Source organism: Echeneis naucrates, chromosome 5 (genome assembly GCF_900963305.1).
Source record: "Echeneis naucrates chromosome 5, fEcheNa1.1, whole genome shotgun sequence".
In the NCBI taxonomy this organism is placed as follows: Eukaryota; Metazoa; Chordata; class Actinopteri; order Carangiformes; family Echeneidae; genus Echeneis; species Echeneis naucrates.
The window spans coordinates 3,396,124-3,518,019 of record NC_042515.1 but is presented as its reverse complement, the minus strand read 5'-3'; the positions used below and the strand labels follow the sequence as shown (position 1 = coordinate 3,518,019).

Here is a 121,896-nt window from a genome sequence, read left to right as displayed (position 1 = left end):
TCAGACACGTCCTGGTGATGAAAAGCAGCTTAAACATATTCTGTAAATGCACACCCAGTTTATTAGGATCAGCTGAACTGAAAAGAAAGACTTATCCGACAGTCCTGTAATAAATCATCCCTTATTAAGGTTTTAACATTAAGTTTATGGAGATATGTGGTATATTTCATGAAGCACAGCCTCACTGATATAAATGAAGTGGACAGAAATTAGAAATGCAGAACTTGATTTTGGAGCAAAATCCTTTTAATGTAAAAAGAAGTTTAGAAGAGAATCAAATTTGTGACCTGGTTGATGAGCAGGTGAGCTCCTGCTGGTGTCCTGATTAAAGGTCCGGCTCATTCAGGTTTACGACGGTGACGGTGATGTCGTCGCGATACCTCCTGGCCAGCTCTGCAGGCAGACTCAGCATTTTCTCCAGACGGTTTGGTGCCACCGATCCGTACCCATCATCCCCCAGGGCGTGGCGGAGCAGGAGGGTGGCGGTATTTTGGTCGTCCATCACAGACATCACCCGCCCCCTCCTCTCCAGCAGGAGACTCTGCAGGCCGCCTAGTGTCATACCCGTGCTGGGAACGATGGGCCTCTGATACTGGAGGCCTGAATGATGTCAAAGCAGTAAGATTTTACACTAGAACAGCCTGTGAGTCTCATTTTAGGTGACACCTCAGAACTTCACTATGACTCATTTCTAAAATGTAAAGAGTTAAACTCCATAGTGAGGCGTCCGTTCCTCAGGGATCTGTCCTCAATCCTCTGCTTTTCTACATCCACTATAACATTTCTTTCCTCTTGATCTAGACTCTTGAAGTTTAAGATTTAAACTACTAAATGTAATCTGCTATTGTTAAGATTCTCGTAAATAGTTATTGACTCAGTCTTTTTAATAAAATGGATTGGAAGCACATTTATTTTCTTCCTCATTGAGAAGTTTGGATCAATTGTGCCACTTCCCCACAGCATTCTGGGGCTTGACTGATAAAAGGCACCAAAATTGCGATTTGAGGAAACTTTGGTGAGACTGAGCTGCAGACTCACGCTTCACGCTTTTGTCTTGAACCAAAACCTGCAACTCGAAGATGTAAATTTTAACACAGTTCTCTGGTAGTGGCTGGTACAGTGTTGCTGGTTATGCTGATTTAATTTCCTTCTGTGTTATTTTTCCTGTCCCTGCTTTATAATCCTTTTCTATGAGACCATCATTGGTTCACTGACCTGTCAGTTGATCCCCCACCAGTTGGACCACCGTCTGCCGGTGCATCAGCTCCCATAATCCATCAGTCGCCAGGACCAGGAACTTGTCAGCAGGTCGGATGTGGTGTCGGGTGACCTCTGGCTGGGCGCTCAGGTAGGGTGGTGTCAGGTAATTTGGCAGGGGCACCCGGATGGCCTCGCCGACCGCAGACAGGACATCCGGACGAGTTTCATAGAGCCGGCTCAGCATCTCTGGCCTCCATTTGAAGCGGACGTCTCCAAATGCCCTGAATGGCAGCAGCAGGCCCAGCAGACGATCATGTCGGACCACCGTCCTGCTTTCTGACACCGGGTGCTCTCCCAGGATCCTTTGCAGCTCATCTGGGTTTTGGGCATTGTGGTCGTTGGTAAGGCTGACCGCTGACCAGCGCCCATCTGGCTCCTGGACGCCTAGGACAGCCCGGCTGTCACCCAGGTTGGCCACATGCAGGATGCCATTGGAAATGTGGGCGACACAGGCAGTGCAGCCAGACAGCGCTACCCGGAGCGGGTTGGACAGAGGCAAACCCTCCCCAGGGAGAGACACCCGTCTGTGGACGGACAGGGAGGACTCAGCTGGGCTGACATGAGGAAACTGAAGGTCCAGCACCTTCGGTGACTTCACCCACAGTCATATTTAAAAGTTATTTAAACATCAAAGAAAATCTATGATTTCCATTCATGTCCTACAGCTGAATGGGATTCTCTCAAAGACAACATTTATTCTGGCTCTAACTGGATTTTCTTGTGAGGAAAGAACTGCAATATGAAGATATGTTCTGTTCAAAGGTTTTTCAGGTTTCTTTCTGGTCTGATTTTTCACCTGGTTACTGGAACCATCTGTGGTTTCACCCCTCAAAGGGTCTTGTTGCAACTGTTGTGGTTGAATGCAAAAACAGTTCCCTTTCTGCCAAATCTTAAAAATAAATCATCCCAGTGGGAAAACGAGCCAAAATTTCCATCAACTGGACTGAAAGGTGAGAGAGGACCCAAAAAAGTCCAAACCTGTTCTTTGTCTTGTACATGAAACACTCATATGAAAGTTTCAACAGAAAGTGACTGGACCTGGGTGAGGACACGGACAGGTGGACCTGAGCCTCCACAGACAGGTCGTAGTCAAGGCGACGGAAAGCATTTACCAATGCTGATGTCATCCTGCCGCCATCCTGCTGCCAATCAGAGAGGAGAGAGATATGACATCACAGCACGTGCAAACTGTAGAGCTGATCATGACTCGGGACGTCCAACTTCAAGATTCTCATCATGCATCAAAAGTGAAGACTGAACAAACTGCAGACGGACTGAGGTTCGATCTGCCCCAGTGAAGATGTGAATCTGCTGAGACTGGACCAGAACACGAGTCAGACCAAGTCCAAATTAAAAAACTTTAAATCCACTCAGCTCAGGTGGGCCATATGGTCTCTTTTTTCTAAATTTCATGCCCCCCAGGTTTAGGTTTTCCAGTGTCCAAGATTGGACCCTGCGAGGACCTCTAGTCTGGTTTATTGATTATTCTGATGTCAGGATGCCTGGTTACCTCCTCATCTTCATCCTCCTCCTCCTCCTCCTCAGGGTCCTCGACCTCCAGCCTTTCCTGCCAGTAGTTCCGGAGGCTGTAGAAGGAGTTTGCTCCTCCATCAGGGCAGCTGTGGTCTTGGGGGTGTTTGTGCCACTCCAACAGAGAAGGTACAGCCCGTTCCTCCTCCACTGCCCTTTCAATCTCCGCCAGTGTCTTCAGTGGCAGTGTTGCCACGGCAACGTAGTAGAAGAGTCTCTGGCTGATGACGTGGGCACATGCCGGCCCTGCGTGGCCATCAAACACGCCAAGCATCACGGCGCCACGCCCCGGCAGGCAGGTGGCGCTACTCCGGCGGTCCTCGCCAGGATGGTTTGATGGCAACATGTTACTATGGAAACCCAGGACACCATGGGAGGCGGGGCCTCTGGGAAGGGTGTGGCTGTATTCATTGGCCTGGCAACAGATGGAGAGATGGACAATGAGCAGTTCCACCTGTTGGTTGACTTACAGCCTGACTGAGGGATCGGTCTCACCTTCAGGATGTGGTTGACCTGAGCAGAGCTCATCTGTCCCATCTCCCACCCCCTCCGGTACTTCCTGCTCTCGCTGCCTGCTGGGTAATAAAGTTTGGGGAGGTCAGGGGGAGGAGAAAGGGAAGAGAGGGAGCAGCATTGCTGGAGCTCAAACCTGCAACGTCCACCGAAAGTTTGTGTCCTTCCAAACATGGCTGTTCACTGGAAGAACCAACAGGAAGTAAACCTGCAGGGATCAAGTCAGGATTTATAGTGCTGCTGGGATCATCTCAGGGAAATAAAGGATGAAGAATAAATCAAACAAAGCCTGGAGAAAATGTATGAGGGGCATCGGGAGAAACAGCAGAGTCTGGTTTCTGTTTCTTTATTTCCACCTTTTGTAAACAAATGTTCTCTTACCAAATTTTATCTCCTGCAGTTTATCCACCTGCACTATCTACACCTCCCACCATCCTTCCCCGGTACGCCGACAAGTACATTCTCAAAAAGTTTAGAAAAGAAAACCAGGATCTTTCAAAAGATATTTCTTGACGTGAAGAGAAGATTAATGGAGCAGAAAATCACCGTATTTTTTGAGGTGTTGGGGTCCTTGTTGAATCGTCCTCCTCAGTTCAGATGACGGTTTCTGCGACCTGTTTCCTGAAGTAGATCGGCTTTATTTAGCTATCACGACCTTTTCATGCAGCTGGACAGGTGTGTTGCTGTAAGTTGTTCCTCTGTACTCTTTCTTCATCTCTGTCTGTGCCTTGTAGCCAAATGTGACCTTTGACACTTTTCATTGCACCCTCAGCAATCAGTAATCCATAAACCTGCTGCTTGATGTGAAACTTTGCTTTATTGTTATTTATATTTTGGATTTTAACTGTCTCACACAGGAGGAGAGTGAGCTAGTTTGTTGTTTTTGTTTTCAGTGTCCCAGTTAAGTTTTAATTCAGTGTTAAAGTCAAACACTGGATTTGGCATTAACCAATTCATCTTAAGGCACAAACTAACTAGCCGGAGGGTCTACTGTAGTTTGAGAAACAGGCCTGGAAAGTCAACACTTCCAAATGTCTGGGCAAGCTGAAGTAAATTTGAAAATAGCAGTATGAGCCCATTACATCGGGGTAAAAAAAAAAAAAAACAATCTCAGTGACACAGTTTGGCAGCATCAGAAATTGGGAGACATCATGCTTGAAATAATTTTTGAATTTTCTGAACTAATCTTCAAACGATGTGTTAAAATGCATTCCAATCAATAATGATAATAATAGTGGACGAATAATTATATAATTTTCTTTATTATGGGCGATGCTGTCAAAGAATCTTTTATTTTGGTAGATGGTTGACGAAGAAACATAAATCCATCACAGTAAAAACAGAACAAAGTCTTACTGTGGAGGGTTTTAATTAAATATTAAATATGAATATTTTAACTCAACAAACGAAACGTGTAAAATAATCGTTTTATTGGTTTTACTTTGAAAGAGTTCCTCCAGCCCGCCGTGTTTTCTGACGTCACACTGAAGGACGGCTGCACGTTACCACAACACAGCTGTCCGCGCGCGGTCCCGCCCCTCAGCTCACGTGACCCCCACCCCCACCCCCCCCCATCATGGTGCCGTGTGCACATGATGCGTTCAGGAGCATCTCTCCAGCTCGTAGATAGAAAAGTTGAGTCCTAATTTCAGTTTTTAAATGAAAAAGAAAAGCCGCCTTGAGTCAAACAGGCTCATCATCTCTAAAAGTTTGATCCCCAGAGAGGCAGCTTGGGCTCCTGTGAGGCGGATCAGTTTGGTTTCCTGAAAAGAATCTGCTTCTAGTTGTTCAAAGAGAGAAAAATAAGGACATCGGTGTCCTGACAGTGCCTGCACATGAAAGCAGCATGGAGCGTGCGTGTGTGTGCGTGTGTGCGTGTGTGTGTGTGGGGCCGTGTGCAGACCGCGTGTGGCGCAGAGGAGGATAGAAAACAAACATCCACAGTTTCGGGTCTGAGGTGAGTTCGAGCTCCGGCCGGTCCATCTGCCGTTTTCTCCCCGCAGGAGGCCCCCCGCCGCCGGGCTGCGGTGCCGCTCGCCCCCGGGGAGAGGCAGCCAGAGCGGGCAGCCTCTCTGTGTTTACTCTGGACCGACTAGCTAAGCTGCTAGCAGGCTAGCTGACAACAAGCCCCCTCTCCCCCCCTCCCCTCACCCTGGGTCCGTCTCCGGGCCGCCTCTGACCGCACACCCAGCAGAACCGAGCCGGCGGACGGAGCCGTCCGCGCCGTGGAAAGCGGCCGGAGCTCCGGACCGTAGCCGCAGGGAGCTGCCTGTTAGCGGCGTGAGGCCGCGGCCACCCGGGGGGGGCGGTGCTGGTTTACGGTCCTCCAACTGAAACTAATCAGGCGTTTTTGATCTCACGTGAATTTTTAATCGATTAATTTTTCTTTAAAAAAAACCAAAAAAACAGACAACTTCTGTGATGATGACTGAAGTTACTGATTTATTATTATATTATCAGTTCCCATTTTCTGATTCCAGTTTGGTTATAATTTCTTTCGGACAGACCGATTTAGTTGAAATTAAACACTTAATGATGATAAGGAAAAAATATTCGTTTTGAGGTTTGCTGGTTTAATTTATGAGGTCAAACATCATTTCTGATGTTTAAGTTTTATTACAATGAAGTGGACATTTTTAAGTTTTCAGCTGTTTGTCAAACACAGACTTGGACTTATTTCACTTTTTGCTAAAGTGAAGTACGAAACAATCAACAGATATTAATCCCGTCCAGGTCCAAGTAAAAATACATAAAACAAAAACAGTGGGGAAAAAACACCTGAAGTCATCATTGTTTATTACATAATACAGTCTCTTCACTGATCAGAGTGACATGAGCTTTGTTTGTGGTGTAAAGGCTGAAATTCAACATACAGATGCAGCAACAGCTTTGTTCTCTAAGGCTGCTCCTAAGTGAAAACTCAAAACTCTGTAATATCTCTGTTCAACCAGCAGGAAAATGCTTTTGTGTATTTCACCAGAGTGGAGACTGCTCCGGAGAAATCCTCTGCTAATTTCAGTTTTTTACATCAACTTTTTATGTATCAGATCCATATCTGAAGCTCGTTAGGTTCAGGTCTGGATCAGGAGCTGGGTGGTAAAGTGTTGATTTCATTTTAGTTTGTCCAGTGGTAAACTAACAAGGTCATTTTCTGTCTCCGTCCCCATCCATCTGTCCAGCCGTCGTCGTGGTGATGAGCAGTAATGAGTGCTTTGGTTGCGGCCGCAGTGGCCACTGGGTGAAGAACTGTCCGAGCGCCAGCCGAGGACGGGGGAAAGGTCGTGGCAGAGGCAAAGGTGAATTTGAATCCATCACTCGTATAGTATAAACTCACCGAGGAGTCTATCAGAGAGACCTGTGTACCTGCTTTTTCATACCCCTATCAAACTGGCCATAGTTCAGTTCACAAAGTGTTGTTCATGTCCGATCAACGCAGAACATTAGCAGTCTTTCATAATTTGGTGTGTTGGTAAAATTTCTGACCAGCCTCGACCTCAGAAAGCTACAATTAAGTCCTGATGGTTTGAACCAGTCAATGTTTAACCAAACAGTCTTCTCTCCCTTTTTGTGCCATCTACACTTTTTAGCCTGTTTACAGTGCTTTTGTGCTAATGACTCTTTTTGTGAAGTGCTGAGACAGGAAATTTTGTTTTAAAATAAAAACTGTATTTTTTTTTTTTTTTTTTTTTTTTGTTTGCTTGCTTGTTTCTATTTTCATTTTGCAGGAAAAAGATGAAAACTATACATTTTGAGAAGCTTGCCTTCTCAAGCTTGAGGAAACTTTGTATTTAATGTTTTCGTCAACATTTTTTGAACATTAATGTATCTTGACGTTCTGCAGGTCCCATGTGGCTCCGGTAAACATGAGGACAGAAACGTCACCAGCTGATGTGTTGTGTTTCAGATCTGTTCTGTTATCGATGTGGGGAGCTTGGACACGTTGCCAGAGACTGTGAGAGGACTGAGGATGGTGAGGACACACCTGAATGCAGTGTATAGTACCCACCTGCTGTCTCAGGCAAATAAAGGTGTCAGCAGGAAAATCACTGAGCCTTCTAGATTGTGAGTTAAAAGCCAAACACCATCATACTGACATTAAAAGATCTGCACGGTTATGTATGTTTTCGTTTTTACGTTTGATTAAAAAATCAATGCAGAAGAACCAGATACATTCTTTCATCTTCTACTGACTATTGGGTGAGGGACGGGGTCACCCTGGACAGGTCTCCAGTCCATCACAGGGCCAACACACAGAGAGAGACAGAGACCAACCACTCACACTCACACTCAGACCTACAGACAATTTAGAGTCACCAGTTAACCCAAAATGATGTCTTTGGATGGTGGGAGGAAACTGGAGCACCCGGAGGAAACCCACACAGGCATGGAGAGAACATGCACACTCCACACAGAAAAGCCCCAGGCCGGGAACTGAACCCCAACCTTCTTGTTGGGGGGCAACAGCACTAACCACTATGTTGCTGCCTATCACCAGATACATAAAGGTTTATATTAATATTTGTACATCTGGTATCCTGTGGCACTTTATTTATTTTCATTAAACCACTGACAAACTCATACTTAACTACACTAGAGACAGACATATTACTAATCAGACACCTTACTCGTCTCAGCATCAGGTTATCACATTTAGACCAGGCCTAAAGGTGGTTTGCTGTTTAATTCAGGTTTAAGTGAAAACTTCCAAGTTAACTGAGAGGTATCAACACCCATGACCTATAAAAGGCATTAAGATAAGAAGGAAAAAAAAAAACTGTTTTTGATTGACTACGCCCTACTGAGCAGGTGTCCTGGACCAGTCAGTTGGTGATATTCGTCTCTAATCTGAGGTGAAGGAAACATGTAGATGTTGAACAAAAGAGGCCCGAGGATGGAGCCTTGAGGAACCCTATGTTATATTTGCCTGCTCAGATGTTAATCGATCACACAAAGTATATGAGTTATTTATTTTAAAAACTGCATGAAGTACCAGTATGTAATGTCCCCTAATCCTGGGTCTGTTGTTGTTACTGCAGCCTGCTATAACTGTGGCAGAGGAGGTCACATCTCCAGAGACTGCAAGGAGCCGAAGAAAGAGCGAGAGCAACTTTGCTACAACTGTGGGAAGGCTGGACACATGGCACGGGACTGCAATCATGCCCATGAGCAGAAGTGCTACTCCTGCGGTGGCTTTGGACACATCCAAAAGTGCTGTGAGAAAGTCAAATGCTACAGGTAAACTCATACTGCACGTTATCCCGCTAATACCTGGCAAAACAAAGTGGTTTGGTTGAGCTTTTTGTTGAGTTTGGAGCCTTTTGTGTTTGCAACTTGATACCTGTGAACAATATGTTTGCTGCAGGTGTGGGGAAATTGGCCATGTTGCGGTGCACTGCAGTAAAGCATCAGAGTTGAACTGCTATAACTGTGGGAAGTCGGGACACCTGGCCAAGGAGTGCACCATCGAAGCTACTGCCTAGCTGTTGCACCCCTCCCACCATGCTCTCTTTCATCTCTTCTTTCTTTCTTTATTCATTCCCTCCGATCCTCCTCTTCTCATTGGTCCAGAGGCCGGTCAGTCGGCCTCACAGCAGCCAGTCGGAGCAGGCAGGGGGAGGCAGAGGGGTGGACACTAAAAAAACACTTCCTCTGCATTTCTAAAAGAACAAACTGAGTCTTTGTTTTTAGTTTGGTAGCAGTGTAATGATGTACAAAGCTTTGTTTAAGACTACTTTATGCCCAGCCAATTGGCTGAGAGAGTAGAGCGATTTAGGAAGAAAAAGAAAAGTAAAAAAAAAAGTTTAGCCCCTCCCCTTAGTCCTAAAGTGGGTGGGACTATTATGGAGGGAAAAATTAAAGATGGAAGTTTTTACCTTCCAACATTAACTTTATCTTCTATTTCTGGACAAAATCAAGTTTGTCTGGAAGACAAGTGATTGGTTCCGCCTCCATCAGCAAAAAGCCAATCATCTCACACAATGAACAAACCAATCACAGCCGGCCACAGCTGATGACGTTGGAACATTAATTACTCATGTTGTAAAGGTGCGTTTTGTTGCTGTCTGGACCAGATGGTGAGATGTGCCGACTGAGACAAAAAAAAAATCATCATGATGATAATGACAAAATACATTTTTGAAAATAAAAAAAAAAAAACAATTTAAGTTTGGGAGAGGAGAATGTTTTCACAAAAAATCCAAATGTTATTTTTGTACAATATATCACTTAGAGCTACTGTAAAAATGTCATTTGGTTGTACTGCGGACTGTACGTTTAACCTGACAATAAAAACATGGAGGAGCAGGAAGAGGATGGAGCCGAGAAACACATCTGTCCGGTCTGTTTATTTCACAACAACACAAATACACCAAAAAACAACAAAAGGACAGGTTTATTTGGATTAGATTTAGCAATTCAAAGAACTTTCCCAAAGGTGCTGAGATTAAATGAAACAAAACCATATTTTTAGAAAACAAATTGGATTCAAAGGCAAAACTAGAGATGATGTATTTAACTGGAATTATATCACACCAGGTTAAAAAAAAAAAATAAATAAAGTGGTTCCGCTTTTCTTTTCCGGGACCGGAAACAGGAGAAGAAGACGTTGGCGGACTTCCTGTCACTGTCGGCGTGTGTCGGTCGTTTGAGGCTGAAGTTTTATTCCACTTTTTCTCCGGATTGTTGATTAAAACCGAGCCGAGCAGCAGAGATGGTGAGCTCCGAATGAGAGTTTCATTCTGAAGCCTCTTTTTTATTTCCCCTTTTTATGATATTTATCTAAAATACACAGACAGTTAGCATGCTACCCTTTTAGCCTTTAGCTGTTGGGTCTGGATGTTTAGCAGATTAAAAGTTTTCAACCTCCTCGAAAGTCTTTGCTCCAGAGTCCTGGGTTCGGGTTCCGGAGACACATTTGTGATAAGATGGCTGTTTTTCTGCAGCTTTTTTAGATCCCTGTTAAGAGCTTCATGTCAACTAAATCTGCATCAGTTAGAAATGAATGAGTCTCCAGCTCTGATTATCAGTTCATCATGCTTTTATTTTATTTGTCTTCCATCTACATCTTTTTACTATGTGACATTTTTAACTGTATGGAGTAGAAATAAGAAGAATAAAATCCAGACTGACTCGCTGAGCACATTTGTGTAGATAGTTTACACATTGGTGTGGTGGGAATTATTGGCACAAACTTTTCTTATTTGGGTCATCAAGTGACAATTAAAGTCACACAAAAGTCTGATCCATCCCAGTTTCCACATTAAATCATACATTAAAGTTTTGCCGTGAAACATGTCTGTTGTCACATTTTATACATCTCACTGACATTGTGACATTGTGTTAATGTTGAGTTTAGTTACCTGCTGCTCCACAATGACGCTGATCAGCACCCACTACTACACTCATTTATTATTATTATTATTATTATTATTATTGTTGTTGTTGTTGTTGTCATTAGTATTATGAGTAATCTCCATCTCTATGTGTGAATAACAAATTGCTGCCTCTGCGTGCATGGCTTTAGTAAATACATGTTTAATAATTGATATTATTTCTCAATATACAGTTAAGTACAAATGTTTAATCAAAGAAAAATAAATTGTATAATCGTCTGTCTCAAGTGACGATTATTAGGTCTTAAATCTGTGAATCGGGCATCAAATTTGAACTGAAATAGAAGGTTTGACATAATATATGATCTGTTTTATTGATATTCAGCAGGTTATTGTCGTTGATTATATCCTAACTGTCTATCTAACTGTCTATCTCTGTTTCTGCAGGCGAGGAACGCAGAAAAGGCCATGTAAGTACAGACAAACTGAACAGTTTTAGAAAAGCACCAAAAAGAAAAAATATATGTTGTATAAGTATTACAGAGTGAATTGTCGAATTGTGTGTATTAATGCCTGGATGGAGCGGATAGAGTTGATTATGATGAAGTTATTACTATTAAACACTTTCACTGTGACACAACCAGAGAAAATAAAGTTGAAAGTCTGAACAAAGATTAATTAGTAATCAGAGGCCTGATGGTAAAGTATAAATTTCTTTACCTCCTATGGTTCTCCCGACCTTCTCTCGATCTTCTCCATCTGCTCTGTCTCTCAGGACGGCTCTGGCTCGGTTCAGACAGGCTCAGCTGGAGGAGGGAAAAGTCAAGGTGAGATTCTACTGTGTTCTACTCTAGTCCAGACTGTTGGCTCTGGCTCTGTCTGACCTGTTTCTCACTCTCTGTAGGAGAGACGACCCTTTTTGGCGTCAGAGTGCAGTGAGCTTCCCAAAGCAGAGAAATGGAGACGGCAGGTGTGTTCCCTTCCTCCTATATTACATAGCTTACAACAGAATGTATTACACATGTCAGCACTGTGCCTGTTACTGTTGGAACATGCCAGTCCACACGATAATACTCACTGTACCATCCTGGTACTCAGAGGTCTTATGTTTGTGTTTCAGATCATCAGTGAAATCTCAAAGAAAGTAGCTCAGATCCAGAATGGTGAGTTTGAAGCTGAGAACCAGCACAGTCACAGCGGGAATGTGCGCACAGGAATCGACCCCAGACTGTGAGGTGACAGCACTAACCACTGAAGCATCTGTGTCTTTTCAGCTGGTCTGGGCGAGTTCAGGATTCGGGATCTCAATGATGAGATCAATAAGCTGCTGAGAGAGAAGGGTCACTGGGAGGTTCGGATCAAAGAGCTTGGAGGACCTGACTATGCAGTAACCAATCCTACTACTACTATTATAATTATTAATTATTATTAATAGTAAATATTTAAATTTTTTGTTATTATAATAAAACCTCCTAATCCAGTAGAGTAGACATCCTAAGTGTATTGAATAATTGTTTTCGGAATTTCTATGAGAAACATTTTCACTTTTTTCTGCCACTCAGAACAGAATGATCGTTCAGTTTAAGAGGGAAGTAATTGGTAATAATTAATCAAAAATAACGATTGTGTCTTTTTCAGCGTGTAGGTCCGAGGATGTTGGATCATGAGGGGAAGGAGGTTCCAGGAAACAGAGGGTACAAATACTTTGGCGCCGCCAGAGACCTGCCGGGAGTCAGAGAGCTGTTTGAGAAGGAGCGTACGTAAACCTCCCTGTTTATATTCAATTATTGTATGAATCTGTCCTGCGCCCAATGATGACCCGTCCTTGCTGATCATGTGACTCCCAGCTGCCCCAGCTCTGAGGAAGACGAGGGCAGAGCTGATGAAGGAAGTGGACGCAGAATATTACGGCTACAGAGACGAAGACGATGGAGTCCTGCTTCCTCTGGAGGCACAGTACGAGAAACAAGGTGAGATTATTTTAGTGTATGGTCAGATTATAAACAGTCCAGTCAGATCATTTCTAACAGTTTACAGTTCAATCAGAGTCAGATAACAAGCTGAAAATGGTCACTTATCAAAATGTTGGACTCTATTGGAAGCTGCTGTTGTGTTTGCTGATACACAACCAGCAACGTGACAATCACGTACTCACCACATGTATTGTGTCTGTTTTGTGTAGTTGTGATGGAGGCAGTCCAGAAGTGGAAAACGGACAAGGATTCTCGTCTGTCAGGTGGGAAGCAACAGGAAGAAGAGGAGGAGGAGGAGAATATCTACGTCGTCCACAACGATGAGGTGAACTGTCCCTTTAACAGAACTATCTTAGGAACGATAGTGTTTCCCTCATGGTGTCCTTAAATGTGTGTGTTTTTGTTTGTCTGTGCAGCCTGATGATGAGGAGAGCCAGGAGGACCAGGAGGGAGAGGAGGGCGGAGTCACCTTCATCGCACACGTTCCTGTTCCCTCACAGAAAGAGGTGAGACCGCTTTGTCTTTCTACGCCTGTGACCAGCAGGTGTCACAGTTCTTGTAAGAATCATCAGGACCAGGTCTACCCTAAAACCTCATTTAAGATTTTAAATGGTCTTTTGTTAATGGGAAGGATGATACGTATACACACACACGCACACACAGATGCACACACTTGGACAGAGTGAGACTGAGCTGTCTCACCTCTCTGACCTGTCTGTCTCTCAGGTGGAGGAGGCTCTGGTTAGGAGGAAGAAGATGGAGTTGTTGCAGCGTTACGCCAGTGAGACTCTACAAGCTCAGAGTCAAGAGGCCAGAACTCTGCTGGGACTCTAACCTGCCTGTCTGTCTGTCTGTCTGTCTGTCTGTCTGTTGATGTTAATGTAAATATCGGCTTATTTTCACTCTCAGGCCTTTTTCTTATTAAAACATTCTCAAACTCAGTTTGCTCTTCTTATGTTTTTACTCCGTGTTTTCAGAGGTTCACGAGGTTCAACGATCACGGAGACACAAAACCACCACAACCACCACCGTGTTGATCAGTACCCAGATCCAGAATACACGATTAAAGCAGAGACGGGTTAGAGGAGCATCACTGTACAGAAACATCAGCCCAGATGTTCTGTGTTCTCAGAGTTTATTGAAGCGTCCGTTCGGCCAGTCTCAGATATGATAATATTCTTTATTTTAAACGCAGGAAACTTGGATTTCTAACAGTTGGGACAGTCTTCAGCGCTGATGTTAACTGACTCAGTTCATCTGAGGAAGCTAAAGGCTTTACCCTGCATCAAAACACACAAAGCTGTTTTAATAAGTTTTAGTCCCTGAAACCGTGAAATACGCTGCAGGGGCATCAGAGTCTTTCTGCTCTGATTCAAGAAAAATATGGTCTTCAGAATAACAGCAGCTGTGGAGGAGACAGGTGACACCCACAGTGAAGGGGAGTGTCTCAGTACATCAGCTGAAGTCTTTAAAGGTTTTCGTAGGCAGGAGGGACATCTGACGTCTGACACCTGAAGTTTCCATCCAAATGTTAATGATGTTCTTTTGTGAGTTTGTGAGGGTTAGATATACAGCATCACCGGTGTTGTCAGATCACTCTGTCTGTCCTCGTCCTCTGAGACTTTCTGTCTCATGTGGCTTCAATCTGGCAGCTGATTGGTTGATTGGTGGCAGCCTGCTGCAGCATGTGATTGGCTGATTAATGGCCGAATGCTGCATGTGATGTCATGTGAGAGAAAACTGCCATCAGCCACATTTAATCAGCAGCTTGTGTGTGTGTGTGTGTGTGTGTGTGTGTGTGTGTTTTACGCTGCAGTGTGGACTGTTTTTTGCAGCTTGATGGCTCTAAAATACTGAAATAATAAATGTATTTAATCAAGATTAAACATTAAAATAAAACAAGCAAAATCAAGATATAAAATTTGAGATGATTAATTGTCATATTAATGTATTGTAGTTAATCTGATTGGCGTCACTGTGAAGATGCAGCCCTGCCTACTGTATGATGTCACAGTCGTGTTAGTATAAATGAGAAGCACACAGAAGCTTTCTAACAGACAGATCAGTCATGTGGTGTCGAGGTTTCCTGCAGCAGATGACCAGACACATGTCAACAGGCAGACAGGTCAGTGTTTGTATCTGTTTTATTGACCTGATTACTGACTGGCATTATGAGGTTCCCCTCTCTGATGAAAACCTAATTGTTTGTCTTCATTCACGTAAGTTTTAGGGTCTTGAAGTTGGTCACTTAAAGTTAAGTTTATGTGTGAATAAGAGAAGTCATGTAAAGAAATTACAAGTCCAGAGAAACAGTTCATCCTCACTTTGTATCTGTGCGAGTCTTATTATAAGAAAACAGAAAGAGACACGCTGTTGTTAAAATAGAGAAAAGTGCATAATGACCATTTTTATGCTTCAGACTTTACACACATGAAAGGTATTGAGTGAAAATGAAATAGTAGAATTGACATGATAATTGAAGCATGTCTCTGTCTCCACCAGGCGGGCATCCTCTTCGACGTGGATGGAGTCCTGCTCCGCGGTGGCTCGGTGATCCCGGCCGCACAACGAGCTTTTCAGAAGCTTCTGGACAAGAACAACAACTTCCTGTTTCCTGTTGTCTTTGTCACCAATGCAAGTAGCTGTCAGAGACACCAAAAGGCCCAACAGCTGTCTCACCTGCTGGACGTCCAGGTAAGACAAGGAGAGGGAGAGTGAGACAGGTGGAGGACAAGAGATAGGAAGGCAGGTAAAGAAAAGAGAGCCGGCAGGTCACTCTGTGTGAGTTTGTGTTTTTTGGGGACATAAACACAACAACTCACTGACAGTTAGGGGACTTATAACTTTTGAGGACAGAGAGACAAATGATGGACAGGATACTTAGGACAGAGTGACAGGTAGAGGACGGACATCAGACATTTTTTTTCATGGTGGTGTAGCTTGAATCAAATCAGAGATTTTTTTTAAACTCAATTTGTTTTGCTTTTTTAAATTGTTTAGTTTTGCCTTTAATCACCGTTTTAATCAGATTAAGTTTAACAAAGTTTTGTGTGACAATGACATGCCATGCCATGTGATCTCTCTTCCTGTAGATCGCTCCAGATCAGGTGGTTCTTTCCCACAGTCCTCTGCGAACAATGAAGAGTTTCCACGATAAATGTGTGCTGGTGTCGGGGCAGGGTCCAGTGACTGACATCGCCAATACGTATCCTTCACAGTCCATCTTTGACCTTTGTGGCAATAATTCTTAACCCACAAGGTTTTATATATTTAAATTTGTCACAGATCCCAGAAAATATATTTGCAGTCTATGAATTGAGCAATAAAACACATTTGAACATTTTAACGAAATCCCTTTTTCCCCAATTTTCACATTCTGGTCACAAAATGCTAAAAACATCGTCATCAGAAAATAAAGATGTAGTATTTTAACATGATCAGGTCAAACAGAAACGAACAGTCTGTAGTTGTTTCTGGTTTTTATATCAGACCTCATTCAACATTTACATCACCTGTAATCTGAAACTTAGTTTCAATAATGTTGTTTTTAATAACGACACAGGAATGGGAAGAAAATTCATTTGATTTATTTTCTTTCCCACAGATGTTTTTGACTTGGTGTTGCAGTAATCAGCAGCGATCTGTTTCGTTGACATACTGATAATTATGTTAAAATCAGAAGAATTGTTCAATCAATTACCTGCTTGACCAGTAAAATTTGTGTTGTGAGGACTGAACTCTTACAATAATTCACCTTTTTGTGTTTACATGCAACAATTCATCATGTTTGTCGAAATGTAATTCTGAATTTTTAAAATCCTGCGATATGAACAACTGCAATATGACAGAATACACATTTCACTGGTCAGCAGTTCGTTTGAGCGTCGATGCCTTGACCATGTCATCATCAGTTTAGGTTTCCAGAAAGTGTTGAGCATCGAGCAGCTCAAAGAGAAGCACCCTCTGCTGGACATGGTGGAACACAAGAAGAGACCAAAAGTAGCTGTGAGTCCTGCACATGGACTCTAAATAAAGATACCTGCCATTCAAAATGTTTCACCTCATTAAAGGCTCCAGGCTGCATACAGGAATGTTGTGAGGCCTTGAAAGGGACGAACTTTATTTGTGTTGCTGTTACTCTTGTGTGTTCGATAATTCTTACAGTGGAAATCTTGAAATTCAAAGAGTATCAGAGATTTAATTTAATTCTATTGTTTTTCAGTCCTCTCAACTGCCGACTCTTCCTAAAATTGAAGGTAACTATGCCAAAAGAGAATAAAATAGAAAAGCTTTACTGTCATTATACGTCACTTATAATGAAGTCACAGGTGCTGCTCCCTTGTGCTCAGTAAAAATCTGAGAGAATAACAGCGAAATTGTAAACATCTATCTAAAGTGTATTTACACAATTAAATAAGAAACAAAAACACGACTAAGTTAACATAAAAGCACAACTTAATTAAATATTAAATAAAACAGTAACAAGAAGTATTGAACTATTTGCACTTGTACACAAAAAACTTTGTCTTGTTTAGTGCTGTCATCTCAACAGCAGATAGCATTGTGTAAATAAAAGTCAATGGACGACATTCTAACAAAGCAATATGAGCAGCACATAAAAATATAACAAAAAAAGAAATGCACAAAGACACACTAATTTTGTTGACTTTTCTTCCCTCACTTACTGTTTCCTCAGCAATTATCTTGTTTGGAGAGCCGATTAGATGGGAGACCAACTTGCAACTGCTGATTGATGTTCTGCTGACGAATGGCAGCCCGGGTTGTGAGTATGAGTCTCACTTTTCAGCTCAGCTGCCGGTTCTGGCCTGTAACATGGACCTGATGTGGATGGCCGAGGCTCCGTCTCCGCGGTAACTGATAAAACTAAACAAAAAGCACCAATATCTCAGTAACTGATCTTTCCTGTTTAGAGTTTTGACCCTGTCGTGTTACCGTAGATTCGGCCACGGCATGTTCATGCTGTGTCTGGAGTCTGTCTACAGGAAGCTGACCGGTCTGGAGCTGCAGTACCAGGCTCTGCTGGGCAAACCGAGCCTGCTCACATACCAATATGCTGAGCATCTGCTGAGGCTCCAGAGCCCCACCTGCAAGTTAACCACCATCTACGCTGTCGGGTAAGCACAGCCAATCCACGTCAGAAAACCAAACCATCCAAAACAATGTCGATATTATAATGCTGTACAGTTCCATTCACTGAAACCAATCAGAACAGCCAACCATCGTAGAAGCTGTTCTGCTTTTCTGCTTTTAATAATATTAAATGCTGCTGAAAAGCAGAAAGAGACATAGCCTACCTCTGCAGGAACAGGTAACAGCTCTTATTGACACCACAGCCACAGACTCACCTTGAAAACAACCCACAGACTCTTTGTTTAATTTTTGTTAATTTTCTTTGACTTCCTCTGCTAACATGTAATCATCTATAACACCGTCTATGCTGTTGGGTAACCAAAGTTTTACTGTTACGTAGCGACAACCTGACGACAGACATCTACGGTGCGAACCTGTACAACCGCTACCTGGCTCAGCAGCACGCTGCCATGACAACCAGCACCAAATATGTGGCCCAAGGAACGGGGAGTCAGATGACGACGGTGGTCCCGGAGGCGGAGCTGGTCTCTGCTGCGGCTCAGTGCCACTCCATACTGGTACACAGACTGTTCATTCATCTTCTTTAAAAAGCTTCAACTTTTTAAAGACGTCTGATTTTGTTACTTCTGTCAATCAGTAAGAACAATTCTGTACTTCATGAGAGACGTTGGTTGAGTTAGAAATGGAAAATGCGGATGATCACACAGCCTGTAAACAAAACATGGGACAGAATCTAAAAATAAGACTCCACAGTAGCGGTAAAGTGGTAAAGTACAGCCTGACGTCAAAAAGCTTCACTACAGGAAGAGCAACATGTTTTTAAACCACATCTGGTAGTTTTCCATAATGGATGTTTACTGGAAATAACATGAAAACAATATGGTACAATAGTACAGGAGACTGTCCTCCAGATAACAAAAAGCCGCCCTTCTTGTCTTCAGGTGTGCACAGGTGTCTATAACCCTCGCTCCCCGCTGCCAAGCAACCCGGGCAGCACCATCACAGAAAAGGTGTTCCATGGTCACAGAGACCTGGTCCTGGAGCCTGACCTGGTAGAACCAAGTCACGTCGTGGAGGACGTGGAGGCTGCCGTCGACCTGCTGCTGCAGCGGGAGGACTGCATGATCCGTGACCTCTGACCTCTGACCCTGACATCAGAGACCTGAGCTCTGATGTCTGTCCTCTGACCGGGTTTATTCCAGACAGCCTGAAGAGGTCTCACTCTGTTTTTTTTTTTTTTTCATACATCAGAAGCTGTCTGTGACAATGACGCTGCAGGTTTTGATGCAGACTCGGAGCTGTCTGTTTTTATTGTCACTATTAACATACAATATCTTTCCCCTCAGACTGTTTCAGTTCACAACATACAGTAAATTCACTTTTCATCAAAGTCCAGTAACTGATACTGATCTTAGTTTACTCTGCTCTGAGTCTGAGTGAGCAGCCTGCTGATGTTCTGGAGAAGCTCTGGACGGAAAAGAGGTTCAGCAGATTGTTCAGAATCTGATCTGACTTAAACTTTGACCTCTGACTTCAGAAAGGCTGCAGAATTTTTCTGTGATTTTTATTTTTCTACATTAGGATGCCTTTAACCCTTTAGTTACTTTCACCATGATGAACTTAACTCATTGCTAACTAATAACCAACAGTTATTACGGTGCTTCCATCCATGTAAAATATGCAACATTTGTGTAATGTTATGGTTTTATTATTTAACTGTAAACACTTTGTTTTTTCAGAAATAAAGACATCTGAAAACCAGTCAAAAGATTTTCTACTATGTAAACAAATAAATAATATCATAAAACCTTTTTCAGGACTCAGGACTTTTAAAATGGAAGTATCAAACTTAATTACCTTCACTTTATCCTTCTTTATAAGTGTGCTGCATTACCTCATAGTGAAAGCTGCTGTTAGTGGTCGCTTCTCTGCAGAATTACTACTTTTGATTTTGATACTTGAGAAGGGACAGATTAGCGTTACTTGATGTGGGACTGTATAATGATGTATCCCATAGGTGTAGGAGGAACGCTCACTGTTGGGACAAAATTGTCAGTGATGAAAATATTCAAATATATTGTCTTGACTTATTTTGATTGGTTTTGTGTTTTTCTGCTGATGATACACATCTCTTTAGAGTAATAACCAGACTATAGATGTGTACCCTGGAATAACCTGAAAAACCAATATGAGATCATTTTTCTGGTAATGCTTTCACTTTTACTTTGAGAGTAATCTTGTGGGATCCCTTTTTTCCCCGTCCATGTAAATTCTAAACTCTAAATCTAATCGGCTTTTCGACGCAGTGTGTGATTGTGAAATGAAAGTTAACTCTGTAGACTTTGCGATGGGAGTTGCGTTTTTTTGAAAACATTTTTATGCGGCTTTCCGGATTTTGGTCTCACGACCTGCTCAACATGGCGGCGGGGACCGGACAACGCGGAACAGGAAGTGGGGACTTCGCCGCGTCTGCGCAGTGGCTCAGCCCGGGTCCCTGTAAAGATGTCTGAGCAGGCGGGGAGGGAGCGGAGCGGAGGACCCGAAACAAACACACAGAACCCGCGACTCTCCGCGACTTAACCGGTGAAGGTAAGGGCAAGCGGCCCCGGGGAGCCGCTCCGACCGCACCGGGGCGCGGCGGAAGGTTCGGGCCTTCAGATGAAGCGGGTTACCGGCGCGCAGGGCGGCCGGGTCGGTAGACCGGAGCAGAAATGTTGTGCAGGACGCGCCGAGCTGTGGCAGGGGCGTGTCCGCCATCTTGTGAGCGAAGTGGCGCCTAAACGGCAGCTGTCGCCCCGAGCGAGTCGAGGCGAAATGTCCGTTAACGACGGAGCTGGGGACGAGCCGACGGCCCCTCTGTGTGTTTGAACCACTTTGGCCCAGTTTGACGCCGCCGTGGACCCGGACGGACCGCTGCGGGGTCCGTGTGTTGAGCCCGGGCTCCGGCGGAGCAGCCGCAGCCTTTTGTTGTCCTCCCCCTTCCTCCCTCCTCCTCCTCCGTGTTTGTTTCCAAAGCCTGCCAGGCGCATGCGTGTAACCATGGCGCTCGTCTCTGCGCGTGAGAGAAAACACCAGGAAAAAAAAATAATAATAATGAATTTATCAACATGGCGCTCACATTAATTCCGACAACAACGAGGCTCCGGATTACCCGTCATGGTTATCGATCTTCGAGATTAGATTTGAAATAAATACAATCTGAACGGATCCGGCTCCGTTCGCCGCCACATTGACCCTGTCCGCTCGACCGGGAGACTTTTCCCTCCGACGTGTTTAGCTGGAAATCTGTGGAAGTGTCAGGAAATCCAGCACAGTTTGGCTTATATAAACACCGAAACATATATATACTCACACAGATCTTTACTGGATCAACTTTATTAAGCTGCAGTTAATCATCACCGGCGTGATCGATTTGTTTCAGGGATTAATCATTCTGTTAATAAAACATTGGAAACCCGGAGATCTGCAGCTGTTTCTAAACCCCGAAGAGATTTTATTGAGACAACTGAAGCAAACCCAAACTGGAAAATGGAACAAAAATGTATTGAAGTCATTTATATTCTGCCAGTTTAATTAAATGACTGCTTGTTTCTTCTCCAGTTCGGTTTGCAGTGATTTAACAACATATCACTTCAGGCTGATGTAAAGGGAATAAATAAATATTAAACACACGGGGAGACGCTTAACAAATGCTGACAAATCTGGTAAATATTTAACAAAGCTAAAAATTTAATCATCTTTTTTATAGGAACTTAAAATGAAGGTATTGTAATGCATCTGACTCGTTATCCAGATAATAAACTGATCTTGCTTTTCTATTCATACCTTTTCTTTGTTTCATTTTGTATTATTTTTTTAGTTTGTGCTGATAATCTTCATTGACCAGCAGTGATCTGCACTAAAGCAACTGTAGATGTCAAAGATTTTGATTACACTTTGATAGGAGAATTACTACCTTGGGAAATAGTTTGGCAGATTTGTCACAGGATCGTCATAGCATAGTTACACATTTCTTTTTCAGGACACGTTTGTGGAATAGAAATATTTTTTTTGATTAATAGCAGCTGTAATCTATATACAGTTCTGATGTCAGTCTTCCTGCTAAAAAGGATTCAGATGGTATATTGTGTGAGCCTTGTGACTCACCATGGTTTATTTTGAAAGTCGCACTCTCTCTTCCCACCCAGACAGGTAGATGTCATTCTGATGAGAAGCTGAGATGTCCAATGACAGCCAGGGATCGGTGAAGGGGGAGGCAGCCATGATGCTGTCTCCCTCTGGCTCCGCGTCCTCTCAGGGACCACCCCTCTCTCCATCCACCGCCACCAAACCACCTGAGCTGCCAGGTACGCCTGTCTGTCTCTCCCCTATCTGTCACCTCTATACCCACATTTGTAAACATATACAAATCTTAGTAGACACACACTGACTGGGATAAAACTGTAGCTCACAATTTTAAGTAGTTATGCTACAATAACTGCCCTGTAAAGCTGTACCTGTCTGTCTGACAGAGTAACTAATCAATATTGGTCATGGTCTTTCTCTGACCTGTCTGTTTCCCTGAAACTGTATGCATGACAGATGAGCTGGTTCAGGCTGGATGGGCTAAGTGCTGGTCACGGAGGGAGAACCGGCCCTATTATTTCAACAGATTCACCAATCAGAGCCTGTGGGAGGTCCCAGTGTTGGGTCAGCATGACGTCATTGTGAGTTACTTTCTGAATCAAGATGTTAATATTTTCTTCTTCTAATGTTTCATTATCTGTCTGTGTAAATTCACATCACTTTCTGTTGAGAAAGAGTTAACTGTTCTACCCTTATTAAGTGCATTAACTTGAATAACAGGATGTTTTCGGGTATGATATTTTGTCTAATGATTTTATACTGAATGTCTTTATATGCTATTTTAACTGCTAGTAGTTAGTATCTAACTATGTCTGCTTGTCTGTCCCTCAAACTGTCTGCCAACCTGTGTTTCTGACCTGTCTCTCTCTCTCTACCTGTCTTTCTGTCGACAGTCCGATCCTCTAGGTCTTAATGCGGCTCCAGCGGAAGGTGGAGACAGTACCCTTGGTAATGGTCAAAGGAAGAGGAGGAGCTCTGAGGAGCAGGCAGCGGGGCCTAACAGCGTTAAACGAGCAAAGGTAAATGTTGGCCACCTACAACTGAACCAGAACTCACACCTGTGTCAGACTGTTTACACTTAGATTGACTTGATGGTTGATGTAATGTGAACAGCCGGTGTCTGCAGGAGGAAGTGTCAGGAAACTGAAGTGAAGTTACTCATCAGTGTCTGGCCGTAAAACTGTATTTTAGTATAAAAATATCAACACAAGTTATATTATTGCATTGAGTTTTTTCTTAGTAAGTCTGATGATGCAGCAACTGCAGCCACCTGTCCCAAAAAAATGCAGCCGTCTTGCTCCCGAGAGGTTTATTGTTTTATGATGCTCTGGAGCACCTGCATAAATTTCTAGCCAGCGGGCATTGTTTTAAGTGCCACATGCCTCACGTTAAGTCTAACACCTTTTTTTGTTGGCCGAGTCCTACTCTGAAGGTAGTATGTGCAGTTTCTTATTGGAATCCTGAGGAAGGGATTCTTTAAATCCTTCTGTGTAATTTTACATGCATGTCTGTTTTTGTTTTTGTTTTGTTTTGTTTTTTTTCAGGTGGAGCCCACCACACCCATCTCTCCCAGCACACCCGGGGTCAAACCCTGGAGCTCTGCCCCTGAGGAGAAACAGGCCCAATCAGCCACACCCACCACACCAAGCCCTGCACCCGCCCCATACAGACCAGCTGTGTGAGTCCTCAGTCCATAGCCCTTCATTTTTCCATCCATTCCTCTCTCTTTATATCTTCATGTTTATCCGATGGAGGTTTTAAAGTTCTTTATTGTTGTTGTCTTAAGTATCTACTGGGATCTGGACATTCAGACGAATGCTGTGATCAGAGAGCACCCGCCAGCCAACCACTTGCCCCCACACCCTGAGATTGAGCTGCAGAGAGCTCAGCTGGTCACAAAACTGAGACAACACTACCACGAGCTGTGTCACCAGAGAGAAGGTACCATCACTGCTAACAGGCTCATTCACTGCTGGTAAAAGGACTGTCTGAAAACACCTTACCACACTGCCTCTGGATACAGAAGCTGCTTGTAGTCATGTTGCACTGAAGTGAAGTGAAGTGAAATTAAATGATGGCTGATATAGACAAATGTGCTGATTAAAAGTAAGATGGATGAATGAAGCATGAGGGACATCTGTGGTCATTATAGGAAATTGAAAGTACTGGTGGGGGGATCCTGAATGACACGGGGAGGCTGTTGCTCAGCAAATGTAGCAGGTGGTCTATAAATTGCTCACTTTTATTGACCTAAGGATATAAAAGCTATATAACTGCAGTCCATTTACTTCAACTGAGTACTTAAGGTTATGTTACTGTCTGAAAGCCCGTTTATTAACAAGCTTCACATGTGTCTGTGATTCAGGCATCGATCCACCTCGGGAGTCATTCAACCGCTGGCTACTAGAGAGAAAAGTGATTGACAAAGGTCATGACCCTTTACTGCCGAGTGACTGTGACCCTGTCATCTCCCCGTCCATGTTCAGAGAAGTCATGAATGACATCCCCATCAGGTGCCTGTCTTACTGTCCGCATCCTCATACTTTGTGAATTGAAAATGTTTTGCTGGACAGAGTTGATTACCATAAACACTGTCTCATCGTACATTCTTTTCTTTATGTCTCAGATTGTCTCGCATTAAGTACAAAGAGGAGGCCCGGAAGTTGTTGTTTAAATACGCTGAAGCCGCCAAGAAGATGATTGACTCCAGGTAGGCCAGGGCAAACCAGTCTCACTGTGTGACCATGCTGACATCACTGGCTGATGGGCATCTGACCCCTGATCCTTGTCCTCTGTGCCGAGCAGGAATGCCAGTCCAGAGAGCAGGAAGGTGGTGAAGTGGAATGCTGAAGACACCATGAGTTGGCTGCGCCGAGATCACTCTGCCAGCAAGGAGGACTACATGGTAACCGTTGACCTTTAACCTCTGCTGTTCTTAACTATAATTATATTGAACTAGATGTGAAACCTGTTTCAACACTTGTGGGTAGTCAAAGAACCATAATCCAGATAAATCTTGGTTTAAAAAAATTAAATAACTTATAAATACGTTAATTACTAATGATTGATGATTGACTTTGGGGTTGTGTCATCAGTTTGCCACAGCCTCTCATGTGACAAGAGTTGCCGAACTATGAGCTGATCATCACCTGTATTGCCCCAGTCCCAGTGCATTTCATCTTTTTAGGGTAGGGAGGGCATCGTTGTTTGAGGTAAAAGGCTGATGTATAATTTAACCTTTTGTGTTTATAGGACCGACTGGAGCACTTGAGGCAACAGTGTGGTCCTCATGTTGCCGCTGTCGCAAAGGACTCTGTAGAGGGAATATGCTCTAAGATCTACCAGCTGTCTGCAGACTACAGCCGCCGCTTGAGACAGACACACCTGAGCCTGCTGCAGGACCCGCCCACAGGTACGCAACACACACGGCTGAAAATGCTTCAGGACCACCTACAGCTGCACATGTCATTAACAGATGTGTATGATATGTTTCTGTGTTCAGAGGCGTGTGCGTCCCCTCAGCAGTCTCGGCTGGTCTACTGTTACCCAGTGCGTCTGGTGATCCCCTCGCCGCCCCTCCCTCGAGTGGAGTTGCACTTTGAGAATGACATGGCCTGTCTGCGCTTCAGAGGAGAGATGGTCAAAGTCAACAGAGGTCACTTCAGTAAACTGGTCAGTGGTCTTTACCAACAGACACTGCCCAAGCTGCTGCTCTGATGTTACTGGGGCTATACTGTGTAACAGCAGGTGTCAAAAAGAAAGTACCGGTTCTTTCTGTTTTTTGTTTTTGCTGAGCTTTGATGAGTGACACTATTCTCATTCATGTAACTCGTTTTTACTTTTTGTCAATTATTACTTTCAGGGAAATTAACACTTCTCACAGATATTGCATATTTAAAACCAGGTGGGACTATTTTCAGCCACTGGATGGTTTTTAATGCAAAACATCTTGACAAGAATTGGTAAATTTCTTTGACAGCAGCTGAACAGCAAACAGCAGCAGTTAGAGATGATCAGCGAGGTTGAACATTTTCCTTCCACAATAGTTTATTTGTACTGTTCACCAGCAGGAGGCAACCTTCACTTGATAGCTGTGTCAACAGGGCATCTGCATCTGTTTCTGTTTTTATTGACCGTCTGTCTGTCTGTCTGTCTGTCTGTCTGTCTGTGTAGGAGTTGTTGTACAGGTACAGCTGTATTGATGATCCCCGCTTTGAGAAGTTCTTATCCAGAGTGTGGTGCCTCCTGAAGAGATACCAGGTCAGCTGTTGCTTTTTTGCCCAGTCAGGTTTCACTTGCTCTTTTGTAACATCTCATTTTGCTGATGAGTTAACGGGGTGTGTGTCTGTATGTGTTTGTGTCCAGGAGATGTTTGGCAGTGGTGCTAATGAGGGGACAGGCCTGCAGGGGGCGCTGCCAGTGGCAGTGTTTGAAGCGTTGAACCGACAGTTTGGAGTTTCCTTTGAGTGTTTTGCGTCGCCACTCAACTGCTACTTCAAACAGTTCTGCTCCGCTTTCCCCGACATCGACGGCTTCTTCGGATCCAGAGGGTGAGACGGGTGTTGGACTCCCCAAACTGCTGGATAGTGTCAACCTCTTTTTGTCCGATCTGTGATCTGTGAAAGAATCAGAGACACCTCTAGTCTGTGTCAAACTGAGGAGTGCTTCTGAACTAAGCGCGAGTGTGTGTTGTTTGTGTTTTCAGGCCCTTCTTGTCGTTCTCTCCAGTCAGCGGCTCATTTGAAGCTAATCCTCCATTCTGTGAAGAGCTGATGGACGCCATGGTTAAACACTTCGAGGTCAGTGCACCAGTCCGATCAGTATTAGTTTAATCTTTATTGTTTTGGTTGATCCTCTACACATGGAAGCCCAAACTTTTCACAGGGACTGAATAGTTCTGTCTGTCTGTCGCTCTTGCAGGAACTGTTGGACCAGTCCTCTGAGCCGCTGTCTTTCATCGTCTTTGTCCCTGAATGGCGTGACCCCGTGACCCCGGCCCTGACTCGTATGGAAGCAAGCCGATTCCTTCGTCACCAACTGAGCATCCCGGCCTACGAACACGAGTATCGGTCCGGCAGTCAACACACCTGCAAGAGGTACTGATACTGTAATATTACTCGTTACTGTACTGGGAGCTGTACCCTCATAAGTATTTATCAGATGTTGTTCTGCAATGAGACTGCATCAAGTTTTAATCCAGCTGTCAACAAGAGGCACAACTACTGTGTTATTCACTGACCCTGGAACTATACCAATACAGATACTGCACTGATACTGAACCTGACAACACAGTCCCATTGTTGTCCCTGCAGGGTGATACTGTATATGTTATATATGTTATATTGTGCTGTAATACAGAGCTGTATCAATCCTCGTCTGTCTTTGTACCTCCAGAGAGGAGATGTACTACCGGGCGGTACACGGCACTGCAGTACTCTTTCTTCAGAACGACGCAGGTTTTGCCAAGTGGGCTCCGACTCCAGAGCGTATGGCAGAGCTGATGGCGGCCTACCGCCCCGCCTCCTCCCGTACCTCCTCCCTGTCCTCTCCTGGACCCGCCCACATTGCTCCTGGAGACAGAGACTGCACTCCTAAGACGTCTGACAGGATGCAGAGCAGTGTGACGTCCCCGGGTGGCCATGACAACAACAACAACAACAATAACAACAACAACAACAACAGCAGTAGTAGTAGCAGCAGCAGCAGCAGCAGCAGCAGCCCTCATGACAAGATGGCTGCTGTGTAGAGGGTGTGGACTTATGTTGGCCGCGCCCCCACACCTGCTGGAAAGTTGTTAAAGGTTTTTGAGTTAATTTGTTCTGATCGTAGTTTAGTCTCCTCAGATTGTCCCTCACCAGCACCTGTAGCACACCCTCAATTACTCTCAACATACCCATAATGCTGTTCAGTCGCCCCTGCCAGCAGGGGGCGGTGCCAGAGCGTCTTGCTGATCTCCCATTTAACCCTTCCTCTCCTTCAGTTGGCTTTAACCCATCCCTTGAACCTGGTTCATGCTTGCTCTCATCGGCTGTTCTGAATACCCAAAGCTCTGACATTTTGGCGTCTGGAGCTTTTCTTTTAACTGCAGCTGATTTATGTCCCAGTGTTGTTGTTGTTGCTGTTGCTGTTGCTGTTGCTGCTGTTGCTGTTGCTGCTGCTGCTGCTGCTGCTGCTGCTGCTGCTGCTTAGCAACCGGCATCAGCTTCAAAGAATACACAGTTAATCAGCAAGCAGCGACGTGTTGGAGCTCCAGCAATAAAAACCATTTCATTCACCTGTGATGTCACTGCTCCTTTGGGTAACTGGAGGACTTCTGATTGGTCCCCACACCCACTGGGCTTGGTGATTGGTTGATAAGGCAGCTATCGTTTCTATTGGACTTGTCTTTCTTTGTTGAGTCGGACAGAATCCAGCGGCATCCTGCTTCAGGCGCCACCTCCTTGGAACGACTCAGCTAATCAGTGCTCACCCTTCAGATGATGCACCTGCTTTGACCGGAGTGGATTATGGAAAAACTAAAAACTCAGCACGCAGGAGGAGGCAGAGCATCCAGAGTGAGGCCAAATGTACTGGCCAAAGGAGGCGGAGTCAGAACTGGGACTCTTGATTCAGACTGGTCGCCGAGCACAGACGGCTGAAAGACGGACTTCTTCCTGCCTCGTCAGATGTCTCTCTACTTCCTGTAAAACAGCAAGTTTGATCAGAGACGTGAGGGAGGGGCTTGTGCTGCAGGTGTTTGGTAGCAGATGGAGCTGCTGGAGATGATCCAGGTCAAAGCAGCATTAGATGTGGAAGTGAAGTGTGAGGAGTTATTTTTGGTGCGTGCAGTAAAATTCTGGTAATTATTTCGTGTGCGCAGATGAAATTTAGTCACGCCGATACAACATATTGTCCGTGAACATTTGAACGCTTTCTCAAAATATTGTGACCTTTATCCTCAGAACGTGGCGACTTTTTTATGATTATAGTTTGTCTCATCGTCCAGGAGACTTGTGAGTTTCTGTGTTAATGAACATGTAGTAAATATTTTAAAGTAAATCTCTGCTAAACGCACCCCCCTCACATTAAATAATAATCTGATACTCTGCCGCCACCAGCTGACTCTGTCCTCTGATTGGCTGATGACTCGTCTTATCAGGCGTCTGTTGCCGTGTGACATCAGTTCCTGCTGCGGCGCAAGCAGCAGTCATGTAGATAATGTATAGTTCAACTGATGTGAAGTCTGTTGACGTTATTTTCCTCATCTGCTGTTAAATTGATTGAAAAACAAATTAAAATGTTTAATCGTTCTTTTTTTTATTGGATTTAATTTAACAATTTTTTTTAAAGAGAAGGAGAGATGGTTTCCTGTATTACAAAGCTTACGATAGTTTGTTTTAAACTAAACCAAAGTGTTATTAAGAAAATCTATAACTTGTATGTAAAAGTAGAAGTGTGTATGCATCAGTAATGCTGACGTCTAACCAGCAGAATACTCCTCCACCTTATTTTTACAATTCTCAGCTGTTCTCTTTTCTGCAAGTGGCTTTTTTTTTGGGGAGGGGGGGTAGTTTTGTTTTGTTTTGTTTTTTTTGTTTGTTTGTTTGTTTGTTTGTTTTTTCTCTCGGTTCTGTTCATGTGCATGAAACTTTTAAACTTTAAATGATGTTTGTAATCCTGAATGTTTCCCAGGCTGAGTCTCCAGGCCGATTGACATTACTTCACCTCATCAGGCTTCACAGAAAAAATGAAATGTTTTATCTGGCCTTAATATTTCTACGATAAATATTAAGGGAGTATTCCACATTTTGTGTGTAACAGTCCAATGTTTATAGGAAGTGGGTTTATTTTGATTCTGTTGTGCTAAAGTTAAAGCAAAAGCTCTTCTGATCTTTAGCCTAGCATGGGCTAACGTTGGATCGTTCCAATAATCCTACAAATCCACATTACATAGACTACAGAAAACAAACTGGAGACATTTTCTTTTAACTGGTTGTAATTTTAGGATTTGGAACTAATAATTACAAAGCTTTTGTTATTATGAGATGAAATACCTGTAATTACTACTTTCAAAATAATTTTGACAAAACATGTTATTTCATGTAATATAAACATACAGATTTCCTGTATAATTTTAAGAAAACCGATTTTGACATCTTTGCCCCATAATTACAAAAATATATATATATTTTGTAATTTTCTTGTAGTTGCGTACTAATGTTGGATGTTATAATCACAGGACATCTGTTGGCCCTAGACAATCCTCCTTTGCATATATAAAAACAAAAGAAAAAAAATTCTTGCAGTTACGTATGTCAGAAAACCAGAGGTTAGTCTGTTTCATAAAAACTATTTGTTCTTGAATAAGATCATCTCAATAAACCTGCAAGGACAAAATGTTATGAGGACAAGAAATATGCGTATGGGTTTTGAACAAATCGTTCAAAAAACGTCACTGTTAGAGTTTGTCTCCGGTTTGTTTGTCTTTGATAAATGTGCAAACATTTTTCTTTATTTTATCACATTCAGACAAACCTTTTCAACATCAGACTCTTCACAGTGAAGAAAGTTGACCGTGGAGGTGTCTGTTATTTGTATCTGCGATAAAACACAAAGTTTTCTCCTTTTAATCTGGAGCTGATGGTGAATGTGAAGTGAATCTGACTGATGAAGACTCAGCCATTTGTGTTCATCACAGCTGGAGAATGTAAATACAGTCTGTCCTTCATCCTGCCTGCAGACAAACTGCAGCTTCACTCTCCCAGTAAAAATATATCCAACCCAGTACAACCAGCCCAACTCGTCTGATCCTTTCTCCTGGACGCACTGACACGTTCTCCACACATGTTCTACCGAGAACACAGGAGGCTGTACTCAAGTTCAGATATGACATATTCCAGTTTGGCGATGGATTAAAGGTTGTTTTCAAGCTTTCAGAAAGATCCAACAATCCCAAATAGAACAAAATTCATTTTCATTGTACACAGAAAGTGATGAATTCTTTGTTTATTGATGCAGAAAAAAATGTTGACGGAAACTGGTAAGAAATACAAATAAATAGTTATTTATGTTAAGTACTACAGTGCTGGTTTATCTTTTAAATGTAATCATTTTAATTGATGAATGGATGAACTATAGCTGCAGAGATTCATAATGAAGATGCATTTCATTTTAACAACACAAAATGTTTCAATTATATGAATTCATTCTTCAATAATTAATTTTAACAATCATTTTTATAAATTGCTATTTGTGAGGTTTTAATATTTAAAACTGAACTCGGTGAGTTTAAAGTTAAAATTCAAAACGTGCTCTGGGCTTTTATTTTGAAATGTAACCGGAAGCATCATAGCCGCCTCGGCTTCCGTCACATCAGCGGAAACTGGAGTCATTTCCTGGAAACAAACAATAAAGATTTGATGATCAATTATCGGATTATTGATAATCTTCCGTCACCCCACCGGTATCTGCCACTCTGTCACCCCGATATCCCGGTAATATCCCGGTAACACCCGGAAACACTCCGGTAGCATCATTAGCTCCGCTGTTAGCTTTAGCGGCGGTTAGCCTAGCCCGGCCCACCAGAGTCAGCTCGGCCGGACCAGGATCGGTCGGAACCGGACTAGAGCCGTGTCTACCATGGGAGCCCATCGCAGTGAGGGAGGCCGGGACTGGCTGGAGCAGGACGGACCAGAGCAGCCGGAGCAGACCCCGGTGAGGATCGGAGCTAAGGCGGATAACGGGCTATCTTAGCTTGAAGCTAACCAGAGCTCAGCTGTTCGGATTTGTTTTTACACGAAGAGCTCAGTAATTTCATTATCATGTTAAATCAAAGCTGTGTCCCACAAACCGAAGACCTGGTGTGTTGAACAACAAACCAAACAAAAACAACAACAAAAGATGAAAAGAATTAATTTGTGAAAGTGATGTAACTGAGCATCTTAGACGTTCTGTGGTTCTGTCATCATGTTCTCATCCTCACTGTGGTTCTGTCAGGTGGAGATCATGTTCTCATCCTCACTGTGGTTCTGTCATCATGTTCTCATCCTCACTGTGGTTCTGTCATCACGTTCTCATCCTTACTGTGGTTCTGTCATCTCGTTCTCATCCTTACTGTGGTTCTGTCATCATGTTCTCATCCTCACTGTGGTTCTGTCAGGTGGAGATCATGTTCTCATCCTCACTGTGGTTCTGTTATCATGTTCTCATCCTTACTGTGGTTCTGTCATCTCGTTCTCATCCTTACTGTGGTTCTGTCATCATGTTCTCATCCTCACTGTGGTTCTGTCAGGTGGAGATCATGTTCTCATCCTCACTGTGGTTCTGTTATCATGTTCTCATCCTCACTGTGGTTCTGTCATCATGTTCTCATCCTCACTGTGGTTCTGTCATCACGTTCTCATCCTTACTGTGGTTCTGTCATCTCGTTCTCATCCTTACTGTGGTTCTGTCATCATGTTCTCATCCTCACTGTGGTTCTGTCAGGTGGAGATCATGTTCTCATCCTCACTGTGGTTCTGTTATCATGTTCTCATCCTCACTGTGGTTCTGTCATCGTGTTCTCATCCTCACTGTGGTTCTGTCATCGTGTTCTCATCCTCACTGTGGTTCTGTCATCGTGTTCTCATCCTCACTGTGGTTCTGTCATCGTGTTCTCATCCTCACTGTGGTTCTGTCATCGTGTTCTCATCCTCACTGTGGTTCTGTCATCGTGTTCTCATCCTCACTGTGGTTCTGTCATCACGTTCTCATCCTCACTGTGGTTCTGTCATCACGTTCTCATCCTCACTGTGGTTCTGTCATCACGTTCTCATCCTTACTGTGGTTCTGTCATCGTGTTCTCATCCTCACTGTGGTTCTGTCATCACGTTCTCATCCTCACTGTGGTTCTGTCATCGTGTTCTCATCCTCACTGTGGTTCTGTCATCGTGTTCTCATCCTCACTGTGGTTCTGTCATCGTGTTCTCATCCTCACTGTGGTTCTTTCATCTCGTTCTCATCCTCACTGTGGTTCTGTCATCTCGTTCTCATCCTCACTGTGGTTCTGTCATCATGTTCTCATCCTCACTGTGGTTCTGTCAGGTGGAGATCATGTTCTCATCCTCACTGTGGTTCTGTCATCACGTTCTCATCCTCACTGTGGTTCTGTTATCACGTTCTCATCCTAACTGTGGTTCTGTCATCATGTTCTCATCCTGACTGTGGTTCTGTTATCACGTTCTCATCCTGACTGTGGTTCTGTCATCACGTTCTCATCCTCACTGTGGTTCTGTTATCACGTTCTCATCCTCACTGTGGTTCTGTTATCACGTTCTCATCCTCACTGTGGTTCTGTTATCACGTTCTCATCCTCACTGAGGTTCTGTCAGGTGGAGATCATGTTCTCATTCTGACTGGTTTTGTCATCACGTTCTCATCCTAACTGTGGTTCTGTCATCTCGTTCTCATCCTAACTGTGGTTCTGTCATCATGTTCTCATCCTGACTGTGGTTCTGTCATCACGTTCTCATCCTGACTGTGGTTCTGTTAGGTTGATATCATGTTCTCCCATGGATTACAGTTGTGATCCTCGGACAGACTGGAGCAGCGGTTTTGCATCTTTCCAGTAAACAAACCTTCGCTGTTTGAAACTACATGACCTGAAGCTGAACCTGCAGGTGATCAGCTGGACGTCTGATGGTTCTCTCTCTGTTTGTCACTAGAACCCGTGGAATTTGATGATCAAACACAGACAGATTCACAGACGAGGACGACGCTCACACATGACTGTCAGGTCAGTACTGGTTGACTATGTCTGGATCTACGTAGAAAGCAACAGAATTTGTTGTCGCTATTTCCAGAGGAGGTCCAGACCTGCAGTAGATCTGTGTTATTCACATACACACAGTTGTGTGTCTGTGTGTCACATCAGTCAGCTGTTTTACAGCTGCAGTTAGCAGAACCCTGTAGTCATCAGACGTCGAGGCTCATCAGCTTTAAATCGTTTGTTTAATGAGAGCTGAGTACAGCCATGCTCAGTCATTTTGACTGTGTGCATGTGTGTGTGTAGCTACACAGATCCTCAGGTGTCCATGGACCTGTTGAGGGCAGTGCTTCAGCCCAGCTTCAACGATGACATCATGGCTGTCTTCAAGAAGTACCAAAAGGTCAGAGGACACTTTTTGTGAAATGTGACCTGATGAACTTCGCATTCTGTATCATGACACCACAGTTCCTGATATTCTGCTGTTGTGTAATTGGATGATGATGTCGTTGTTGTTTGCGTCGCAGTTCTTTCAGAAGGCAGCAGAGAACGTGAAGGAGAATGTGGGGGAGGACATTCAGACGGATCAGCTTATCAAAGAGGCCTGCAGGAATGTTCTGGAACATGTGAGGCTACTTCCTGTTGTCTGAGCCCAATTGAGCTTAAAACAAAACAAAAAAATTAATGTGAGATGACCTTTGACCTCACCTTTTCACGATGTCAACACTAGGCCAAACAGCTGTTTCCAGAAGGGGAGGTGAAAAGGGCAGTGCCAGAAGTCGCCATCAAGGTAGGAGCCCTCGAACTGAATCAGATCCTCGGGAAGGTGCTGTAACCTGATGTGGCTCTGATTCCTCTGCCTCTGTGTGTCCTGCTAGAGGTACAAACCTTTGGATGAAGACTGCAGTCAGAGAGGAAGCCCCTTCCCCAAGAAGGTAGTGTGAACTCTGACCTTCACTTTCAGTGTGCAGGTTTCATTTTCACCAGAACTGGTTACAGAGAAAAACTGAACAATATCACATTTCTTTATTTTGAACGAAAACTCTGCCCTGGCATGAATGTTGGAAGAGAAACATAAACAATACATACATTTTATTAACTGTTATTATTTTGTATCTTAAGAGAAAAACTCGTCCCAGCGCCGCACTCCTCTCTTCTGATCGACCTCTGACCTTCTCTTCTCAGTAAGTACCTGATAGGTGATATCATCAGGATCTCAGATGATTATCATATCTGAATAACCTGCAGACTGTTTGTTCGCAGAGTGAAGCCGAAGTCTGATCCCATCAAGAGAGAAGGACCGAAGGTGAGTCAGAGCTCAGGTGTTTTCGGAGGCAGCTGTGAAACAGTGTGATGCAGGTACTGATGTGGACCGATTTCTTTCTGCTTCAGTGGGATCCGTCCAGACTGAATGACAGAACCACATTTGTTCTTGGCTCCAGAGCAAATAAGTGAGTACTTTAATTCTACATGAACTACTCTTTATTTACGATTGAGTAGATTAAGTCCAAATGTGTTGGGTCCTACTGCCACATGGCTTCGTTTCACACACCGAAATGATTACATTTAAAAGATATGTTGGTGTTTTTACTCTTAAAGTCAGAGCCAAATATTTAGATATAATATAGATGGAACCCCCTCATGTTCCACGTGGACAGTAAAGAAAGAATATTGTGGCATTGGTTGAATAACTGACTCAGACCCACAAGTAGACTCACTGCTACTGTGATGTTACTGCACAGGGCGCTGGGGATGGGTGGGACCAGAGGGCGGATCTACATCAAACACGCCGACCTGTTCAAGGTAACTACACACACACAAACACTTCAGTGTCAGTCAGGAAGGGGAAGTCAAATCTGAGTGAAAACCACCATTATCTGAGCCTTCAGTGAGCCATGTGGTGCATTACTGCAATCTAACAATCAACTGCCTGTGTGTGTGTGTGTTTCAGTACGCTGCAGATGCAAAGGATAAACAGTGGTTGGCAGAGCGACATCACATGAGAGCGACAGGAGGAAAGATGGTGAGAAAAACAGAAACTGTAACATGTAAAATGCTTTTAAAAAAGATTACAGCTTTGTTTTTACCACGAAGTCCAGAGTCCAGGTTGGATTTTAGAAGCAGGGCTTTGATTCAGCTAATAATTCAGTGTCATGTTTATTTCTGTCCAGCAGAGTGAGAGGCCTGTCAGCTTTTAATGGCTTTTAATGTGGCTGCTTTCATTCAAATTTATGGGACTGGACTTCCGAGTCAGACACACATCATGAGCTCTGCTTTGGAGGGTGGAGGTGTTTTGTCTTTTTCAGCTTCTGTTTGAGACTTTCTGTGATAAATTACAGGATTAACGACTTTAACCAAAGAATCTTTGTCCTGCTGAATAGCAGAAGCTTAAAATCAGGTCATGGGCCTCTATATGAAGTCGGCATTTATAGTTGCACAGATACAAAGAGCCTCATTGATGATATATAAACATCTTGAATTTTACTTGAAAGCCTGAGACTATACAGGTGCACCTGAACGCATCACAAACTTTTTGTTTGTGTTCAGGCCTACCTGCTGATTGAGGAAGACATCCAGGATCTCTCTCGCAGTGATGAGTACAAGTGAGTAAGATGTCATATATCTCTCTCCATGGCCCTTCGTCCTCCCCAGATTACCATGGTAACATCTCTCTGTATGTGCATTCAGGGACTGTCCAGATGTCCGAATGGATGAGATGAAGCCATTCACTGTTCCTCCATGGATGGTGGAGAAGATGCAAAAAGCCATGGAGGCTCAGAGGGACACTGATCTCTGACTCACCCCCTCCCAAAATACCGAGCACATGACCAATGACAGCCTGTAGTCCAGAGTAACAACCAGCCAGCTATTGGAAAAACAATCAGCCAATCAGAGAGTAGAGATTTAACATGTAACCACCAGACTCTGAAGTAGTGTACTTCTATAGCTTTTATTTACTATTGTTTTTAGAAAATCAAATAAAACCTGTCTCTGACATAAGGATCAGTTTTGGTATTTGTTCATCACCTGAACTAAATCAGAACAGCAGAATCTACTCTGGAGCTTTGGAATCAAACACACCTGAGAAACAGGTAAACAGGCAACATACCACACTACAAGTTTTGCCATTAGAGCCTTTATTTAGAAATATAAACAAATAGAAAACAACATGAGCAGGTGGGGCGGGACATCATTCAATCCCTTCCTGCTTGTCTTTGATGGCGACCCTGAAACGTTCCTCCAGCAGGGACAGCTCGCTGATCAAGTCTGTGATGGCGTTTGTAAATGCTTCCTGTCAATCAAACACAACATCCTGTCGGTCAAAGATCTCATCCTGCAGGAGTGTGTGTGTGTGTGTGTGTTACCTGTGGACCGTAGTCAGGTGTGTGTGTGTGTGTGTGTGTGTGTGTGTGTTACCTGTGGACTGTAGTCAGGTGTGTGTGTGTGTGTGTGTGTGTGTGTTACCTGTGGACTGTAGTCAGGTGTGTGTGTGTGTATGTGTTACCTGTGGACTGTAGTCAGGTGTGTGTGTGTGTGTTACCTGTGGACTGTAGTCAGGTGTGTGTGTGTTACCTGTGGACTGTAGTCAGGTGTGTGTGTGTGCGTGTTACCTGTGGACTGTAGTCAGGTGTGTGTGTGTTACCTGCGGACTGTAGTCAGGTGTGTGTGTGTGTGTTACCTGTGGACTGTAGTCAGGTGTGTGTGTGTGTGTGTGTGTGTGTGCGTGTTACCTGTGGACTGTAGTCAGGTGTGTGTGTGTGTGCGTGTTACCTGTGGACTGTATTCAGGTGTGTGTGTGTGTGTTACCTGTGGACTGTAGTCAGGTGTGTGTGTGTGTGTGTGTTACCTGTGGACTGTAGTCAGGTGTGTGTGTGTTACCTGTGGACTGTAGTCAGGTGTGTGTGTGTGTTACCTGTGGACTGTAGTCAGGTGTGTGTGTGTGTTACCTGTGGACTGTAGTCAGGTGTGTGTGTGTGTTACCTGTGGACTGTAGTCAGGTGTGTGTGTGTGTTACCTGTGGACTGTAGTCAGGTGTGTGTGTGTGTGTGTGTGTGTGTGCGTGTTACCTGTGGACTGTAGTCAGGTGTGTGTGTGTGTTACCTGCGGACTGTAGTCAGGTGTGTGTGTGTGTTACCTGTGGACTGTAGTCAGGTGTGTGTGTGTGTTACCTGTGGACTGTAGTCAGGTGTGTGTGTGTGTGTGTGTGCGTGTTACCTGTGGACTGTAGTCAGGTGTGTGTGTGTGTGTGTGTTACCTGTGGACTGTAGTCAGGTGTGTGTGTGTGTGTGTGTGTGCGTGTTACCTGTGGACTGTATTCAGGTGTGTGTGTGTGTGTGCGTGTTACCTGTGGACTGTAGTCAGGTGTGTGTGTGTGTGTGTGCGTGTTACCTGTGGACTGTAGTCAGGTGTGTGTGTGTGTGTGTACGTGTTACCTGTGGACTGTAGTCAGGTGTGTGTGTGTGTGTGTGTGCGTGTTACCTGTGGACTGTAGTCAGGTGTGTGTGTGTGTGTTACCTGCGGACTGTAGTCAGGTGTGTGTGTGTTACCTGTGGACTGTAGTCAGGTGTGTGTGTGTGTTACCTGTGGACTGTAGTCAGGTGTGTGTGTGTTACCTGTGGACTGTAGTCAGGTGTGTGTGTGTGTGTGTTACCTGTGGACTGTAGTCAGGTGTGTGTGTGTGTGCGTGTTACCTGTGGACTGTAGTCAGGTGTGTGTGTGTGTGTTACCTGCGGACTGTAGTCAGGTGTGGTCTGTACTCTGATGACGATCTTGTGTTCCAGTGGATGAGGAACTTTATAACCAGCAAACAGAACCTGAGGATCCTTCAACAGCTGACTGAAACAGAAAAACAGAGGAACAGGTTTCATCCGAGTCGCGTCTAATTCTGAAGAGAAGCTGTCAGCTGATTTCTGAGGGAAACATTACAACACCATCGTGTGCTTCAAGACTAAGTCGGCTCATTAAAGTAAAATCTTTAAATCTGCCTGACAAAGAGCAGATAGGAAAAGTTTTAATGTTGCTGTGCTACTTCAGTCAATGTATTTTTGTTCCTGCTCTCTATTTTTAAATATATATTTCAATAAAGAATTTCTAATTTGGAAATTTTCACAATATCATATTTCATATTTTTGCTCTGTTTTTGTTATATGTGTTTAGCATCCTGCTAGCTGTTTAGCATTGTTAGCTTCTTACGCCCGGATGATGTTTCCTAGCGTGTGGTCTTCTTTGTTCAGGGTGAACAGACAGGCGTTCGGGACTTTTGTGTCCTTGCTGATGCTGATTTTCTTCTCTCCTTCAAACAGCAGAAACGACTCGAAGGCTGGAGGCGCGTTCATTTTCTGCTGCGTGCGAAACGAGTCGGACCGACCAGAGACTTCAAAATAAGAGATCACTTCCGGGTCATTCTTCTTCGTTGGTAATGCGGAGTCCAGTAGTGTGTCCGGACTTCCGGGGATGAACAGGTGATGATACGCCTGTACCTGTATGAGCACGGAGACGATACAATTTTACCTGTATGGGATTCATATGTCTCATCTTCATTATTTGAGCTGACGGAAGGAAAATCCGCTGTGGCTATAAAACAACTTCGTAAACTCACGAAAATGTTCTGTACAAATAAAACGAAAGAGATGTTTTTTTTTATTATTTATTTTAAAACATTTTAGGATCGCGATTGTTTAGCTCTCCAAAAGCACGTGACCGACCACTGACGTCAAAATGTTTATTTTAATAAACTGAGACTGGCGACGCTCACCGCAGGTGTCGGTGCTCGGCTCCGGAAGTTCCCGCCGCCCAATCAGAACGCAGTTTCCCCCCGATCTGTCTCGTCATTGGTCAGAAAGAACTGGTATGTTTTTAAAAGTCGGCCGCTGATTGGCTGCGTATGTGAGGAAGCGTCTGTTTAAACCGGGGGGCGGGAGTTTAGGCAGTTTGAAACAGACACCGGAGCTCGGACCGAAAACAGCCCGACACGCCGTCAGACCAGCAGGTGGGTGACACCCGGTTTACGGATATATTTCTACATATTTTTATTCATTTACTGCCTTCTTATCTGTAGTATGATGAGGCTGACCGACAGCAGCGCTCTGATGCTGAACACACTAGCAGCACTCAGTCCGGTTAGCCGGCTGAGCTAACATCGCTAGCAGGAAGCTAAAACGGTACCGGGACAAAAACGGGAGGCTGCTAACCGACCGACTCTACCGGGGACGGGCTGTGTTAACCCGGCTAACAGATGGGGAGTGATGTAGCTGTCCATATTACTATACGATTGTTATACATCAGCCGGCGCTACATCCGGTAGCTAACGCTGCGTCTGGAATTAACGGGACAATATCAGGAGTGCATCCGCAGTGAGCGAGCCGGCTGCCGGTGTCGGTTCCTCCCTGACACGATCTGTCTGTCTGTGTCCGTCTTTGTCCTCCAGCAGCCTCCGGACCCTTCGGCACACATGGCCTCCCAGAACATGGACCCTGCAGCGGCTGCAGCTTCCAATACGGCCGCTCTGAAGGGCAGCGAAAGCAGCGGCAGCGCGGCGAGAAGCTCGGTGTCCAAACGGTGAGAGAGACTCCGTCCCGTCCGTCCTCTTTTTAACTGCAGTCTGGATCAGGTAGATCCGGAGATGCGGATGAGATGGTGCTGATGGCATCTCTGGAGCCTGAAATTAGTATTCACACTGAACACACAGTCCGGACCACAAGCGTTAATCTTTTCCTCAGACTCTGAGGCTCAGCATATTCAAATAAAATAGCTGAGTGCGTTTTTTTTTTTTAAAGGCAGTATACAGTGGAAAGAACTGGTGTCTGGAAGAACCCTGTTCCTAGAGCTATGAAGAACAGTGTCCATGAGCCTACATAACACATTTCTCCTATTTACGGTTAATAATCTGCAGAGTTAAACCCATATTCAGTGTCCTGCTCTAACATCACCTCACTGTCAGCACAACAGTTGTGCTCATTTGCACAGATTCTTGTTTGGGGCTGAACCAAAATTAAGTCTTATCTCGGCTTATAAACACTGTTGGCCAGCAGGATTCATTATTTTATAACACAGTAAACAAACATACAGGTTAATGACAACAGCTGTGAGACAGACTGGATGAACAACCCTCACTCAGCTGATTTGTTTGTTGCATGCAGAGGATGTAGTTTTACTATCTTTAATATGTATATGCAGTTAATATATAAATGGCTGTGCTTTTTTGCAGGCTGCAGCAGGAGCTCATGACTCTAATGGTGAGTTCATCTTTTCATTTAACTCTTACAGTGAGCATGTTCAGCCTCAAGATAAGCAGATGTCCCTGATATGTGGGTCCTGTGTTTTGATGTTACTCATCAAATTTGCCAACAAACCTGCCCCAGTTTTCTTTTTTTTTTTTTTTTTTCCCTCCCCCCACAGTGGGTCTAATCATAATGCACCTTTATTCTCAAGTTCTGTTTAACCACAGACAAATAATCTTTCTCAGAGTACGTGTTTGACAAGTGACTGGTTAATGTCACAGATTGGATCTATTTTACTGCCAGTTGTTTGAATAAATGCTCAACTCACTCTGCTTTTGGGGCAGCAACAGGGCTTCAATCTTGTCACCTGTCAGAAAAACGGCTGCTATGAATCTGAAATAGGTTGTTTGTGATTTGTGGGGCTCAGAGATCCAAAGGTTCTCCACGTTCGTCAGTAAATAGCAGCAGGCTGGTGTCAAGAGGCTGCAGGTCTCAGTTCTGTCTGCATCCTGTGACTTCAGGGTGAAATATTTCCCTTTATTACATGTAGATCTCTTCATTCACACCAGAACAACATCTGACGACCAGTTCAGAACATCAGCCTGATTCCTAATATTGAATACTGACTGAAATATCAGACTCACATCTCTTGGAAAGAGACCATCGCTCATTGTGCTGAGTTGAAGTGGCACATGTCTCTCCTGTGTTGCAGATGTCGGGTGATAAAGGGATCTCAGCATTTCCAGAATCGGACAATCTCTTCAAATGGGTTGGAACCATCGACGGCGCTCAGGGGACGGTGCGTTCACACACACACACACACACACAGTTGTGATGGGTTAATAATCATGTCTAACATCACACTAATCAATTGCTGCTTAACCAGAGAAAACACACACTCACCTCACATCCACCACATCCCTTCACCTGCTGCTGTGTGTTTCTCTCTCAGGTCTACGAGGGTCTCCGGTACCGGCTGTCTCTGGACTTTCCTGCTGGCTATCCGTATCAGGCACCTCGCGTCAAGTTTGTCACTCCGTGTTTTCATCCCAATGTGGATGAGCAGGGCTTCATCTGTCTCGACATCCTGAAGGACAAGTGGTCGGCGCTCTATGACGTCCGCTCTATCCTGCTGTCCATCCAGAGCCTGCTAGGAGGTAACCAGTTCATACGCCTGGTTTTTGTTCACCAGAACCAAATGTACTGGTGAAATGATCAAGTCTGCAGCCTGAGAAATCCTTAAAATATGTCAACAGTTTCCTTAAGAGCCATTACTGGATTTTTAAATGGTGTAGATGCAGTGAAGGTTTAACTGGTCAGGATGATTTTAGTATTTATTTGTTGACACAATGTTGCTGCCTCAGCTGTGATACTACATACTAAAATAATAAAAAAAAACAAAACTGAGACAGACGTCTCTGAAGGTCTCAGGACTGAGGATGATTATTTGTAACAGTTTTAAAGCATCTTCATCTCCATCTTCTGTTAGACCTTTGACTTTTCTTTTTTTTTTTTTTTATCTAGATCTGAATGGGATAAAAATCCAATTAAAGTCAAGCCAACAAGCTGAGACTAGCAGCTCTGTTCACTTAGTTCCTTAAACGCTGATTGTGCTGACGTTTTAGTCAACAGCTTGTTGCAGACTGATGGTTGTTTCCTTTTCAGAGCCGAACAATGAGAGTCCTCTGAACACAGCTGCTGCTGAACTCTGGGAGGATCAGGAAGGTGAGACATTCAGAGTCTGAGGGTTGACAACAGCAGCTGCTTTTTATGACAGGTTTTAAATTAGAGCCTGGAAATGTTAGATATAATATAGAAGTACGGGAAATAAAGGTATTGTTGTTTGGGCCTCATGATTTATACTTGTACTGCACCACAATTCAGAGACTGGACTTTTTATTGCTTTAGAGATAACAAATACATGAGTTTATAAATTAGATTAAACCAGCTCCTTTGTTTTTGAACCCTCCACTTACCTCTTTAGTTTCTATTTCAACCTGAGACATTTATTCTGCCTGTTTCAGGACCAAAAAAAAAGCCTTAATGTTAAAAGATTAATCTTCATGACTGTTGCGTCTAACCCATCAATGGAAATTTTATTATAATTAGCTGTGGAATCTGTCGCTAAAAATGACCCTCATACAGATTCTTTTTGTCTCCTTCAGCCTTCAAAACTCATCTACACTCAACTTTCCAGAAGTGAAGCACCTCATTTTATTCTCATTCTACTTGTCTGTCCTCTGTGTTTGTACAATATTTTTATGTTTGTTCATCTCACTGTATCAATAAAGTTTGTGATGCAAAAACCAAACTGATGGGCTGTTTTTTTTTTGTTTTTTGTTTTAATATAGGGATAAGACAAGTTTATCTCTTCTCTGCTGATGGAGAAATTCTAGTTTTTATACAATTTAAAATTTCATTTAAAAAAATGAAAATAGTGTTTTAAAGAGATTCAATTCATTTGAAACAATCTATTGTATTTCTAACTCTTTACAGGTCAGAAACTGATATTAAGCCACTTAGTAAACGTTAGTGGACCTCACATTTACCTTTAAATTCTGCAGCTGTCTGCAGGAGGATATGAAGTATAAAGTACACAGATCAAGGCCACATTTACAATATAAATCTCAAAAAAAGGTCTCCGTACCTCTGCAGCAGCACCTCATCTTTCAATCAACACACTAGCATTTTTAATCCGTTGCCAAGCTTTGATCAGCTCTACTGTTCACATCGAAAATCAGACTGAAGCTCTGAACTGACAAACTGCTGTAGTAAGATTTGTGGTTCAGTTTTTCAGACGATGCAGAGTGCCTTTTCTTCAGATTAATATCAGGTGCTGTTGTTGTGACAGGTTTTAGGTTGGCTTTATGGATGATAATCTGTTTTTTTATAAAAAAAAAAAAAATCCCTCTTTTAAAGCTAATTGGCTGGAGCTGTGTTTTGTTCGTTTTAAGAATGTAACTATAATTTTACAAAGCAACATATCACTGTCATGGATTTCTTTTAAAAATAAAATTTTAACATTTATCATTCGAAGACACAAGCAGGATCTAAGGAGTTTGGTCTGAATTTCATGAAAACCCTTTTCCTCCTCCCAGATCATTCAGGCAGGTCAGATCCCGTCAGGAATCTGAACCAGAACTGTCTCTACCCGATGCAGCCCAGTCCGCAGCACGGCAGCTGGCAACACGCAGCCATCTTTTTTTTGCTGCTAGAGGCAACCTCAACCTCCATCAGGTCCTCCAGGCTGCCGTCCAGCTCCTCCGGCTCACCCCGGGCCTCCGCCCAGGCCGGCTGGGTGGCTTCCACCGACCAGAAGGCGACAGATACCTGCCGAACCGCCACACAAGTTTAAATAAAAACTCCAAGTGGACCAAGCCAAATATTTTACACAATGGACAAGACACCTGCTTGTTTAGAGGAGTTGTTCTCACTAGAAGATCCCCCAAAACAAGATACCACCCCCTGAGTACAGAACACTAAGAGGAACTTCCCCCAGACATGGGGCCTCTAACAAATTCAAATTTCAAGAGCCTCCTGCTCCCGTTAAGGTCCAACTTTTTCTACCAGAAAGTGTTTCCTCTATCTTTGTCTCACCCTCTGCTGCATTTCACTCAGCATGGCCTCCAGTTCTGCAATATGATTGGTCAGATCAGGGCTGGGCTCCTCCTCCAAAGTGAGCCATGGCACCTGGACTAAAGCCACCCGGGCCGCCACACCCACCATGCCATCGATACATCCTGGAGGAGAGAGAAGAGTGACAGGTTTCACAGGTGAGAAGGGTCATTTCTTAATGTCTGCTGGCCTTTAGAGAAAGTCCAAAGCTCCTTGAAGGACAGTCGTCCCTGATGTCTTGGAGACATTTCCTGCTGTTCTTGAGAAAATTTTATGATCTGCTCAAGACAGGAGTCCATCGCGAGTCCACGAAGAGGTTCTTGAAGATGTTCCAGAGATTTCTTAAAAGGGAAGTGCAATTTAATCCTGGTTCCTCGAAGGCCCTCTGGGGAGCCGGAGCCCTCGGTAGGCTTTCCTGGAAGAATCTCCCCTGGATTCCTTGAAGAACAGATTGGTGTCCTTGAGGAGTTTTCTCGGGATCTTTAAGGTAGGAGGTGAAGGAAGTGGATAAGGTAGAAAGGCTAGGAGGGAAGGGAAGTAGGAAGGTATTTTCTGACCTGTGCTGACCAAGGAGCGCCTGTCTGAGCGCTGAGTCAGAGGGAACTGCTCAATCAGGTCTCTGGCCTTGTGGAGGTCAAACAGGAAGTTCTCCAGCGCCGACAGGAAGACCACCCAGAGACGTTCAGACAGCCGGCGGTCCTCCACCCCCGACACGGAGGAGTCCCCGTCCGCCAGCAGGCGCACCAGGCGCCGGGAGAGACCTGCACGGAGACGGACAGGTGAGAGAGAGAGAGCACCTGAGACAGCAGGCTGAACGACCGCCGGAGCTCACCGCTGCAGATCCGGTGAGCGAGGACCCGCGTTTGGTTGATCTCGTCCCGCAGGAAGCTGCAGTCCGCCGAGCTGCCGAGCGAAGCCGTCAGCTGCTGGAAACACGAAGTGACCCGGCTGAGAGCCTCCTGAGCCCGCTCACACTCCGCCTGCTGCCGCCGCGCCGTCAGCTCATCCACCGACCGACGCCACCGACTCATGCTGCCCTCACACACCTGTCAGGTGAGCTGCCTGTTTTAGCCTCAAGCTGCACTGATGAGGGAATCCCATTATCAACCCTGACGTTATTCAAGTTTTCTAACTTCCTGCTGTACATTTAAATCTTCACTCATTTATTCGGTTGACTGCCGTGAATGTATATTAATCAAACACCTATCAAAACAGACTGGCATTTAAATCCAATTAACTCAAAATAAACAGATAATGAGCACATTTTATCTTCAGATGATGCGTCTTCCCTTTCACAGTCAGCAAGTATCATCATATCAATCATTTAATAAAGAAGAAATTGTGAGTGAGGAATAAAAAACAGTCCTACCTGCTGCCAATCAGAACTACATCCAGTTTCTTCTTCTGTAGTGGAGCGCCGTGCAGGTTTCTATAAACACTCTTCTACTGTTGCTCTCTGGGGACTGTCAGTGTTTTTAATTAAAGCTCTGAGGCCAGCTGAGGCCTGAAAACCTCTGCTTGCCTTCAGAGTCTCCCAGGAGTCTCTTTCTTTAGCCCCACGCTCTGTCTCACAGGCAGGCCTCTCCGTCATGGATCCACCTGTGGAGGCAGACTGCGTCTTGACGGGGGACAGATGTTATTTATGGACTAACCAGATACTCTTTTCCATCCAGCAACAGTTACGTCTCTGTTGTTGCATGTTTAATAAGTTTCTTTGGGTCCAATTTATGAAAATAATTAAATGTTGAGGTCCAGACTGACTGCAGTCTGCCGGTGTTAACCAACAAAGTGCTGTGTCATGTTGCTGGACTAAATGTTGCCACTCTGCTAAAAACATCCACTTACTAAATGTCCTAAAGACTAATATCTTAATTAACTGATACTTTATCTAACTCTGGACATCATAGTGGCTGAAGCTAAAATGTCAGTTCCTTTTGCTGCTAGCTTTGTGCTCAGTTTAATCCCTTATGACCTTTTTGAAGCTTAAAGTGAGCATTCATGTCTGTCTGTACTTTATTTAATTTTATAAAGTTTTATCACTGAAACTTAACACAGCTCATCCTGCACATGCTTCACCCACTACAGAGACAGGAAGTGACAACAGGTCAGCTGACCATCAGCAGGTGTCCTCTGATGTCACCTGACCATCATCATCATCCTCACAGGACTCATTAATCGAACATCAAATCAAATGATGGCACTTTATAAAGACAGAAATCTTAAAGGAACAAGTCAGCGCTCAACAGTCTATTCCAGGACTGTTAGCTTAGCTTAGCACAAATACTCAGAAGAAGGAATACGTTAGCCTAGCTTAGCGCAGTTTGCAGGAATTGAGGGAAACTGTGAGCTTGGTTCATGTGACTGACCTCTGATCTGCTGTGCTACTTCTTTCTCAAGAAATAAACAAGCAGAATGTTAATAAATTTTTTTTGCAGCACACAGAAAAGGACACCAGCATCTGTTTTTCATATTCCCTCTTTTTTTTTCTTTTTTTTTTTTTTTTGTTCTCATGGTTCATCCTAACAGAGATAATTATCAGTAATGTTGAGATTTATGAAAGAGGCTCAGAAATCAAATGAGCTAGATGTGGATTTGCCGTGCTGTGATTTGAAGTGAAGGCATATGGAATTTGCTTCTTCAAATAATAATGATAATTTTCTGTGGTTAGTCAAATTTACTGCATTTTCAGGTGCAGATGGGGGCACAGCTGGATCACACTTTGTAGTCTAGACTGCAGCGTCATACAGCCACAGCCATAAAACTGGGGGATAATCAATGAAGGCTACGGGCATTAAATCCAGATATAACGTCATCATAGTCACAGAGCCAACCCCTTCTGGGTGAAAAACACAGTCGATAGCGGACCTTTTTGAGTGTGTGGACTTGTGTCTGATTCTGCTCTTACACTTTGTGCTCTTGAAAGTTTTTCTCTTTCACAGATTTTGATTCCTCTACTAATCAATTTGAATAACAGTTCTCTCCCTGATTCCAGTCTTTGTGCTAAGCTATAGTCTACCGGCCCTGGACTTCTGTCTGTACTGGATTCTGGTCAGAAAACAGGAGGGTTTAATAAACAGAATGGATTTTTAGACTGGGGGGGGTCACAGATTTACACATATTAAAGAGTTACATGTTTGTTTCCAACATGGTTAATTGGTGTAATCATTTAAAGTCTGTCAGTCTGCACAGTGCAGCGGTTCAGTCTGACAGGTGTCCTCTAACATCAGGACACCTGGAAGATGATTAATTAGTCAGCTGTTTGTTCATCCAGCGGGAGGCAACAAAGAGAAAAAACTTTCACAGTAAAACAGAGACTCCACCTCTCCTCTGTGGTGATGTCATCAGCGGTCCTGTCTGATTGGCTGTAGCCTTGAAGGGGGGGGGGGGGGGGGGGGGGGGGCAATGCTGGTATTCAAATGGGGGCCAAGTCAAAGTGGACAAGCGTGCCAGAGTCTGAAGGGCGGGTTCAGGTTAGTCCTGTCACGGTTCAGCGGTTCTTGATTCTGTCTGTTGTTGATGAGCCTAATGTCATGTCCTGTTGTTGTTGTTTTCATCAGTTCCTCTGGTTCCACTGCTGTTCTGGTAGGTGGTGGATCATGTTGGGACTGTCCTATCTTTAGGGTTTATGCTGTTGCTTATGTTGTCATAGCAGCGTTTGTGTCATCATGGCACCTTGTCATGTTGTCGTCATCCTGGCAACGTGCTGATGCCATCATGGCAGCTTGTCATGGCAGCATGTAGTGTTTTTATCATGGCATCACGTCATGTGTGTCGTCATTGTCATGGCAGTGTGTGATGTTGCTGTAGCCGTCATCGTAGCATGCCATTTTGTCTTCGTCATCATGGCAGTGGCTCATGGGTGTATTAGTCATCATAGCAATGCATCATGTTGAGGTTGTCATGGCAGCGGGTTGTGTTAATGTTGTCATCATGGTAGTGTGTGTGTGCGTGTGGCGAGCACCTCCATCAGCTCATGGCAGAGACACTGACAGAAGCCATAGAGGACGAGCAGCAGTAGCGTAGAGGGAACCAAACTGACAAGGACCACGCCCAGCCACAGTTGACCAATCATCAGCAGGTAGATCCCCAGCGGCAAGGAGCTGAAGTATACCTGTACACAGACACAAGCATACATCAGATACGCACGTCTAAACACACATGACTCAGCTGAGTTATGCTTACTGACCAGACACAGCACCCCCAGCAGGCAGCGGGGGAAGCTGCGGGACGTCCAGGTGTGACACTTCTGAGCTGGCAGGTTGCAGGGCAGTGAGTCCAGGCTGGGAGGGCGATACAGACCCACCACATTGAGTGTGCTCAGTGAGTCTGAGGATGGAGACTCCTCGGGGAGCTCCATGATGGTGATGACCAGACAGTCTGAGGAGCGGTGAGATGCCTCCACACCTGCTCCTCCTGCTGATAAAAGGATGGAGACCATTACTTGATAGAACAAACCTTAAATTAACTATGATCAAAAGGATTTCAGGGTTATTTCACCGGTCAGACTGGTGGGACTCAGCACCACTTCTCCTGAACCTCCCGCTCCCGCTGCTCCTCGCCGGGCTCGGTCCTGACATGACAGAACAGCTAGAATGTGTCGGTCATCCTCCATCAACCATACCTGAAGAAGCAGAAGAAGAAAATCCCGTCCGACGTCAGGGATTGTCACTTCCTCATGAGAAGACAGAAATTTAAAGTCTCACCTCTTCATCGGGGACGTAGGTCTCATGGCGACAAAATGGACAGCTGATGACAGAGGGTGATGACTCTCCTGAGAACCAATCAGGAAAGACTCACATGATACACTGGATGATGTCATACTGGTAAATAATAGATGTGATTGACCGTGGTTAACTGGTCATCATATTTTGAGATGTATGATGCAGAATGCTGTTTTCTTATTATTCCACCAGTCCAAACTCTGCTGATTCCGTAGTGCAGAATATTAGGGCGAGTTTGGGTCATGTCAAGTTCAAGCCTTTACAGGATTTGGAGGTTTCATCTGCAAGGGTAAGGGTGAGTCCTTAAGTATCAAATTCTTAGAGTCAGGATTTTTCTGGATTAAAATTTGAGCCTTGAAATGGCTGTACTTCCTAGTCTGAAATTAAACTAAGACCTCTTTTTGTGATGTCAGAGTCACTTGTTTCCTACTCCCAGGTCCTTCCCACAGCTGTCAGGGGAAACCATCAAATCATTTCTTCAGGGTGGATTTAAATCATTGTCAAGGACCAACGCCATATTGATCCCCAGTTCTGATTTACTTACTTTAGTTGTATGCAAGTAAATGTTACAAATACAATTGTATATAAATCAAAGTTTTTAGGGAGCCTTTCCACTCTCTAAAAATGTTTTAGATAGATAGTAGATGTGTTGACTTTATGGATACTCCAAGTTCAATAGTCAGCTTTATGGCCAAATCCAAATCCAATTTTTTGTGGCATTTGTCTTTATTCCAACTGTCAGCTCTGGCTAATGTCAGAAGACACCATCAACTTGAAATATTTACCAATGATGTAAACTCACCCATGTCGACCATCTTCTTCAGACACTTGGCACAGACTCGGTGCAGACAGCCCAGCAGTTTGGGTTTCCGGCTGCGGGTGTCATAACGGTTGTAACAGATTTTACACTCGAGTTCCTCCAGAGTGTAAACCAGAGACTGTGCCCAGGTCTGCACCTGAACATACATGGACAGAGGGTTAATAACTCTGACAGTCTGTCACTTTTACCAGAGGTGACTGCAATGAAGGACGATCCTACTTTGCCCTCCAACTCCTGGCTGGGCTCCACCTCCTTCAGCTGGCTCATCTTGTCAGCTTTTGTCTACACTGAGGCAGAGAGGAGGGACGATAATAGGCGGAGTTTGGGTCAACCTGATACTGTCACCTGAGAGAGAGACAGAGAAAACGGATCTCCTTCACTGAAATGAACAGAATTGCAGAATGAAGTATTACTTATTATAACGGAGGTGTTGTTTGGACTGTGATTGCTGCTCCCTCCACCTACCTGACTTCAAATCAGCTGATTAGTCTGAGAATCACACAGGACGTCCATCTACAGAAAGACAGACAGGACAGAGCATAAGACAGGTAGTAGGCGACTTGATTAAATGTAAATAAGCAAAATCAGTTACAAAGTCATGGCTCTGAGGTTACAGTATGTCTCTTTCCATTACACACACACTGACCAGTTCTCTACCTAAACTCTTCAGCCTAAGGACTTAGTTTAGAACATCTGACCCTGGCAGAGTAAACCTTGATAAAAGTGAAATAATGATAGTTCAAAACAATGAAGATCATAGAATTTATTTTGAGAGAGACAACATTCATCATACAGGTGAGTAAAGATACCTAGGCCAACTTAAACAGCCAAACAAAGATTAACTTAAAAACTGTAATTATTTTGGAAGTGAAGTTTTTTTTCCCCACTTAGGGTTGTAGACAACCCCCAAGACTCCAACCCAGCTGAAAAAAATCCATCACAAGTAAGAAGTAAAAAAAAGAAGAAAAGATGGCATCAAAAACTGTCCAAATTGTGGGTGGGGGGGAAAGCTGGATTGTTTGCCCACAAATACAAATAAAAAACTGTCACATTTTAGAACCACTTGATAGAGTAAGATTCAAACCTGGGGCTTAGTTTAGATCAAAATTAAAATAGACTATGAAAACTCATGGTAACATCAATTCACTCAATATTTAACCAAGGTAGAATAAAGAAGAGCAATAAGACTTCTGACATACAGACTTAACAGAGATTACATACAGAACTGATAATTTAACTTGGTAACTTTAAGAGGGAATAGCTTAAAAACAAAGGGAACACCTCCACATTTAATATTCTTGTTGGCAGTGTCTTGAAAGTGATTTGATTAAAGTATGATGTTTGTGTATTTAATGTTTATTTTATAGTGCATAAAATTTTTTAGCGGAATTAGTTTGTTTTAAGTTTATTACTGTGTTTTTATTAGTTCAATAAAATCTGTTTGATCAGTACCTTTGTGTGTCCTCGTGCTGTTTCTCTTTTACAATTTGAGTCTCACACTGCAGCTTCTGATTGATAACGTTTCTGTCCTGAGTTATTGTTTTTATCTATGTTAATTTCTTGGACAGCCACACAAACACTGTAACACACTCAGAAACACACACTCTGTGCCGGGTGTATTTATAGACTGCAGTTGTTATATAACTGAAAAAGGGGGGGTGGGGGGGGGGTACTGGGGATGCTGGCATTGCTATGGCAACAGCTTTACCTGTTCCTGAACCTCAGATTGGCCAATCAGATGACTCAGATATGATCATGTGTGGTTTGATCAGCTGACTCCCTGATCAGAATCTCATTAATCAAACACAGATTTCAACAGTTTGACTTTGAACCTTCTACTGGACGAAAACATGACGAACCTGATTCCCTCAAAGATTCAACCTTAAAGAGGCAGACAGAATGCTATTCTCACTTTTGTGTTATTTGGATGACGTGTTGTTTGTGTTTATTTTAAAATCAGTTGTTCGTACGAGTTTTCATTTCAGCTAAGCAACTTCTAAACAACCTGCCAAAGTTGAGAGAAGTGAGAGGATTAATATCAGAAACCAGTGACTGTGTGTTTGAATCTTTGGATTGGCTGCTAATGAGAAGTTGAACCCCACCTGAGCTCCACCAGGCTCCGCCCACTCTAATTACTGACAGGCATCTGATGTCTTTCTCAGGTGTGTCTGTTTCTCATCTCTGATTGAAACAGTCTAGACAAAGTCATAAACCAAATACCTCCAAAAATATGGACTGGAGTTAAGCTAAGCTAGGCTAACAGCTTCTCTTTTCTTTTTTTTTCTTTTTTTACAGTATGCTATGCTAAGCTAACATGCTGTGACAGAGAAAATGTCGAACTGTTCCTTCTGCTGACCTGAAGCTGATGCTCACTGCCAATTAATGTGTTCACAAAGTACTCCCCTCATTCATTCACTGGGACTGCAGTGGAATAAAACAAGTTGGCCGGCTGTACCTGTTGTCACTGCGGGTTTAGCGGCTGGAGGAGCTGCGGTCCAACATGGTGGTTCATTGAGCAGCAACAGTTTCTGAGCCAGTTGGAGCGGCTGCAGCTGCAGCTCACATGCCGCCGGACTGCAGCAACAGTCCGGCTGCTGTCTGTTGACTCAGGTGGAGGCGACACCACGGCGGCTCGACATCAACGTTGTTGTTGTTGTTGCTGTTGTTGTTGTTGTTGTTGTTGTTGCTGCTGCTGTTGGCGGAGTGTTGTCTCCGGATGAAGCAAACACTGCGGCGGTGGACGCCGTCTTCGGTCTCATTAACAGTCCGCCGTCGTCGCGCCTTCACACTCCCGTCACCAACCGTCGCGGCAGGCTACATGCTCCCCGGCCGACGGAGCTCCTGTCCCCAGGGGTCGTCGGTGTGTCGGTGTCCGCCGGTCCTCCGGTGGCCGCGGTCCGGGGCTGGTCTCGGTGACTCACCGTCTTCTCCTCCGTCTCACTGCGGCGCGCGGCCGGCGGCGGCGGGAGCACGGGTTGCCGTGGCAACCGGCCCGCAGCAGGATGACGGGAAATCTGTGAGCGACGACCCAACAGCCGAGGATCGATAATCCCGATCAATGTCCCTTTATCCTGATTTATACGCACTTCACTCCGTTTTCTTCTCTTTTTTGTGCGTGTTTAATTGAGACTTAAATTGTAGTAACACTGAATGAAATCCATCATCAGTTAAAAGACTCATTTATCAGATTTATCAGGGAAATGATGGCTCAACAAAAAGGAGAGTCTATATTCAAATTACATTAAAAGAATTTAATATACACATTATAAAAACATCTGATGATGGTGAAAGTTATGTGTAGAAATACTATGTGTGGGTAAGATTGCAGAGATTAATGTTGGTTTGTAAACAGAAATGATCCTCTCTTCATCTTCCTTTAATTTAAGTGTTGTTTGTCACTGCGAAGAGCTGAGCCATTAATAACAAAATCTGATTTATAGTGACACCTGAAGGTGAGATATAAAAAAATATGTTTTATTACTCTAATTACAGGAAGGATAATAACAGACATAACGTGTATCTCAACCTCATGGCCCTGCAGCCCCAGCCCTTTTACTTAAGTTTTGCTGTTTCATGAAATTGTTTATACAAAGAGTATTTGTTTTACCTGGTCTTTTGTGAGGGGGACAGAAGATGGATCTTTTATTATACAAATATTGCATTTGTTTGTTACTAAAGTTCAGTCATCTTTTCAAGAAACACTCCACACCTTCTCACTGGTGGATTAATTGATTAAAAAATGTTTAATTGATGAGGTATAACGTCCTTGACAGTTTTCTTATTTGACTTATTGAAGGAACTATTAAAGTCCAATAACAATCAAGAGCTACAATAACAATCGAGCACTCTAGGACCACAAGATTTTTTTGTAATTTTGTAATGCTCATAAATAAAATAAGTAATATAATGATATTTGGTTATATCACAATTTTAAGTGCTTGCACTCACACATTAATACCTGATAAATATTTAATGTTTTGTATTACAACATATACAACAAAAAACCACAAACAAGCAATGAGCTTGAAAAGAAATTTGAATGTGTAGTTGTAAAAGAGGAACTACAATAAATAATGCATAATCACTTCAGTTAAGGACTGTTAAGACAGAAACATTAATTATTTTTTAATGTTACTGGGAACAAAAACTATTAAAGTTCGTGGCATGAAGGTTTAAAACCTGATGATGAAAATTAACTTGGAGAAGTCTTTAGGCTGTCACATTACCACTCTGCACTTGGAGTTTTTTGTGGGAAGCAACTGGACCTCTTAATCTTGTTTGAAGACGTTTCGCCACTCATCCAAAAGGCTTCTTTAGTTTTTAGGGTCAATGCGGGAAACCCGGGAATTATAATATAATAGCTGGGTTTATATTTTATACACATTACTACACTTCACCAACCGAAAAAAACAAATGGTACTGAAATGTAGCCTGATAAAAAAGAAATAAAGAAATTGCCTATATATTGTTTTCATTAGGTTAATAAGCAGTTAAATTATTAATTACATTTTAACAGGCTAAAGGGAAACTGCGTTTGTGCAGGATATCAGAGAAGGAGCACTGATTTACTCAGCTGTAGGAACCTTTTACGTTCTTTTTTTCAGGTAGGAGCGCTTCCGCTGTGACACGCTTCACCCTACGTCATTTCCTGTATCCGTAGATAAAGACGGTCCCCTGCGGTTCCTTCCGCGGGTTAATTTTTTTGGGTTTGTTCGGTGAATCCGGGGGGATCGGAGCCATCAGAACCGCAAACATGGTGAGTTTCTGTCGGAGAGAGAGGCCACGAGACACCGGGTCCGGGATTATCGGTATTTTACCGGATCGTGGATTTTTGTTGTGATGATGGCGGGAGTTTGAATGAACGTCGGGTGAACGTCGGTTAAGAGCTGTAGCAACAACAGAATAATAATCAGTTCGTCCTCCGATATCCAGTATGAGGGTCCGGTATCAGACCCCCGGTCCGGTATCACACCCCCAGAGTCTGGAGTTAAACGTTTGTTTGCTTCATTAGCATCTTTGCTAGCTGCCCGGTGCTTGTGGTCGGTTTCCGGGGAGAAAGTCTCAAAGACCAGTGAACTTTGACTTCTGCCTCGGTCAAAGTTCAGCTTTGACCTGGAGTCAAATGCGGGTTCGGTAAACTGGACTGAATGGACTAATGGCGGCCCGACAACCAACAACCGTCCTCCAAGGCTAACCAGCTAATGCAGCTAACCCAACAATGGGTTCGGGCCGTAGACCCGGTCTGTGTGCTCCCTGAGGCTCACTCCCCTTTCTGCCAGAATACTGCTACAAAGGCTCAGGTTTACTGTCACATAGTGAAGTTACACGGGAGGGGAAGATGTTTGCAGACCCGGTTCTTCACAAACTGATTTGGTTCGGACCCTGTAGCTGCTGATCCAGATCAGATCTTTACATAGCTTGTTGAGATGAGACTGGGCTGTGAGCATCCGATTATCTCTGTAGAAAAGAGTTCATAGCTACAAATGTCCCCCGATCATTAGGAGACTTTAGGCCTGCAACAGTTTGACACCTGCAGGTTTGTGTCAGTGTAGATAGTTTGACCAGGTATCACGAGGAAGTCCTAATCTATGATAAACTTGTATTTGTGTCTGAGAGGAAAATGACATCACAATAACGCCTGTCTCTGATTTGTTTTCAGACGGTGGGAAAGAGTAGTAAGATGCTGCAGCACATCGACTTCAGGATGAGGTGCATCCTGCAGGACGGTCGCATCTTCATCGGCACCTTTAAAGCTTTTGACAAACACATGAACCTGATTCTGTGCGACTGTGACGAGTTCAGGAAGATAAAGTGAGTTCAAAAGTGAACCTTTCACTTAAACAAGCAGCTGATAATGATCTTTTGAAGCTGATGGTTGTCTTTTATTTATTTATTTTTTTTTTCCATGTTAAAGCTAAGTTTGACTTTTTTCCCCATTTATATTGACTCAGTAGTCACAAGTTTCACAAGTTTTCACAACTTTCTGTAACACGAGAAGAAGCACTCTCTGAGTCTGGATGTCAGAGAAGGCACCTTCTTCTCTCTAGTGCTTCTTAATGTCAATGACCATTGAGGCATGCTGGATAATGAGTTTTTTTTGTTTTTGTTTTTTTTCCCTCCCCCCTTTCCCCCCTTCATTCAGGCCGAAGAACTCAAAACAGCCAGAGCGGGAGGAGAAGAGGGTCCTGGGTTTGGTTCTGTTGAGGGGAGAGAACCTAGTTTCAATGACAGTGGAGGGCCCTCCCCCTAAAGATGTAAGTGTTTCTTGTTGCCAGGTAACAGAGTTCATCAATCTCTGCTCTTGTTGTAAACTGTTCATTGACGAGTTTTTCCTCTCCTGGTGTTCAGACTGGTATTGCCAGGGTCCCATTGGCAGGTGTTGCCGGGGGTCCAGGTGTAGGCAGGGCAGCAGGCCGTGGTGTCCCTGCTGGAGCACCGATGCCTCAGGCTCCAGCTGGACTTGCTGGGCCGGTCAGAGGTGTGGGCGGGCCTTCACAGCAGGTAACCATTGCAACGGCATCTCAACGATTGAGGTACATGTGTGTTCAGGTGATGACAACTCCATTTGTGTCCCCAGGTCATGACCCCTCAGGGCAGAGGGACGGTTGCTGCAGCAGCAGCAGGTGCAAGCATTGCAGGGGCCCCAACACAGTATCCACCAGGACGAGGAGCTCCACCCCCAATGGGACGGGGAGCCCCACCACCAGGTGAGAGGAGCATGGGGGTCATTGTCTGTACTGATGAAATCCAGTGTTTGCACGGCCTGTGTTGTGATTGCTTTGTTTGTTCTCTCGTTGGCTCAGTCAGTCTCCACTCTGAATCAGATTACTGATTCAGTTACTGTGCGACAGAGGATGTGGTTTATAGCCCATTATTTAGAAAAAAAAAACCTAAGAGAGAGAGCGAAGAGCTGGATAATGGAGAATGAAAACCAACAAGAGGCCTTGATTGTTGGCCACAGGAAGGGTGCAGGTGTGGATGACGAGAAAGAGCCTGAGCCTACTCAGCGAGTGCGTTTGCAGTTTGATGGGAATGCCACATTATTTTTAGGACTGAGAATTCCTGTTAACATTTCCTTCCCTGATCACCCTGAAAGACGGGCTTGATGCTTCTGCCTAGTTTGTAGGACTCGTATCAGATGACCTCTGGGGAGAGGCTGGACTTAACTGCCTCAGCTTTCTAAATGATGGCGACGCCGATTCTTCTACCACAGGCTCAACAATAAGTCCTAATTGGCGACATTGATACTATCCTGGAGCAGGAAACGCTGTGCCCAACTCATCATGTTGGTAGCACCAGTGCAATCCGAGAGCTGGTCTGCAGCCTCAATGCCAAAAATTTGGACTTAATTGTTCTAGAAAGTGCTTCCTGATTCTGTTGTTTCTGTGTCTGATGGAGTAGTTCCATCTAATCAGTCTAACGTGTCTCCATCTTTTCCTTTCCATCTTTATATTATAGCTGAGCCCCCCACCTCCTGTCAGCTTATTTTTAGATACCTTTTTGTGTCTTGATTGGCTCTTATTTGGCTCCTCCTCCTGCAGGTATGATGGGTCCACCCCCTGGCATGAGGCCTCCTATGGGTCCTCCAATGGGAATGCCTCCAGGTCCTGGGCGAGGAGCACCGATGGGGATGCCCCCTCCAGGCATGAGACCTCCGCCCCCTGGTATGAGAGGTAAGTTGTTTCCATGGATACAGAGATGATCTTAACTGTTGATATGAACAGATCATGGGACCTCTGATCTAAATTTTTTTGTTTTAGGACCACCACCCCCCGGAATGAGACCACCACCCCGGCCCTGAAGAACACTCTGTCATCGATCACCTGTTGTATAGGTCTTTTTCAAAGCTCTGCTCTGTGTTTATTTGTTTTTTTGTTTTTTTTAATAAAGTTTTCTCAGGATGTTTGATTTCACCCTGGTTGTGTATTATTTATGTTAACCAGTTTAGTGCTGGTCTGGATTAACAAAACAGAGCTCATATTATTAGATTATTGGCAACAGGAGTGAAATGTAGTTAAGATTAAAAAGTCTTACAGGTAGTGCAAATTCATAATACACACATGCTGCAGTAAAGCATTGTGTTCAGTGCAAGACATTCTTCACATCCCCCTTTAACAATTAGTATCAATGACAATTTGGGTAATTAATCTTGGATATGGTAACAATAAAAATTATATTGACAATACAAAATTGGTGATGACCTTCCTGCCAAATGTAATGTCAGTGCAAATACAATGGTGTAACAGTAAAATAGTTTCATGAATGACTCTTTCAACATAATCATTACTCACAATGTAAACTAACTAGGTCACAGGTTTGTAATAAAAGGTAGCTGAGCTACCAGAGAGAAACAGCAAGATGTTGCTGCGTAGTAGATGTTTATTTGCAGTTAGTTCCAGACTCTCCAAAGTTGTCTTTGTGTCAGGCTGTAATAATATAGCATGCCATAAAATTCAGGAAATATAAACTCACATTCCTTTATTTATTCCTTAATTTGTCCCACAGTTGGGTGATTGCCATGTGTATTATAACATTTTGTTAGTATAATTAAAACCATAAAATTATGAGTGAAAATAGTTAATTGTGTTTGGTTTGTGCCACTGGGGTTACTATAGTTAGTAATGAGTATTATTTCAATCATCAATACACAAGCTGATAAATATCTATTATTACACATGAATATTATTATTTTTTATAAGAAGTGAGTGTTAAAAATTAAGTTCAGTTCAATATTTAATCATTTAAAAGTTCAAAATTTCGCATCTCTGGTTTGAAAGTGTTTTAAGATGATACTCTTTTTTGGTTAATCACCCGTTTTTCTTTATCACAAATACTTCCATATCTTTGTTTAAGAAGTAAAATGTTTGACGGAAAAGCAGAAAGTAAAACAGCGGCGAGAGTTCGGTCACGTGACCAGCAGCTGGTCACGTGACCGCCTCTTGATTAACGGCAGCTGCAGTCACAGTTTCACCGGAGAGCGGAGACACCGGCCGGACTGACTGACGGTGAGATTCACCTCTCTGTCAGCCACAGACTGCTTTTTATCCGACAGGAGTTCATTCAGAGGTCTCCTTTACATTCATTTGTTTATTTATTTTTTTTGGCTTGTTGTTGTTGTTGTTGTTGTTGTTAGCAAGTAGCCGGAGCTAATGTGTTTACGGATTCAAACTAAGTAAATGTGAAACGTGTTTGAGTGATCAGGTAGGAGTTAAACTGCTCCCCTTCTGTTGTCATGTGCTCTGTAACTTCATGTAAAAAATAACTAAATCTGAATTTAAAGGGCCAAATATTTGGTAAGTTTAAAGAGAGAGAGAGTTTTGTGTTAGTCAGCTGACAGCAGCCACCATAAAGATTAGTTCCTCTTAAATCATTTTTTCTTTCTAACCATAATCCAGCACTTTACTTCCGTAACACTTCCTTTCAGGTTCCTCCAGCCCTGCAGCGCCCCCTGTTGTGTAAATCTGCTTTGTGATGTAACTGGATGTGTATAGCACTGAGGTGTTTAAATATTTGGTGTGGTGTCTCTTTATTTTATTTTTTTTTGTGTGTATTTTTGGGGAATTGTTTCACTGGTGTCCTTTCGGCTTTGATTTCAGATGCAGCTGTCGTTGTTGGTGTGTTGCTTCCTGTCCTCCCTTCTCGGCGCTGACGCAGCTCGGGATGCAGATGAGATCACTTACTTGCCCGGTCTGTCCAAACAGCCGAGCTTCAGACACTACTCTGGCTACCTGAGTGTGGCTGATGGAAAACACCTGCACTACTGGTCAGTACCTGAGACTCACATCTGATTTTTATAGTGTTCATTTCTGATGCTGCTTTATTCTCAACTGATTAATAAAATATTGGATGCCACAACTAGTTTTATCACAGAGCACTATGTAGAAGAAAACTGAATGTGAAAACACCTGTGTTATCTTGCTGTGTGTCCTATGTCCACCTGGATGTTGGGACCTCACCTGAGCGTGTGCTTATTTTCAGGTTTGTGGAGTCTCAGAACAAGCCGTCCTCTGACCCGATGGTCCTCTGGTTGAATGGCGGCCCAGGATGCAGCTCCTTGGATGGACTGCTGACTGAACATGGGCCCTACCTGGTTGGTAACATCTGACTCCGCCCACTTAATCCGCACTCACCTGTGTCCGTCTTGATGCCTTCTGACCTCTGATTTCAGATCCAAGACGATGGAATGACGCTCCAGTACAACCCGTACTCCTGGAACAAGGTTGGTTAGAAGGCTCTGCATGCCATCACGTGGCTCAGAGTTGGTCATATGATTAACGTGTCAGCTTTCTGAAAGCTGATTGGCTCTCTCTGTCCGGACAGATTGCCAACATGTTGTACCTGGAGTCCCCCGTTGGAGTTGGCTTCTCGTACTCTGACGACAAGAGATACGCCACCAATGACACGGAGGTCAGTGACGCACCTGGAACTCGGGTCCCTATTTCCTCAGGGCTTCATGTCGTAAGTGTCTCTCTCCCCCTCCCCTTTCTACAGGTGTCAATGAACAACTACCTGGCTTTGAAGGAGTTCTTCAGACTATTTCCAGAATTCAGCAAGAATGAGCTTTTCCTAACTGGGGAGAGTTACGGAGGAATCTACATCCCAACACTGGCTGAGAGGGTGATGGAAGACACCAGCCTGAACCTCCAGGTGAAGCTCCAGACGAAGCTCCAGACCTGCATTTGATAATTTTCTCAAACGTTTTAGGCACTTCATACTGCAGGGTGAAGACGGAGGTTTTTCGTATGAAGCATTAACATGTTATCCTTGTCTTGCCTGCTGTGTTAGGGTGTTGCTGTGGGAAACGGTCTGTCGAGTTATGAGATGAACGATAACTCTCTGGTCTACTTTGCTTACTACCACGGCCTGCTGGGAAGTAAACTGTGGAGCAGTCTGCAGATGTTCTGCTGCAAAAACAAGACGTGCAACTTCTTTGAAAGTGAAGACAAGAACTGCAGCGCCATGGTGAGTTTGAATGAGCTTCAGCTTTTACACCTGCAGCCATAAATGAAATCATGTCTAATCATCTAATGTAGATTAGACAAGATGTGTTTATCCAGTCTGTTGTGGGTTAAACCCTGGTTTGTCTTCAGGTTTCTGAGGTTGAGGAAATTGTCTACCGCTCAGGACTGAACATGTACAACCTCTACGCTTCTTGTCCAGGTGGAGTCGGCCAGAGAGTCAGGTGAGCTGTGACCTTTTGACTGCTGACTCATCACAGCAGGCGCAGTTTTAATTTTCTGAACAAATGCAAGCTTGTCGCACTGCTAAAACAGCTGTGTGGACCACGTAATTCTAACTTCAGTTATTATCAGTGTTGATAAAGGTGAGCTGGTGATCAGAGATCTGGGAAACTCGTTCATTAGGCATCCATGGACCCAGCTGTGGAATCAGGTGAGCGTGAAGTCACCTGTGAAATTGCATTAAATCTCACTCGCCTGAGTTTTTGATTCATACTTTTGTTTTTCTTCTGACTGTGTAGAAGTTACGAGGGCTGGCAAATATCCACCTGTCTGTCCGTCTGGACCCCCCCTGTACCAACTCCACCTCCTCCACCCTCTACCTGAACAACCCTTATGTTAAGACTGCTCTGCACATCAGTCCAAAGGCGCTGGACTGGGTCATCTGCAGGTAATGCACAACCTGAACTCAGCTCGGTCCCTTTGAGCACTGTTAACCTGTAAGGCCTCAGTGCTGAGCTTCTGGACTGGGTCACCTGCAGGTCATTAAAACAGCCACACCTGGTGACTCATTCATATGCCCGCCATTTGCAAGAACCTGTGTGTACTTGTACATAGCTATAGATTTCTTCCACTAGCCACCTAACACTACACCTGCCTCACGACAATGTTGTCTGTTTTCCCTCTCCCCTACTGTGATTTGTCCCTCTGACCTGCCTTGTTTCAGTTCTGAGGTGAATCTGAACTATGATCGTCTCTACATGGATGTGAAGAAACAGTACCTGAAGCTGCTCTCTGCTCTGGTCAGTGAACACACCTGATTTCCCCCCCCCCCCCCTTTTTTTTATTTTATTTTAGTTTTTTTTCCAGATAAACCCACTGAAGAGCACAGGCCACAACCAGACCTCCTTCAGTTTTTAACAGAACTTCCTGTTTTTTGCAGAAGTACCGGGTGCTGGTGTACAACGGAGATGTGGACATGGCCTGTAACTTCATGGGAGATGAGTGGTTTGTCGAGTCCCTGCATCAGCAGGTAACTTCCTGTTCAAGTTGCTCCCCATTAAGTGCGTCCCACAGAATTTCTCTTTAAATTAGACTCGGGTGTCTCTCAGGTGGAGGTTCAGAGGCGTCCGTGGCTCTACAATGACGACGATGGTAAACAAGTTGGAGGCTTTGTGAAAGAGTTCGACAACATTGCTTTTCTCACTGTCAAGGTAAACCCCTTCATGAGCTCTCACTGACTTTCTTCCCCTTGTGCTCTCTTCTGCTGACCTTTGACCTCTGTCCTCCTGCAGGGTTCTGGTCACATGGTTCCATCAGATAAACCAATTGCTGCCTTCACCATGTTCAGCAGATTCATCAAGCGAGAACCTTATTGACTTCTGACCTGCTTTTTTTTTTTTTTTTTTTTTTTTTTTGTATGCTGCTGTCATTTTGTTTTTTCTTTTGACGCACTGCCAGCCAATCGGTACAGCTTTCTCTTGTACAGATAATTGTTACAGGAAATTAACTGTCAACCTCAGCCAATCACTCACTTGAATATCTTGGCATCCTCTGGTTTTGGTTTTCATGCACTGACATCAGTCTGTCTGTCCTTGTCTATTTTTGTTACTTTTGAATGTGAAATTTCTTTCTTTTTAAAATGGGGGGGAGAAAAAAAAAAACAATAAATTTTTGTTTTAAACAAAGACAAAACTTTGCATTTCATCTACTTTTGGTACGTCTGAGGAAGAACCTCGACCCAGAGTGGTTTTTAGTTGGGCAGACTTGTTTCCAGGCTGTATTCAAAAGAAACATCTCACAGTGAGCTTTAAACACTCAGACTCGCCTTGCTTGTTGACGCTGCATCAGGCCACTGTTGACTGTAAACTGAAACGGTGCCACTGTACACAGTCCTGTACTGTCACCTGCCAGTCACATCTCAGAGCTGCTACTCAACACAAACCAATGCTTGAAGACTTGACTTTTCCCAGCAGACCCTGAAGGCATCTTCAGGAGGAGGGTTGTTTTTGACCTTCAGCGTGGCTGAATTCAATTTCATTGTTTGTGTTCCCACCTTTTTTGCTCAACGACTCACCTGAGCAGGTAGGAATCTTCATTTAAATCTGATCTTAATCAGACTGAACCATTTAAATCCCTGATCGTGAAGAGTTCACTGTCACAATTTGAACCTGTCTTTATTGTGTTGAACTGTAAACTCTGATCTGTCTGTGACTTTGTAGCAGATGTCAGTTGTCCTGTCAGGACTGGGTTTACTGATGATTCCCATATCGCTTCACCAAATTCATTAAATCACCCTTTTGTGTCTACTTCTTAAAGTTAACTTACCAGTTGGAGGGAAACAGTAATTCAGTGGCAAACTTTTTGGGTTGTCTTTCCAAATCTTTTTACTGTTTAGAGTTTTTTTTTTTTTTTTTTTTTTTTTTTTTTTTTTTTGAGTGAAAATCTTGTTTTTCTCTTTAACAAATTTTCTAAAGTAATGTTAATGACTGGTTAAAACAGCAATAAAAGCTAAACTAAAAGTGGAATTTAAGTTTTATGGAACATTTTTGCAAATTTTTCATTTTTTTTATTTTTTTTTTTAAACTGTCATCCATGTAGATTTTAAAATGGAACACAGTCGACATTTGGCTTCAGCATCTTGACCTGTGGACTGATTAGTACACAATGTAAAAGGTTTTTTTTTTTTTTTTTTTTTTGAGTTGTTGAAATATTTCTGAACAGCACCTTTAAACGACATCCAGGAGGGGCACTCTGAACATGAACGTTTCTAAAGAGGGAGACGAAGTGTATGAGTCATCTTTTAACGATTAATGAGCTACAGTTTGTTTCAGTATCTGTGCTGTCAGACATTCATCAAAGTAAATGTGAAGTGATTCAGGAGTTATGTTTCAGTCTATCCAAGTGCCTCATGATAAATGTAGGATCAGTAACTGAAAAGACGCAGCGTTGACCTGTGATGACCCTTTAACCTTACAGGAAAAAGAGAAGCCTGAAGTTTTTTCAGCAATAAAAAAAACTGTCTGTCTCAGGTTTGCAGGTGAGCTGTGATTTCAGTGACATGGACCAATCACTGTCCAGTGGGCGGGCTCATGTGAGCGTGCTCAACTGTTTCCCGCCTTCTGTGGGCAGAGACATTGCTGTGGCCGTGCTGAAGCCCCTGGGAGCCAGACTGGGAAACCCCAACAGCCACAGCCAACTGCATACAGAGGGACAGGTGTGTGTGTGTGTGTGTTTGTGTCACCTGCGTGGAAAGTTAAACACACACTCAGGTGTTGAACTGTAATCAGTGTTGGGTTCTAAGAATTAATTATTCACAGAGTTGTACAGTTGTGTGGCTGTTGTGCTCCTTATGAAAGTCCAGGGGAGAAAACAAAGAGAAACAGAATCCAAAGAATGTCTAAATCAAAAGCAGTGAGCCATTGAGAACTGATCAGGTCCCACAGCACAAGATCTCTTTTACGACCATCAGTTGGACACAGTTGTCTATGGGGAAGTTGTTCTACCTCTGACATGCTTTAATAGCTCAGAAAAGGTTTTCCGAGTGAGTTTTTGACATCCTTCCCTTAGGCAGGCTGAAATGTAGGAACCGCACTCCACATTTTGGTTCACATCCACGCTTCTTCAAAATTACTGGTACTGCTACTTTATCTTGTTTTATTTCTACTGCCAAGTTGTACATATATAAAGATCTGTCTCTCCTTTCAAATCTGAAATACAACATTTAATTGACTGTCACAATCTGGCTGCTTAAAAATCTGTTTGTCTCCAGGTGAAGTGGACGATGGAGGTGTTGTGTTACGGTTTGACTCTCCCATTGGATGGGGACACCGTCAAGCGCTGTGTTGACGTCTACACTGATTGGCTGATGGCCCTGGTTTCCCCAAAAGATTCAATCCCCCCACCAATCAACAGGGAGCCCAACCGATACGTCCAGAAGATTCTCAGACACCTGTGCAGTCTGTTTCTCACCAGGTTGGCCGTCAGAACGAGCCTTTTTTGTTTGTTAGGTCAGCTGTGTTTGTTTATATGATGAAGTCTGATCTCTCTGCTGCCTCCTCAGGTCAGACCAGGTGAGTCCGGTCTACCTGTCTCTCTGTCAGCAGGTGTTGTTCGCAGTTCAGTTACTGGCTAGAGAAAGCACCACGATGAGCAGAGACACCTGGGACAGCCTGCTGCACTTCCTCCTCCGCATCAACCACGCCCTGCTGGCCCCGCCCACCGCCACAGGTAAGACAGACTGCACCTCCTTTTGTGTCCTCGCTCGCCTCCAGGCAGGTGATGCGTCTGATCAGTTTTCCTCTGTGTCTCACCTGTCCGTCCCCCAGCAGGCGGTGTGTCCGACCTGTCGATGGCGGTCCTCTTTGAGGTGTGGTTGCTGTCTTGCTCTCGGTGTTTCCCGTCTCACTCTTTGTGGCAGAGATGCAGACAGATGTTGAGCTGCTGGCGACATCAGCCCGCCGTGGTGGACCAGTGGAACCGAGTCGTTGCAGCTTTGACCTCCAGGTTTGAATCCATCTGCTGGTTGTTGTTCTGCAACAATATGTTATATTGTTGTTGTTAGTATGTTTTGTTATGTTGTATGCATTATTTTTGCGTTGTTCTTGCTGTTTTGTCGTTATTGTGCGTTCAGGCTGTTGTTGCTGACCTTCGGTCCGGCCTTCCCTGAGTTTAAAGTGCCAGATGAGGACTCAGCTCTGATCCCAGCACACCTGGACGATGACAGAGTCCCTCAGACCTGGTTCAGGTTCCTGCACATGTTCAAGTAACACAACTTCAGATCTCTCAGAAGCTTCTTTGAATGTTTGTGGGCACTTCGGTCTGCAGATGTCATGACTCACTATCTGCTCCCTCCAGTCACTCCGTCGATGTTGGTTCCTCTCAGGACGAAGTGTCAAGAGGAGGAGACCATCAGCAGCCAAAAATCTTCTTCAAAGCCATGAGAGGAGTCAGCACACTGGTTGACGCCTTCCTGGGTAACCTCTGACCTCTGCTGCCCCCCCGGCCAGACCACTCACTGACTACTGTGTTGTTTCTCTACATTTCATTCAGCAGTATATTGATTTATTTTCCTGTTAGGTACTCATTAGTCTCACTTCATTTACCTGGAAATGACATCTAGAAATTTAAAAACCAAAGAAAAGCTCCACCACAGTTACATTGTACTCTTCTATGGTTATGTAGGGAACGAGGAGTAAAACGTTTGTTTGGACCAACAAGTGAACAAAATGTGCGTCCAGTAAATTCACTTCTCTTTCATTTTATTTCTGCAGGCATGTCAAAGGTCAACAAGGAACCAAGCGAGCATCTGCTGCCAAACGCTGGTACAGATTTTTACCTATAGAATATTATAAGCATTACCTACACTGGTCCACACACATTATTTACAGACAGCGGTATATACACACACCCCCTACACACGCTGCTCCACAGACATTGCTACACACATTTTGTCTATTTTCATTGGTACACATCCTACCCATGTACCAAAATACCTTATTTGATGTGTTTCTCCAGGACAGACATCAGGAATCCATTTCAGAGACCGGTTGATGTCTCTCGGTAAACCGGATAAACCCAAACTGACCAATAAGCCAATCAAAACAGAGCCAGCAGGACCAGAATCAGAACTTGGTCTAGTCTTCTGAAGTTAATTTTTTTTTGACCACATGAATCAAACTCAAACTTTCAGATTGAGGATGTTTCTTTTACACCTCTCTCATCTCCTCCCAGGTGTTGCTGTGACCTGGAGCCCCTTCAAAGACCGCATCCCCTCCTACGGTAAGCCCAGCCCCCCTGCCCACCCGCCCTGATTTGATCTGTAGGGTCAGAAACAAGGTGGCACACCTGTTGTGTGTTCTCCTCAGGCTTCTCCAGGCCTCGTTCAGGCAGCGCCCCGCCCACCCCAGTGAACACACAGAGCGCGCCCAGTAGCGCTGTCTCAGCCACGTCGCCTCCTCTGCACAGACGAGCCAAGCATGTACCCAAGGCGCCCAGCAAACCTGCGGTACGTTCCTTTACCTGTCCAGGTGCACAGTGAGAAGACGGTTCACTGTCCGCCCACAGATCATGATACGATGATATTTTCATGGTGGTATTTCTGTTAAAGCATAAATAATGAATGAATCAAGGCTTCTTTTATCCTCAAAATCTTTTACTTTAATTTATATATTCCATACAACACGTTCCCTAAATGCTGGTAAAGGGCTGAATTGCTCTTTGAAGATCATCAGGACTAGTTGTGTCTTTCAGGCTAGCAGCAGCTTCCCTAATGGTGTCCTGTGCTTTTATCTCGGAGACATTTCAGCTGCTAATCGATGATGTTTTAATTGGAACACAATCATTTTCTCTCTGAGTTGAAATATGTTGTGCGTTTTTTCTTGCTCGTGTTTGAAACGTGGACTTCCTCTTCCTCTCAGGTGTCTTTCTCACCACATCACTGGAAGTCTTCTTCCCCTCCTCCTCCCTCGCCTCCCACTCTGTGTTCCAGTCCCCGACCGTCCCCGTCCCCCCTCAGGTGTAACGTGGACTCCCTCCTGCACCTGTTCGGCGGCTGGTTGTTCGATGCTGCTCTGATCAACAGAGACCCCGCTCTGTCCGGTCAGTCCTGCAATACTGCACATAACAGACACAATACACGTACGACAGGGATTAACGTAGCGTCCCTCAGCAGGTGATGTCAGAGTGATGTCAGAAAAGTGGGCAGCAGGTCGAGCTGAGGCCTGCGGGACGCTCTGCAGGATCATCACCTGTAAAAAGACAGCCGAGGACATCCTTCCTGTCTACCTGTCCAGGTATGTTTTCTTACTGTGCAGCCCTCCCTGTACTTCCTGTGAGTCCTGATCTCGGTCCTCCCCTCTCTCCCCTCTCAGGTTCTACATGGTTCTCCTGCAGGGTCTCCAGGTCGGTGAGGGGGCGTCCCCTCCTGTTCTGGCCTCCATTTTGCTGAACTCCACCTGTCTGTTCTGCTGCGACCTGAGAGGAGTCACTCTTCTGTTCCCCTCCTTCACCTCAGCTCTGGAGAGCGTGCTGCTCGACAGGTACTGCAGATACTTCACCACCACGCCGATATAAACTTCTGCTGAGGCTCAGTGAGACCTTGCTTTGGGTCAGGTGGCTTCTAAAGCTGTGACCTAATGTGATGCTAACCTGAACACTATACATGCTGGATCAGGACGAGACAGAGATCTTCCATGAATCCAGTTCATATCTCACTAAAATCAAACTCACACTTCCAAGCTTCCCTTCCCTCTTCCTCCCTCAAACTGAGGATATTTGTGTTTTAATACGAGTTCCTGCTGCACAGACAAACACTAGTCAGCAGCTCTGGCTCCGGGCAGACGGGCTGTGAAGCCGGTGTGTGGGATCCTGGGGGACTCTGATGTTTCAGATATTATGACCCACACTGATGTGTAGCTCGGTAGCTCTGTCCTTCACAGGTAACCACCCACCTGAGCTGTGATCCAGCACACTGAGTCAGAACAGCAGAGCTGGAGGGCTGCAGCTTTTGTAACCACACTGTCTTTAACCTCGTGAGTCATCAGAAGCAGATCTGAAATCAGTCCGGACCGACGTGTTTTGTGATGAAAGCTGATCCTCAAATCGATAAAAGGTTGGACCAATTCTCAGTGGATAAACACCAGACTGTATACAAAGATCTGTAAAGTGAAGCCAACACTGAAGGTCCTTAAAACTACATCAGGGCGCCACTACTAGAGGTCAGATGTGCTGAAGTCTATGGGAAAATGTCCCTGTTTCTCTCTCTAATTTATTAGCTCAGTAAATGTTCTCCTAATGAGTTCATGGTCCCATTTAGAGGAAAGTAGACCATAAAGCAGGTTATGCATCAGGCTGTCTGGTATGCAGAGAAATCACAGAGCAGGTCAGATCCGCTCCTCGCTCCTCCTCAGCTCCACCTTTTTGTCCAAATATTGTTTCTACCGGCCGACCCAAACCGGCGGATGATGTAACGGTTGGTTGTCACTCGTACAAACATGATTTTGTTTCCCCTCCAGGTCCGATCAAATCCCCTGGTCTGCAGGTAACTCTCTCTCTCTCTCTCTCTCTTTGTCTCTCGTCCAGAGAACTGTTAAAGTTTAAGAATTTTGTGAGTCCAGTGGATCTGAGACGAGCCTCCATCCTCATCCTGCTGTCCCTGCTGCCCCTCTCTCTGCAGTTTGGCTCTGTCCAATCAGAGGTGACCTCCCACCCACCTGGTCAGACATGATCTGGAGCTCGCAGGTAAACTAAGACCATCCAATAATAACTTTTCACCTGCTCGTTGTGCTCAGGTCTTACTGGACCGGCAGTTCTGTGGTGATGATGTCACGGCAGCAAACCTCCTGTCTCTGAAGCCCCGCCTCATAAGCATTATGATTCGAGCTCTGCAGACGGAGAGCAATGCCGCCAACACGCAGCTGATCCTGGGTCAGTCATCGATCCTGGTCTCTGTTCATTGGTTGAAACATTACAACTTTAACCACAAACCTGACTCTTTTAATGGTCTCTGTTGAACTGATGCAGCCGCCATATTGAACCTGGTTCAGGACTTGGCTCTGCTGCAGGCCGCAGCACAAACCCAACAGGTGAGGTTACTCCTGATTTACAGTCTTTGGCGTGAAGGATCGGCGGTATAGATGAAAGATGGATGTGTTTATGAGTTATGGCTTTTAACTCCCAAATTCGAAACACTTCATCCCTGAGTCCAGTTGAATGTTTGTGCCAAATATAATGACATTTTCTGAAAAACTTCTCAGTCCCAGCATGGTGGAACCAGCGGTCCCAGGTGGACTGGGGCAACCAGTGGGCACAGAAGAACCAGAGGAACCAACAGTGAGTGATGATCCTTCGATTATTCATTCATTATTGCACTTGACTTAATTTTTCGCTCAACACGTCTTGGAAATCTGAAAGTGGATTGTGTATTTTGTGTGTTTGTATACATGTGTGGTCAGCAGCTGTCCAATCAGACACAGCAGGGGATGTATGGGTTAAGTGTGTGCATTTGCTGACTCAGCGTCTGACGTCTCAGTGGAAGAACGAATCAGCAGTTTGTCTTTCTGCACTGGAAGTACTGGGAGGACTGGGAAAGGTGGACACACACACACACACACACACACACACACACACCTCCTCCTCCCCGTCCTCCCTGTGTCTGTAACCTGGGGGTGTGGTCTCACAGGTGGAGGTGCGGGTGGAGGAGTCTGAGAGGAGGCGAGCAGTCAGTTCTGTCTGTTGTTACATCGTGTTTCAGTGCAGTCGTCCTCCTCCTCTTCACTCCAAAGATCTTCACTCCATCATCGTCGCTGCTTTTCACTGCCTGAACATCTGGTTAACTCAGCACCCCGCAATGTTGGACCATCAGGTAACTAACCAAGAGCTCACTGATGTTTGTTTTCTGGGTCATGACCACTTCAAGCATACACACATATATTCATTTGTGTGTGTGTATATACATATGAATACTCATCGTTGTGTGTTTTTTTTTTTTTTCAGGAGTGTTTATTGGAGATCCTTGAGATTGTGGAATTGGGGATTTCAGGCAGTAAATCCAGACAGGAGCAGGAAATGAGGCGTAAAGAAGAGAAAGAGCTGAACCCAGCCTCTCAGAGAGTGAAGGAAGCAGCTGAGGCCACACTGAGCTGGTGAGTAAAACGACACATCCACACCTGGAACAGGCTCCGCTGTTTCCTCAGATTACCGATTGTCGTTCTGTTTTTCTTGTTCTTTTCTAACACAAATGCGGTCTTTGTACATATCTTAGTGTCATGCAGGCCTCAGGGAGGTTCCCGGTTATTGGAGGTTCGCTGAACGAGGACGCTCTGATTGGCTCTTCTAGTCTGAGCGACAGCTGTGTGAAGAAATTCAGATATTTCGTGGTGGACAGCTCGGTGATTCTGGCCATCCTGGAGAAACCGCCAGGAACTGAACAGGGTTAGTCTCAAATCACTAATCCAGATCCAGATAGAGAGAGACATGCCGACCATCATACAGCAGCAACACAACTATCACACAGTGACCCACACATCTCAAACTACCAGGCAGATATTCCAGTGGTTCCTTGAAAATTTCTGAAATAATCATATATTTCATTGAACATAACTCAACTGATTGTATTTGTATTCATAAATATACTGACCACTCGTATCATGTGTGCAGCATCGAGTCCATCGCTCACAGTTCTGATCAGAGGACCTTCAGGGTGTCGCTCCTGGACTCTACAGCTCCACCTGGAACCCAGAGAGGGAGGAACACATGTAGAGGTCAGCACAAATCAGCCACAATATCATGATGGGTCAAAACCTCCTACACTAGACCGCCAGCCTCAGAACTGGACCACAGAGCAACGGAAGGAGGCGATCTGGAAAAACCGTTCATCTGAATGCAGTCCAGCATCTGTGGGATGTGCCGGACCAACGAGTCTGATCCGAGACACCACAGCTGACCTTCAGAGGTCTGGGGGAGTCTGGGCCTTAGAGGTTCAGGGCTGTTTTGGCAGCAAAAGGGGACCAACGCTGTATCGGGCAGGAGGTCATAATGTTATGGCTGATCGGTGTAAACAACAATGGTGAAAGAAGGAAACACGCTTTGGGATAAATGTAAAGCTTTGCATTGATCCAAGACTTTGGGTGGATTATGTTTAGTGTTTAAAAGTAAAATTATAAAATCTTTAATATTATCCAGGGAGCAGTTTAATATGTCCCGATATGGGAGCTGCCTGGGGGCGTGGCTTTGTGATGACATCAGTGTTTTGTCTCCACTTTCTCTTGAACTTTTGCAGGAAACTCTAATCCCCGAACATCGCGGGGCTGCCCAGGAGGATTCTGGGATACAACATGGTGTCAAACATCAGCTGTTCCCTGAAAACACTGACAGATTTCCCTCAGTCAAAGCAGATCAGAGCATCTCAGCCCTGAACGAAAACACGACTGAGGAGGTAGGAACCCCAGCCAGGTCCAGATCCTGGTCTGACCCGGAACCGGAACCCGATGATTTTAGGTCTTAACCCGTGAGGTTCAGGTGTAGGCTCCTGTTTCAGGTGCAGCAGCAGTTGGAACGAGTGCGAGCGATGTTGAAGAGACAGCGACAGGTTGAGGATCGGCTGCACGCGAGTGGTCATTCAGTTGTCATGGCGACCTGCAGGCCGCCACCTCCAGCCACCAACTTTCAAACAGCGAGACTCTTCCTGTCCCACCTAGGCCTGCTGACGCCTGAGACCCTGAAGGTACAGAGGACACGCGGTGCTTCAGGGACTTCTTGATTTATTTACACCGTTATGTCCGTCTCACCTGTCTCCGTCTCACCTGACTCCGTCTCACCTGACCGCAGGATCCAGGTACCAGCGGTGTCCCAGCTCAGCTGCTGTCTCTGAACTCGTCTCTTCCAGGATTCGTGGAGGATCTGAGACGTTTGGATCGGATGCCGTCCAGAAACTGCGACATTGCCTTTATCTTCTGCATGAGAGCGGGACAGAGGACGGATACGGAGGTCAAACACACCTGTCCGCTGCCTACTGAGGTCAAACACACCTGTCCGTCTCTGATCTATCTCTCTCCCTGTAGATCTTGAAGAACGTTGAGTCCAGGTGCGGCGTCCCGTCCCACTTCCTGGACTTCCTCTCTTCTCTTGGGTGGCCGGCGAAGGTCGGGAAACGACAGGGCGGCACCAGGTCCAGCAGCCTGAGTGAGCCCTCTGATTGGTCCATATGCTCAGTGATGTCACGTGAGGTCACTCACCTTTAACTGACTGGGTGTTTTCCGTTTCCCAGAATTCCCTGCTGTGCTGGGCGACAGCGGAGGGGGTGTGTTTAACGGACAGAGATTCGTCCTGATGTTTTCGGACACTCTGACGGAGCTCACCTTCATCGTCCCATCATCATCCCACAGTCAGTGTCTGCTGAGGAGATGCGAGCAGACAGTCAGTCTGGTGACGTCAGTAGTGACGTCAGTAGTCGAGCATATTAAATGTTTCCCTTTTTTTGTTGAACACAGTTGCTTGGTTGAAGAGTGAAGAAGAGGCGTCCTCCAGCTCTGAATCTAAACTCCTTATAGTTTGGGTTGAGCGGTTCGAGGACATCGGTAAATATCTTCACAACAAACGAACTGACTAACTTTGTATCAGCAGAGACTTCAGTGTGACTTTGCGTTTCAGAGAGTTTCCCTCTGTCCGATCTGCTGTCGGAGACGAAGACGGGAAGAGCGGCGGGGTAAAACACAGACAGCCCTTCCTCTGACCAGCACTTCATTGTACTCTTTAACAAAGCGCTGACTTCTGTCCATCAAACTGTCTGCCAGAGGCCCAGACGTCCAGCTGGTCTTCATCCATCCTCTGAATACTGGACTCTACCGGATCCGTTTCCTCGAAAACACAACCAGCAAGTTCAGTTCAGTTTTTCCATTAGTCGACGGGAGTTTGGCCAGCAAGAGGTCACTAGGTAGGTCTGTCTGTCTGTCTGACTGTCTGTCTGACTGTATGTCCCTCCGTCTATCAATCTGTCTGACTGACTGTCTGACTGTCTGACTGTCCATCCCTCCGTCTGTCAATCTGTCTGTCTGTCTGTCTGTCTATTTGAGTGTCACCTATCAGTTAGTCTGTCTGTCTGTCTGTCTGTCTATTTGAGTGTCACCTATCAGTTAGTCTGTCTGTCTGTCTGTCTGTCTGTCCCTCTGTCTATCTGTCTATCACCTTTCTGTCTGTCTGTCTGTCCCTCCGTCTGTCAATCTGTCTGTCTGTCTGTCTGTCTATTTGAGTGTCACCTATCAGTTAGTCTGTCTGTCTGTCTGTCTGTCTATTTGAGTGTCACCTATCAGTTAGTCTGTCTGTCTGTCTGTCTGTCTGTCCCTCTGTCTATCTGTCTATCACCTTTCTGTCTATCTGTCTATCACCTTTCTGTCTGTCTGTCTGTCCCTCCGTCTGTCTATCTGTCTGTCCCTCTGTCTATCTGTCTCTCTCTCTCTCTGTCTGTCTGTCTGTCCCTCCGTCTGTCTGTCTGTCTATCTGTCTGTCCCTCTGTCTAGCTGTCTCTCTCTCTCTCTGTCTGTCTGTCTGTCCCTCCGTCTGTCACAGACATATGCAGGTTCACATCAGAACAAATTAAAAGCTGTTTGGACTCCATTCCAACATGACTTTCAGAGTTAGTGACAGCTCTAACACACACCAGTCCCCGCCTAACTCATTTAGCCGTTCGATGCCGGAAGGAAGACCATCAAAGTAAAATTGGTGTCTGGTCAGTGTTCCCCCTAATTCAGGCTGGCACGTCTCCGGCTGCTACATCTGGTGTTGTCTGTCTGTGGCAGCGAAAACAAGAAGCTCAGATGAAGACATTATAATGATGTGAACACCTCATTATTGTCTCTGTATGTACTCATTTTCTATCTGACTGGTATATTTTCACTTCATTGTCGACCCATTTTATCTGGTGATAAATCCAGAACCCTTTTTGGACCTGGATCAACCTGGTCAGCTGTAACGAGCTGTCCAATGACGAGGAGGTGAAAAAAATGTTTATCCTCAGTGCGAAAGTTTTCATTTTAACCATTTCATCACTGAAGACAATCTGACTGTCTCCAGGTTTCCTCGTCAGGGAGATGGTCATCAACTGTTGCCAGCGGAAACGGTTGGAGAGTGACTCCGCCCCTCCGCCTCACATCAGCAGGAAGCACGCGATCAATGACATCATCCTTCGCTATCGCAACCACTGCTCAGAGCCCGCCTTCTATTCGGCCCTGTTTCGTGACCTCTGACCTGTCCCCACCTTCCTCCGCCCAAACCAATGCCTCCTATCACCATGACAACATTATTGCTGGTTAACCTTTAAGAATTTAGCAGAGGCTTTTGAAAAGTTGTAACAGTCTAGAAGAACCGTTAGAAAGCATTAGACACAAAAATCACTGTTATCTTCCATTTTGATGGAAGCCTGCAGGACTACAACCACCACCGACTGGCAGCGGGACGCTTTGAAGGTGTGAGCTGTTGGCAAACACGTGAAAATAGGATGATGTCAGCAGTGTCCAATAAAAGGTGGATGTCTGTGTTAATGTGTGTTTCATGTTGAAAGCTCACAGTCACCATTCAGCAGCTGAGTGACGTTCCCCTCCATCGCCTCCATCCTCCTCTCACTTTCTTACTCCTCTTCCTCGCTTCCTGCGCCATTTCTTTCTTTCTACACTTCCTTCTTTCATCTCCTCCACTTTCCCCTCCTCTTCTTCCTCACTTCCTTCTTTCTCCTCCTCCACTTTCCCCTCCTCTTCTTCCTCACGTCCTTCTTTTTCCTCCTCCACTTTCCCCTCTTCTTCCTCACTTCCTTCTTTCTCCTCCTCCACTTTCCCCTCCTCTTCTTCCTCACGTCCTTCTTTCTCCTCCTCCACTTTCCCCTCTTCTTCCTCACTTCCTTCTTTCTCCTCCTCCACTTTCCCCTCCTCTTCTTCCTCACTTCCTTCTTTCTCCTCCTCCACTTTCCCCTCCTCTTCCTCTTCTTCCTCACTTCCTTCTTTCTCCTCCTCCACTTTCCCCTCCTCTTCTTCCTCACGTCCTTCTTTTGTCTCCTCTACTTTCCCCTCCTTTTCCTCTTCTTCACTTCCTTCTTTCTCCTCCTCCACTTTCCCCTCCTCTTCTTCCTCACTTCCTTCTTTCTCCTTCTCTTCCTCTTCTTCCTCTTCTTCCTCACTTCCTTCTTTCTCCTCCTCCACTTTCCCCTCTTCTTCCTCACGTCCTTCTTTTTCCTCCTCTACTTTCCCCTCCTCTTCCTCTTCTTCCTCACTTCCTTCTTTCTCCTCCTCCACTTTCCCCTCTTCTTCCTCACTTCCTTCTTTCTCCTCCTCCACTTTCCCCTCCTCTTCTTCCTCACGTCCTTCTTTCTCCTCCTCCACTTTCCCCTCTTCTTCCTCACTTCCTTCTTTCTCCTCCTCCACTTTCCCCTCCTCTTCTTCCTCACGTCCTTCTTTCTCCTCCTCCACTTTCCCCTCCTCTTCCTCTTCTTCCTCACTTCCTTCTTTTTCCTCCTCCACTTTCCCCTCCTCTTCTTCCTCACTTCCTTCTTTCTCCTCCTCCACTTTCCCCTCCTCTTCCTCTTCTTCCTCACTTCCTTCTTTCTCCTCCTCCACTTTCCCCTCCTCTTCTTCCTCACGTCCTTCTTTTGTCTCCTCTACTTTCCCCTCCTTTTCCTCTTCTTCACTTCCTTCTTTCTCCTCCTCCACTTTCCCCTCCTCCTCTTCCTCACTTCCTTCTTTCTCCTCCTCTTCCTCTTCTCCCTCACTTCCTTCTTTCTCCTCCTCTTCCCCTTCTTCCTCACTTCCTTCTTTCTCCTCCTCTTCCCCTTCTTCCTCACTTCCTTCTTTCTCCTCCTCTTCCTCTTCTTCCTCACTTCCTTCTTTTTCCTCCTCCTCTTCCTCTCCCTCCGTCTTTGTGCCTCCTGCTTTGTTTTACTCCACTTGTCTCTCCTCCGGTTGCCGTGGTTACCACCCTCAGGTCATCCCGTTACCACGGTGATGGGCAGATGAGCTAATAAGCCATCCCGCGCTCACGCACAGATCTTTCTTTTGTGCCTTTATTGTGTTTTATATCTAGCTAATATTTTTTTTTTTAGATAATTTGTGATCAATCAACGTCGCTGACGTCATTCTGTTTCCCTTTTGTGCGGGAAGTCTGTGAGGGAGATAAAAAAAAAAAAAACCTGCTGATCAGCCAATCTGTCACCAGCTTGGCTCTCTGCGGGTCCCGTCCCCCTCCGCACCTCTCCTCCTCTCCGCAGCAGCGATGCTCCCGCCGGGCTTGGCCGGACTCGGTGCTTTGTCTGCGGGCTGGCAGTAGATCGGTAGGTCGGTGCGGGTCCGCGGTTCTCAGTCATGGTGCAGAAATCCCGGAACGGCGGGGTGTTCCCCGGGGCGCAGGCCGACCAGAAGAAGCTGAAGGTCGGCTTCGTGGGTCTGGAGGCCGGAGGGACCGAGTCCAGCAGGGATGGAGCTCTGCTAATATCAGGTACACACACAAACCTGCAGCCTGAAAATGTGTGTGTGTGATGAAGCTTTTTGACAAAGCAGCAGTAAAAAAAAAAAAAAAAGAAAGAAAAAGCTGATATGAATGAATTTGTTAATGTAAATATCAGAGGGATGATCCGGGATGATCCGGGAGGGGTTCAGGCTTTACTGTGATGGATAAAAAAAACAAAAAACAAACACAAACAGACGCATCTTCTCACCAGATCTGCAGGTTTGGACCAACGATGTTAAAGCAGGAGAAAAAGAATTCTTCTAATCAGCTCTTTCATTTCTGAATTTTCTGACACCTTGGAGGTATATAGTATAAAGTTTGGACTCCCATAAATGTGTTCAGGTTTGCACTGTTTTCTAGAAACTGTTAAATCGGTGTGCAGACTGCAGACCTCTAAACGTTTACCGGCTCTGTGAAGCTTTTACTGAACGCACTGTCATGGTGATGGTACCTGTGTTTTTATCCAGTTAGTGAACCAGCTCCTAAGTAAAAAATTATAACATGTCAAGAAAATAAAAGTTCAAATCAAAACACACAAGCCTAAAATTCACCAGCCTTGACATGAACAGAACTGTCTCGTTATTTTTTTTTTCCCAAAACCAAAGATATTCAGCATTGTGTTAAAATTAGACACCTGGGCAGCTAAAGCAGAGGAGTTTTTGTGTACTTAAAACAATGAAACATCCATCAGACACTTCTCACTGATTTCCTGTCAATCAATGAATTGAATAATTGATAAATCTCTGCAGTCCCACAATCAGCCCATTGATTTCTGTGCTCTCAGGTGGGGAGGAGGGAACTCGACGGCAGCGCAGCAGTGTCTCCGGGGGAAAGAAACCGCCGAAACGAAACGCTCTGTACAGACGCCTGCAGAACTTCCTCTACAACGTCCTGGAGAGACCTCGAGGATGGGCCTTCATCTACCACGCCTACGTGTAACTACCTGTCTGCACACTGCTCACTGTCAGGTGCTCCCATCACTCTGAACGACGGAGTGATGGAGCACCTGACACAGCTGAGCCAGCACCGTTCTGTTTCAATACAAACAGAACCAGAACGATCTACGACAGACCTGCTGCATCAGACGGACTCAGCCGGTGGTCCTCATAAACTGACATTAATATCATACTGCAGTGAAGGCCACAATTCATTAGATTAATAAGGTACCCAGTCGTAGAGTAAAATAACATGCATGTGTGCATAACTATACACGTGCGCAATATAACTAAACAAATTATATCAAGGCCAGAAAATTCACAGTATAGATAATGCAAATTCATTTCAACATTTTTTATTATTCTTTCAGAAGCAATAAACACTTGAAATTCAAAGTGTCATACTCAACAGGATTCATTTATTTTCTGCTAGTAACATAAAGAGGAAATAAAAGTAATTCACGTTAAATCCATTTATTCAGCTGAATTGCGAAACGGCCTTCTGTTACTTTTCACGACTATAATCTGGATGAACCATCAGCTCATCATCTGGAAGAAGAATTTAATGCGGAGTATCTGCACCAACATCACATCCCGACCGGCAGATAAAGGTCTAGAGAAAACAATCATCAGTCAAATAAAACAGATAAATGTCACACTGATAACATCAGTGACTTTAATAAATGGACTGGTGTCGGCTGCTCTGGGCTTCAGTTTCCAAGAAGAGCTGAGGATCAATAAGTTAATACAGGCCTGAGATCAGATGTCACGGCCTAGACCCCGGAACACAGACCTGAGATCAGTTTTCATGCACACGGCAGAGTATCAGTGTGTTCACTGTTTAACGTTCTCTGTTGAAGGTTCCTGCTGGTGTTCTCCTGTCTGGTTCTGTCCGTGTTCTCCACCATCAAAGAGTACGAGAAGAGTTCGGAGGACGCTCTTTACATCCTGGTAAAAAAGAAAACACTGACATGTTCATGCTCTCCCTGCAGCTCACGCAGTGAAGGACTGATGAACTAAATAAATCCTGTAAATAGAAATTGTGACGTTTTGGTATTTTTAGCTCTTCTGTCTCCGTGCTTTGATATTTTTACTGCAGGTCTTTGCTTCCTCTTTGTGAGTTTGAAAAAATGCAGGAATTAATCGACTGATCGGTTATATGTGATAAACAGAAATGGAAAAGATGAAGAATATGTTTGCCCTCAGATTTAGATTGTTTATATTCTTCTTATCATTATTTAGTAAGGGACAATGTGCTGGTTGCCCTGTTAGATAACACGTCTTTTTAAGTGACTTCCAGCATTTTCTTTATTTTCTTTATCCACCTGATTTACTCCTCAGGTTTTTTTTTTTCCATGTTATTTAATGTTTGGTGGTTCCAGCTTCTCTCCTTTGATGATTTCCTGCCTTATAATGGTTAGCTGCAAGTGTACTTGGTTGTTAACAGTGTGATGTTGTTGTGTAACAGGAAGTGGTGACCATCGTGGTCTTTGGGGTGGAGTACATGGTGAGGATCTGGGCTGCAGGTTGTTGTTGTCGGTACAGAGGATGGAGAGGACGACTGAAATTTGCCAGAAAACCCTTCTGTGTCATAGGTGAGTCTGATGACTTTAACAACACCTTAACACTCCGTTGAGTCTGATGGCTTTTATAATATATCAATATTCAGGTGAGTCTGATGACTTTAACAACACCTTAACACTCCGTTGAGTCTGATGGCTTTTACAACACATCAATATTCAGGTGAGTCTGATGACTTTAACAACACCTTAACACTCCGTTGAGTCTGATGGCTTTTACAACACATCAATATTCAGGTGAGTCTGATGACTTTAACAACACCTTAACACTCCGTTGAGTCTGATGGCTTTTACAACACATCAATATTCAGGTGAGTCTGATGGCTTTAACAACACAATAATAGTTGAGTGCGATGAATAAATACATACAGTGTCATGTAGAAATCAGACCAGGTTGGTGGAAATGGAAAATTGGAAAATGATTGCCTTTTTTATAATTATTATTAAAACCACTCTTTCCTGACAATCTGTCCTCATTAAGCATTAAACTGGTTTGTCCCATGACTCTGCACCACAGCCCATCTCCCTTCTCACAAACAACACATGGTGCAATATTCATTCTGTTGTTTTCATACAACGCTCGTGTCGTTCTTTCAGCGTGCGGGTGATAAAGGTAAATACTGTCCTGCTTGGCTGCAGCTCTCTGCGTGCTCTCCAAGCAGCCTTCTGTGTTTGTGTTGCCATAAACAAATTTTGTTTTCCTTGCTCAGCTCTTGGCACTGCAGACCTTCGTAGTAAAAGGACCGATGGTCTCTGGTTTTCATGGGAAGCCACCGTTTAGTTTTTTTTTTGGATGAATAAAAGAAAAAGAAAGGTTTTCTGTGCACCTGCCAGATTTTTAAATACACAGTTTCACCGTGGCATTTTTGCCTCGTTTGGCCAAGCTTTGATTCATTTTATTTAGAATTTGTGTGGTTCTAATGTGAAACAATTGGTTTTCCTTTGAGCTGGAGTCTCAGTGTCTTTTTAATGTTGACTGCTGCGTCTTTGCGTCCCTCTCTGTGGCCCGTCTCTTTCAGACATCATGGTGCTGATCGCGTCCATCTCAGTCTTGGCTGCAGGGACTCAGGGAAACGTCTTCGCCACGTCGGCCATCCGGTCTCTTCGGTTCCTTCAGATCCTGAGGATGATCCGGATGGACCGACGAGGAGGGACCTGGAAACTGCTGGGCTCGGTGGTCTACGCCCACAGCAAGGTGAACCTCGTTTTACCTGCCTGTCTGTGTGTCACCTGATGTTTCAACAGTTAGCGGCTGAAATTCTCACGTGTAAACTGACACTTCACCTGCTTTTGTTGTGAAAACATGGATTGGCAGAGAAGTTGAACTAAGACTCCGGGTTCGCTCCAGTTTCATCCATAAAAAAAAAACAGTTATTAATCTTCACCTGCTTTCCGCCTTTGCTGCTCAAACCTTTATGTCCCCTGAGATTAGCTGCTGAGCCGTTTCACCTGATTTCATCAGCTCGTCTGACTCAGAAGGAGAAACTGAGACGCGTTCGAGAAACTCGTCTTCCGTTCAGTTTTTCCAGATGTGATATTTTCACAGAGCGTCGTGTTGATTCAGCGTTTTAGAGCTGCAGCTTGCTGCTGTGACAGAATCAAACATGAAACATGATGTGATGAGGAAGGCTGAGTGTATTTGTGTGCATGTTTTGTGTGTATGTGTGTGCATATATGTGTCAGCAGTATTGGTTTGTTGGTTTCATCTTTCTGACAGCTGATCTTTTTCATTGATCCTGAACTAAATTGATCTGAGTTATCGACCACCTGCCCTCATGTTCCTGATGTCTAAGTTTCAGTCCGCTGTCACATAAAGGTGTGTGCGAGAGGGGAATATCAGCATTTTGTATTTTGATGTGTTGCTGTTGAGCCTTTCCTGACATAATGTATCGTTACTCAGCTGTCTGCCTTTTTGCCAAATCTAATCTCTCTCACCTCACGTCTGGCTTCCTTTTAGTCTAACCTAATGTCTCTCTCTCTTTTATGTCTAACTTAATCTCCCTCTCCTTCAGTCAAACCTAATGTCTCTCTCTCTTTTATGTCTAACTTAATCTCCCTCTCCTTCAGTCAAACCTAATGTCTCTCTGTCTGTCATTCTAACACTTTTACTTTCTTAAAATCTGATGTCTTCCTCTTTCTTTCAGCTCTCGCTTTCTAACATCTAAAGGTTTCTTCATCTAATAAACGGCAGGTGGACCATGAAAGACAGAAACAACAAAAAGAATACAGTTCATCAAGGAAGCTGAGCGTCTTCTTTTTTCTTTTTTTTTTTTTTTGATGCTGCAGATTTGCGTCGGATCAATCAATTTTTTGGTGAAATGAATAATTTGATTGACTGCGATCGATCGGCTGTTATCTGATCAATAGATCCACTGAGGACTCGTTCAGGTTTTTGGTCTGAAGTCTCAGTCTGTCCTGGAGACTCGGTCATATCTGGATATTTTAAATTCAAAGAGTTGTTTTTGTGGTTTATAAAATTAAGAAGATATTCGTCACTCATTGGTTTTTGAAGCCTCCAGTTTGTAATTGAATCGAATGGATTTCAGGGGGACCACAAAATGTCAACAACAATATAATAATGGCATTAGTGAACTCTCCATCTCTCTCTCTCTCTCTCTCAGTTTGACCTGATGTCTCTCGTCCCCCCCTGCAGGAGTTGATCACAGCCTGGTACATCGGCTTCTTATGTCTCATTCTGGCCAGTTTCCTCGTTTATTTGGCAGAAAAAGAAGACAACGAACAGTTTGAGACATACGCCGATGCCCTGTGGTGGGGACTGGTGAGAGCAACACTCAATGACACACAATAATAACACACCCAACAAACAGCTACAGATGTTAGGGGGTCAGGCAGCGTCGTTAACACGACGGAAACGGAGAGGATTTAATCAGCGCTGAGCCCCGTGGCCAGCTGGAACAGGACACATCTGTTTAACATCTGTTGTCAGTGAAGAATACAAGGCTATCACAAACGCACAAATATATATATAAAATAACACTTTCATGTATCTAAAAACCGGTTCCTTAAAAGCAGTTTTGAACTCAATGAGAGAAAACACGTGAACACATTTCACGTTGAGGATTTATTTCATTTTATGGCACACAATGTGCTCAGAGATGAGCTGAACGACGGCTTCTGATGGTGAGAGAGAACCATCCTCAAAAGGTCTATCCTAATAACTGTGACACGAAGAGTAAGACATACAATAGAAACAGTCAAATGTCCTCCTCCTCCTCAGCGAAACAGTTTGGGTTGAGCTGAACTCTCAGGACTCAAGTTCAAACGTTTGTCCGAACACACGGATCTATTTAATCAGAAAAAATCTGTCTCCGTCAGATCACCTTGACGACCATCGGATATGGAGACAAGTTCCCCATCACCTGGAACGGACGTCTGCTGGCGGCGACCTTCACTCTGATCGGAGTTTCATTCTTCGCTCTTCCTGCTGTGAGTCACTTGAGAGATGAGTTCACCTGAGACAGGTGAGAGTCCAGCCGGCCCATCCAGCTCACCTGGTCTCCTGTCACCTGTTCATGTGTGTGTGTGTCTTCAGGGGATCCTGGGTTCTGGATTCGCTCTGAAGGTTCAGGAGCAGCACCGACAGAAACACTTTGAGAAGAGACGAAACCCGGCGGCCGGACTCATACAGGTGAAGCAGCGCTCTGACGTCACGGCCACTCTGCACAGTGATCGGACGGCTGTTTCGGATGAGAGGAAGTAGGCGGAGTTTGAACTTCTCAGATTATAAAGACATCAGAAAAATGAAAGACAGGAAGAGTGTCAGTCACAGCAGGTAAACACAATAAATTCTAAATGAGATCCCAACAGAGATCACAGCCACAATAGAAGCGCTCAGTTGTTTTGTGAGTCTGTCAGATAAAAGATAAAATGTTTTAACGCGCCCTGTTGGGAACGTTACTCAACTTTTTCTGTGTTTTCTAAGTAAGACAATCCAGTTAGTGTTGAAGATTAGAGGAATGAACTTCCGCCTTTCTGATTTTTATTGTCTCTGCTGAGCAGATTTGTTTTTGTGAAGATGAGGAGACATCCTGAACTTTCTTTCATCCATCACTTCAGCATCTCCCGAGCAATGCTTTTTCTTTGTCAACATCATCGTAGCTGTTTGCTCTGTCTGTCTGCCTGCAGGCGGCGTGGAGGGTTTACGCCACGAATCTGAGCCGAACAGATCTGAACTCAACCTGGGATTATTATGAGAGGACTGTCTCTGTCCCCATGTACAGGTGAGACTCACCTGTCCCCCGACAGACAGGAAGTGGCTGTTTATATTAATCACTTCATTTCCTGTTTCTGCCTGCAGGCTGATTCCTCCTCTCAATCAGTTGGATTTGTTGAGGAACCTCAAGAACAAATCAGGACTTTCATTCAGGTGTGAAATGCTCAACGCATCAAGTTGCATGACAAACACCACAAACACAACTGCAACACAAACTGCTGCCACCGCTGCAACGCTAACTGCAAGGTGGCATCATGATGCTAAGACGTTTTTGCCCTCTTTCAGTTACAGTTGAGCCGAGTTGAGTGGTACGTTTGATTCATTGTTATTTTCAGTGATTATTAAGTGTATTGATTTTTAGGTTTCGGACATTTATGACAAAGCACAGATGTCCCCACTGAGATCGATTCGGTTTCCCACGTGACAAACTGAGTTATGACCAATTTCCACCAAATTAAATTTTAATATGTTTTTTATTGTGTTGTGAGCATTTTTATCTGTTTATAATGGACACTGTCAAACTCAGTTTCACATCACTGTGCACCAAATTTGCAGTTAGAGTTACAAAAGTTGATTCTCATTACTGTTTTTCACTTTCCACCAATGAAGGGCATCGTGGTCATGTGATTTATTCAGGACCTTTTTTGTGTGGCAAATGCAATATGCAAAATTTTAAGTGAAAAACCGATACGTGCTCAAATTAAATGTTCCTGTCTCTGTCTCTGCCTGTGCAGGAAAGACGTCCAGCCTGACCCGTCTCCAAGGTCAGCGGGAGAAGAAATAAATAAATAAATAAATCCCAAATGATATCAGGTCCAATTAAACCTACCTGACGTTCTGTTCACAGCCAGAAGGTCAGTCTGAAGGAGCGAGTCTTCTCGTCCCCCCGGAGTTCATCATCCAAGGGGAAAGGGTCTCCTCAGCATGGTGAGTGTGAGAGATTGTTTTTGAATGTTGACCTCAGAGGACAGAAAGGATTTTTGTGTCTCCTGCGACGTGGACGGTGGATCACATCTGGACAATATTCTGAGGAAGTTCTTCGGTTTAGTCCGGTCTAACTTTGGCTTGTTTGGTATGAGGTCCAGGTTTTGGGGCTCCTCACACCGTTTTCTTTGATATTGGTGTGACGATTGTGAGCCTCTCTACAGGGCTGGTCCACCATCTTATCTGATGAAGTCTGCTCTGAAAGATATTGATTCTGACCTGAGGGAGTTTTTCCATCTCTGATGCCACTCACTGGATTAATGCCCTCCCTGTCGAGCACATGGTGTGCCTTCCTTTGCACTATTTCAGCCACAGATCCCTTTCAGAGTGCTACTGCAAAAACATTAGAGGGCTATGAGGATCTAAAAATACTTTCCAGTCTCAGGGTTCATGTTTTTGTCCTCACGTGTAGGTCAGCCTGTGTTGTTCTGTCCCTTAACGTTTTCTTATTTTCTTGACAGTTAAAAACGTTTTGTTCCAGCGGCAGCAGGCCTGAAATCCTTTCACCACGTAATGGTGACCAGCCTGTATGAGTCACCGGTGCATGACTCATGCATTTTCTCAGAAAAGATCATGTTTTATCATTACTATCATTACTTTCATCTATGGGAGCACAATGGTTGGCTCTTCAGTTATTGAACTGACTGACATCAACCAGGATTATAAACCAGTGTGATATCCGATCCTTGACGTCCATCTTTCCTTCCCCACCTCTCGTCTTCAGTGGTCCCGACAGTTGGCTCCGGTGTGAGTCCAGGACCTGGGGCGGCTCCTGGTGTTCCTGGAGGTCCAGGGGGAGTCCAGGCGCTGCGACGTTCACCCAGCATGGAGCCAAATCTGGAGGAGAGTCCCAGCAAGGTTCCAAAGAGCTGGAGTTTTGGAGAACGTAGCAGAGCCCGACAGGCCTTCAGGATCAGAGGCGCTGCGTCCCGCCAAAACTCTGAAGGTAACTCAAAGACATTCAGCTCTTCCACGACGGCAAACCAGCTCTGTCTGTCTCAAAAAGTCATTTTCATTCAACTGCCTGAACGCCAAAAAAGGGGCGGGGTGGCCGTCTGCTCAAGGTGCTGTGGTTGTTTAGTGGATCGTGCTTTTGTTCATCACGTTCAGTATGTGGAAAATTAGGAGATACTAACACCACATAAATAAACATATATACCACAAACACACAAAGATAATTTCTGTTTTATCCATATTACGTTCAGGAACTTTGCTGAGTAACACTTTTTTATAGAGGGGCCACTGAGCTCAGACACACGGGACACATAACGGAGAAAGCAGTTTGCTGAAAAAATAAAAACCTTTTACGACCTCAGTGTTAGTCATTAAACAAGAGGAACAGATTTAATGTTTATTTTAAGAGAGAGGAGGAGGTAAGGAGGCAGGAAAGGACAGGAGCAGAGGAGAAAACAGACCAACTCTCATTATCTTGGACAGCTGGTTTATACTGGACCTGACCGGCCTGCACTGATTGGTTCATCAAAGATCTGGCTGGTTTATAAGGAAGAAGGTTGTTGGTTTGGTTCCCGGCCTGAGGCCTTTCTGTGTGGAGTCTCCATGTTTCCTCTGGGTACTTCGATTTCCTCCCTCCGTCCAAAGACATCATGTTTGGGTTCACTGGTGACTCTAAATTGTTCGTTGGTCTCTGTCTGTCTCTGTGTGTGTTGGCCCTGTGATGGACTGGCGGCCCGTCCAGGGTGACCCCGCCTCTCGCCCAATAAGCGGTAGAAGATGACTGAATGGTTTTAACTGGATCTTCACGATTCAAAGCAGATCTCACTGCTTTGTATCAAATCCAGCTGACTTATGAAGGATTAAACCGGTTAACTCGGTATCTGACTGGTTTAACCTGGATGAGTTTATACAGCGAGCTAACTATTGGCGGTTTAAACTGGACCTGGCTGGTTTATACAAGTTTTCACTCATTGCTATTTCAATTTTGTCTCGACATTCAACAAGTTCATCTCACACATTTCTGCTATTGTGGTAGAAAATCAAAATTGTTCTAAGCTAGGCCAACTGATGTGTATTTGTACACCGAAACTGGGGATTTAATGGATGTCGGAGCGTTTCTTTAAATCGTGAAAGGCCTCCGTACCCGACAGGTGTTTGTGCTTTGTTGGTGATGATGGTGGTGGTGGTGATGATGATGATGATGATGATGATGATGATGGTGGTGGTGGTGATGAGTTCTCTGTCTCCTCTGTCTCCTCCTGTAGTGCTGATAGAGATGCAGGATGAAGAGTTCAGACAGAAGAACTCCCCAGGTCAGCATACACACAACAACAACACACTCACACACACAGACACACACAAACACACCTCGGGCTCGTTGTCCTGTTTGGGATGAGCGTCAGGTCAGTGAAGCGTCTTCCTTCATTGAAACCAGGTTCAATGAAAAACATGTTCTGCTCCGTTTGTTTAATATAAATAATTTACAGCTGAATTCTGATCCGATATAAATATCAGTTCTGATTTTAAAGGATCTCAGTGCCGTGTGCGGCTCCCTTGAGGAAATGCTGAGAGGACAGATGGGACGTTTTGGTGTCAGTAACTGGAGCTTGTTCTTTACTCATCATGAGTTGACCTGGTTGGCGATGACGTGTCAAATCCTTCGTTTGTGCTCGTCTTCTGTTTGGGCTCTACATGCTGCTTTTGGGGCAAATCCTACAAAACCTCAACCTCTGTTGCAACATTGGGCCAGTTTCTTCATGTGGAGCGTTTTCCTCAATAAAATACACATATAGGATGTGAAGTAATGATCCGCTGCAAGAGAGCTGGCTAAACTGGACTTAACGGGAAGATTTCATCAGTGCTGCAGCATCAGATGCTCCACCTGCGATGATGATGATGATGATGATGATGATGATGTGGTTGATGTGGTTTCAGATGCCAGCCTGCCAGGGGAAGACATGGCCGACGACAACAAGAGCTGTCACTGTGAGTTTGTCCCTCAGGATCTGACCCCAGGGATAAAGGTCACCATCAGGGCCATCTGGTACGAACTGTTTATTCTTAATTTAATCAGAAAATCATTTTATTTTATCGGTTTATCTGCTCATCATTCATCGCTTAGCTCACCTTTATTTGCTGGTTACTATGCACTGAATCATTCTGCTTTTTATTCACATTATTTTTTTTGTTTTTTTTGTTTTTTTATTTATTTGTGCTCACCCCAGGGTCAAAGGTCATCATCAGCTCTTGGGTAAGCCCAGTTAGTCTGACCTCCAGTTAGCTTCACTGTTTTCTGTTCTGCCACTATAGCTCCTCTGTTGTGCTGTTTTTTTATACTTACTGTTTATTTCTTTAACCTTCCTGGTGATGTTGGTGTTGGAGTCCATAGCTCTTCCCCTGTCGAGTATTTGAAGTAGAATTTTTAGATCTCCCGACAGTCCTGCTGTCCAGTTCAATAAAGTCAGTCTCCACAGTCTGGCATCAGAACCAGATTCTGGATTTGAACTGCAGCAGCTTCTCCAAACCAAACACTGTGCACAGTACTCATATCCTGGTTTTGGTTTGCGGCTTTAGTTCCACCTGTCCTGGTCCAGGTCCAGGATAAGTCACTAAGATGTGGACTAATGGAGGGGTCCGATGTCAGCACTTTATATCTGATGAGAAACTTGATTTGGTACCTAATTGGACCAATGTAGACAAAGTCTGTTCCCGTCTGGTTAGCTGAATTTGACTGATTGAGATGAAATCTGAAAGGCTAAATAATCATGTTTGATATCTCTAAATGACCTCCTGACCTCCAGCTCCCATCTGTCTGTGGGCTCAGCACACACTCCCCTTCAGCGTTTTTTCACCAGCTGCTGGTGTGGTTTGTCTTTGTTTGGGTCCAAGAGCACCTAACCGTGGTTGTCACTGGTGGATCAGCAGGGATGTTTACCTTTTTAAGTCCAGTGATTCTGGATGGTCTGCCGCTTTTTACTCACTTCTGAGCTTCATGCTCCTCCTGAAACAGTGATTCCTTCATCTTTGTCCCAAAATTCAGTAAGGTACGAATTTCGACCTCCAGCTCCTCCGTGATGTTTAGAGGCCCGATTGGATAGATAATCCTGCCAGTATGTTCTGGTTTATGGCTCTTAGTGTCTTCCCTCGTGATAGTCCACAAACACCAGACGCCTCAGTCTGAGGACTTTGTGGGTCTGATTGGAATCTGGTCTCAGAGCCGACACACAAACCCGGACCCTCCATTAGAGGACTCTAACATGCTGAGAGTCTAGTCCAGACCTAATGGAGACCACATCGAGGCCTGTCCTTCCAGCCAATCAGTGGGTCGGTGTCAGCTGACTTCCTGTTTTCTCTCTCTCTCTCTCAGCATCATGCGTTTCATGGTGTCTAAGAGGAAGTTTAAGGAGAGCCTTCGTCCCTATGACGTCATGGATGTGATCGAACAGTACTCAGCGGGACACCTGGACATGCTCGCCCGCATCAAGAACCTCCAGTCAAGGTAAGGCTCCCGACCTCTGACCCCTGACCTCTCACCAGCCACCTCTTTACCATCACAAATTTTTTGTGACTGGCAGAGTGGACCAGATAGTCGGCAGAGGAACGCCAATTACAGACAAAGACCGACCCAAAGCAGCGAGCGAGGAGCTTCCTGAGGACCCGAGCATGATGGGAAGGCTGGGGAAGGTGGAGAAGCAGGTAACTGAGAGCAACCAGTTTGTTTAACATACTCCCAGCAGAGCAAATGCTGAGAGCCCTCCATCTGTCGTGTCCCCAGGTCCTGTCTATGGAGAGAAAGCTGGACTTCCTGGTCAACATCTACATCCAGAGAATGGGAATACCTCAGGCTGAGACGGACGCCTACTTCGGATCCAAGGAGCCAGACCCAGCCCCGCCCTACCACAGCCCGGTGGACCAGCTGGAGAAGAGCCAGTCCATCAATAAAATCCAGCCGTCAGTCTCTCACTTGGAAACCACATTCACACTGTCAGACCAGTAACACAACAGAACAAGGAGCAAACGACCGATGGACCTGAGCCACAAACATCAGTGGCATTATAATGTTAATCTTTTTATCTAAATTTAAAATAACTCCAAACTCCAGACATAGTTTTTGCAGTGGAAACCAACATTGTTTTATACTTTTGGGAGCGTTCCTTTAAAAGCTTTGGGTCGCTGTCTTGAGGTTGAAAGAGTTTGTCTGGTGGAAGTAACAGTCGTGTCCAACCGGCCGGACTTGTTTATGTTAACTTTCATTGCTGCAGAAAAGAAGGACTTTTCCTGTTTTTACTCACCTGAGCCTTTTTGTTTCTCTCTGCAGTTCACGTTTGTACAATTTTAAGGTTTTTCACTTGACTTGTGTTGATGTTGTTAACACATTTGCTCACGTTGTGCAGGGGGAGCGGCGACAATGCAGAGAGGACCCGTTTCATGACGAAGATGGTTCGCTCCAGCAGCTCCACGGGACACCGGAACTGCACCGCCCCCACCTGCCCCCCCTCCACCTCCTGGCAGCCTATCAGCTCCCAGCTCCACCAGCAGGCGCCACCCCATCCTCAGCGTAGCCATGGTAACAGCCCAAGCCCAGTGGGAGACGGGTCACTGGTTCGACTCCCGCCTCCTCCAGCGGGGGAGAGACACGGCGGGAACCGTTCGAGCCGCCACAGCACCGGAGAGCGAGGGGGGGCTGAGAGACAGGAGAGGGGAGGAGGCGGGACCAACGGTGCTGGGGAAGGAGGGGAGGAGGTGAAGCTGGACAGCGACACCTCCATCTCCATCCCATCAGTGGACCACGAGGAGCTGGAGCGTTCCTTCAGCGGCTTCTCCATCTCCCAGTCCAGAGAGAACCTGGACTTCCTCAACAACTCCTTCTACTCCTCAACCAACCTGGACGAGCACCGAGGAGGAGCTGGCACCGCCCGCCTCGCCTCCATCCGGCCTTACATTGCTGAGGGCGAGTCAGACTCCGACTCGGAGCTCTGCGCCCCGTCACCGGTCCAGGACCGGGCCTGGACCGGAACTAAGTAGAGCTGAAGCAAAAACGGAGCAGAACCAGCAGAACCTTAAAATAATTAAAATGTGAAAGAAAACTGTGAAAAGAGATCAAGTTAACGGACGGAGTCAGAAACTTAACAACACCAGCTGGACGTTCAGAGAGAAGCATCATGGGAACAGGGTTTGTCCTCGCTGTCACTGATTGGCTGGCTGAAGGGACATGCTCGCACCTAATTGGCTAAGCGCTGCAACACGCTTGCACCTGGTTGGATTAGTATTATATTTATTATCAGCAGCTTATTGTTGCATTTTGTCATCACCTTTAAGGAAAACCTTAACACAGCTGACGGACGCATCGTCATGGCAACAGACACAACTTTTGCTGCTGTTGTTGTCTCTTTCTCGTACGGAGGGATTGTTTTGTTTATTCTGCTCCCTAAAGGCAGAGAGGAGTAACTACAGAACCGTGTTCAGGCGGGATCTTTATTTAATGTGAATTAATTCAATTATTTTACTCCAGAAATCACAAGCTCAAAGCCAAACAGGATTTATAATCTTCACTCACTGAATAACCTTCACGTACACATTTTATTAGTGTGCACTAATATTGCACTGACTTTACTCAAAGACATAATTTTTCACCTGATATTTTTTTGTGTGCATCTGATTGTCAATGATGGCTGCTTACATGCTAACAGACGAAGGCTAACACCAACAGGTTGTTACGTTTTTTTTTTTTTAAGTTGATCCAAGGAAATGACCATAAAATTGTCACCTGACAGTCCTGACCTGCTGCTTAGTTATTGGCTGCTAAGCTGTGATTGGACGTTCGCTCTTCAGGGGGAGGGGTTTAATAAACTGTCAGGTAAGGCTCAATGCAGCTGTCATTCACGATATCAACATGTGCATAAATATAATGTAATCAATATTAATTCTCCTATAAGTAATATTCCTTATTAATCCCAGCTCATTAAATAACAGCAACAGGAACGTAAACATATTACTGATGGTAAAATATTTGATTTGTCAGGACAATCAGTCACTGTAAGAAACCAAAATAAGTCTGTTTTACTGCCTGAGCTCTGAACAGGAGCTCACTGTGTCTTACCAGCAATGGGGATAATGGGGACGCCCACTGAGTTTTACAGCTAACAACTTTGAGTCTGGAGGTTTTGGTCAGTGGACAGACCGTTTGAACATTTGCGATCAGATAAACGATCAATCAGTTCTTTGATTGGATGGAAGTGACTCAATATTCAGTGATCTGCTCATTAATTAACAAGCCTGAATGAGGAAACCTCATTTATTGTTTCCATCCTGCTGTTTTAGTATTTGTAGTATAGTTTGTTGTTTTTTTATGACTTTTGTGATCTGACTGTTTTGTCATCTGTCAGTCAGCTGACCGTCAACCTGTGTCCAAATATTTAAACCAGTTCCAGATTAATTTCAGACAATGTAGATCTTTGTTCAAACAACCAGATAATGTTTAAATCTTATCACGCATGGAATTTATTATTGGTTACCTCCTGCGATCAGTTCAGATTAAAACTCATTCAACATCCTTTAGATGAGTTCTGGAGAAAAAGCGGTACAAATAAAACTTTGAGTTAGTATTGTTTCTGCAGCCGAGACGGTAAAACACAAACTATCTTTGTACAGAACGTTGCCTGTTTGATTGTATTTAAAAATGAATAAACCTTTAACCACAAAAACATGATGTGACCTGAACTTTCTCTCTCCTTCTGTGCTCTGTGAAAACTAAAGCATTACCGTGATTTGCGAGGAAACTGGAATTAATTTTTTTTTTAACTGTAACTTTATTTAGAAGTTCTTCAATGAATAAAACTGGAAAAGATTTACACTTAACACAAAGACAGAAGGTGAAAAATTCAGAGAGCTGCTGCTCCACTTGGTCATATCGGCCATCACTTCTTCTTTTTGAACCTGACGGAGACAACAGAGCGTCAGCCACCCTGACTTCACCCTCTCCGTCATGTGGTGGAGAAGTGAAAGACGTGAAACTCACCTGGAGCCACCGTTACGCTTCCTGTCCATACCAAGCCGCTTCCTGTCAGCGAAGGAAGGTCTGGAATGAAACAGACAGGTGAGACGGATGTCGGGGCAGACAGGTGTGCAGACAGATGTGCACTGACAGACAGTCTTACCCTGCTCTGTAGTGTTTCAGAGCCTTACTGCTGGTGTTCGTCAGCTCTTTGTCAAACACAGATTTCTTGCCTCCTTTTCCTGCTGCTTTCTGGTTGGCTGCTACAGAGAGAAACGGGTGCATTCAGACGGTGTAGCTTGTAGGTTTTATCAGTACAAAAAGTATGTTTAAAGAAACTATTTATGTCTGGATGTTCATTCATCCATCCAACCTTTCGTCAGCATCTCATCCTCGGGCATTGCTCTCGCTCTCTTTGGCCGTCGCTCTCTCTTGGCTGCACGTTCAGCAAACATCTGAGCCTTTAGGATCTCAAACTGAGAGCGCTCTTCAGCCTGATGGAGATAAAGACAGATTGAAAATTATGAGACACTGATGTCTCAGTTCAATTTGATCGACAGAAATCAAACATTACCGTGAATTCTCACTGTTCACTGGAATTAAACTGAACTCAGTCATTTGTGAAAACACTATTCAGCCTGTTATTACCGTCAGATCCTTCTTCTTGCTGTCCTTCAGGAACTTTGCTCTCTTCTTCTTCCCTCTAAGAGCGAGATCAAACTCCTGCAGAGCCTTCGACACTGAGAGGAGGAGCAGGAATTCAAATACTAGTCGGTACTAATGAGTGCATTTAGAGGAAACTGCAGAAAACTGTAAGTGGAGATTGAAGCAGTGCAGCAGATTTGAAAACTAGCATGTTAATACTCACTGCGACTCTGTTTTCTCTCTTGTTGAGTTTGAAACCAAACTCTCTGTGATTCACTTGAAGAGGCGGAGCCAGTGAGACGCTTCTGAGCCACGCTCAACTGCACACACGAGTTTTAATACATTTTTATAACAATGACCGTCTGCTGAAGTGTAACCTGATTTGAACTCATGTTAAACATGACTGATTGGACAGTGCTGGTGCTGAGCTGTTCAGGTGTACCTTGGCCTCAGATGCAGCCAACTCTCTCTCCTCTCTCTCCAGCTTCACTACAGCGTCAACGTCTTTCTCCAGTTTGGTGATCAGGTCTCTGAACTTCAGGATGACCTCTGAGTCACACAAAGGGAGGAACATTTAGTCTCATCACAGGTGTGGCAAACCTTTTACTCACCATCATTTCCTGCTGCTCAGAGCTCAACTCTCCCAGACTTCCTGATCTATTCAGCCTTGTCTAGCTGTCTCTCAGGTGTGCGTACCTGGCGGCAGGACTCGAGCCTTCACGCTGCTCTTGGCAGACTTCACCACCTCCTTCAGCATCTTCCTCTCAGACTCTCCAACCAGAGACACGGATCGTCCTGAACGACCGGCTCTCGCTGTCCGGCCGACACGGTGGACGTAGTGTTTGATCGTTGATGGCATGGTGAAGTTTATCACCTGAGAGACAGAGACGTGTCTTCAGGTAGTGTTGGAGGAGGAGCCAGAAAAGAGGCAGGGTTTGTCCAAGTTCAAATTCAACATACAACTACAGCGATCTTAGCAACATGAATAACAGCTGAGTGAGGAGGAACATTTTCCAGTAGACTTCAGTACAATCTGACTTCTTTTTTTTTATCCCCCAACCAGTGGTCATCACCTAGCACCCCCAGAATCTATACTCTCACTGTTTTGACTCCATCGATGTCCAAACCTCTGGCAGCTACATCTGTCGCAACCAAGATGTCGATCTGGTCGTCTTTGAAACGCCTGAGAAGAAAAGACAATCTGCGTAAATTCATACAAATACAAACAGACGGTTCTGGCTTCAGCTTCTGGTCTGTGTGTGTACCTGAGGTTCTCCAGTCTCTGGTTCTGGCTCAGTTCTCCATGCAGTTCCCCGACCTTCAGTCCCATCAGCCCCAGCAGGATGTGCAGCCTGTGAGCCTGTTTCCTCGTCTGAGTGAACACCATAACGTGATCCTGGAACGTTCGAGTCAGCAGAGCTGCAACCAAACACAGCAGTCAGTCGGGACTCTGCAGGAGTACCGCAGTTCTGCAGGAGTACTGGAGGAGCATTTTCACCCACCAGCCACCACGGCCTCCCTGTCTCCCTCTCTGTTTGCTCGGATTCTGACAAACTCTTGCCGCAGGAACGGAGCGACGTCAGTGTTGCTGTTCACGAAGATCCTGATCGGCTGCTTCAACGACACCGCTGCCAGGTCCTTCACCTGGAGTCAGAGGTCATGTGACAACACGGGTCATATGACAAACACTAACACACCTGGATACACGTGACGTCATGCTGGTACGAGCTTTTACCTCGTCTGTCATGGTGGCGGAGAACAACATGGTCTGTCTGTTGTAGGAACACAACCTGATGATCTCCTTCATCTGTTCCTCAAAATACTCGTCCAACATCCTGACAGATAAGAAAGACAAGGTGAGTCTTTGTTTCCCAGAGTTTAGGCCTCAGCTGCCCCCTCACCTGCAGGTGTTACTGTTTACCTGTCGGCCTCGTCCAGAATCAGGATCTCGATGTGTGTGAGCTCAAAACTTGGTGTGTTGTGGAGGTGATCAATCAACCGACCAGGCGTGGCGATAAGGACATCTGGCCCCGCCCTCAAAGCTGCTTCCTGAGACTTCAGGTCCAACCCACCTGGAGACGGGCCCAGACAGAATCAGACTGAGAACAGAATTCAGAGTCGGAGCAGGCCAGTAATCAGTGATCTGACGCACCGACAGCCAGGCAGGTTGTGATGGAGGTGAACTGGGCGAGTTGACGGGCCACGGAGTGAACCTGGATCCCCAACTCTCTGGTAGGAACGAGAACCAAGACCCGGGTCACCTGGGACGTCCTTGGTTTATAAACCAAACGCTCCAACACCGGCAGCATGAAGGCTGCTGTCTTCCCTGAGGAGAGGAGAGGAATTCTTTATTTTTAAACATCTGTTCTCGGGATGATGAACTGGTCCCAGGACACGAAGGCTACCTGTCCCAGTAGCAGCACATGCACAGAGGTCTTTGCCCAGCAAGCCGACAGGAACACAGGCCTTCTGGATGGGTGTTGGCTGCTTGAAGCCCAGAGCTGTGATGGCCTGCAGAAACACAACACGAGGTCACTGAGGGTCACTGAGGGTCCTCATGGTGGTTTACAGTTTAGAACTCCAGTCAGATTTCAAACAATTTAACAGACACTGAAAACCCCAATGATTATTAAATATTAATTAAAAAGCATAACTTAAAGAGGTCACCAGTAGACTCCATTGTGTTACACAGTCCAGTCAGTTTTTGACAAACTTCAGAGACCACGTTTACAATGGTCAGGGGTTACACCATTCAGAACTCCACTTATTTTTCTACTGATTTAAGCGACATAATTTAAAATGATCAGTAAGTTGTTCCATTGTATTACGCCATTCAAAACCTCAGTCATTTTTCTAGCCATTTAAGAGACATAAGTTAGCATAACAAACAGATCACGGAGCGTCTTCATCGTGAGCCACCGTTCAGAACTCAAATTAGTTTTCTACCAATTGAAAAGACACTTTTTGAGAGATTCGTTTCATCTCAACTTTCAGAACTGGAGTCATTTTTCCACGGATGTAAGAGAAGCAGAGGTTTTACCTTGAGAATGGGTCTGGAAAGGTTCATGTCGTCAAAGGTCAGCTTCTCGTCGTACTGAGATGCATCTCCATAGAACGCCTCTGCGGGCTGAACACAAACACCCCGTTACCACGGTAACCAGACTGTACGCCATTTACAAAACTTCGCCATTGGCAGTTCTTTATCCTTACCTCCTCTTCCGCCTTCCTTTTCTTCCCACGTTTTTCTTTTTCTCTGAGCACATCTGCCAGGAAACAGGAAGTCAACAACAAAAGTAAAACACAGGACTTTGATCACATTTTGAATATTTTAATATTTTTCAACATTCTGCTCAGAGCTGCAGTTTGCTTCTTTGGGATGGATTAAAAATTTGAGACATTTAAAAGTTCATTTATTGAAGTTGTTGCATTAGCCTCTGGAAGGAAAATTTTGCAAACATTCAAAATAAAAGCCTCTTCTAAACTCACCTGATTTGGTAAGAACTTCCTCATCACTCGAGTTAAACTCATCTACATCCTCCTCCTCCTCCTCATCATCATCATCATCATCATCATCATCTTCATCCTCCTCATCAAGTTCTTCTGCTGTAGGTTTCACATCCTTCTCTTCATCATCACCATCCTCCTCCTCCTGGTTGTTCCCTGCAGTACCTTCTGCAGCGTCACTCTGTCCTGATTTCTCCTGTAGATGAAAACAGACTCCACCTTAGACACAAGAAAGTTAAACTGTTGGAAAGTTGAGCCTGGCTCTGATTGGCTAAAACTTGGCCGGCTTCAGGCAAAAAGAAAGGTGACTGATTATGGTAAGAAAGTTACGGGACTCTAATCAGATGCTTGGCTGGGACGAGTCTCTGTCCATCCTCAGGCAGGAAAAAAATATTTAAAATAATCAACAAGGAAGGAAATGATGTTGCACCGATCCAGAGGACTCACCTCAGCTTTCCTCTTCTTCCTGATTTTCTCTATTTTCTGGTCCAGAGTCGTCACAACTCTCTGAAAACACAGAACGCTGTTGTTATACAACCCAGCTGTTATCAAAGTGGGGTGCAAAGACCTGCAAGGTTCCTTCAGGGTTCTTGGGGGTCCCGCCAAAAAAGGGCATCTCCGTCCAGTAACACAACTGCAGCAAAAGTCTTACCATGAGGGGGTCATTTGTGTAATTTGCATTAGAAAACCAAAATCCAGAAGGTAGAGAATCCAAATGCAGCAGAAGAACATTACAGAACCAAAACACAGCTCAGGAACGTCAGAGGAGGAAAGAAGTGCTGCAGGTTCTACCTTTTTCTTGAGCTGTTTCATGACGTCAGCCATGATCCAGTCGTCGCCATCGTCCAGGCTGTCTCTCTCTCCAAACTGAAAATCGAAGTTGAAGTCTTTTGAGCCAGAACTCGACTTCAGCTTCTTCTTCCTGTTCAGGATGATGGGCTTCTCCTGAAACACACAACAACAACAAACACATGCTCAGTCAATACACAATAACACGCTTTACACTCAAAAATCAGTCATCTCTGACTGTTCAGTTTTTATTTATCTCATCTTTTCCAGACAATTCATATCATAATAATTTTAAATATATAGATATCACAAAACTTAACTCTCATCAGTATATTTACGTTTTTATTCAACTGTCCAAATGTTTATTTAACGTTATTTATTTTGAGTTTTAGTTGGACATACGGTTCCATTTGTTTTTATTTATTTGTCAATCGGCGGTAAATCCGTTGTTTTCCAGCCGGAGTCTGGTCCACATCCTCCGGCCTTTAGCGGGTCCAGATCCAGCTGAGCGGCCGGACCAACTCACCTCCTGGTCGGACTCGCTGTCGGGCTCCTCCGGACTCTGGTCCTCGTCCTGGATCGTCCCGATCAGACCCAGTTGTTCCAACATGGCGGACTGTGGACCGGGACTGTCTGAGCCGGGTCCGGCTCCGTTGTCTGCAGGTTCTACACAGTTTGCCTACACACGTGTGTGTTGACGGAAACAGGAAGTACGTAAGCGCACTTCCGGTTCGAAGAGCTTCTTCTTCTTTGGTGTTTTTAGGTAGCTGCTCTCCAAAAAAATGTTTTACCGCCTTCAGTAGTTTTATTTTGTTTATTTTTTATTTTTTAACCAGACATTCTTAAAAAACAAAACAAAACAAACAGACAAGAAAGAACGATCGTGTTTCGTTTTTTGTCAAATACACAGTGAAAGTTTGGTTCGCTTTATTTCTTTTTCTTTCTTTCGACGAACATTTGCAGCTAATGAAATATTAATGTGATGAATTGGCTGAGAACACATGATGTTGACGAGGTCCTCACAAATGCCTGAAAACTGTCTGAAATGTGTTTTTAATTTGCAATAACACTTAAATGAATTAAAAAAAAAAGAAATCATGAGGCTCAGATTGTTGTTGGAAGTTGGGTAATTTTAAGCAACCTGTATGTGTATTTATTATTTCTTGAGTGATACATCAGATTTCAAACTCCTTTATTTGTGCCGCAGTGAGGACAAATACATTTCTATTGTGACACACTGCGTCTCTGCAGGCTTTGTTTTTTATCATCTAACCCTGAGAAGAAATATCCTTGTATCCAGAGAACTGGTGCACAAAACCACATCATGAAGATGAGGTGAAGTATTTTTTGGCCCTGAGTAATGTCTGCAGGTCTTCCTTCACTGTCTACATTAACTTCACCGGCCAAACTTCCAGCAGCAACAACAGAAAGCATGATTTAGTCAGCCTGTGAGGAAACGCCCGGGGTGAACTGACATTATGTCAAATCAATACTGGTTTTTATTAAACTTTAGTCTCAACAACATTTCTTACTTTTTCTCACTTCTTTCTCTGTTTAAGATATTTTCTGCCCCCTTAAGTTTTGTCTTTGTTCTTCCCGTTTGTGTGCATCAGGAAACTTTGAGGTCGATTTGGCTCTTTCCAAGAAAATCTAGGTTTTCTATGAAGCTCCAGTGGTTACAGGGTTAGAGTCTTCTGTGTGGGAGTGTTTGTGTGTGTCCCAGTTATTTATGGTCCGAATGAATGACATGTTTTAGTTCAAAGGGCGCAGTCTTAAATTATCATCACACACATCCTACTGTGTATCCTTCACTTGTGAAACTCAAACCTGAACCACTGCGTACAATAATAGAAGAACAAAAAACACACACAATCTCCCACAAAGAGGGAGGGGGGAGGATGAGGGGAAGGGAGGAGTCTGTCCCTGGGGATAAAAATCTCCAGAGAGAGTCGGTGTGGACACAGACAGAAGAGCAGTGTGCATCAACAACAGAACCAGATCCTCCCCCTTCAGCCTGCTGAATTGTGAGTTTCATCATTTTCATCATTTTACATCATTCAGACATTCAGAGTAGAGTTCAAGTGTTACTGAAACCAGACACAGACAGACAGACTGACTGACTGACACTGAACTCATCATGGACAGGTGAGTACCTCATTAAAATACATTAAAGTGTAACCGACCTTTAACCGTAAGATAGACAGAAATCTGCAGATCCAACATGATGACAGAGAAAACTCAAATCTGTTAAAAGAACAACACCCATCATGTCACGCTGTAAGCTGCAGGTCGGGCCGGATCTTCTCTTTGCCTCGTTTCCATTCAATCTGCCAACAAAAGTAGCTGAATCAGCTCTGCTTCACTGTGAAGACATGGATGTTCTGACAAATCTCACCAGATCGCCGTGACGCTGAAGGAACTGGGAACTGTTTGAACAAATCTGGTGAATTATCTCAGCTTTTTAAACAGATTGCTGGAGTTTGTTCTCTGGATGAACACCAAACATGATATCGTATCCAGTCTGACTCAGACTGCTTCCCACTCAGTATTTGACTTTTGTCCACTTTATTTTCAAGTCCTGTCATGCTGAGATTCGTCATGAGCGGTTTGGTCATTGTGTGTCAACAATGGGTGAAGGTTGGTGTGTCAGAGGTCAGAGGTCTGAGGTCAGAGGTCAGGCTGGGCATGGAGTCCAAATCCTCCTCTTTTTTTGAAGTGAATCTTTTTAATTAAAGGTTAGCAGTTAGCAGTTAGCCTGATGTGGGTGCAGCAACAGCTGGACGCTTATTGGCTCTCCTCACTGAGCTGTAATTAAACACAAAGATTATAGAGCGTGTGTGTGTGTGTCTATATTTGTGTGGACCTTCTGCTCCTTCAAAGGCTTCTGGCCTGATGGTTAATGTGCGTGAGACCGCAGACTGCTGGTTCTTGCTGTTTCATTCATTTTTATACAGAAGGAGTCTGTTGAAGAATACAATGCCAACCGTCTGGGTGTAAGAGGTTTCAGAGTGGCAGCAGCTGCAGTACAACATGAAGGTGGTGAAGTAGAAGCTGTTTGGTTGGTGCTGAAGGAGCCCAACTGTGCTGTTTACTATTGAAAGTAGAAATAGTCAAAGTTTGCAGAAATAAGCCAACAAAGCAAATAGACAGGCAAATAAAGACAGCTTTACAGAGGAGTTTCAACATTTGACTGAGGGATTAACAGACTTCTTTCCTCACAGATTCATCAGTGCAGTTTGTTGTTTAGACAGAAAAACAGGGACAAGCGGCTGTTTGGACAGAAAGAGCGAGGAGGGGGACTGGAGCAGAGGTTACTGTGGTTCAAGTTTAAAAGTATTTATATGGAAGACACGATCTGAGAATGAGTTCAGCTGTGAGCTACGGAGCCACAGGAGGGACAAAAACACCCCCTCAGCCTGAGATCAGTTCATTCATTGGCAATAAATTTACAAATTGATCTGCTTCTCAGCCGTCAGTCTGACGCTCTTATCTCACGAGATGGACCAAAAGGATTGTTTACAGGTCATAATCTTGAAAACACAGAACAAACAGCACAAGGACCTCAGACTCGACCTCCTTCTTCTGTCTTTCAGGTTGATATATTCCAGTTCAGGATGACTTCCTGTCTGCTGTCCGTCCTCTTCGTCCTCCCTTTGGTGTCCTCCATCATGGCGGCTGTCGAACATGCTGGTTGCAAAATACGCATCACTGACAAGGGACTGGAGATGTGTGAGTGTTTATAAGTGGCCATAATCCAGATTCATTATCTTGATTCAAACTATGGTGGGTCAGTTTTCTGTCACTCATCTGGGGCTCAGCAGACAGTTCTGTTTTTCAGCTCCTCCTGGAGGATCCTGAGATATTCTCAAGTATGACGCAGGCTTTAATATCCTTACTTTCTCTGAGGGCGTACTGGGGTCTCAACAACTGCAAATATTCAGTAAATTTTCAAAGGAAGGCATCGATTAGGATCCTTATCAGAACCCTCCTGACTAATTAGCCCAAAATCTTAAATCTCAAACCAAATTGATCTGTTTTATAATCTGAAACAGTAAATTCTCAATAGAGACATCTCTGTCTCTGCTTTGGAGAAACACAGAAGATTACATGATGAATAAATAAAGCACATAAGAAATGATTGAAGCATTAATAATTACACATAAAAGAGAAGAAAAGATGTTTATAGTCTAGTTAAAGTTTTGATGTTGCTGCAGCTAATTTCCTGATGGGGTTAATTATACTTCTTCTTTTGACCGTGCACATGGCCACCACTGAATTTTAGCAAAAATGGCCCCATGAAGTGCCAGAATCAATCAGAGTGTTTGTTTTGTCTTCTTAGTGAAGTTGGAGACTCAGAAGTTTGTTGAAGAGGAGCTGAGTAACATCAGTATGCCTGAGATGAAGGGAGAAGAGGGACGTTTCCAATACACCATCTCTGAGTAGGAACACTTTAAATTTAAACTAATGCTTTAGTGCTGAGCGGTTGGCCTGTGCATTAATAACGTCTCTCTGTCAGTATAAAGATCAGAGAGCTGAATCTGACTCATGTGGACCTGCAGTTCATCCCAGACATCGGTTTGATGTTCGATGTTCAGAACTCATCCATCTCACTGACTTTCTACCGACAGATTCTTTACTGGTTCTTGTGAGTTCTCGATCATCCACCCATCGACTTGTCCATATCAGATCTGATCGATTCATCCTGACTGATGGTAACAGTGTTTTTTGTTGTCTCTGCGTCTCAGCTACGACACAGGAAACATCAACGCCTCGGCTGACGGCGTGAACATCAACACGGCTCTGAATCTGATCAGAGATGATGACGGACGACTGAAGATCAATAACATCACTTGTGAGGCGAGAATCAACAAAATGAGAGCAGAGTTCAGCGGAACGCTCGGGTAAAGCACATGGTGGTATATCATTAAACACAATGAATGTATTATATATGCTTGATAGAACTGATCTATTACGAATCCTCATTGATTGTTTAGATTGGGAGTGATGTCAGTAATGATGACTCTGGACTGGTGTAGTAAAAACCAATCGTCATAGATTACTGTTATTAAAAGTTTGCCAACAATCAGTTTCGACCAATCAGGGACCTCTCTGTTATAATTTCAGGAGAGTTTACGACTTCCTGGCCAGCATTCTGACAACAGGCATGCGCTTCCTCCTCAACAAAAAGGTGTGCTACCTGAGGGCGCCTGTGTGTGTGTGTGTGTGTGTGTGTGTGTGTGAGTCAAGGCCATGTCAGGATTGTTGCAGATATAGCAGCTGTGTCTGTTTCTTAGATCTGTCCAGCTCTGGATCACGCCGCTTTGGTCCATGTGAACGGCATGTTGGAGACGATCCCCGTCAGGACGGAGGTTGATAGTTATATTGGGATCGATTATTCTCTGATTGATGATCCAGTGGTGACGTCCCGGAGCCTCGACATGCACTTCAGGGTCAGACGCTGACCTCAATCTAACCCCCAATCATTCCCCAATCATTCCAGATGATTTATTCTGACATGAACCATCTTGTGTCTCTAGGGGATGTTCTTCGAGCTGGCCAATCAGAACGACTCGTTGGTGAACTACGCCGTCGACCCGATCATCAGAGAGTACGACAGGATGGTTTATCTGGCTCTGTCGGAGTTCTTCTTCGACAGTGGCATGTATTCCTACTACAAAGCAGGATTGTTCCAGACGGACATCGTCAACGACAAGGTTCAGACCAAAAACCGCCACAGATTCCCAAACCAACACAGACATCCAAAATCACAAGAGACCTACGAAACAACAACACACACTGAAAAACCCACCACAGACCCACAAAACTGTGACACATCCTCGAAACCTCCACCGCTGATCCAACACACTTACAACAATACAGGCCGTAGATTTTTTAACACAACCACGAATAATCGAGATACCAAACCAAGACTCTGAAAAACAGAATGTAATTATGAGAAAGGCAAAACAACGTAAGGTTGAAGCTCTGAAGTCGGCAGCAGAGCTTTTGGGCTTTCAGCGCTGGGGGCAGAACACGGGGGCAAAAACAAAGACAAAAAAAACTGACTGTCATTTTTGCGCTGCGTCGTCTTACAGATGTCGAAAGATCTGGAGATGTTGTTGAGAACCACCTACTTCGGAACCATCATGATGCTGGTGAGTAGAAAGGGTGAAGACAGACAGTGGAGTGACTGCAGAGCCTGAACAACAGAAACACAATGAACACCGTTTTGTCTTGTAGCTGTGCATTCGGGGTAAAATCCCATGTGATACTTGAGTCCCGAGTGTTGTTGTGTTACTTCATGTTCTCAGAAGAACATGTCGTCTCACAGTCGTCATACGACCACCATACGACAGTGTTGTCCGTCATGTCCTCCTGGTGACTGTTGTGTATACCCTGGAGTGCAGTTCCAGTTCTAACTGTTGTGGTGTTGTAGGGTGATTTATGGTCCTTCATATTTTGGAGGTTATACCTAGAACCCAGTGTAGTTTTTTTGTTTGTTCTATTACAGTATAATACTCATCGTCCTCCGGGTTCCTCTGGTGTGTTGTCAGTATAACCCAGTGTGGAACTGTGTGTTATTGTATTTTTGTGGAGTACCTGTAGCCCTTCTTTCTGGGTGTTGTCATAGCATTTCATGTTCTCCCGGTGTGTTCTTGGTAGAACCCGGCTATCGTGGAAGCTCCAATTTCACTGCAGCTTGCTGTCAACTCACCTCCAAAAACCACCATCAAAACGTCTGGAGCAACAGTCGTCATGACAGCCATCGTCAAGGTGATACTCCTGCCTCCAGGCCTGTCACCAGTCCAGCTCAGCAGCATGACCATGGTGTGTACACACACACACACACACACACACACAGTACAAAAGAGAGAAAATCCTCAGTTTAAATTAAATTAAATAAAATAAAATTAAATTATTAACAGTTTAAATATGAGCTGCTGACATTTGGAAGAATCTTTTAGAGTTTTCTCAGCAACAGGTCAATTATCTGTTGGGTAAAGTGGTGAACCGCCCCGAAGCTGCAGCACACGAGGGACCCCCAAAATGCCTGAGATCCTCAGTCTCACCTCATCGCAGTGGTTTAAATGATGCTCTGCCCCCTTAAGGCTTATTATTATTTTCAGTTTTCAGTTTTTTGGTTAACTCTGCCTGGTTCAGGTATCAGATATCTCCTCATCACTATCAGCACCTTTCATTACAGTTTAAATTAAAACCACTTGGTTAGATTGAAACTGAAAATCAACAGTTTTTAATTTCTGCTCTCACAGGAAACAAAGTTCAATGCCAAGTTTTCAATGAGAGGAAAACGGCTGGCTGTTCACGCTGACCTCCGCAGGTACAAATACAAACACACATTGTTGGGGGGAGCAGAATGCATGAGCATTTGAGCAGAGTTGGTGCTGTTCCAGATCCAGTTCAGGGTCTGAAGCTGGGGTTGGTGTGGAGGCCTCAGGACGTGGCTGATGATGAATCAGTCAACCTGCTTTATGGTTCATTTTCCTCTCGTCATTTAAAAACAGGTTGCGTCCATGAAGACTTGAAACCACAACAGACCATAAACTATTTTCAACATAGTTTCTGGTTCTTCTGTTGTCAATATATATTTTTTTTAAATCACGTCACAGTCAAAGTGAAATTATTTTCATCTTTCAGGTTTAAAATCTTCTCCAATCTGTCAGCTCTGGAGTCTCTGGCAGTAAGTTCATGTCCTTAATCTGTCGCTTAAAGTTCAGTACATCTATAGATGGCGTGCTGTGACCTCACATCTTATTAACATCACAACACCACAATCTCTCCCTCTCTCTCTGACTTTGTGTCTGCCTGTCAGCTGATTCCTCTGCAGGCTCCTCTAAAGACCATGCTGCAGATGTCTGTGGTTCCTTTAATCAACAGTAAGAGTCTGGTTCAACATCTGCAAAACATCAGGCCGCCGTCACACTGACGTCTGTAATGATGCTTTACCCACTACGTGTGTGTGTGTGTGTGTGTGTGTGTGTTCAGAATGGACAAAGAGAGGAGTTCGGATCCCTCTGGCCGACGGGATGGATTTCATAGAGGAGGTGGTTGAATATCACAATGTAAGTCTGTTTGGATATTAAACATGTGATGCTGTTTGACCTCTTTATTAGGAACCCCGCTCTAATTCTGCTGCCTGCTGTGTAAATGATGATTGATCGTATAAAGGGCCAGTTCCAGGAAACACTCCAACATGATTGGCTGAGTGACTATTGTGTGTGTGCAAAGTGTACCTAAGAAACTGCTCTGAGTGTGTGTGTGTGTGTGTGTGTGTGTGTGTGTGTGTGTGTGTGTGTGTGAATAACATCACTCACCCACTGTGTTGATCCCTGCAGGGCTTTATTGTCATTGGAGCAAATCTTCACTTCAGCAAAGGACTGAGAGAAATGATCACAGGGAGCAACGTGACAGAATCAGACACCAACGCCATCTAAAGCACGCACACGCACACGCGCACGCACACACACACACAATTTTTAAAACCTTATTTGTATAGCACCTTTCAAACAAAATTGCAGCTGAAACTTAACATTTGAAACATGATGTATAGCCCCCAAAATAACAACACGATGTAACACTGTGTGATGATGTATATGACACTGAACTGGGATTTGAAGAGGTTTGTATATACACACAAACACCCACATTATACACAACACTGCTTAGATACACAAACTGGGAAAAGTGAGCAATAAGAAATGAATTGTTTTAATTTCTCTCCGCACTTCATTCAAAGTGCAGTTTGAGAAAGAAACTGCCTCGCGTGTTCCACATCATGCTAATCAGTGACCTGCAGAGCAAACAAACAGTTAACCGGGTCAAACTCTGAGTTCTGCACTGTGAAGATCGTCAGACGCACACAGGATAAAACACACAACGGGTCAGTCAGCATGGGACCAATCACAAGCCTGCTGGGAGTGGAGTGTGTTATTTTTTCAAACAACTTAAAACTTAATTTGTGTTTCATGCATGTTAAAGCTTTAACTGTAGATTTCAGCCAGGATCTTTTTGTTTCATATTAAAGTTTCCTATAAAAGAATCTGTAACCTTGAATCCAACCTGCTCCTGAGACCAGATTGATGGTTTAAGTTTCCATGGAAGTGTTCAACATGAGCCGCCGTCATAATCCCCAGAAGTCCTCACAAACCACCAAAACTGCTCCGAGCACGGACCTGAGGAAAAATCTGGATGCATTCAGTACATTCGTTTATGTTTTTTGGACCCTCTTGTGTGTGTGTGTTGAAAGAAAGCTTATGTCTTCCTGATGGTTGTGCTGTAACCGTGGCAACCACAGGAGCTAACATAGCGTAAACCTGTCCGAAACAGTTTCAGCCTGCGTAAACGACTGTGACGTAACCGAAACTGTTCGTTACCTGTTAATGAGTACTGTAACCATGGCGACACGCCATCACTGTTATGTTACACTTGTATTTGATCGTTGTGATTTATGTTAAAATTTTGTGTTTTCAATGAATAAACAAACTAAATTCTGGCAACAGTTAATTCAGGACTTCATTTAGACAGTTAAATGTTCTGTGAGGCTTTTAAAGTGTCAGAATTTGCCCATTGTGTGTTTTCTCTCTGACATGAAATACAAAATAATATACAAAAAATAACAAGCAAACCAGATGACGCTATTTCTGTGTTTGGACGTGGACTGATTAAAGGAATCAATAAGTCTTTTATTGGCAGTTTGGCAGATTTTATTGTCTTATAAAATCAGTGCAGCCTTCATTTAAATGTCATCAAAAACACAACATCAATGCACCATTATTTAATAAGCAGCTTGTAAACATATAATTATCAAGTAAATATATAATTAGCTCAGTAAACCAAGCTATTTTCGAATAGTTACTTCAGGTAACCACCAGTTCATTGTCAATATCAACTTAATAATTATTAATTATTAAAGATTAACATGCTCATCACTTTCTTTATACAATCAGTAAAAATAAAAGTTTCTTCTCTGAGTACCTGTTGATTTTTTTTACAGTGAATCTGTCACAGTTTGGGGCTGGAACTAACCAGTTTTTAACTCTTTAGTCACTCGCCAGTAAAGTCTTTGCAAATGCCATCGTAACCATGGAAACCACACTTCCTGCCGGCAACTCTGCAGCCAAAGGTCAAAGCTTCCTGCAAACTTCCACCTGCAGACGGGAAATGTGTCTATTTGTTTAAGAAAATTACTGAGAAAAATATCGGCGGTAAATGCACAACGTCTCACCGTTGGACAGCGTGTAGATGACGGAGGCGTTGAAAGTGTCTCCGGCTCCGAGAGTGTCGACCAAAGTCTCCGGAGGAAAAGCATCCGAATGAACGATGACGCCGTCAGGACCCAAAGCATCCGCTCCCTTTTCTGCCCAGGCACAAACCAGGACAGCCCTGAGAGACATAGGTCAGTGAGACAAAGGTCAGCAAGACAAAGGTCAGAACTGCTGACCTTTGACCTCTACTCACCCCTGTTTGACCCGGTTGTAGAGCCCCTTCAGAGCAGCTTCAGCCGACTGGAAGCCGAAGTGACGAGCAACATCTTTACTGACAAACACCTGAAGACATCTTCAAGTTATTTATCGTGTTAAAGACATATGAGCAGTGGCCTTTTTCCTCATTCTGTACCAAGTATTCACTGTCTGAATACTCTGTACTCACTGTAAGTGATACTCATAGATGGCTTCATCTAACATCTCAGCAATTTACATCACACAGGGAAAACACTCGGAACGCACAGAGGCGAAGGGTGGACCACGACAGACTCAACCTGTGAGAGCATGTTCGCCCTCCAGAGTTTCACACGCAGTGTTTTATTTCTCGCCTGTAACGCCTTCATGGTTTGTTGCATTTGCGCCATAGCGCTCGACTGCCTTCTCCTGTTGTAAGAAATGCAAGGTCTGTTAAAATAATCAACCTTGGAAGGGAGCGCGCTGGATCATCTTCGGTCTTGATATGAAATTAGTATAAGTAAGTGCTGAGTGATCAGTGTTAAGGATTTCTACATTCATTACCTTAAATTAGTTAAATGATCGTAGTCATGTCCTCCAGCTGTTCTGTAACATCTGTTTCTCTGTGCCTGGAGAAGGCAACTTCATATAGATCTTAAAAATTTATTACGAAATCAGATAACCTGTCCATTTTTATTTTATTAAATTTTTTTAAAATTCATTCATCCTGTCTGGCTTGAACTATTAGCTACCCTGCCACCACAATTTGTGGAGCAACCAATGAGCCGGAGCTGACCACGTCTGCTGGAACACTTCAACATCAAACTTCATTTTCCAAAAACGTTTTCTTGTAACAATTCACACAAAGTTTTTTGTGTGTACAGTGTAAACTGTATAATTTTTCCAAAGGAAGTAGGGATAATGATGTGTAGAGCAACATTTCAGAAATCTATTTCGGTATTATCTACTAAATAATTAGAAATTTTTCTGTTTGGTCCGTTTAGTTTGTTCAGACTATGTATCATTGTCACCAAATTTATGTGACAACCAACCAACAACAAAGTCTAACGAAGAACTTTGTCACATCCAAGAAAAATAACTTTCTATTAACAGAAAGAAACACTTTTTTCTTTTTCTTTTTTTTTTTTTTGATTTATTGATTTTTTTAGTTGAGATAAATGGGATAGAGAAAGAAAGACAGACTCACACTGCATGTCTTTGGGTGGGAGGAAACCGGAGCACCCGGAGTAAACCCACGCAGGCACGGGGAGAACATGCAAACTCAACAACAACAAAAAAGAGTTAACTATCATGCTGCCGTGCCGCCCTTGCTTTTTAAAAAAACAAAAAAAAACAAACAAAACAAAACACAGAAATCACAACACAATACAAAAAACATTCAAGGTGATTTGCCTCAATGATACCTTAAAGGTAAATGGAGGACATATTCCTGTCTGGTCTGCAGCAGAACACGTCATTTACTCTTTTATGGGCACACTGAGGCGTGACACGCTCGTGGTAAGTTGACTTGACCCCACGTTGTTGCTGATGGTAGGATAAGCTGCTTTGAGCTTTCTGGAGGGCCGATGCCAGTTTGTGTCGTTCCTCCAGTGTTTCAATCTGCTTGGCCAAAGCCTCCTTTAGTTCGGCACGGTACTGTTCACACGTCATCTTTGCCCGTTCCAGTGCAGCAGTAGTTAGAAAGGCTTTCTGCTCCAAGTCCCAACTCTGCGTCTGCTGCTCCTTCAGAGCATTTTCAAGTCTGGCTTGTCTTGTTTTGCTCTCTGACTGAGATGCTCTGAGCTCGTCTACCATCTGCTCAAGATGAGCAATGATTGTTTCCTTCTCAGAGATTTCTTTTTGATGCTGGTTTGACTCTGTGACCTGTTGTTCTGAAAGTTTGGCCAGTCTGTTGTTTAAATCGTGGAGGGAAAAAAGCAGTCTCTCCCGTTCCTCCTCCAATTCTTTCTGTTTGCTCAAATCTTCATTTAGTGCAGCAGCAGTTTGAGTGGCTTTCTGCACTAAATCTGAACTTTGTGTCTTCTCCTTCAGGGCCATTTCAAGTTTAGCATTTCCTGTCTTGCACTCTGACTGACATGCTCTGAGCTCATCCACCATCTTCTCAAGCTTAGCAATGGTTTCCTCCTTCTCAGAGATTTCTTTCTGATGCTGGTTTGACTCTGTGACCCGTTGCTCTGAAAGCTGGAGCAATCTGTCCTCAACCTTGTGAAGATCAAAAACCAGTTTAGAGGCAGATTGATTGGCTGTCTGCTCCAAGTTTTGAGTCTCTTTCAGAGCCTTTTGAAGTGCAGCTTCTCTTTTCTTGGCCTGCTTGAGCTGTTTCTTGGTCCTTTCTAAAGCCAAAGTCGTTTCAGAGATCTCCCGCTCTTGCTTCTCAATGATCTTATCCGCTCTGACGAACAAATCTCTCTCATTTGCAACCTCCTTCTCAAGTATGCTATAAGCTTCTTTGTCTTCTTCGAGTTGTTTTTGAGCCTGCGCTGTCTCATTTCGAGCATCAGCAAGTTCACCTTGCAGCCTCTTGCACTCAAAATCCAGGAGTCTGTTTTGCTGAATCAAACTGTTTAGTTCTTTTGCTGCTTCCTCCTGCACCTTGGCAGTACTGGACTCATGCTGCTTTTGCAATTGGTTGCTTTTCATTTGTTCCTCTTGGAGCTTTGCAGCCAGCTGGTCAACTTGCTCTTGCAGTGATAAAACAGTATTGTCTTTGGCCTCAATGGTATTTTGAAGACTGTGAATATTCATGAGCAAGTATTGAATTTCATCGTCATTTTCCTGGACCTTCTCCCTATCAGCTGTCATTTGGCTTGCAGATGTGTCTTCAAAGTCCTGATTTGGGAGTAACAGCTGAAGATTATTCATTTTTGTCATCATCTTCTCCACTTCAAAATGAAGCATGGCGTTCTGTTCTTGTTCGTTCTCCAAGGCCTTTTCAAGATCAGCTGTTTTTTCTTGCTCCTTTTTCAGAACCTCTTCCTGAAGTGTTTGATCTCTTTTGGTTGTCTTCAAGTCTTTCTGAAGAGCAGAAATTTCCCTTTGCTTCTGCTCCAGAGCTTTTTGTAAATCTTGTATCTGCTGACTTTGATCTCTGTTGACCGTCTCAGTGTCTATTCCAGGAGCACTATTTTCTCTTGTACACTCCATAGTGTTTATGAACATATCCACCCTCTCCTCAAGTTCATCTTTATGTTTTAGAAGCCACTCCAGAGTTCTTTCCTGTTGCGGTTGATCTGGTAGGATCATCTCCTGCAGAGAAGCACGCTCCTTTCTTCTCTGCCGCTCTCTCTCCTTGCGTTCTTTACGAGCAGCTTTTTCGTTTCTCTCCCGATACTCCACCTTTTCTTCAAACTCCTGAAGAGAAGGACTTTCTTTACTTCTCTGCCGCTCTCTCTCTTTGCGCTCCTCACAAGCAGCTTTTTCGTTTCTCTCCCAGCACTCCACGTTTTCTTGAAACTCCTGAGAAGCCCTTTCTCGTCTTCTCTGGTGCCGCTCTCTCTCTTTGCGCTCCTCACAAGCAGCTTTTTCGTTTCTCTCCCAGCACTCCACGTTTTCTTGAAACTCCTGAGAAGCCCTTTCTCGTCTTCTCTGGTGCCGCTCTCTCTCTTTGCGCTCCTCACGAGCAGCTTTTTCATTTCTCTCACGGCTCTCCACCTTTTCTTGAAACTCCTGAAGAGAAGCCCTTTCTCGTCTTCTCTGGTGCCGCTCTCTCTCTTTGCGCTCCTCACGAGCAGCTTTTTCATTTCTCTCAGGGGGCTGCTCTCTCTCCTTATCTCCTACCCAAACCTGAGAGCTGGAGCTGCAAGCCACAGAATCGATATCACAGAGGTCTTCAATGAAACAGATATTCTCCAAGAGAGATCCTTGTGTAGCCCCCAGAGGTTCCAAAGCACAGCCTCCTTTCTTTTGTTTTTCCATCTTCTTTGTTGTAGAAAACAGCTTTGCTTTGCTGACTTTTTGTCTTGTTGCTGGGAAAGATCCAGGTGCTTGATAAGAAGTTTTCTGGTAGTTTTTATTTTTTGATTATCCCTCTAACTACCCCTCTGTATATATATATATCTGTGGTGGCTTTGATGATGATGATGTCACATCTGATCGTGTCACATTGATGATGTCACACCCGTGATATCTTCAGCCAAAGGAAAGTTAATGAGTGTCTATTACAACTGTGTGTTTTTATTACTCATGCATACTTGAGGCTAAAGATCTCATTCAAACTTTGAAACGTTGACCAAAGTCCTGTCTATTAATCGCTGTTTGATTTGAGTTTGATTTCTTTTGTACGTTTTTATCAGAAGCTGTCCGAGCATTGTACTTTTCCGTTTGTTATGTGTGTGTGTGTGTGTGTGGCACGGAACGTTCAGAGTCAGAGTGGTGATTTCATCGGCTACAGTGGAGAGCTCCTCTGAAAAATAAATACCACGCTTTGTTGCTGAATTTTTCTTGTGTATATGCTACAGTTTAACTGGTTGATCGATCAGTGATAATTATGTAGACCTATAGTCTATTTTATGGGCATGTTGTGCAAGAGATAACAGATAATGTGTAGGCTTTAAGGGGAATAATATTTTAAGTGTTGAGTGGATCATTGGCTTTCCTATAAATCATGCCCTTACTTGGAACTAACCCAGGACATAAACTAATTCCCAACCCAGTTTCCCAAAGGGCAGCCAGGATGAGCGTTTGTCATGTGAGTGTATGTTCAAAAATAATGTCATCAGTTCGTCGGAACAGGAATGTGGGGGGAACTAAATCGGTTGACACACCGGTCGCCATAGTTACAGTCGTCTGAGGTACGAGTGCGTGCGGCGCGCACCCGGTGCCTGACAAGAGGCAGGAAGTGACGTTAAGCTCGTCAGCTGTTTCAAAGCTTCCTCGATGTTAATACGACAGAAAAAGAAAACACGATGATTGTTCATGAGTCCGATTCTGAAGGACGAAGTGTGACTCGAGTCCACATCTCTGCTGTCATGTCCACATTTGAGGCCCTACAAACACCTAAAGACACACACAGCTTCAGGAACCTGACTGGAAACAGCTTTTTTCCCCTCACAAAATAAATAAAAATAAATCACTGTAGTTTGGGAGCTCCACACACATCATCAAATCATGAAGGCCGTCCATGTTTGTGTGTGAGGTGAGCAGTGACATGAGCAGAGAGGTCAGAACAGGAAGCACCTGATTGCATCTGTGAACTGCCAATCGCACAACACAAGGTCTTGCAGATGATTTCAACAACAGCGAGTGATGAACCAAATCCTGCTTAGTGAGAGCTGGAGGGGAAAACATGCTCTCCCAGAACTCTGCTCACCAAGTTCGCACAAGTCCACCTGAATTCTGACATTTTTTTGGGGGGCAGAAAGAGAAGTAGAAGACACGATGGCAGCACTGTATATCTAAGTTCTCTCTAATATCAGTGTCAAGCGTGTTCAACCTTTTTATTGTCAAGTAAAATGCTATTTATTTGCCACAGTAATTTAACAGATGGAAAAGACGACGCCAACATTATGAAGACTCAACATGTAAAATGTTTGACAAAAAAAAAGTTCTGTCTGTTTTTACTTTGTCATTGTTGGTTATTAAGTGTAGATGTGGGAAACATTAACTAACTTTTTAAATAATGACGGACTCGTACCACATCTCCATGAGGAAACAGCTGATACAGCGGCTCTCTGGTCTTCTCTATCTCCACGGAGATGGTGATCTTCTGTTGCTGTGGTAACGTGCTGTTATACGTGACGACCCGCTGGATCATCTTCACCTGTTCCTCAGCGTTACGGCCCTGCAGGGGTTAAAAACAGTACAACATTGAAATGTAGAAAGAGCAATGTTAGTTTAAGACACCCTTTGAAAAAGTTAAATCAAGTTAAATTCAGATTCAGCAGATTTTAGAAAAAAGGTTAAGTCTGACTGAGCTGTGTTAGCTTGTTATATTTTAGTTCTGTCTTTCAACTTTAATGAAATGTATTGTTTTCTAGCACATTCAATTTATTGGGATTGGTCTGGTTTGTCATGTTCAGTACGATAGTTTTTTTGTGGACTTGAATGCATTGTACTAATGCGTTGTACTTTGAAGTCAGTTAACCATCAATTATTAATTATTAATCAAGTTTTGGGTGTAACATGCAATAAACTAATCACAGCTCCATCTTATGTTCCCTTCAAAAGAAAAGTGTGATCGTTTAAAGCTTTACAATGATGCAACAATTCAATATTACATTTTTTTTTTTTTTAATATTACATCATGAAAAGCGTAAACATTTCCATAATGTTCAAAGTAAAACTGTTGACAGATTCAGTGAAGGTGATGACTGGGACACACTTTGGTGGATTCAGCAGGTATGTAGGCAAAACACTGCAGATCCTCATCGTCCAAAAGACGCATGAAACAGTACAGAACATCTGAGGCGTATTTACAGCACACTGCTTGTGTGCTTGGTTTTATTTGTAGGATTTTGTCTTGTTTGCTTGGTTGAGCTTGTCTCGTGTGGTTTCCTTCTCACCTCCCAATGAATCCACTTAAATTGCTTGAGGTCGACTTTGGAAAAATCTTCTGCTGTGACGTCTGGAAGGTTCCTAGTGAACAGGAAATGAAGTCAGAGTTATTCAATTAACAGTAAAAAAAATTAATTACTAATTAATAATTGAGTGAGGATTTAATGGAGGTCAAACCATTTTATGGAGTTGAATGATTGTTAAATGACAATTTTTTTTTTTAATTCAACAAGCAAACAACTAATCAGTCGAATTAACTTAATTGATGTTGATGAATTAAATAAACCACTGCAGAGATAACCAAGACCGGGATTATGCAGAACTGAAATAAAGGCATCAGCAGTGAGGAATTTAGTAGGTAGCATCAGGTAGGTGATCCTACAGGAGGAGACACGGCTATGTTACGATATTCAGCAAGGGCAGCTACCGTCTCTGTCTCTCAGGGCTACACCTGAACCAATATAACTTACTTATTTTGGTTCCTCCTCCATGAATGAGAAATGGCTAAAAACTTCATAATGTGAACATCACAGTTAAAGTGACATAATGCCTGCGGTCCATCACTGTCTGCTCTCAGCTGGTTTAAGCTTGATGAACAAAATCTCCCCAACAAGTAGAGATATAAACCTGTGGAATGATCAGATGACCATTCATCTAGACGCTCCTCAGTGAACCTCTTTTTAAAGTTCTCCTCATCTTTCTAACCTCCGCTCAGTCAGATCGGTGGCTCCTCAGTCCGGTTCAGGACCTCGACGCTTTGCTCTGCAGTGGCTGGTGTGATCACCTGTGATTTCACCAGATTCAGGTTCAGGATCAGACGCTCATGCTTCCTCCAGGTAGGTCAAACAGTGTTCACTAAACACCTTAGAACATTTGTTTTCAGACAAATGGTCAAACTGGTGTTTGCCGATAACACCAAGGTTCACTTCTTGGTTAAATGTTTTAGATGAGCTGATGAAAAAGATAAAAAAAAAAAAGAATCAAAATTATAAAAAAACAGCAGCCAATAAATATAAGTTAGAAAAAAAAAAAAATCTTAGTATATAATGGGATTATTTAGTGGTTGCTTTTTGTACAGGTACAAACTGAGACAAGTTTGAGGTCAATTAATCTTTGGCCATCAGGGGGAGTAGTTGGCCACGGCTGTCATGTCTCTTATAAACAGTAACAATCAATTAGGAGTTTGTAAAAGAAAATCGGTCTGTCTAGTATGAGAATGAATAAATATATATATAGATAGGTGTTGAATGTAAATCTGGTCAAAAACATAGAATTGCTGATTTTCTGTCTCCAGGCAACAAGGAATGTCTGATTAAGAGTTATTTAGTGAACACTGTGTGACACGGGCTGGTTGTTGGTAGGTCTTACATGTCAGAGAGAACAACGGTTCGCGATCCGCTGGACGGACAAACCACACAACATGCACATGGAGTTTGACCTTCCAGCTGCCAAACCACTGCTGACGCATCGACTGCACGCTGCGCAAAGTCAGCCATGATGAAACTGAACCAGAGAGACAGGAAACAAATCAGCGCTTCCCTTCAAAATACAACCCCAGGCCCAAAAGAGGCCATGCTCTGATTGTTGGGATGTGACTGGGAAGGCGAATCTCCATGACGATGAAGTTCCTGAAACAAAGGAAGTTACTCAGATACACTCACACCTGTTCACACCTGTTCATGTGGAGGATGGTTCGGCTTCCTGTGCTGACGTTGCTGATGACCATAGAGGCTGGGAGGACACAATGAGCATGCTCAGAGACCAGCGACATGTCGATGTTGAACTTCTGAAAATCTTCCAAAATAAAACTACAGACAGGAAACAGTTTACATCCCTCTATGCTGCATAATAAAATTGCTGCCGTCCTCATTCATTCATGAAGGTATATTTCAGATGTAGAGGAGAAGAGGAGAGAAATAAAGGAGACAAGACGCAAGGAGAGAGGAGATGAAAGCTTTTTTGCCATCCAAACTTGACTCAGACAGGCTTTCACTTTGATAAACAATAAAAAATAAAAAGATTTTAGCTGTTTCCATGGATGTAGTAAATAATGCTCATTATTGATGACTGTATTCACTTTAACAGAATGTGGTCTCTGCTGCTGCTGAGCTAAATGGACTGTATTAACACCACATTGGAGGCTGTATGCATGTAAAGTCTAATGATGTCATGAAGTCTTTGTTGTTCAACAACTCTTTGCTTTTTTTATTTTTAGGTGTGAGCTTCTTCTTTTAACAAGAGTAATTGAAAACACTTAAAATCCCCAAATAAAGCTTGTTTATCTGATCATTTAAAAGAACGCTCCAGTTTCTGGTAAGTAAAATCCTTCATCCAGTTAAAAGGTGAACTGAGTTAATGCAGCTTAAGGAAGACTCACAATGATGACACAAACACTGATGACTGCATTAGTGAATGCAGTCACCAGTGAACGCACTGATGGCCATAATGAGGAGTGTATTGATGAACACTCTGGCGGAGATGTGGAAGAGTGTGCTGATTGACACTCACTTGGCCACAGGTCCAGCAGACAGTGAGCCCATGAACGCGCAGGGAGCTCCAAGAAGTGACAGCACTGTGCAGGAATTTGAAGCGTTTCCTCCTCGCTGCCAACGCTGCGACAAACACCTTGAACAACAGAGAGTGACGGCGACGTTTTAATCCAAGAAAAGCAGAGCAGGCTGCAACAAGTGAGTTCCAGGTTTGACAAAGTCAGTTCAGCTGGTTCAATTCAGTTTAAAGACAGAACTGGCCAAAACACAACAGTGGAACTCTGTGTTCTTAGGGTTGACAACAGTCAGACAAAGTGGTGCTAAAACTAATCCCAACAAAGACTAACACCACTCTGTTTGTGTCAGTCTGTTAGCATTAGCATCATGCTGCAGTAACACCACAGTTTGTGTCAGTCTGTTAGCATTAGCATCATCATGTACTAACACCACAGTTTGTGTCAGTCTGTTAGCATTAGCATCATGCTGCAGTAACACCACAGTTTGTGTCAGTCTGTTAGCATTAGCATCATCCTGCAGTAACACCACAGTTTGTGTCAGTCTGTTAGCATTAGCATCATCCTGTACTAACACCACAGTTTGTGTCAGTCTGTTAGCATTAGCATCAGTCTGTTAGCATTAGCATCATCCTGTACTAACACCACAGTTTGTGTCAGTCTGTTAGCATTAGCATCAGTCTGTTAGCATTAGCATCATGCTGCAGTAACACCACAGTTTGTGTCAGTCTGTTAGCATTAGCATCATCATGTACTAACATCACAGTTTGTCTCAGTCTGTTAGCATTAGCATCATGCTGCAGTAACACCACAGTTTGTGTCAGTCTGTTAGCATTAGCATCAGTCTGTTAGCGTTAGCATCATCCTGTACTAACACCACAGTTTGTGTCGGTCTGTTAGCATTAGCATCAGTCTGTTAGCATTAGCATCATCCTGTACTAACACCACAGTTTGTGTCAGTCTGTTAGCATTAGCATCATGCTGCAGTAACACCACAGTTTGTGTCAGTCTGTTAGCATTAGCATCAGTCTGTGTTCCTGTTAGCTTCCTGCTGCTAACCTGCTGTCTGTGTCTTCCTCCGGGTATCTGTCGACCACATTGATGATGTCCAGACAAACCAGACCGACACACAGAACCTTCTTCTCCTCCATGTTGGTCCACAAACTCTCAGCTGCTCTTTGAACTTTAAACACAAACGTCAGAAGGGCGCATCACTTCCTGTGAGCGGAGATTACAAAATAAGAGCACCACAGTTGTCTTTATTCTCCATTGATTTTCTGCTTCCCCGTGAGGAACAAATATTCCTCTGAAGTGCCGCTTTCTTTAATGCCAAAAGTTTAGTCATTTATTTGTGTTTGTATTTGTATTTTGATGTTTACCTTGTTTTGATTAAATGAAAACCAAAAGTTTATTCTATCAGACTAGAAAATATATCTTTGCCGCTAAAACTACTCATATTTTTGGTTGAATAATAAATTTTGGTGTTTTATTAGAAAATTACATCTGAGACCACAAATATCAGCTGGGAGTAAACGCATGTTGTAATGTAATTGAACAATACAGCCTGGGTTATAATTTATAGAAACACAGTGGCAGGAGACTGAACATCTCAGTGCAATGGTAATCAAGTCAAATTTTAATGTTTATTAAGATTTTACCATAATAAAAACCTTTAATAAAGCTTAATAAGAGTGATTCTGTCGGTTTAATGTCCATTATGGTCGGTCTGATGTGATAAAATCTTGATTGTAGCTGTGCTTCCATTGCCAATACAAGGAAACAGTTTTTCATTGACAGTGCATGTGAAAGTGTGAATGTGTGAATCTGCATCAAGATCATAAAATGACAGTTTCCTGCTGTCGCAGTCCAGATTAACTCTGATCTGCTGAAGCTTCTTCGTCACTGAGAGAATGACCGGGTCTGCTGAAGGGGGGAATGCGCTATATTTACCATGAGAAAACTTTATTCTACATGCTCCAGACTGAAGGTTCTTTTTCTTCTCAAAAGACTCTGAGGCCACACCCAAAGACCAGAGTGTGCTGTGTCCAACATCAGCAACCCAGCTGTGAGTCCCAGAGTTAAAACCCTCAGAGGCCAGAACGAAGAGATATTTCTCAAACCTCTCTGGGTTTTCAGGAAGCTTCTGTCTGTCTCCATGACTCACACTGGTCAGATCTTCAGACAGGATGAGGGCTGGATGAGCAGTGTTTGGATCCAGAATCACCGGACTGTAGGAGACCAGGTCCATTAACTTGTTCCAGATGTTGAAGGTCAGGTTGCCCAGATGTTTGGCCTGGTCTATCAGAGCTCCTGAGTCCAGATGTGGATCCTCCACCAGGAGGCGCTGCTGGACTCTTTCTGCTGCAGACTTGTAGTTCTTCAGAAATGAGACGTCTTCAGCTCTCAGCTCCTTTTCTGTGTCTCTGATGGTGTTTGAAAGAGTTTCTATCTCTCTGCTCAGACCATCGATCTTCTCCTTCATCACTTTGCTCTTCTGCTCCTCTTCCTCCCTCAGAGCTTTGATCCTGGCCTCCTCTTCCTCCTGTAGAAACTGATGAAGCTTCTTAAACTGCTCCTTAATCTGCTGCTCTGTGTTTTGGGTCTGGACCTTAATGTGTTTGGCAGTTTGATCAAAGTTTTCTTTAACATCTCCAAACAGCTTCAGTTTCTCCTGTAAAGTCTTCAGGGATTTCTGCAGCTCTTCTCTGTGTTCCTCTGCAGCCTCATCGATGGGCCTGAATTTATGACCTGTGTGAGTCTTTGAGTCTCTGCAGACGAGACACACCAGCTGCTGATGGTCCAGACAGAAGAGTTTGAGTTTCTCAGAGTGCAGACTGCAGACAGACTCAGATGCAGCTGTCTGATCTCTCTCCAGTAAAAAAGTCTCACACAGGTTCTTTAAAGCCAAGTTAGTGGGAGGATTGGTCCTTGAAGATCTCCTCTTACAAACTGGACACTCCTCTGTAGCTTTTCCTGTCCACCAGGTCTGCAGACAGTCTCTACAGAAGCTGTGGCTGCACGACAGCACAACAGGATCCTTAAAAATGTCCTGACAGATCGGACAGGAGAGATCTTCTTCTGATCGGAACGGCATTGTCTCTGAGTGAAACTGAAAACACAGCAGTTACCTAGACTTTGATCTGTGGGCTGATCAGCAGCAGGTTGACATGTCAGCTGCCGTCTGACAGTAAGAGTCCGTTCAACCCTAAAGTGAGTCTCCTACCTGTACGAACAAAACAGTGTTTTACAGGTTTTACAGGTTTGAAGCTGACTCTTGTCACAACATGTCTTGAAAACGCTCCACCCTTTGCCCAATGCTGATGGCCTGTTCCAGCCTGTTGCCTGACCAGATTTAAAAATGAGCAAAGCTTCAGTTTAAATCCACACAACCCACAAGACACACTTTCCGAGAAAGACTTACCAGCACTGAGAAGCGTCGTGTTCACAGCATGTGGTTCGAAACTGTAACAGGAAAACAAATCAGACAGTTTGAAAAATATGCCACCAGTTGTTTCATTTACACAGCGAGTTCTTTTGCTGTTGTTGTAAATGCAGGTTTGAGAAACGTAATATGACAACACAAAGTCTCTGTGATAAACGAACGATCACATCTTTCATTCGATGATACATTTATATATTTTTTCCACTTTATAATCCAGATTTTATCCGCAATACATTGTATGTCCGTGGATATACCTCAGCAGTAATTTAAAATAATACGGAGTTACTATGAAAATTAAAGATAACGTTGGTTCCTAAAAAAGATCCAAAAGCATCATAATGATGCAAAATAAGATGAAACGGACTGACAGGGCAGAATTAAAGCGATTTGTGTACAGAAAACTACCACTTTCCATGCACCTGTTTTTAACAGAGCAGACCTGCTACTTCTAATATAAACTACTACTTAACATCAGTCTGTGTTCCTGTTAGCTTCCTGCTGCTAACCTGCTGTCTGTGTCTTCTTCCGGCTATCTGTCGACCACATTGATGATGTCCAGACAAACCAGACCGACACACAGAACCTTCGTCTGTCAGAAGAGATGAACAATTTAACGTGACACAACAAAAATACAAAATGAATATAAAAACTAATAATACTAATAATGTGTCTATGAAATGTTTCTCTGGACATTTTTCCATCTTTCTGGAGGAGCACAGCTGTCCGTTGCCCAACTGAGGGAAACGGCGCCAAAAGGGAGGAAGTGACATCACTGAGGGGGTCAGAGGTCACTGCACACAATGTGAGCAAAATGGACAAAATGAAAAATCTCCATAAAAATAAAAGAATATAAAAAAAAAAATTCATTAAAATCAGAGACAAAAACAAAACAAAATCCTTTTTTATATGAATTCTGGTGAAATTACAAACATATCAGCAGCAGACATATCGATTATTTAAGTTGCTCAATTGCACCTCAAGTTGGGTAGAGAAGGGAGAGATCTATATCAGCACTCGTGGAATGTCTCTTGTCCAATCAAATGATTTGGTCCGAACTAACTGTTGTATAATGATTGCTTATCAAACATGCAGCTGGAATGAGGCAATCTGATTGATTCGTTGGTGTCGAGTGACATTTCACGGATCCGTATCACTCCGACTAACAAATTAACGTAGAAATAAAACCAAATGTGCCAGCTGGTTGTTTTTTAACATTAGAACCTGAAAAAGGACAAAACAAAGAGACAACGGAGACA

At 44.1% G+C, this 121,896-nt stretch overlaps 17 protein-coding genes across 32 annotated transcripts; 11 read left to right on the top strand and 6 right to left on the bottom strand.

Moving 5' to 3' along the window:
* Positions 1-325: 325 nt before the first annotated feature.
* Positions 326-3,477, bottom strand: LOC115043858 (pyruvate dehydrogenase [acetyl-transferring]-phosphatase 1, mitochondrial-like). The gene is made up of 5 exons (XM_029502607.1): positions 3,286-3,477; positions 2,771-3,205; positions 2,299-2,399; positions 1,216-1,784; positions 326-600 (listed from the first exon to the last, which is right to left on the bottom strand). Exons 1-5 carry the CDS (start codon positions 3,475-3,477, stop codon positions 326-328), a joined length of 1,572 nt encoding a protein of 523 aa, XP_029358467.1.
* Positions 3,478-5,176: 1,699 nt separating this feature from the next.
* Positions 5,177-9,535, top strand: cnbpb (CCHC-type zinc finger, nucleic acid binding protein b). Of its 2 annotated transcripts, XM_029501473.1 has the most exons (5): positions 5,177-5,260; positions 6,483-6,599; positions 7,208-7,273; positions 8,340-8,538; positions 8,666-9,535. In XM_029501473.1, exons 2-5 carry the CDS (start codon positions 6,497-6,499, stop codon positions 8,781-8,783), a joined length of 486 nt encoding a protein of 161 aa, XP_029357333.1. In that variant the 5' UTR covers positions 5,177-5,260; positions 6,483-6,496; the 3' UTR covers positions 8,784-9,535. The 2 variants fall into 2 exon arrangements, with proteins under 2 accessions (XP_029357333.1, XP_029357334.1); XM_029501474.1 differs by lacking the exons at positions 5,177-5,260; positions 6,483-6,599 and having other exon boundaries at positions 7,228-7,365; positions 8,666-9,473.
* Positions 9,536-9,772: 237 nt separating this feature from the next.
* On the top strand, positions 9,773-13,542 carry isy1 (ISY1 spliceosome associated protein). Its single transcript, XM_029501472.1, has 11 exons — positions 9,773-10,015; positions 11,082-11,104; positions 11,410-11,461; positions 11,539-11,604; positions 11,755-11,797; positions 11,909-12,021; positions 12,273-12,390; positions 12,482-12,604; positions 12,817-12,932; positions 13,024-13,113; positions 13,334-13,542. Exons 1-11 carry the CDS (start codon positions 10,013-10,015, stop codon positions 13,439-13,441), a joined length of 855 nt encoding a protein of 284 aa, XP_029357332.1. The 5' UTR covers positions 9,773-10,012; the 3' UTR covers positions 13,442-13,542.
* Positions 13,543-14,675: 1,133 nt separating this feature from the next.
* On the top strand, positions 14,676-18,935 carry LOC115043917 (haloacid dehalogenase-like hydrolase domain-containing 5). Its single transcript, XM_029502697.1, has 9 exons — positions 14,676-14,732; positions 15,110-15,301; positions 15,700-15,812; positions 16,519-16,612; positions 16,830-16,863; positions 17,304-17,478; positions 17,566-17,742; positions 18,099-18,276; positions 18,661-18,935. Exons 1-9 carry the CDS (start codon positions 14,676-14,678, stop codon positions 18,856-18,858), a joined length of 1,218 nt encoding a protein of 405 aa, XP_029358557.1. The 3' UTR covers positions 18,859-18,935.
* A 1,224-nt stretch (positions 18,936-20,159) lies between these two features.
* pcif1 (phosphorylated CTD interacting factor 1) lies at positions 20,160-30,616 on the top strand. Of its 3 annotated transcripts, none has more exons than XM_029501468.1 (16): positions 20,160-20,308; positions 21,907-22,065; positions 22,301-22,425; positions 22,738-22,863; positions 23,389-23,522; positions 23,631-23,785; positions 24,210-24,357; positions 24,471-24,554; positions 24,650-24,749; positions 25,097-25,256; positions 25,347-25,516; positions 26,018-26,104; positions 26,210-26,394; positions 26,550-26,643; positions 26,765-26,940; positions 27,239-30,616. In XM_029501468.1, exons 2-16 carry the CDS (start codon positions 21,939-21,941, stop codon positions 27,588-27,590), a joined length of 2,223 nt encoding a protein of 740 aa, XP_029357328.1. In that variant the 5' UTR covers positions 20,160-20,308; positions 21,907-21,938; the 3' UTR covers positions 27,591-30,616. The 3 variants fall into 3 exon arrangements, with proteins under 3 accessions (XP_029357328.1, XP_029357331.1, XP_029357329.1); XM_029501471.1 differs by having other exon boundaries at positions 20,239-20,308; positions 21,911-22,065; XM_029501469.1 differs by lacking the exon at positions 20,160-20,308 and adding an exon at positions 20,329-21,423.
* Positions 30,617-31,186: 570 nt separating this feature from the next.
* Positions 31,187-36,566, top strand: LOC115043719 (deoxynucleotidyltransferase terminal-interacting protein 1). Of its 2 annotated transcripts, none has more exons than XM_029502385.1 (13): positions 31,187-31,537; positions 33,526-33,596; positions 33,873-33,969; positions 34,094-34,192; positions 34,297-34,356; positions 34,445-34,501; positions 34,689-34,750; positions 34,830-34,872; positions 34,959-35,017; positions 35,309-35,369; positions 35,518-35,589; positions 36,114-36,169; positions 36,255-36,566. In XM_029502385.1, exons 1-13 carry the CDS (start codon positions 31,463-31,465, stop codon positions 36,361-36,363), a joined length of 921 nt encoding a protein of 306 aa, XP_029358245.1. In that variant the 5' UTR covers positions 31,187-31,462; the 3' UTR covers positions 36,364-36,566. The 2 variants fall into 2 exon arrangements, with proteins under 2 accessions (XP_029358245.1, XP_029358244.1); XM_029502384.1 differs by having other exon boundaries at positions 34,815-34,872.
* Positions 36,567-36,680: 114 nt separating this feature from the next.
* On the bottom strand, positions 36,681-38,959 carry polr2j (RNA polymerase II subunit J). Its single transcript, XM_029502638.1, has 3 exons — positions 38,760-38,959; positions 38,294-38,402; positions 36,681-36,858 (listed from the first exon to the last, which is right to left on the bottom strand). Exons 1-3 carry the CDS (start codon positions 38,900-38,902, stop codon positions 36,757-36,759), a joined length of 354 nt encoding a protein of 117 aa, XP_029358498.1. The 5' UTR covers positions 38,903-38,959; the 3' UTR covers positions 36,681-36,756.
* Positions 38,960-39,483: 524 nt separating this feature from the next.
* ube2c (ubiquitin-conjugating enzyme E2C) lies at positions 39,484-43,097 on the top strand. 2 transcript variants are annotated; one of them, XM_029502233.1, is made up of 7 exons: positions 39,484-39,555; positions 39,997-40,124; positions 40,774-40,801; positions 41,499-41,585; positions 41,739-41,943; positions 42,452-42,511; positions 42,952-43,097. In XM_029502233.1, exons 2-7 carry the CDS (start codon positions 40,018-40,020, stop codon positions 42,987-42,989), a joined length of 525 nt encoding a protein of 174 aa, XP_029358093.1. In that variant the 5' UTR covers positions 39,484-39,555; positions 39,997-40,017; the 3' UTR covers positions 42,990-43,097. The 2 variants fall into 2 exon arrangements, with proteins under 2 accessions (XP_029358093.1, XP_029358092.1); XM_029502232.1 differs by having other exon boundaries at positions 39,994-40,124.
* An 836-nt stretch (positions 43,098-43,933) lies between these two features.
* LOC115044268 (regulator of G-protein signaling 9-binding protein) lies at positions 43,934-45,432 on the bottom strand. The gene is made up of 4 exons (XM_029503239.1): positions 45,234-45,432; positions 44,959-45,162; positions 44,384-44,526; positions 43,934-44,116 (listed from the first exon to the last, which is right to left on the bottom strand). The coding sequence occupies exons 1-4, from the start codon at positions 45,430-45,432 to the stop codon at positions 43,934-43,936; spliced, it is 729 nt and encodes a 242-aa protein (XP_029359099.1).
* A 2,405-nt stretch (positions 45,433-47,837) lies between these two features.
* On the bottom strand, positions 47,838-52,859 carry LOC115044038 (E3 ubiquitin-protein ligase RNF182). The gene is made up of 8 exons (XM_029502868.1): positions 52,398-52,859; positions 50,408-50,455; positions 50,162-50,287; positions 49,925-50,078; positions 49,105-49,172; positions 48,899-49,022; positions 48,588-48,817; positions 47,838-48,512 (listed from the first exon to the last, which is right to left on the bottom strand). The coding sequence occupies exons 3-8, from the start codon at positions 50,207-50,209 to the stop codon at positions 48,330-48,332; spliced, it is 807 nt and encodes a 268-aa protein (XP_029358728.1). The 5' UTR covers positions 50,210-50,287; positions 50,408-50,455; positions 52,398-52,859; the 3' UTR covers positions 47,838-48,329.
* Positions 52,860-54,577: 1,718 nt separating this feature from the next.
* Positions 54,578-57,850, top strand: snrpb (small nuclear ribonucleoprotein polypeptides B and B1). Its single transcript, XM_029502177.1, has 7 exons — positions 54,578-54,698; positions 55,602-55,753; positions 56,085-56,196; positions 56,291-56,443; positions 56,520-56,649; positions 57,484-57,615; positions 57,703-57,850. Exons 1-7 carry the CDS (start codon positions 54,696-54,698, stop codon positions 57,741-57,743), a joined length of 723 nt encoding a protein of 240 aa, XP_029358037.1. The 5' UTR covers positions 54,578-54,695; the 3' UTR covers positions 57,744-57,850.
* A 1,011-nt stretch (positions 57,851-58,861) lies between these two features.
* On the top strand, positions 58,862-62,814 carry ctsa (cathepsin A). 2 transcript variants are annotated; one of them, XM_029502175.1, is made up of 14 exons: positions 58,862-58,947; positions 59,539-59,705; positions 59,921-60,032; positions 60,111-60,161; positions 60,263-60,349; positions 60,434-60,589; positions 60,728-60,904; positions 61,033-61,124; positions 61,255-61,333; positions 61,422-61,570; positions 61,847-61,922; positions 62,063-62,152; positions 62,232-62,333; positions 62,415-62,814. In XM_029502175.1, exons 2-14 carry the CDS (start codon positions 59,539-59,541, stop codon positions 62,496-62,498), a joined length of 1,422 nt encoding a protein of 473 aa, XP_029358035.1. In that variant the 5' UTR covers positions 58,862-58,947; the 3' UTR covers positions 62,499-62,814. The 2 variants fall into 2 exon arrangements, with proteins under 2 accessions (XP_029358035.1, XP_029358036.1); XM_029502176.1 differs by having other exon boundaries at positions 58,891-59,008.
* Positions 62,815-62,956: 142 nt separating this feature from the next.
* Positions 62,957-75,373, top strand: ralgapb (Ral GTPase activating protein non-catalytic subunit beta). The gene is given in 32 exon segments (XM_029502171.1): positions 62,957-63,204; positions 64,152-64,336; positions 64,892-65,094; positions 65,183-65,349; positions 65,448-65,625; positions 65,753-65,884; positions 65,977-66,095; positions 66,393-66,443; positions 66,637-66,753; positions 66,853-66,900; positions 66,987-67,126; positions 67,539-67,723; positions 67,725-67,913; positions 67,992-68,159; positions 69,202-69,316; positions 69,411-69,546; positions 69,643-69,704; positions 69,876-69,951; positions 70,074-70,210; positions 70,301-70,483; positions 70,615-70,763; positions 70,883-71,052; positions 71,278-71,381; positions 71,900-72,055; positions 72,158-72,343; positions 72,448-72,606; positions 72,681-72,840; positions 72,887-73,003; positions 73,110-73,196; positions 73,270-73,354; positions 73,413-73,552; positions 74,689-75,373. Coding segments are annotated over 31 exon segments (4,248 nt in total). The 5' UTR covers positions 62,957-63,204; positions 64,152-64,180; the 3' UTR covers positions 74,862-75,373.
* Positions 75,374-76,425: 1,052 nt separating this feature from the next.
* kcnq2b (potassium voltage-gated channel, KQT-like subfamily, member 2b) lies at positions 76,426-92,499 on the top strand. Its single transcript, XM_029502172.1, has 19 exons — positions 76,426-77,094; positions 77,891-78,041; positions 78,902-78,992; positions 79,510-79,636; positions 80,641-80,816; positions 82,275-82,400; positions 82,958-83,068; positions 83,175-83,270; positions 83,768-83,862; positions 83,940-84,008; positions 84,590-84,619; positions 84,703-84,782; positions 85,564-85,785; positions 87,059-87,106; positions 87,729-87,837; positions 89,161-89,292; positions 89,369-89,489; positions 89,569-89,744; positions 90,188-92,499. The coding sequence occupies exons 1-19, from the start codon at positions 76,962-76,964 to the stop codon at positions 90,816-90,818; spliced, it is 2,724 nt and encodes a 907-aa protein (XP_029358032.1). The 5' UTR covers positions 76,426-76,961; the 3' UTR covers positions 90,819-92,499.
* On the bottom strand, positions 92,376-98,415 carry ddx27 (DEAD (Asp-Glu-Ala-Asp) box polypeptide 27). Its single transcript, XM_029502174.1, has 21 exons — positions 98,252-98,415; positions 97,729-97,881; positions 97,384-97,443; positions 96,919-97,132; positions 96,643-96,695; positions 96,473-96,559; positions 95,838-95,943; positions 95,585-95,758; positions 95,354-95,504; positions 95,168-95,267; positions 94,935-95,076; positions 94,698-94,851; positions 94,534-94,615; positions 94,129-94,306; positions 93,875-93,981; positions 93,656-93,752; positions 93,436-93,527; positions 93,161-93,281; positions 92,951-93,050; positions 92,812-92,871; positions 92,376-92,729 (listed from the first exon to the last, which is right to left on the bottom strand). The coding sequence occupies exons 1-21, from the start codon at positions 98,333-98,335 to the stop codon at positions 92,711-92,713; spliced, it is 2,334 nt and encodes a 777-aa protein (XP_029358034.1). The 5' UTR covers positions 98,336-98,415; the 3' UTR covers positions 92,376-92,710.
* A 1,267-nt stretch (positions 98,416-99,682) lies between these two features.
* pltp (phospholipid transfer protein) lies at positions 99,683-107,423 on the top strand. 2 transcript variants are annotated; one of them, XM_029502407.1, is made up of 15 exons: positions 99,683-99,749; positions 101,319-101,454; positions 102,065-102,164; positions 102,242-102,370; positions 102,471-102,626; positions 102,850-102,913; positions 103,020-103,175; positions 103,263-103,439; positions 103,821-103,880; positions 104,389-104,553; positions 104,997-105,064; positions 105,382-105,424; positions 105,557-105,620; positions 105,730-105,806; positions 106,080-107,423. In XM_029502407.1, exons 2-15 carry the CDS (start codon positions 101,340-101,342, stop codon positions 106,176-106,178), a joined length of 1,473 nt encoding a protein of 490 aa, XP_029358267.1. In that variant the 5' UTR covers positions 99,683-99,749; positions 101,319-101,339; the 3' UTR covers positions 106,179-107,423. The 2 variants fall into 2 exon arrangements, with proteins under 2 accessions (XP_029358267.1, XP_029358269.1); XM_029502409.1 differs by lacking the exon at positions 99,683-99,749 and adding an exon at positions 99,813-99,870.
* LOC115043727 (tripartite motif-containing protein 35-like) lies at positions 107,398-120,409 on the bottom strand. Of its 9 annotated transcripts, XM_029502398.1 has the most exons (10): positions 119,149-120,409; positions 118,258-118,381; positions 117,204-117,320; positions 116,369-116,503; positions 116,064-116,198; positions 114,704-114,776; positions 113,836-113,982; positions 108,202-108,290; positions 107,969-108,126; positions 107,398-107,891 (listed from the first exon to the last, which is right to left on the bottom strand). In XM_029502398.1, the coding sequence occupies exons 1-10, from the start codon at positions 120,290-120,292 to the stop codon at positions 107,788-107,790; spliced, it is 2,226 nt and encodes a 741-aa protein (XP_029358258.1). In that variant the 5' UTR covers positions 120,293-120,409; the 3' UTR covers positions 107,398-107,787. The 9 variants fall into 9 exon arrangements, 6 of the variants coding, with proteins under 6 accessions (XP_029358258.1, XP_029358260.1, XP_029358263.1 ...); XM_029502400.1 differs by lacking the exon at positions 116,064-116,198 and having other exon boundaries at positions 107,402-107,891; XM_029502403.1 differs by lacking the exons at positions 107,398-107,891; positions 107,969-108,126; positions 108,202-108,290; positions 116,064-116,198 and having other exon boundaries at positions 113,846-113,982; positions 116,369-116,426.
* Between the last annotated feature and the right edge of the window lie 1,487 nt (positions 120,410-121,896).

What these genes read in the sequence shown, in the direction of transcription:
- LOC115043858 (XM_029502607.1), bottom strand. Translation starts at nt 3,477, where the DNA reads ATGTTTGGAAGGACACAAACTTTCGGTGGACGTTGCAGGTTTGAGCTC. An exon ending in CTGTCCGTGTCCTCACCCAG is followed by an intron (nt 1,785 to 2,298) that starts GTCCAGTCACTT and finishes GTCCGTCCACAG; the next exon opens with ACGGGTGTCTCTCCCTGGGG. An exon ending in GGTGGGGGATCAACTGACAG is followed by an intron (nt 601 to 1,215) that starts GTCAGTGAACCA and finishes GACATCATTCAG; the next exon opens with GCCTCCAGTATCAGAGGCCC.
- cnbpb (XM_029501473.1), top strand. Translation starts at nt 6,497, where the DNA reads ATGAGCAGTAATGAGTGCTTTGGTTGCGGCCGCAGTGGCCACTGGGTG. An exon ending in AGGTCGTGGCAGAGGCAAAG is followed by an intron (nt 6,600 to 7,207) that starts GTGAATTTGAAT and finishes GTTGTGTTTCAG; the next exon opens with ATCTGTTCTGTTATCGATGT. An exon ending in CTGTGAGAGGACTGAGGATG is followed by an intron (nt 7,274 to 8,339) that starts GTGAGGACACAC and finishes TTGTTACTGCAG; the next exon opens with CCTGCTATAACTGTGGCAGA.
- isy1 (XM_029501472.1), top strand. An exon ending in TTGGAGGACCTGACTATGCA is followed by an intron (nt 12,022 to 12,272) that starts GTAACCAATCCT and finishes TGTCTTTTTCAG; the next exon opens with CGTGTAGGTCCGAGGATGTT. An exon ending in CTGTTCCCTCACAGAAAGAG is followed by an intron (nt 13,114 to 13,333) that starts GTGAGACCGCTT and finishes TCTGTCTCTCAG; the next exon opens with GTGGAGGAGGCTCTGGTTAG.
- LOC115043917 (XM_029502697.1), top strand. Translation starts at nt 14,676, where the DNA reads ATGTGGTGTCGAGGTTTCCTGCAGCAGATGACCAGACACATGTCAACA. An exon ending in ACATGTCAACAGGCAGACAG is followed by an intron (nt 14,733 to 15,109) that starts GTCAGTGTTTGT and finishes TGTCTCCACCAG; the next exon opens with GCGGGCATCCTCTTCGACGT. An exon ending in GCCGAGGCTCCGTCTCCGCG is followed by an intron (nt 17,479 to 17,565) that starts GTAACTGATAAA and finishes GTGTTACCGTAG; the next exon opens with ATTCGGCCACGGCATGTTCA.
- pcif1 (XM_029501468.1), top strand. Translation starts at nt 21,939, where the DNA reads ATGTCCAATGACAGCCAGGGATCGGTGAAGGGGGAGGCAGCCATGATG. An exon ending in GCTGTGTCACCAGAGAGAAG is followed by an intron (nt 23,786 to 24,209) that starts GTACCATCACTG and finishes TCTGTGATTCAG; the next exon opens with GCATCGATCCACCTCGGGAG. An exon ending in GGCTTCTTCGGATCCAGAGG is followed by an intron (nt 26,395 to 26,549) that starts GTGAGACGGGTG and finishes TTGTGTTTTCAG; the next exon opens with GCCCTTCTTGTCGTTCTCTC.
- LOC115043719 (XM_029502384.1), top strand. Translation starts at nt 31,463, where the DNA reads ATGGGAGCCCATCGCAGTGAGGGAGGCCGGGACTGGCTGGAGCAGGAC. An exon ending in GAAGCCCCTTCCCCAAGAAG is followed by an intron (nt 34,502 to 34,688) that starts GTAGTGTGAACT and finishes TTGTATCTTAAG; the next exon opens with AGAAAAACTCGTCCCAGCGC. An exon ending in CTTGGCTCCAGAGCAAATAA is followed by an intron (nt 35,018 to 35,308) that starts GTGAGTACTTTA and finishes GTTACTGCACAG; the next exon opens with GGCGCTGGGGATGGGTGGGA.
- polr2j (XM_029502638.1), bottom strand. Translation starts at nt 38,902, where the DNA reads ATGAACGCGCCTCCAGCCTTCGAGTCGTTTCTGCTGTTTGAAGGAGAG. An exon ending in CTAGGAAACATCATCCGGGC is followed by an intron (nt 38,403 to 38,759) that starts GTAAGAAGCTAA and finishes TTTCTGTTTCAG; the next exon opens with TCAGCTGTTGAAGGATCCTC. An exon ending in CACCTGACTACAGTCCGCAG is followed by an intron (nt 36,859 to 38,293) that starts GTAACACACACA and finishes TTTGATTGACAG; the next exon opens with GAAGCATTTACAAACGCCAT.
- ube2c (XM_029502233.1), top strand. Translation starts at nt 40,018, where the DNA reads ATGGCCTCCCAGAACATGGACCCTGCAGCGGCTGCAGCTTCCAATACG. An exon ending in AGGAGCTCATGACTCTAATG is followed by an intron (nt 40,802 to 41,498) that starts GTGAGTTCATCT and finishes CCTGTGTTGCAG; the next exon opens with ATGTCGGGTGATAAAGGGAT. An exon ending in TCGACGGCGCTCAGGGGACG is followed by an intron (nt 41,586 to 41,738) that starts GTGCGTTCACAC and finishes TTTCTCTCTCAG; the next exon opens with GTCTACGAGGGTCTCCGGTA.
- LOC115044268 (XM_029503239.1), bottom strand. Translation starts at nt 45,432, where the DNA reads ATGAGTCGGTGGCGTCGGTCGGTGGATGAGCTGACGGCGCGGCGGCAG. An exon ending in CGCTCACCGGATCTGCAGCG is followed by an intron (nt 45,163 to 45,233) that starts GTGAGCTCCGGC and finishes GTCTCCGTGCAG; the next exon opens with GTCTCTCCCGGCGCCTGGTG. An exon ending in GCGCTCCTTGGTCAGCACAG is followed by an intron (nt 44,527 to 44,958) that starts GTCAGAAAATAC and finishes TCTCTCCTCCAG; the next exon opens with GATGTATCGATGGCATGGTG.
- LOC115044038 (XM_029502868.1), bottom strand. Translation starts at nt 50,209, where the DNA reads ATGAGCCAGCTGAAGGAGGTGGAGCCCAGCCAGGAGTTGGAGGGCAAA. An exon ending in GAAGAAGATGGTCGACATGG is followed by an intron (nt 49,173 to 49,924) that starts GTGAGTTTACAT and finishes ATTGGTTCTCAG; the next exon opens with GAGAGTCATCACCCTCTGTC. An exon ending in TGCTGGGGGTGCTGTGTCTG is followed by an intron (nt 48,513 to 48,587) that starts GTCAGTAAGCAT and finishes GTCTGTGTACAG; the next exon opens with GTATACTTCAGCTCCTTGCC.
- snrpb (XM_029502177.1), top strand. An exon ending in AGGGCCCTCCCCCTAAAGAT is followed by an intron (nt 56,197 to 56,290) that starts GTAAGTGTTTCT and finishes CCTGGTGTTCAG; the next exon opens with ACTGGTATTGCCAGGGTCCC. An exon ending in TGGGCGGGCCTTCACAGCAG is followed by an intron (nt 56,444 to 56,519) that starts GTAACCATTGCA and finishes TTGTGTCCCCAG; the next exon opens with GTCATGACCCCTCAGGGCAG.
- ctsa (XM_029502175.1), top strand. Translation starts at nt 59,539, where the DNA reads ATGCAGCTGTCGTTGTTGGTGTGTTGCTTCCTGTCCTCCCTTCTCGGC. An exon ending in CTGGACTGGGTCATCTGCAG is followed by an intron (nt 61,571 to 61,846) that starts GTAATGCACAAC and finishes GCCTTGTTTCAG; the next exon opens with TTCTGAGGTGAATCTGAACT. An exon ending in TCGAGTCCCTGCATCAGCAG is followed by an intron (nt 62,153 to 62,231) that starts GTAACTTCCTGT and finishes GGTGTCTCTCAG; the next exon opens with GTGGAGGTTCAGAGGCGTCC.
- kcnq2b (XM_029502172.1), top strand. Translation starts at nt 76,962, where the DNA reads ATGGTGCAGAAATCCCGGAACGGCGGGGTGTTCCCCGGGGCGCAGGCC. An exon ending in AGGACGCTCTTTACATCCTG is followed by an intron (nt 78,993 to 79,509) that starts GTAAAAAAGAAA and finishes GTTGTGTAACAG; the next exon opens with GAAGTGGTGACCATCGTGGT. An exon ending in GAAAGGGTCTCCTCAGCATG is followed by an intron (nt 84,783 to 85,563) that starts GTGAGTGTGAGA and finishes TCTCGTCTTCAG; the next exon opens with TGGTCCCGACAGTTGGCTCC.
- ddx27 (XM_029502174.1), bottom strand. Translation starts at nt 98,335, where the DNA reads ATGTTGGAACAACTGGGTCTGATCGGGACGATCCAGGACGAGGACCAG. An exon ending in ATGTGCTGCTACTGGGACAG is followed by an intron (nt 95,759 to 95,837) that starts GTAGCCTTCGTG and finishes TCCTCTCCTCAG; the next exon opens with GGAAGACAGCAGCCTTCATG. An exon ending in AGAGAGAAAACAGAGTCGCA is followed by an intron (nt 93,528 to 93,655) that starts GTGAGTATTAAC and finishes TCCTCCTCTCAG; the next exon opens with TGTCGAAGGCTCTGCAGGAG.
- pltp (XM_029502407.1), top strand. Translation starts at nt 101,340, where the DNA reads ATGACTTCCTGTCTGCTGTCCGTCCTCTTCGTCCTCCCTTTGGTGTCC. An exon ending in CAGATTCTTTACTGGTTCTT is followed by an intron (nt 102,371 to 102,470) that starts GTGAGTTCTCGA and finishes TCTGCGTCTCAG; the next exon opens with CTACGACACAGGAAACATCA. An exon ending in AGGTGGTTGAATATCACAAT is followed by an intron (nt 105,807 to 106,079) that starts GTAAGTCTGTTT and finishes TGATCCCTGCAG; the next exon opens with GGCTTTATTGTCATTGGAGC.
- LOC115043727 (XM_029502398.1), bottom strand. Translation starts at nt 120,292, where the DNA reads ATGCCGTTCCGATCAGAAGAAGATCTCTCCTGTCCGATCTGTCAGGAC. An exon ending in TCTGCTGGACCTGTGGCCAA is followed by an intron (nt 116,504 to 117,203) that starts GTGAGTGTCAAT and finishes TCCTGTCTGTAG; the next exon opens with TTTTATTTTGGAAGATTTTC. An exon ending in ACCATCCTCCACATGAACAG is followed by an intron (nt 116,199 to 116,368) that starts GTGTGAACAGGT and finishes TCTCTGGTTCAG; the next exon opens with TTTCATCATGGCTGACTTTG.